The 144179-nt window shown below is 42.3% G+C and overlaps 2 protein-coding genes and 2 long non-coding RNA genes across 10 annotated transcripts in view; 3 read left to right on the top strand and 1 right to left on the bottom strand.

Annotated features, from left to right (window-relative positions):
* ARB2A (ARB2 cotranscriptional regulator A) overlaps window positions 1-18903 on the top strand; it is a 257519-nt gene extending 238616 nt beyond the window's left edge. For 5 of the 6 annotated variants that reach the window (XM_085043339.1, XM_085043335.1, XM_085043331.1 and 2 more), the window contains one exon: window positions 16685-18903. In XM_085043339.1, the coding sequence (XP_084899465.1) occupies window positions 16685-16827 (143 nt within the window). In that variant the 3' untranslated portion in view covers window positions 16828-18903. Of the gene's footprint in view, window positions 1-561; window positions 681-16684 lie in introns of those variants that run through there. The other variant, XM_085043334.1, reaches the window with a different exon arrangement.
* Window positions 18904-40043: 21140 nt separating this feature from the next.
* Window positions 40044-53022, bottom strand: NR2F1 (nuclear receptor subfamily 2 group F member 1). Its single transcript, XM_085043245.1, has 3 exons — window positions 52136-53022; window positions 48510-49037; window positions 40044-43390 (listed from the first exon to the last, which is right to left on the bottom strand). Exons 1-3 carry the CDS (start codon window positions 52584-52586, stop codon window positions 43110-43112), a joined length of 1260 nt encoding a protein of 419 aa, XP_084899371.1. The 5' UTR covers window positions 52587-53022; the 3' UTR covers window positions 40044-43109.
* A 1481-nt stretch (window positions 53023-54503) lies between these two features.
* LOC146424412 (uncharacterized) lies at window positions 54504-113014 on the top strand. Of its 2 annotated transcripts, XR_014847008.1 has the most exons (4): window positions 54504-54733; window positions 55181-56809; window positions 110181-110331; window positions 110449-113014. It is a non-coding gene; the product is annotated as an uncharacterized LOC146424412 (long non-coding RNA). The 2 variants fall into 2 exon arrangements; XR_014847007.1 differs by lacking the exon at window positions 54504-54733 and having other exon boundaries at window positions 54903-56809.
* LOC146424413 (uncharacterized) lies at window positions 61665-107823 on the top strand. The gene is made up of 3 exons (XR_014847009.1): window positions 61665-62142; window positions 84766-84902; window positions 107756-107823. It is a non-coding gene; the product is annotated as an uncharacterized LOC146424413 (long non-coding RNA).
* Window positions 113015-144179: the final 31165 nt, after the last annotated feature.

The raw sequence follows: 144179 nt of genomic DNA, 5'->3' as shown, positions 1-144179 counted from the left end.
ATTATTTCTATATGACCTCTTATTCTTTACAGTAATTACAACTATATAATGCAACTACACTTTCAGGTTAAAATAGCAGTTATCAGGTAGATTAAGATAAAAATATAGGACTGACCATTAGGGGAAGCTTTGCTCTTCTTTGGCTACTGGGAATTTAGGTGACCTGGAAACTTTGGATGTAAGAAACCACTTGAGCAATGTCTTTCCACCAGCAAAGATTAGAGACCCAGCTCAGCTGTGAACTGTGGTAAAAGATCACTGCTTGCAGTGAGACTCCTGCCTACAGATGCTCAAAAAAATCCTCCTTGGAGCTTGGGGCTTTGTAAAGTATTTTCGCATTAATGAGATTTTTTCCTCATTGATACTTTTTTAAAAAGTCATTCATTAATATCTGGATTTTTATCCAAACACTTAATTTCTTTTACTGCCCATATAATAGACAATATACATTTCATAGCATTGTACTATAGGAGTTTCCCATATCCTAATTGTGTTACATTCTCCTTCATTTACTCATTGTACTGCATTGAAATAAAATTACTTCACTTTTTACTGCAAAAGCCTCATCTGTTTGGACCAGCTCTCTCTACTCCCAGGCAATAGCTGCAGGTCAACAGAGGCATCTGGTGGAAAAATGCACAAGTGATCCTCAAGGGCAGCGGTAACACTCTCTGCAAGGTCAACACAAGCTGTACCAGAGCAGCACCAGTAAGCACCATCCCCCCTCAGTTTTGTCTGAACCATTTTGACATTGACTAAACTGAATGTCCTTAACTTGTCCCTTCAGCATGCATGCTTCAAATATTCTCTGAAAACAGTTTTCTGTGTGTAATTTATTTTCTTCAACCATAATAAGACCAAGAAAGGCAATTTTATTGTGTGATGTTCTATGGCTGCAGTTCAGTTGCAGAGGTGGAAATTTCAGATACGGAGTTTGGGCTCAGACACATGGGCTGGTACAGTGTGGTAAAGGTACTGAGAGCATTAGTGCAGTACATTATCACCTTCTCAGTGAACCACAGCCAAGGGAGTATGAAGCACTGACAGTTTTGTCTTTGCTTGGAGAGAATGAGTCTTCCACAATGCAGCTCTTACCCATTTTGGAAAGGCACATCCCTCTGTGCCTCTCTTCCCTTCCATGTCTGCTCTCTTATCCCTGCTGTGTCCAAACTGTCTGCTGTCCCTCATCTCTGCCTCCTAACCTCTCTTTGCAGCCAGTTCCCTGCTTTTCAAGGTCTTTCCTTCTCTTGCAGATGTGTTCCCTTCACCTTCTTTGGTGTTCCTATGCCACTTCTCTTTGATCTTTTTACACAATCTCCTGTCTTGATTCACTCCTCCCTCTGCCCCCCAGGGACTAGTTCTCTCTATTTACATTTGCCTGCTTTTTTCCCCTTGTTCCCTTTTTCTGCTAGCATTTTAGCCCAGGACAGAGTGCTGCCTGCACTGAGTTCCTGTGCCTGATGCTGCAATAGACAGCAACATCTGGGAGCAGCAGTGGCAAAAAAAAGTCTGGCTTAGCCCTGTCCGCTCTGCATTGGAGCTTGCCCATTGCAAACAGCATCTTCAGAGGAATCCTTGGCCACTTAGACTTCCAGATTCTGGGGACCCTGTGCTGAGCACATGCAAATGAGATTTTTCAAAGGCTTGTGACTAGGCAAAAAGCTGGCTGTTTATTCCTGGGAATTGTAAAAGGACAACAGGGACCTTACCTTCTATATTTCAAACTATTGCTGTGAAGAATAGAGACACAGGAGCTGCTCAACAAAATTCTTGTAAGACCTTTTTCCTCTCCTCTCCCTCTCCCTCTCCCTCTCCCTCTCCCTCTCCCTCTCCCTCTCCCTCTCCCTCTCCTCTCCCTCTCCCCCTCCCGCTCTTGTCATTTCTTTTCATTTCTTTCAGTTTTTTATTCCTCCCAATAGGGGCAAAATATGTTTTCCCTCAATCTTATTTCCTGAAGTGACTAAATCCTCTCACTTGAAACACAAAAAATAATAATAATCAGCCTAGGGCAGAGATAGAGCATGGGAATTTTCATCCCAAATACTTAGCTTGGCAAAATTTATAAACAACTGAAAACAAGCTCTTATATAGGGAACTATTTGAGATCCCAAACTACAGAGGACTTACTTGTGTTATACACAAAAGTCGGATTAGAATTCCTCTGCAATCCATTTGGGATACTAAATGCAATTAAAAAGAATCTGCTTTTCATATTTCAGAAATCCACCTTAAGTGATGGATGTTATAAGGGAACTTGGTTTCAGCACTTCTCAGACCATACCAAAGGTGTTGCAACTAGTTGATTTGTTAAGCATGCCTGTCACAGATTTATTTTATTAGTTTTGTTGTGGGATTTGGTGGGGTTTTTTACTGAATCTCTTTTGTTGTGAAACATAATTTAAGTACTTGCATGCACATTAGAAGCACAGCCCAGCCAACATTGTGCAAGTTATGCAATAGGACTCCTTCGAGGTGCATCTTTAGTATCTCCTGGGCAGAGAATATGAAAATTAATGGCAGATGAGGTTATTCTTAATTCAGACCAGTAGCAAAACTGTTTCCCACCAGTGCCCTTGTGCCTAGGCTTATAGGACAAATCCTGATGCTTCCACCTATTGTCATGGTAGTGAATGGGATGCGTTTCCACCACAAGGACTGTGGATTTACATGCCTTACTTCTCTTCCTGAGAAAGAGCAGGAGTGCCTTGTCAGCGTGCAGCATGGGGCAGAGTCTCCTTCACACCAAGGCTCTGTGAAGGTTCCCACAGCTGCAGAAGGCATGGCCTTGGTGAGCAGGCTTCACTGCTGCTCTTGCAGCTGCAGAGGAGCTGCTGCTGCAGTCCTATTTTGCTGAAGGCATTTAGGCATGGAAGCAGGTTTGCCTTGGGGTGTGAGTTCTTTGCAGGAAAAAGGGGTAAATCTTCCCTACCACACGCATTCCTTCCAGACCTTTTCTACCCATTCTCCCATTGCAGATGCCCAGAGGCACAGACATCAGCATGGCACAAAGCTTCCTCAGCTGCCTAGCTGCTGCTTTCCCCAGCTTCACACAGGAGAGAAAACCCTGTGTTTACAATGTCCTGTCCCCTCAGTTACCAGACCTTCCTCAGAGGGAGTCCTGTAGGCCTTCAGTGTGTCTGAATGCAAACCTGAAAAGCAATTCTGAAATCCATGAAAATGTGTAATATTTGCACTGTAAAACTTCATTTGCTTCTGTGGAAAGTAACAATTGTGGCTGCAGAGACACTGATCTGAAGTGTTTATATCATTCTGGAACTGTAAAACATGATAAAACAGATGGGAATGCTGTTGACTTCAAGGTCTTTGCTTTTTAGTCACTCATAGACTTTTCACTTTTCACTACTGAGTGAAAAAATAAATGTTTTCTTAATTTATTATGGCAGTGTTTTGTGGTTGTAATGTTTCATTTATCCTCAGACTAACAGGGAATGTTCCAGCCGCAGCGTGGGTTTTCCTCAAGTGTTCATGTGTGAGCTCCTCTCTAACTTCCCTCTACAGGAGACAGTTTTCATACTAACTCATTGCAGGATTTTATGAGCAGTGACTGTCAAACTGTACTTTTCTGTGCATTTGTGCATATTGATGTTGCTCTTATTTAGGCAAATTTCAGCTCTTGCCTTAATCCTGGTTTTCACCATGAAGTCTTTTCCCTAATATGTCAACAGTTTCCTTTAAACTTTTTTGAAAAAAATCAGCCTATGGTGGTTTAAACCACCAAAATTAAACCAAAATAGAGCAATCAGTATTAAGAAATATGCACGGGCGACCAACAAAAGAATTCCCCAAATGTATTAATGTGATTTTCTTCTTGCTTTTTTAATGTACTGTATGTATGCCAACTGTGGCAATAACTGATAAATTTCATGCAAGATTACATAACTCCAGTTCAGTGATTCTTCAGAGAGAAACTACCTTGACAATTTCTTTTTATTTTGTTGTAATTTAATGAAAAAACAAAGCTGAGGTTCTTGGTGTAAGGAAAAGGAAATAATTTGAACCACCATATTTGGAAACTCATTTAAATATTTCATCTCACTTGTGTTTCCAAATATACTTTCTTGGCACTTTCTTTTTCCTACCCCAGTGCCCAAGGTTTAACCACCTTTCTGGCTGGAAGAGACTAAAGTTTTCTTCAGAAACTACTGAATGCTTGGCAAAAAATCTCTACCATGACACAAGGAATCTTACTTGATTTTTCCCCAGACTGTCTCAGCAGCACTGGTTCTGCTGAAAGACGCCACATGGAAAGATCAATTATTAGTTCAGGATAGTATTTTGAAGTGAGAATTGCATTTGAAAATACAAGAAGGTCATTAAGCTTCATTGTTTTCTGTCTTTGGATGTTGGTGTTTTTATTTTTCCTCTGGTAAGTGTGGAAATCATAGATTATTTCTTCAACATTGAAGTGACTGTCTCAGCTTGAAGATACAGCTTTGGAGCTTGATATTATTTATTGTATTAGTTTTTAAAGGGAAGTAGTGAAGTCCCTGTTTTGAAATAAATCTGGTCTCCCAAGTGAAGCTTATTTAGTTAATTAGTAGCATTTAAATGGAATGATTAGAAACCGCCGCTCTGCAATTGGATGTTTAAGACAGGATTAGCAGAAAGAACCTGATTTTGGGGTTGTTTTCTGTCCTGGTATTTTTCCTGTGGCTGCAATGCAGAACATGATCTGCAGTTTCTCCAGGAGAAACTCCTATCTATTCCCATCCCACTGACTCCTGGGTCCCACTGAGCAGATCCAGGCAGATCTCAGCAATGGGGCCCCACCAGTCACACACACAAACCCACAGTGACCATCCCAAGCTCTTAAGGATTTGTTTGGTTGGGGTGAGCTTTTCTTCCTTAATATAAACTTAATATTTCCCTTCGCGTTCATCCCAGACTTTTGAGTTCTCCGTTGTGCTGTTGGCAGACCCACCTCCCACACTGCTGTTCATGTCTGACTCTGTGCATAGACAGGGATGTCAGGAGAGCTGTTGGCAGAGGTCAGCACATGCCAGCACACAACATGCCTCCTCGTCTTGTCTGCTGTGCGGCTGCCTTCGGCTTCACTCTGCCTGCGCCTCACTTCGCTGCCTCCCCCACCTGATGCCTGTCGTGAGCTCTTTGCCGCGTGACTGGCTTGCTGCCCTTGCGTCCTGAGCATCATCCATGACTGATTCTGGGTGGTGTTGTTCAGGAGAGGTAGGAAGCAAGGCACGTGCACTGAGCACTTCCAGGCAGCTATAACAGGAGGAGGGTTAAGCAAGGAATGAAATGCAGCTTTATGATCATTAATCTCAAACAGTCCCTCTAGTGACATCTCTGAGGTTAAGTCACAGGAAGTGTGATATTATTAAGTTTAGTTAAATTTAGTGTAATTCACATCTGCAAAGTCTTTGTGAATTAGTGTTTAGTCTTAACTTGCCAGTTTCCACGATACAGGGACTTCATAGTATCCCACATTAAATCTTGATGTGTTATGCATTAGTGTGCAGAAGCCTATAGTCCATGTGATGTGCCAAAATCCATCATGTTTCTGAGTAGTTCTGAGGCAAATATGCAATTAATTTAGTTTGCAACACTAAGGAGGAATGGTACCCCTACAAAAAATTATTTCCTCCTTTATTTGCTCTCACAGAGTAGGTGTGGGAAATGACAGCTGGAGATCTCTTTTGCAAAGCCATGTTTATGAGCTGTGTTGTTTGCCCAGTGCAGCTGATCCTTGCCACACACTTCACCTCATCAGGCTGTAATAGGTGCAGACCTGTATTGATTACCATGACTTGTGGGAGAGAAAAATCTTTGCACTTCAAATTGGGTATAAATTATAAATAGCATCTCCAAAGGCTGTAAGTTACACAAGTGGCATTCTTTTGAGACAGCTGTATGTAAAGCTGTTGTTATAGAGGTTATTAATTTTATGATTGCAGCACAGGTATACTTGACCCACAACAATGATCATTGTCTATAAAATCCCACCATCTGGGTTCAGTCACCTCCCTTCCTCAAGAATGTTCTTTAACAACAACCAGCAAAGGTCATGCTAATAAAAGAAAGTTAACCCTCACTATATTGGTGTATATTGTGAAAAAGCCTTGCTTCTTGCCATTTTTCTCACTCATACAGCTATGCAGATTCCTGGAATTGGATCATATAAGTCATAGATACACAGGATGGGGGAATGCAATATGTGTACATATATAGATGGAAGTTGGTGTAATGCAAATGAGAAAAATTTATCTGGTATTGGTTGGCCATAAATTACTTACTGCAAGTGCACAAGGGTTATTTACACCTCAAATCTGCAAATTTTTATTTATTTTTTCTGAATTTTTTTTATACTTACTTGACATAAGTAAAATTTTATCAAATTTAAAGGGAATCTGTTAGTTACTCCCAAAACCTGTTTTTTAAACTCCATTTATTACTTGGTGCTTGTGTTCTGGTGGCCAAGCCTCATCTTCCATGGCATTTTACAGACTCAGATGTGTTTCCTTTCCATTGAGTCACTAAGACAATGCCGTGAATTTCTTTGAAACCATCATTCACACCTAAGAGATAAGCACCTCCTTTCTCTGATCATGTGGAGGAGGCCAACTGCATTTTCACAGATGTGTCCTCTTTTTCTGCCCTCACCACTACACCTGGTCAGTAGGTGCATCCTGTGTTCAGCTTTTTTAAATACTTTCCATAGTCAGACCTAGCACTTTCTTTTGCTGTTAAGAAAGAGGAAAACATGGAGAAAGAAGATGTTTTATGCCAGCAACTGGAAGACAAAGGTGTTTGTGAGGAGAGATTGGGTGGGTGCAGTAGCAGTGAGATAGAGGAGGTCTTGCTGAAATGGCTGAAGCAACGTCAGAAAAAGGCAGAAACGGGTAGGCCATGACTAAAGGACAGCTGTGATCAGTGTGTAGATGAGATGCAAAAAGATCAAGGCCAGGCACTGAGCGTGAGTTGAAGAAGCTCTTCCTGGTGAGCAAGTTGTGGAAGAGGAATTCAGAAGTGGATGACTTGGAGAAATAGGTGTCCTGGGAAACAGGTGTCCCAGATGGATAAAAACAGGCAAGGAGTAGGCAGAGATTCAGGTGAAATGAAACCTCAGAAAGGAGTGAAGACAGCATTCCTACCTCTGGGGCTTGCACACCTATTCAGTATCACAGGGCAGGGGGAGAGGGGGACAGGAAAACACTCTATCTGCCTGAGACCCATGGAAGTAATTGCACTGTCAAGCCTGCTGTGTTTCTGAGCACGTACAGAAGTGATACCATTACAAGATGTAAGCTTTAGGGTCGTCTTCAGTAGATGGGGTGTCTCTACTGTCATGTGACATGTTATTTTAAAGCACTGCTGCCTCTCCTAGCTGCTCTGTGGCACGGGCATTGCCATTTCCACGGTGCTGTGTTTTTGGAAAGTGCTAAAAACATGTTGGTTTATGCTCATGCTGCTGGTATATCCAGGTGTTTGATGCCATAATTGCTTTTTAGGAACAAATAATCATAAAATACTGTTACAAAGAGTAGCTATTTTCTAAGCAGCTGGTTGTTTCCCTTGTCCTGGTATCACTGATGAAATTTCTTGCATTAGTCGTGCTCTCACAAGATAGCTGAGTGTGTACCCTTCAGGTCTCTGCCCCACAGGCAGTAAAAAGCTCTGAGATTTTGGAATAAACTTGGATTAAAAATCAGCCTCTGAGTATTTCAGATTACAGTAACTTGCAGGTATTGCTGCAGAATGTTTTAAATGTATTTAAATATATTTATAAACCCTATATGCTTGTTAACATCGCAGCATTGCTGCACAAACAGAATTCCTGCTGTGGGCTCAGCAGAGCTCAGGGCCATTCCTGGTCTTGGCTGAGCCCCTCAGTTTGCCAAAACTCAGTAATGATGACTTCTCCCTTACAAAACTCTGCCATGTGCTAGATAGCAGTGAGGAGAAGGAGGTGTAACTGACTGCTTGCATCATGCTGCAGCATGTTAAGATCTGTCTGATAAATTAGTATTTTTCTGGTTTATAACCTGTGGTAACTTTGAGGCTTGAATATGTGGTTTTCACCCAAGAAGCCTCATGGATGTATGCTCTCTTGTGAAGTGTTGAGTTTTGAGCTGGTCATAACTTCCATTATTTAAAAGGCAATTTTCCTTTCTCCTAGTTGGGAAAATTACTGTTTTCAAATGCTAAATACTTTTTTTATGCTCTTACTTGCAATTTGATACAGTTTTTTTGCCTAAATAATTACAGAAAAAATGTATGTGCATTTAAAAAATTTAGTTATCTCACTAATATATATTATTCAAATGCTTCAGAGCTACTATCAAGTACCCTGCTAATACAATCAGTTCTAGGTATTGTTAAAATAAATTCAGTAAAGTCGAGGAAAAGACAGGGCTGGAGAGAAAGAAACTCATGAAGTTACTTAATTTGTCCACCTTGGCCAGGGTGGGGTCAGCTATACCCATAATATTCCTAAGAGATGGTTGTCTAACCTATTCTTATCTTCCGTGAGTGAGATCCTACACCCTCTATGGGTATGTTCTTACCCCAAAAACATCTTTGTAAATTGAAACCTGAGTATTCCACCTCACATTTGTCTGGTAGGGAATTTTTATATTTGTCTTTACATGCAGATAAGGGTGGAGTGACAGATATGAATAGATAGATGGAGGGATAGATAGATAGATGGATAGACAGATAGACAGTGTTGTTGATATAGCTACAATGTAGATGGACATAGATACATAAGTATTGTATAGAGATAGGGATAAAGGTAGCAGTAGAGAGAGATACAGAAGTATCAATATAAATGTAATTTCAAACCCTGCCTTTCTGTCTGCATTCTACACTATTTTAACACGAGTTTTAAAATCTATAGTTGTGTAATACTGAGTACATCTTTGCTGGATCCCTTCTTCAAGGAAATGGCTTACTCTCCTAAAAAATTCCTTGCATTGGAAATGGCTGCCTCTGAGAGTTGTTCAGTCACACATGCACACTGCATGTCTGGTTCAGCCAGCGATGGGTGCAGTGCTGTAACACTGACAGGGCACATCAACCCCTCAGCATCTCAAGGCTCCTTTCGCACATCTTCATCCCATCCCCACAGTTCCCTTGAAACAGCCACTATCCCAGGGCAATTCTGGATTGCTATAACCTCAACTGGCTGGCATCAGCTGTCCTGCCTGATGCTGTCTTTGACCTGTGGTGGGTATCCAAGTCTCTCCCAATGCCCTTGCAAAAGTCGGGGTTGGAGGGACAGCACCTTGGAGATGTGTTCGTGGAAATGGTGCCACCTGGCAACCTCATTGCTCTTCAGCAATTCCCAGGGTCTGGATCTACCTGCCACATCTGGTCTATTCTGCCTGTGTCCATTGCCAGATGCTCTCCCTGTATTCACTACATAGATAGGAGCAGCTCTACATGGGTTTGCCTGTTTGCCTGCCTTCCTATTTGTGCAGAAGACTGCAATTTTGTGTCCAAGAACAAATTTCCTTTTCAGGACTGTTTACCCCTGAGTAGTCATTCAGGCCAGCCCACAGTCTGAGATTCTGTAAGCCTTCTGACTCTGGAAATGCTGTTTAATCAGCTTTGGTTTGTGAATTTTTCCCTTTTTTTATAGCAGCTATGCCCAATTTGTATTACTATGGCTGTTTGCATTGATATTAATAGCAGTTATGTCCTAGGTGCCTGGTTCTTTCTGGAAGGACCTTATAGGTGCTTGGTATCTAATTTTTTACCCTTTTTAATATATACTCAGAAGAAAATTGCTTGACTTTGGTGACTGAGAAAATGACCTGACTTTTGGTAACCTGTGCTTGGGAGAGAACAAGTTTCACTTATTTGGCCAGTTCACACCTAAAGGAACAAACAAATGACCTGTGCTTATGGGGCTGCCCTTAATATTTAATGAAGAGTAGTGGAAAATGACAGCCATGTTAGACTCCTATCTGTTTTCTATTTTGCAGACCTTTCTTGCAGTGAACTTTTGTGTGAATCTTTGCATGTGGTTGCTTAGAGGGCAAGAGGAATTTACTAAGCTTTTTTTTTTACTTTTTTTTAACCACTTGCTTCCTGTGGGAAGTTTGTGTGTTGTGGACAAGGAATGAAATTGCAATTGCAAGTGTGGGAGTTCAGAGGTAATCTTTTTTCTGATTTGGTAGGATGCTCATTGCTCTGTTTTCATCATCCCACTAAAGATTATTACAGATAATATATGTCCAACAAAAATAAGGACTGCTTTTTGTCACAATAGATAATAACAAAGTAGTGTAGTCTAGTCTCCAGCACTGCCATGATTTTTCTTATATTAATATTGAGTCTTAACCAGCTTATTGTGTGTCTAAGCCCACTTAATAAGCTGTATGTTGTTTCTTAAAACTGTTCTGTTTCTTCTCTCTTGGCTCCTCCAAAGAATTCATTTCCGTACGGTTACTTTTAGATTATTATCGTGCCCATGACTCCACAAACTATTACTTCTTGGCCAAACTAAACACATCAAAGTTTGGGGATTTTTTAGGATTGGGGTTTTTTAATGTCCCCTCAGAAATTACTGCTTTCATTTCATTAATTGGTGTTTAGTTTATCTCTTAATTTTGCTTAAGCTTTTAACCTTTCTTTACCACTGTGACATCTAGGAATGCTTATGCAAAAACTCCCAACGTCATTGGATCTCCACGTTTGTGAGCTAATGGACTCATTCACAATTTTTCCCAAAGCTCTCGTTTTCCTGATCAGACCTATTGGGTGATTTTAAGCAAGATATATATTTTTTAATCTCCTTTCTCATTAGCTTCAAGAGCTTCTTCTGTTTTGGAGTTTGAGACCTGGGTGTTTACATCAGTAGACCAAAATCATCACAAAAGACACAATAATTTCTTCCCATGCAGATTGATAGGATAAAGGAATTATAAGTGGAGTAACCTTATGAATTAAAAGTAGTTCTATCATATTTGATAATATCTGATGCACTCAAGGGTAAAAAAAAATTCTGTTTAGAAATAGCTTTGTGATACAGAAGTAATTTGTTAGCATACATTAAGATGGATGCAGGACAGGCAGGAAGCATTTCTTTCTCACATGTAACTACATATTTGGACAGTGTTACATTGCTAGAGAGTTACAGAATTACAGAACTGAATACCTAAGAATTAAAGAAGTTCCCCAATGTGTGTGTGTGGATAATGTGAGAAAGAAAGAATTTTCCATTGATTCATAACTTTCAGGAGAAAAAATCTTTTCTGAAAGGCCTATCACACTTGTCTACCCAGGTCAGATGGAGTTGGCTTCCCTGTTAGTTTTTTGTGTAAAGGAGGAACGACTTGGGCTGCTTCTCATGTTTTATAGTGTTTAAAGTGTTTGCATTCCTGCAAATGCCCCCAAAAGTCTGTATTTCAACCTTTAAACCATTCAAATCAAGTTTTGATAAGACTTGAGTGCCTTTTACATATATAGCTTGAATCATAAGTGTTAAAGCAACCTCTGCCAGTGTCTATGGACAGGATGGCTAAGCTACTCGCATTGGCATTTTGCAGTGTGACGGGGTCTCGGTGCAGATCATGATCACAGGGAGCAAACTCTCCACTGAGCAAGATCTTGTTGAAGAGCAGCAGAATTCTCCATCCCAGTGGGGACTAAACCCCAAGGCGTGGAACACCCTGAACTCATTTTGAAGCCCGCGCTATTTAGAGATGAGCCGCCGCTTAGAGAAGCAGACCCAAGGTCAGCCCTGTGGCTAGTATCTGTGGAGAAGCTTTTCAACCTGAAAACTTTCTTCTGCAGAAATATTTCAGTGCTAAGGCATGTATGAAGATCTCTCCCAGCTCCTGTGCAGCGTAGGAAACCTTTGTCCCACACATCTTGTAAACGCGGCGGGGGGCCACCATTGTGCTGTGCATCTTCTGAGCACCGCGGGAGGAGGCTTTTGTCTGACACAGTGGGCAGCACTGTAGGAGGGCACCTTTGTCCTGCACAGCCAGTAATCGCTCTTCAAGAGTGAATTATGGGGATTGCAGAGCTCTTCTCTCTGCAGACACTCCACTTTCAGACAGAGGAGTTTGTCGGCCTTGCTGGGTGAAGAGCTGCTTTTCCTGAGTGGAATTGGAAAGAGAAGACATGGAAATGCCTTTGCATGTGTTTGTGCAAATGGCCATCAGGATCATTCACCTGGTCATATTGCATGGCCACCGCTGCAGGCACCGTTCCCAGTTTCAATCTTTGCTTTTCCTCTTCTCTATTTTTCCTACCCATTTAGGCTACCCATTTAATTATTATTATTTCCTTGTTCTTATGTTTGTACTATCTCATATTCAATATTCTATTCCTATATTCAATATCTATGCTTTCAATTTTCTTTCAGATGACTAATAACCTTAAAAGTCTTGAGCCCAAACACTAGCCCCTCTGGGACTTCATAGGTATATTTTCAACCCCTTATTGTTAATTATTATTTGTCTTCTCAAATGCTTTAACTGCTTCCCTGGGAGTGTGACAGTGCCCATTTCCTAGAATCTGAGGTTATGTACAATGAGTTAGGCATACCTCTGCATCTGTGAGATGAGATGATGATGAGATGCTGAGTCTGGACCCTGTAGAGTTGCCATCTATACTGTACGTGCTGGTGGACATGCTAGAGCAAGTGTGTGCATGGCAGCATGCATTTGGGAGCTGCGTTACCAAAGACCTCAAGTGTTTGGGGGCCCCTTGACTGGCATGAAACAACTGATTTGCAAATGAGAGGTAGAAGTGAGCCCAGCCCATTAGAGCAGAGAAGGTCATAATCCATTTTAAGTGATTCCATAGGTTCCCACTGCCCCAAAGTCACCAGGTTGACCTCCGTAGAAAACACAGCAATGGATAAGTCTCTCATCCGCTGATTTTTGTTATTCAATAAAGTTTGGGTTTTATCTGTTCTGGTTAAATTTGAGCCTGTTGTTTCTACTGTCAGCCAAAAGGTGCTTGTGATTTTTTATAATGTTGATCTCTTACTTTACTGATATTCAGACATGAATTTTATGTGTGGTAGTTAGTTTCAATTAATTCTCCTTTTCTCAAATTAGAAATTTTTTTCTTCTCAGTCCCCACCCCAGTCCTCTGGTGCCTACCTGATTGTTCATGAATTCTCAGAAATAATTGCCAGTAGTCCAGCAAGTTCATTAACTGATTCTCTGAAGACCTGCATATGTGTGTCATCCAGACCTGATGATTTTGATATTAAATTTTTAAAAGTATTCCCTTACCTGATTTTTTGTATCAACAACTGTATTGGCAAGTCTTCATTATTTCTAATGATATATCTCTTTGTGGTGCTTGGTAAATTGATTCTGGATGTTATTCACTGTTTTACACTCGTTACTCATTTCACCTCACACATTATTGGTCCCACTATCTTTTTGGAGCTCCTTTCCAATGATGTTATGCACATGTTAAAATATATATTCATTTCTCTCTACATCCTTCCATTCTGGCAACTGGGAGGTTAGTTTGCTTTTTTGGCATTTCTGTCATTTCTCTCTGTGGGGCTGGGACGAGGAAGGATTTATACTTTTTTGTTCTGCAGTTGTAGCTTTTGCATATTTTAGAATATTCTAGCTGTTTCCCACACTTAACAGGTTTTTTATATCTTTTTCATGTAGCATGCTCCAAAGATTTCTCAAAGAATTAATATCTGAAATCACTACACACTGTGCAACAGCCCATCAATTAATACAATATATTGAATCATGTGGTTTATCATCTTGGCTGTTGAAATTAGTGAGCCCTAAGAATATATATCTCGGAGGACCTTGGCTTTAGAACAACTGCGTCTTATTGTCTATCTCTTAAAAATTATTCTTCCTGTCAAAAAATAGATGGCTGTTCATGCATTTAACTTAGATCTGTGTACTACTAAATACGCAATTGAGATTGCAGTTGTCAGTGATGTTTTTCCTCTGGCAAAAATCTTGTGGCCAAATCTGTTGTCACCCTTAGGACATAATTCCACTTGCTTCAGTTGAATTTTCCAAGCCTTTAGTATATAAATCATAAATGCACAGTCTGTGCAATGTTAATTTTTTAGGGTTCTCCCTTTAGTAGTAGTTGAATGTGAATACATAAGGGCAAAATTTGACCTTTAAAAGTGACTATAAAGGGCCAAGGCAGATACTTAGCAAGCTTTTCTTATTGCAGTATTAATCAAGCAAAGAATCATCATAATCCTGGAAACTAAATATCCATTGTAGTGATTTTATCACCAGGGAAATTGTTCATCTGCCAGTAAGATTGTTACCAGGAAAGGGAAAATAGGGAGTGTTGAAATTGCTTTAGACTGCTGAATCATTGAGTCCCTCTAGACTCAAAGCTTGAATTGTTTTTGAGAAGAGTGGGTTGAGAGGAGTTGCCACAGTAAAGCTGTAGGTTAATCAGTTTCAGTAACACTAGTGAATGTGAGCATGATCTCTCTTGAGGACATGAGGAAAGTGCATGGGAGAAGGCAGGATGAAGAAAGAGGCTGGGAGGCTTCAGAAACTTACTGTTTTGTCATTTTTTGTTTCTGGATGGCTCTTTCACAGAGGAGTAAGGTTCTTGATGAAAAAGGAAGAAAGGGGAGAAAAAACAACGTAATATTCACAGCCTATATTTTTATCTAATTTAATCCAATGGATACTAATGAGGATTGTTACAATCTAGACAGAGATGCAGGCAGGCAGAAGTGAGAAAGACGTGTTTGTGTGGGAGATGTCTGTGTAGGGACCAGAAAGCCACATGGAAAGATGTTTTGCCTTCAGGGCTCAAAGCAGTGTTTACCATATGGTGTGACACAGGCATGTGCAGGAGTGTCCTTGGGGTGTGCTATGACAGCCTATCCCTCCACAAAATCAGCTTTGGTAGCTGACTTTTGTGTGCATGGTGACAGTGGGCAGTCATAGTGTACCTAGCCAAGCCATAAACTCAGGGACATGTCTGTTAGGCTGCAGGTTGTGCTGGAAGGGTTGTGATTTATCCTTCTGCTGTGATGGGACACCTCTGTGTTTCCACGGTAGGGAACAAGTCTTGGTGAGTATGGCTGTGGGGTGGCTCATAGGGGATGGGATAGGTGATCTGCCTTGAAAGCCACCTGCAAGATAGAATCTTTTATGTTGGACATGATCTTTGAGATCACAGAGTCCGACTGGTAACCTAGCACTGCCATGTCCTACACTTGATAGGATGGACTGCTCCTCAGCAAAGAGAATTTCTACAATGATGGGTGAATTTGAAGGTGGAAAGCATTTTTTATACAAAAGGAGCATGTGGGAAATTTCTGGAAGATGTCATAAATTGTCTCCATACAATGAATGCAGAGAGGGGGAGGAAAATCTCTGTGTGCACGTGACGTGGATGTTCTTTGTACAAAAACATCTCTTTGTGTGGGAAGTAGCGTCTTTCCAGAGAGGGTTTTTTGGAGGTGCTTTTGTGATGGCTGCCTTTGAGGGAGCAGGGGCGTACAATGTGACAGGTAGTGCCTCTGTCAAAGACTTTCTGGAGGGGACGGTATGCATGGACTTACCAAGGATGCTCCATGGATGGATGCATAGAGGGGAGTGTCCTGACAGGGGTGTGAAGGTGGGTGTGCAGCCAGGGCTGTGCCAGAGCAGCCACCCTGTATCCCCAGGGATTGATGGCCACCCTACGTCCTGCAGGGACCATCATACACCCTGGACTGCATCCCTCTCCACCTGGCGGGCCATGGCCACTGTGTCCCTCATTGTTGTCACCCCCAGATTGTGATACTGTCACAGAACTGTTGCTAGGCAACAAATGTGGTTACCGGGTCTCAACGAATAGCTGAAGGGGAAAGTGAAGTGTTGCACCATTGTAGAGTAACCATAGCAATGACCTACTATTACAGACTAAAGAATTATCATTAACAATGTTAAAGTATCAGAGGCCCAGAATCCAAAGACTACCAGGCAGCATCTCTGCATAATTGGGTTACCCAGGAAGAGGTCCCAACTCTTTCACAGCCCTTGGCTCCGTATCTCCATTGTCCTGATTTTGTTTTGGGGGTTGGGAATTTGGGGGGTTGGGGAGGGGGCAAGGAAGAGGCGGTGTCATTGCTTAAATAAACTAAATGGACTATGTGTTGAGGAAGACACTAGCAAAACAATAGAAGCACCCCCCCAAAAAAAACCCAAACCAGAGGTAAATCGATGTGCACAGGGAAGATACAAACAGGAAAGGTCCACTTTACTGTCTCAATATTATCTATGGTACGGGTGCACAAAGGATGCTTTCGTGATGCATAAGATGTAGTTCAGACCAAGAGTTAATTTTCACTGAAAAATGCATATGCCAGGCTAAAAGCAGTGTAAAATGAAAAATAAACAACACAAAATATGCCTGAAAAGTAGACACTTTCCTTTTCCCAAGGCAGGCCAGATAGGTGAGGTGCTTCTATAAAGCTTTTATTGGCAGGGTACTTTGGGATGTTATTTTCCCAGATACAAGATATATTGAGGATCTCTGGCTTGTGGTGCGGGTGGCTGTGCATGTGCATGTGTCTGTCTGCATGTGTGTGCAGTTGTTCCAGACCAGCTGCAAGCAGCTGAGTGGCTTCCCTGGGTTTTGCATTTTACAGGACATTTACCCTGCATTTATCCTGTGAACAGCCAGCAACTCACAGAACAACCCCTAGTCAAACTGTCACCTTTGTGTTTTGCAGGTACAGAACGCCATGAACTAACTTCCTGGAAGAGTTTTCCATCTGTTTTCAAATTCTTCAACGAGGCTGTAAAGGCAAAGAACAGCTTGGTGAAACCAACCCCAACACGGCGCTCCAACAGGATAAAATATGAAGAATTCTGAAAGGAGGGGAGGAAAAAAACCCACCACCACCAATGTCTTTGCTGCTTGTTTTCTGCAAGAGTCTCCCAGCCCCTCATTAGATTGTTTTCTTCCTAGAGCACGGGGTCGTGATGTATACATCTAAATAGCGTTTTGCATTATTTCTAGATGAGTGCAACTGTCAAAGCAATATGGGTTCACTGGTTGTGCTTCCTGTGGGCTGTAACTTGGATTTTGTGCTGCCCATCAGTGTGCAGATTAAGGCTGACAGTGGTACTGCACAGTGCAGCATGGTGCAGCTCTAATTGCCCTGACATAGCCCTGCACCAAGCTGATGCCAGAATTTAACAGCTTCATCGCAGTCCTATCGCCTGCAGGATTTTTTGCAGCTTACTTCTATTTTGAGACAGAACAAAATAGGAATTACTCTTTTATAAAAGATGGCTCTAACTCAGACGTGTTAACCAGCCTATGATTTTACACCCAGTAGCCTTCTCTTTCTCTGGGACCAAGTGGGATTGACTTTTAACTCTTTCATTTTTCTGCTGGTAAGAGTATCCAAGAAGTTTGGCCCAGAATTCTAGAAAGGCTCCATTGTTGTAGAGATTTTCTCTTGCTAGATCAATGGCATTATCTATAGATCTTCTCTTCCTTTGGAAAGCTCTACTTTTTTTGTTTTTTAAATGCCTATTCATTAACAGGCTGGATTACACTGTGAAATATGACAGAAAAAAAAAATACATACTGCATATTTTCCTGTTTATTTTTAAACACAAAGATGCTTCCATTTTCATATGCTGGGTTTTTAATGACTTGCCATCCTGTGGTTTTTCCCTTTTCCATAAACTCCTAGGTTCATCCCCACTTTCCCAGTCTCTCAGGCAAAAGTTGGCCAGCAGGGCATTCTGTGTGGGGACTCCACACCATGCATAGGGGAAATGTGGCTGCAGCCCTAACTGTTGCTTTAGGCAGATTTTCTCCACTAAAACATAGGAAGGGAAGAGATGTGCTTGATAGCGTGCTCCATGAGCAAGTGCTCTAATTAGGCTCCTTTAGTGTTAGTAACACTAAATTGAAGTGGTCTTTTCTTTAATGGCCATGCACACCTCACCTATGATGCTGATAGTGACAAGGAGGCACCACTTGAACACATGGGTTTGGGACCCACTCCCACCTCTCCTCATGCCGTGTGCCCAGTCCTACAGCTGAGGGCCAGGAGTGGTGGTGGGGAGCATTACAAGGAAGCTATGCCAAAGCAGGGGCACCCCCTACACCACGGAGCAAAGGCAGAAGTGCTCCTAGTGAGGTGCAAAGGCAAGCCCAGCTGCTTTTGGGCCTAAATCCTCCAGGTGGGGGGCTCTCAGCACCCGCGGAGTGCTCACATCCCTACCTGCTCCTACCGGCAGCAGGGCTTCGCTTCCCCAGCTCCTCCTTCCTGTCATCCTGCTGTGTTTAAGCTGTGCCCGGGTGGGCTGGGGGAGGTGTCATGCACTTCCCTATGAGGAGGGAAGTGCAGCATCCGTGCCTGGCAGTTTTTCTCCCCAGAGGGGAACCTCTTGCTGTGGGGAGAGGACTGCAGCTGGCTTCCTCTGCCCTCCAGTCTCTGCATTCACTCTCAGTTGGAGGATGCTGCTGCCTGTGGCCAGCCTGACCCCCATCATGGGGGTCTGCCTCCCCAGGCTCGTGTCCACCACGGCCCCCCAGACCCTTTATGTTTAGGGGTAAGGCAAGAGTTTACATGGTGTGGTTTGGGTGTCTATGCTTTGTCCCACGGCTGGGGAAGATGCAGAGACCAGGGAAGTTTGCACACACACACACAACACACCTGCCACTCTCCATCTCTGTGGAGGTGAGATGGGGTCTCTATGGTGCCCAAATATCATAGGAGCAGATCTATCTTTTTAACTGTTGATGAGAAACAAACTGTACAAAAATTTTTACTATAACGCTTACCACTTTTTAAAGAAATTTTCTTTACTGTGCCCCAGGCCCAGCTCACATGATTGCTCCTGCAGGGGTCTGCAGAGCAGAGGGGATCCTCATCACTGGTACTGCTCTGCTTGCAGTGAATAAAAAATAAAGATGCTCTCTTCTCTCCTCCTTGCACACTTTTTGTCCCTGCGCCGAGCTCCACAAGAGCTGCAGTCTCTGGTGGGCAGGGTGGGGGCTGCATGGGCAGCAGCTCCCCCAGCCTCAGAATATGTGTGAGGGGGACAGGTGAGGTGTGTTTGCAAACAGGACCCTGCACCAGCTGCAGGGTTGGGGGTCGAAGGTGTGAGGAGTGCTGCCCCCTCCATCTCCAGCACAAGTTCACCTGCAAAAGATTCTCCCCAAGAAACTGATCAAACCCCTCTCCCACAGTGTTTTATCTGGTTTTGTGTTTGTGAACAGCTAAAGGGGAGAGGCTGGTAGGGCTCAGCTATGTGGCTTCCCATGGATGATCCCGGCGGGCAGGGAGAGAAGCCCATGCCTACATGGGCTGAGCCACAGGTCTGGACACATAACCCACTCTGTGGCATGAATGAGGCTCACCCCACTCATGCCATGATGTCTCTAGGAGACAGAGGTCTGACATTAGCCTCTGTTTGGTTTCATCACAGGAAAGCTCCCTGATATCTGACATCCTGCAACAGCCTCCTCCCTGGGTAACTTTGGAACTGGGTGTACAAAAGTGGCCAAAACCCCCCCCCGAAAACCACAACAAACCCCCAAACCCAAAACAACAACAGAAAACCAACAAAACTGATAATAAACTATGATACAATCTAGGAAAATCTCCCAGTTCCTCGCCACCCAAAAGGTTTGCATGCCATTATGTGAGTCAAAATGCCACCATTGAAGCTGTGACCAATAAGAGCAGTGCTTCCTTGTCAAGAACGGAGAGCAAGAAAGAAGTGTTCCTTGCAGGAAACAGCCAGCAGACTCCCAAGCACAGCAGGGCCATGGGGAAAAAGGAAAAATACTGGGGGCAAAAGTAAAGAAATCCCTCATCTGCATTGTGTGTGAATGGTGATACACTGGTTAGTTACAGTCCTCATGGTGTGATTCTCCTGGACTCAGAAGAAGCTGCTGCTTTTCATGGAAATGTGCATTTTTCCTCTGTCTCTGAGAAAAATCACTTATTGTGGGTAGTGGGGCTTTTTTCCCCTCTAGAAATCTCATTCAGAAGTACAAATGAAAAGTGTCACATCTAAAACTGCATGGAGCCATGTATTGCACCATTCTCAAGTCAACCAGACCAAAAATAACCTGCCAAGAATGTGTACATCCGTCGTACACCAGGGTAGAGCTACGTCTTACAGAGTGGAAGGATGTGTGTGTGTGTGTGTGTGTGACTGCATGCATTCATGGGTATCTCTGTCTCACAGGGACATGTGTGTGTGTGTGTGTGTGTGTGTGTGTGTGCGCGCATGTGTGTGTGCGCCTGCATTATGTTGATGTACTCGACAAAGTGTGAAAAATGTACTTCTAGAAAAACTTGAAAGGAGATGTCATTTATCATTGTACCATCATAATACCACAAATTTCACTTTTCTGTTCCATTTTGGATTGCATGTGTTTGAGAGTATTTCACTAGATCAGTGACAGCTCTTTATTTGCATAATTATATGCTCTGGTCTGAAGAGAAAACTAACCCCCAAATTTCATGGGTCACCAAACTGCAACAATCAATGTTTTATCACATATGCTAAGCAAAACCTAAGGAGCTATATGAAGTTGCTTGTGGATTTTTTGCTCCTCAGAAAATTTAAGATGTGCCTCCTGAATAGATGCAAAATCTTTCCAAGCTCTTTGTAGCTGAATTCCATTTGAAGGGAAAACTAGAGATTAGCTCGTAGATCTGGATTTCAGACCCACTAGCATTCTTACTTCAAAGTGGATTCAGACAGGCAGCTTCACTGCATCTCTAAATTTTGGCATCCTAAGTAATGTCATTTAAATGGTGACAATCAAAATATTTTTTTTTAAATTGGTCAAATGTGAAAAATACAACAGCCCCTCTCTTATCAAGCCCACAGTAACCAGTGAGTTTAATTTTACTTTCTGTGCAGTTTTATTCTTTCAGCTGGGTGCTATCCCCATATAAAGTTACAGATATTGGGTATAATATAAAGAAAACCCTTTCCTGAGCTGCAGAATTTATTCTGGTCCATCAGTTGCACAATAACCACATGCTCCAGTTAGGACACACATACTCCCAAGTTTCCTTCTCAGTCAGAATGCTTTTTTCTGTGGAGGAAGGAACCTGGAGATGGGAACTTACAGGCAGTGAAGATCCCCCACCTCCTCGTCCTCTCTCCATACTGGTACCACTAGAAAAGTTTAGCTCTTAAGTCAATTTAAATTATAGTATAGTATAATATAATATATAATAAATATAATTGAATTATTATAATATCATGTAATACAATATAATAGATTATAATAGATTACAATATAATGCAATATAATCACACAAAGTATGGGTGAGCTTGCACCTGTTCTGGGGGACATAACACCCACACTTAATTTCAATGAAAACAACCCACAAAAAACCCCAAAAGTTTCTCTGGTCTCCAAGCCATGACTTTGCTGGTAGAAGTGCCCATGGGTTGCTGCTTTGCAGTTGGGTCCCTCTAAGCTCTTGGGAAGAATGAACTTTTTTTGAAGGGGTCTGTTTTAAGTAACATGGCCCTCAATGACCTTCTGACCCCATGGCAAAGAGAGGAGTGCCTGGGAAGAAGTGCACAGCCCCATGGCACTGTGTGGGTTAAGAACCCGGAGAGAAAAAGCACTTCTGTTACCCTACCTGTGGCTTTTTTTTTTTTTCCCTCAACTTTAACATCAACTCCAGGAGCCTTCCAGGGGGAAATGGGTTCCTGTCACAAGAGTAGCACCTGAGAAGTTTGACTTCTCACGTTTGACTCCTGAGTGATCTCCACACACCTGCTCCAGGCAGACACCAGCTTTGCACCACCTCCTCACCTTGCAGGAACAAGGTGAAGCACGAGTGGGAAATAAAAGCAGTGCTAAAACACAAGTCTACTCACCACCCTTATCTGACTGCTGACACAGGGTTCTGTGGGATGCAGGGACAGGGCCTGCCCAATGCAGATCACGCTCTCTGGGGAGACCCGAAGAAAGAGGAAAACCCACTCTGAATCATCCCCTGCCTCTCCACACTGTCTGCATCCCTGCAATGGGTCAAGTAAATATGAATATTCCTGGGTAATGGTTCTGCAGACTAGTTTGTCCAGCAGAGACAATAGTACCAGTTAATTCCCACTAAATGCAGCACAGGAGAGAGCTGACCCCTCTGAGGAGAGGCCCAGGTCATCTCCTTTTGTTATTTCCATTTCTCTCTGCTCATGCCCTGCCTAATCCCCTAATGCCTGGTAAAGGGCTGTCTCTAGATTTCTGTCTTCTTTAAAGCTGCTATCTCTGCTACAATTAGATAAATTTTATCTGTATTAGAAAACTTGTATCCTGCTCATCTCCCCTCCTCCTGGGACTGCTTTATGCCTTCCAACTCAACTTGCCAAAAAATGTTATTTTCCATAGTAAAGCCCTCAATGTGGAGAGTCCTCCATGTCTCCCCACAACACGCAGGTAAAAAAATAACATACCCCATAATATTGCATCCAGGCCTGCTTGTCTATTGCCTGTGGAGAAAGCCCCTAACATCTCATGGAACTTGTAAACATTGGTCTGGTTGTTCTCAGTGAGCCAGGTGGTGCCAGTTTTGCCAGTTGTTTGGCCAGCTTTCCCTCTGATTTTCTCCACTAGTTTACTTAAGATACAGCTTTTGGCTCATTTGCAGATGGGGGGCTGGCTGGGGGCAATCTACCCTTCACACATGTCTTGATAGGTGCTTCAGATGTTGGTGGGGTCTTTTGTTGTTTGGGGGTTTTGGTTTGTTTGGGGTGTTTTTGTGTGGTGATGGCTACTTGGATCACAAATCGTTTCCTTTGTACTTTCCTGCAATTTAGCATGTATCCCGTCGGAGAGGAGGAGGGAAAAGGAGGTGCAGAACTGCTAGCAGGGAGCACAGCGGGTGGCTGTGCTGTGCTTATCGCAGTGTTTCCCGTGGGCTCCCCACGCCGCTAAGTTGGTGTGATCAAAGCCGAGACGGTCCCCGACAAGCGGCGGCGCGATGGGGGCTGACACCAAGGGGCAGGATGCCGTTCTTCCCGGGGAATCTCGGAGTCCCCTGCCCACGCTTTGCAGGTGGCGGCGGGGCCCGGCGGCTCTCGGGTCGGCCCAGCACCAAGGACAGCTCCGGCGAGGGGCTCGTGGGGTCCCCGCGCCCCCCGCGGCCCCTCACGGCCCCCAGGGGAACGCTTACTGCCAGACACTGCTCAGCCCCGACGCCCACCTTCCAGCAGTGCCTAGACCGCCCCGTTCTCCTGGGAGATCCCCCGGGCTGCCCCTCGGGGAGGGGTCGTAGAGGGGGAGATCCCGGCGCTGCTCGGGCACTTGGCTGTCGCGACATACCTGAAGTCGCGGGCTAGCTTCTCCAGCCTGCGGATTCCGGAGGAAGGGGGGAGAAAAAAGAGGAAAAAGTTAATTTCCCGGTGCGCTTCTCCCGGACGGCAGGGAGGAACCGGGAGTGGTGGGGTGGTGTCGGGTCTGTGCGAACATCCCGCGGCCCCGACGGGGCCCGAACCCCGCGCAGAAGTCTTCCCCGTCTGTTCCTTGCTCCAGGGAATACGGAGCATCTCGCCCCCGGCCCCGGCGCAGAGCCCCAGGGTGCGGGTATTGTGACTGGAAGGGGTTCGTCATGGGCCCCCCGAGACTCCGGTGACACCGCCCAGGGCCGGACGGAGGGGCCGGGGACCGGGATTCCGTTTGCTCCGTCCGCCCGCCCCACAGTCCCGCTGCCGGGGCTGGTCGCCGTCCCTTTGTCGTTTTGGGGCTCCTCGGGGGTGATCTCGAGGAAACCCCCAGCGCTTCCCCGGCCTTGTTCAAACCTCCATCAACCCAGACCTGGGTGGAAGGAGTGCGGGCGGCCCTCGGGAGCTGGGAACCGCGGCGGAGACACTGGCGGGAACCTGCGGTGCGAAACCCGCTGCGGGAGGCTCTGGCTTGTTTTGGCTACACAAACGCTCTGCCCCGCTTCCCACAGCGCGGGGGACTTCGCACAAGAATTTCGATAGGAGGGACACGCCTGCACCAAAGCCCTTCACCACTCACACGCAAAATATTATGCAGAACTGAATATTCTCCTAGAACTTTTTTCCTTTCCTTCTTTCCTTTCCTTCTTTCCTTTCCTTTCCTTTCCTTTCCTTTCCTTTCCTTTCCTTTCCTTTCCTTTCCTTTCCTTTCCTTTCCTTTCCTTTCCTTTCCTTTCCTTTCCTTTCTTTTTTCCTTTCCTTTCCTTTCCTTTCCTTTCCTTTCCTTTCCTTTCCTTTCCTTTCCTTTCCTTTCCTTTTCCCTTTTATTTTCTCTTTCTCTTTTTTTATTTCTTTTTCTCTTTCTCTTTTCTTTCTCTTTTCTTTCTCTTTCTTTTCTCTTTGTCTTTCTCTTTGTCTTTCTCTTTCTCTTTTTTTTTTTTTTTTTTTTTTTGGCTTTTTCTGTTTCTATTTTTGTATTTATGTCTTTCTCTTTTCTGTCTTTCTCTTTCTCTTTTCTCTTTCTCTTTTTCTCTTTCTCTTTTCTCTTTCTCTTTCTCTTTTTCTCTTTCTCTTTTTCTCTTTCTCTTTTTCTCTTTCTCTTTTTCTCTTTCTCTTTTTCTTTCTCTCTTTCTCTCTTTCTCTCTTTCTTTCTTTCTTCTTTCTCTCTTTCTTTTTTTTTCTTTCTTTCTCTCTTTCTTTCTTTCTTTCTTTCTTTTTTTCTTTTTTCTTTCTTTCTTTCTTTCTTTTTCTCTTTTTCTTTCTTTCTTTCTTTCTTTCTTTCTTTCTCTCTTTCTTTCTTTCTTTTTTTTTTTTTTTTTTTTTTTTTTTTTTTTTTTTTTTTTTTTTTTTTTTTTTTTTTTTTTTTTTTTTTTTTTCTTCCTTTTCCTTCCTTCCTTCCTTCCTTCCTTCCTTCCTTCCTCCCTCTCTCCCTCCTTCCTTCCTCCTCCTCCCTCCCTCCCTCCTTCCCTCCTTCCCTCCTTCCGTTCTTCTTCCCTTCCTTCCCACCCTCTTTCTCTTTTTTTGTTATTATTACTACTGTATTGTTATTATTGTTGTTACCGGTACTGTTGTTATTGTTATTATTGCAGTTATTATTGTTTTTGTTATTGATATCAGTGTTATTTCTTTTTTTATGGATAGATAGAAAGAGAGCTGTCTTCCTTTCTCGGCTTTGAAAAAGGAGCCTCCAGATCTCCAGCAAGCCTAGGGCTCTCCTGAGAGCTTTGCATGCAAATGCAAACCCCGAAGTTTCGTTAAGATCCGCCCTAACTTTTTTGATTTTGACCTCAACCGCTCGTATTTAGTTGTGTGGTTTTGGTGGTTTGTGAGATTTGAGTGTTGGGGGAGAGCAATGCTTTTTAAAATCTGTTTTTCTCTCTCCCTTCCTAACGCCGTGTTCGCCCCCGGCTCTCATCCCAAGCCGATGGGGCCAGCGCTGCCGCTGCCCTTCCCGCGTTCCCCTGCCCTGCCCACTAGCCCGTCGTGGCAGTGACCATAGACCCGTTCCCACGTGGAGCTCTGAGCATTTGGCAGAGATCTGAGCACAGGAAAGAGGAGTTCAAGTGCCTTTCTCCCCCTCCGGGCTTGCCTTCGCCTGGGGAGCACAGAAAGTTTCCGGTACAAATAGAGCAAATGTATTTTATCCTCCGTTTTGGAGACTTTCTCCTCCCGCCGTCTCTTTGGAAAAAATAAACAAATCTTCCCCAGCCCTAGGAGGAGTCTGGAGACCTCCTGGTTCTCTCTTCCTGTAACCCTTCAGAGTCGTTTGAAATTACTTTTTCTGTCTATCGGCCATCTGCCAATGTCACATCCACGCCGCCTTCTCGGGGTGGGGGGAAAGGGGGCTGATGGGAAGAGTCCCTGCGCGTTCGTGGTCCCTCGCGGAGGCGGGGGTCCTCCTCTCCACCCCGCGACAGTACCGACATTCCCTCCATCCCTTCCCACTCAGCCCCACCACCAGGACGGCTCCGGGAGGCTAGCCGTGGCCGCGGTCGGGGCTTGTCCTGTCGCCGGGTGGCGACACGAGGCGTCTCTTGGGTGAGCGGACATGCTCCGATCACGCATCTCTCGTCCGAGAGGAACAGAAGGGCCGTCTCTAAGGGTGCGGTGACAAGAGGGAGCAGAGTGCAGAGAGGGAGGCTTAGGACGTAGCCTTCCTTCCGAAAGCTCTCTCGTTCCCGTAGTCTTCCTCCTCAGCGTAGGTTGGTTCAAACTAACCTTGCAGAGAAGGTTTTTGCGCTGAGGAAGGACGAAAAGAAAAAGAAATCCAAACTCCTGTGGTGTTGACAGTGCTTCGGGAAACGGGGTGCCCTTCTTTCTGGCGTGACCCCCCGCGATGAGGAGAGAGGGTGTGCCTTGGCCTCCGAGCACCGCCCGGCCGCGGCGGAGAGGCTGGGACGCGGGGCGAGTCGGGAAGCTCCGAGCCCTTTCCTTGTTGTTCCATGAAACGAATACATGGCCGGGCTCCGCTGGCGAGAAATTCAAAGCTTAGGACAGGCAGAGCTTCGGTAGATGGGCAATTGTCACGGCTCTCTTCCTAGCTGGATGAAGTTTAGAAGTTTTTAAATTATTATTATTTTATTTTATTTCCCAGAAAAAATAGAAGGGATTTGTTAGCATGTAAGTAACTGGCGTTAGAACAAGAGCCAAACTCTTCAGCATATAAGTTTTCATTTTCAGCTTCCAACCTAGCAAAACTGGAGCCATTTGCTTAACTTAATCTGTAACATATGTTTGCAACAGTAGCAGATTTTTTTTTCTCATTTGTGTGTGCGCGCGTGAGTGTGTGTGTGTGTGTGTGGTTTGGAGCTGATCAAGTTGTAAATTTTCCGCCTGAGGTTTTCAGCGCCTCCTAGTTACAGCCTAACACCTATTGAGAGAGAGAGAGAGAAAGTCTCCACAAAGATACCACGGCACCAAATCCGAAAATTCTGGTCCAAAATCCCTAATAAAGTTTATCAGTTAGGCCACTCCAACTCCTTCGGATTCATTCCATAGAGAAAGGAGCTGCCACGTTTCTGAGAAAATTACTTTAAACGAGCAATTCAGTAGCATCCCCATCATGCATTGTCTGCGTGATTCAATGTTTACTATTACTTTTTTCCCTTCTCATATACCACTTTTGCTCAAGGTATCGCTGGAATGATGCAAACAATAGAAGTCTCCCTGTTCTGTTAACAGCAGTAAGAACAGCAGTGACAGCGCTCGTCGTGATCCCACAGCAGACCGAGGGTTTAAAGCCTGATTCACTCTGTTGGCTTTATGCCCTACATCAACTTTTAGAACATCTGTCCTGCAGGAAGATAACTTCTTCAGCACTGAAGTGACATTTAGTCTTTAAATATGGGTTTATAATAGAGCCCTGACAAGACTAGATGTGCTTTTTGGAAAATATTATACACACACACACACACAATTTAGCATTATCAATCTTTGCCTCGGCTATTGACTCTTGCCTTGAAAAAAAAATTACACAAAACAGCTTAAAAAGATCCAAGGCCCGTGATTTTTTTTCGTCTGCACTTTGGATGCATCGTGATTGTGTGGATTGGTTAATGGCAGAGCTATACAAGAGTATCTCCAAAGGACGTGTTGATATTCCTGCCAAGCGAGTCCCGGAGAGCTTTTTCCACGGCACATCCCTCCCAGCCCGCGGACCTGCGCCCTTAGCCGTGAGCCGCCACGGCCCGAGGCGGCTCAGTGCGCACTTTAGGACACCCGTGAACGCGAGAGATGTCGCCCCGCGCCTTCCCCGCCGCGGCGCGCAGCGGCGAGCACCGCAGCGAGGGCGCAGCGCCCCCGGCCCGTCCCGCCCGGTGCCGTGCCGCCCCGCCGGGCGCTCCGCGGGTGCAGCGCGGGTGCGGAGTGGCCGCGGCGGCACGGAGGGTGGCCGAGCGGCGGGTCCCGCGAGGCGGAGCGCCACCTAGTCCCCACCGCGGGAAACTGCGCGGCGGCGGCGCGGAGCGGCCGCGGAGGGCGAGCGGGCACGGAGCGGGAGCGGGCGATGCTGCCCAGCGGGGGCCGGGGGAGGAGCGGGGCAAAGCCTCTTCGGCTGTGCAAGGGACGGCTCTGCTCTTCTTTTCTAAATTACTTTTAATTAATTCCACGTGAACACTCTACGGCTTGAGGATCTGTGCACGAGGGTGTGTGGAGGGGCGAACGGCGCACACCTGGCTTTCCACCTCCAGGACTCGCCGTCCTCGAACGCACGAAAAAGAAAAGTAGGCATAAAAGCAACCAAAAAAACAAACAAAACGCCAAAACCTCTCCTTCGTGTTATCCTGAGGAGCAACCGGGATGCGGGTTGAGCGCGCCCAAAGAGCCGAGGAGATTTGTCAAGGGGAACTGAATAGACTGCTTTAAATGTTACTTGATAGCGGCAGCAGTGCCTTGCGTGAAACTTAGAAACTGTCAATGCCCTTATCTTCAGTCAGACAAACAGGCGAACAAACTTTACCGGGTATTTAGATCTTCCTTTCAAAGACAGCAAAACAAAGGCAGGGCGTATTAAATGACCGATGCGGCTCCCGTCTCATCGAGTGTCACTTTTATTTCTCACACTTACAGGGATCTCAGGGACGAAAAACCCCCAAACAAACGAACAAAAAAATTTGCTTCAATATCGTGTTCGAATTATTTCTGCAAAATAATCCAAGGTGTAGGCGGCATACAGACACGAAACGTTGTCCTGCAAGCAGGACTGATGGTTCCCTTGCCGAGGAGTCGCCACAAACCTTTCCCCCGAACCGCCTCCAGAGTGTTTGGAAGAAAATTACTAACACCAGTGCACGCATCAGTGTAAAAATGTCTTTATTGTTAAGTCCTTTTAGATGTTTACTAGATTGTTTCAAAATCTTCACGTACAGATATTTCCTAACAGATACAGTCACGTACAGATATTTCCTAACAGAAAACTATGCCGATTTATCTACTGCAATACTGCTTTTGTTGTTAGGGGGTTTTATTAACTTATTGATTCATGATGTGTCTATATCAGCATGCTAGAATGTTACTGCAGGTCTCTAACTAACTAACTTTCTTTCTTTCTCTCTTTCTTTCTTTCTTTCTTTCTTTCTTTCTTTCTTTCTTTCTTTCTTTCTTTCTTTCTTTCTTCCTTCCTTCCTTCCTTCCTTCCTTCCTTCCTTCCTTCCTTCCTTCCTTCCTTTCTTCCTTCCTTCCTTCCTTCCTTCCTTCCTTCCTTCCTTCCTTCCTTCCTTCCTTCCCTCCTTCCCTCCTTCCCTCCTTCCCTCCTTCCCTCCTTCCCTTCTTTCTCTCGCTTTCTCCCTTTCTCTCTCTTCCTTTATCTTTCTTCCTTTCTCTCTATTTTGTCCTTCTTTCTCTCTTTTTATCTCCTGCTTCACTCCTTCTGTCTATCATCCTTTCTCCCTTACTTCTCCCTCTCTCCCACTTCTCCTCCCTCTACCTCTCTCAGCACTTCTGAAAACAGAAGGCAGATGTGATCAGACAAGCGGCGCCCGGGGTCCCGTGGCGAGCAGGTGCACCCAACTTCTCCACACTCACAGTGAGCATTCTTAAAATGGGAAGTTATAACTGAAGAAGCAGAGATTCCTGCCCCTTTCGACCGCGGCCACCTGCATGCCGTGCATCTGCCTTGTGGTGCGGAAATGATGAAATTAGCACTTGGATAATAACAGTTTGGGGCTATTTCGACAGGTCGCGATACTCAGCCGCCGTGCAAGTCAGCCGAGGGCGCTTCGCAGGCAATCTCTCATTCGCCAGGCGGGGTGGGGTGTGTGTACCACCGGCTGCCCCCCCGGGGTGACCCCGTCCCTCGGGTGTCCCCCACGACCCCTCTCCCCGGCTGGCAGTGGTGGGGCTGCAGCCAGCGGGGAGGGAGGCGGAATGTTTCACCCGGGAGAGGGCTCGGCGCCCGGGGTGTCCGACTGAACCTCGCTGCTGAGGTTTGCCTAAACGTGAAACCTCCTCTGAGATAGAGAGCCCAGCTGTTATATTAACATTGATTTATTGCTTTTAAAAATAAATTTACACACATGCCAACAGCACTCTGTGTTGTTTCCCCAGACTCAAGGATTTATTTTCGACTTAGTGCTCGTCTGACAAAACAATGCCCTTTAACTTTATTACACATCGATGTGAAAATCTGTCTGGTTTTTGGTTGGATTTATCGTTCTGCTACTTGTGGAGACTTTTGTGATACAGCAAAAGCTAAGGTCAGAGAATACATACGAAATGACAGCCAGGCACAGAAGCAAATATCAATAAAGGAAGCAACATCTAGTAGATGCTGTTATCACCCCTGCTAGAGTCCATATGCAGCCAGGATCACCATTAGAAAAGGGAAAACCTTTTTTGCTCGGAGTGTGCAGGTAGTTTGTTTGGCGTAGGTTGGTTTTTGGTTTTTGGGATTTGTGCTGTTTGGAGGGTTTTTTGTTTGTTTTTGGGGTGGTGGTTATTGGGGTTTTTTTTGTTTTTGGTTGTGGTTTTTTGTTTGTTTTTTTTTGGGGGGTTGTTTTTTTTGTTTTTGTGAATGCTGGGTTTTAGCTCATTTGCAGGAGTAAGACATCTCTAGTATCTCATGTATTTTTGTAAAGACAGTCCGGGAAATGTGTCTACAGTTATTGAAAGGAAGAAATACAGGGCTCTCCATACCATACTGCCTTACTTCTGTGCAACTCCCAATTACCAAATCTATCTGATGGCTGAACTCAGGGGAATTAGATTGTATTTTGAAGCAGCTTTTACGGTACATTTCATCTACGGTTTGGTTTTCTACAGTTGTCATTAAAAGGCCACTTCTTTTCATTTCACTGGTACACTGTGTCCTTCATTTAACACTCAGGAAACACACCCCCCCGCCCCCCCCAAAAAAAAAGAAGGAAAAGTTTTCACATCTTGAAGTGGTGTCAAAAATAATAATATTTTTAAAAAACATCTTCACTGTATTTCTCATTCTTTCTCCACGTCCCCCGCCCCCTGTGCAAATCTATTATTTTAAAGCAGGGCTTGTTTGCACTAATGAAAGCCCCTTCAGTGAGAGTGAAGACAGAGAGATACTGCAGCAGTATTGAGAAGGTAAAATAAGATATGGACAGTGTGAGAACAAACCTCTTTCTCCTCTCTCTCACTCTTTTTTCTCTTTCCATCTCCTCTCCTCTCCTCTCCTCTCCTCTCCTCTCCTCTCCTCTCCTCTCCTCTCCTCTCCTCTCCTCTCCTCTCCCTCTCCTCTCCTCTCCTCTCCTCTCCTCTCCTCTCCTCTCCTCTCCTCTCCTCTCCTCTCCTCTCCTCTCCTTTCCTTTTTCCTTTTTCCTTTTTCCTTTTTCCTTTTTCCTTTTTCCTTTTTCCTTTTTCCTTTTTCCTTTTTCCTTTTTCCTTTTTTCCCTTTTCTCTGCATATTTTTTGGTTGGTTTTTGTGCCCGTTCTCACGAACTGATTTCTCAGAGAGGCGTCTAATAATCACTTTAGAGATGTTCAAATTAGGGCATTCACTCTTTTCTAGCACGAAGTAAAGATGTGACAGGTTTTGTTATCGGCGGTATAGCTGGAGCTTTGTAAGATACTCCCTTTCTTTCCCCGTAAATACACCATCTACAAATAAAGACCTCCCGTCTTAAAGGCGTGACTCTCCCCTATGGCTCTGTCCACTTTCTTTCCAGTGTCTACACATAAATGCAAATTCTGTGTCACTTAACGTATTTTTTTTTTCAGACCTGTTAGGGTCATGGGTGGTTTGGGATAGTATTTTTTCCTCTCCAGAAATTGTACTATGCTTTTCACTGTGGATCTCTTAAGTTCACATTTCCCTGTGTCAGCCTCGGTGGTAAAGAGACCCAATCACCCCGCTAAAGCAAGCAGCAGAGGGACTCTGCGGAGCGCTGGAAATTCCCCTGCCCATGTTAGCAGTGGTTTTCTGGTCGGGCTCTGGGGAAAAAAAAGGGGGATGAAAAAGAGGGGGAAGTTGGGGTGGGGGGGAAGAAAAAGGAAAAAAAGCACCCTGACACTCAGAAAGAGGCCGTTTCCTTAACACCCGTGGGACAGGCCCGCCTGCTCTGTCCCACCACGCACACAGGCGTGCGGAGAGGGACCCTTTGGGGCTGCAGCAACCGCCCCCCATCCCCTTCCAAAACCGGTTTCCGAGGCAGGCTGTGGTAGGACACAGGCTTTGGGAAGCACAGAGAAGGTCCCCACGAGCCCTGTGTCCGGGTACCGGGGGTGGAATGGATGGGGTTTGATGTTCCTCACACCGTGCCCTCACCCATGCGGGCTCAGCTCCGAGGTGCAGCTGCATGCCCAGGGGTGTGCCTCCCGTCCAGCCCGTCAGCCCCGGCTGGGGGTCGCCTTGTAGTGTGACCCCCCGTCCCCAGACTTGATAGGTTTTGTCATCTGAATTCTGGCGGTGGAAGGAGAGGGGAAGAACCTCGAAGCCCTTTCCAGCGGGGGAAGCAGCAGAGGGTCATTTTGGGTGCAGAGAACATTTGCAAAACACTCTGGCGGCTCCTTGGGCAATGGCTCTGGCCCTTTATTGCAGAAATGGTAAAGAGACGTGGGTGTTTGCAGATCCCTATCCCCCTCTCCATACAAAGGACAAAGCTTGATAAAATAGCCCGTGTGTGAGGATCACCGGGAAGCATCGGCTCCACCCTTAGACAAAGGTGGAAGCTGAGGAAGGAGAAAGAGGGAGCTGGATCGTGCCTTCTTGGCATCTTGTCTGAAGAGAAGAGGAAAATTTGTTGAAGACGCAGGATAAAAAAATCTAAGTTGGAGCCGTATTAAACACAGCATCTGAGGCCGTGCCTGTGCACAGTGTCGTCTTGAAATGCAATTAAATTACAGTAAATTCCTCTATAAATAATATCGTTGGGAATCCTTCTTTAAGATGCAAGTATGTCTGAGGTTAAGTAGCTTTTAACATGTCAGTTCTAAATGGCTTATGCAATGAATGGCTACCTTCAAATCCTAAATCCATTGTAAATATGTTATAGATGTGGATTCCAGTTCATCTCTACCTATGTCTTTTTAAAATGAGAGAAGCATTCTTAAAGAGCTACTTGCAACACGTTATTTTAGGAAAGCAGATATTAATTTCTTTCACATATAATTTTATGACCAAGCACATATTTATATTGGAAAACATCCAGAACTCCTCTATTATTTGCTAAATGATTTTTAGTTGAGGCATATTATTCCTGGCACAACCAAGGTATAGGTTATATCAATAAAATAAACATCTGTGATTTTGGCAGGAGAGGAAAAAAATGCGAGTTCCAATAAAAGATGGAAAAGCGTTCATGTAGAGGGAAACACACCTGCAAGAGAGTAAATTAGCTATTTACACAACCATGCTGAAACCAGACTCTCTGCCGTGCAGTAAAAAAAAAACCAACCAAAACCACCAAAAAACCAAAAGCCCCAGAACTACAAACAAAAACAACAACAACAACAAACCACCAAAAACAAAAAACGGGGGAGTGGGTCTCGAAATTCCAGGAGGAACCCGCGATCCTGGATGTAGCCTTCTGCTAACATATCCCGGGCAGTGAAATAAAGCCCTGGGATGTTTACGAGACAAGGACTGCGCTCGCTCTCTCCCTCTCTCTCCCTCTCTCTCCCCTCTTAAAAGCAGTGTTTAGCTCGCAGGAATGTATTAGCCACAGTTTCCTCCTGTCAATATTTAAGAATTCCCAGAGACTTCAAGGGGCTGTGTTTTTTTCCTTTTCACGGCAAAATATCTGTGAGAGATATTCGTGTTCGAGAGGAGTTTGACGAGGGGTCTGAGTACATAAGAAGAGCAAGGCACATGCATTATGGCAATAATTAACTGTATGCAATATTTATTGCCCTATGATATTTGTTATCATGCAGGCGAGTGCACTCAATTGAGGTTTAACAAATATGAGCGTTATTGATCAAATATAATGAATAAATATGCATATGTATTATTTATCCGTGCACACATGTATACACACAGGCAGGAGCATCTCATTATTGAGGATGAGGAGAGCTGTCTGCCACTGCTCCTGCCTTTCTCTCCACCCTGCCCCTGTGCCAAGAGGCTGCAGAGAAGTTAGGTTTTGGTATTTCTTGTAATGTAAACTATTGCAGATATGGGAAAAAATAAAGGTCGCCAATAAAATTTGTCTCAGCATGGAGTATAATTGTAACAAAACGCTGTTGAATAAAAACCAAAAAGCACGCTGGCTGGGGCAGCATCGTCGCGAACCATCTGGTGCGTATTAAAAGCAGTGCTGTAAATATTGCTGGAAACTAATGTGGTATCAGATCCTATAGGCTCAGGGGCCTGCGAGCTTTCCATATGCTGGATGTGGGGATGGCGTGGCACACGGAGGGAAAGGTGTCGCATCGTCCAGGAGCTCTTAGGGCATGGTTTTGCGTAATCCTGATGGAAGTTTGTCCCGGCAGAGAGCGGGGAAAGAGGCAAGGAAAGCAGAGGAAAGGCCTCTCTCCCCGTCCTGCTCGGTCTGACGACGATAGGGTGTGCAACTGCTGACGTCACTTCGCATCAGGGCCGGGGAGCAAACGTGACCCAGGCAGGAGCTCATCTGTTTCTCATCACTTGGGAAGTTTCTCTCGCTCCCCTCCCACCCTCCTTCCCTCTCCCTTTCTGTCTTTTCTTTTCCTGTTGGTTTTTTGGTTTGGTTTTTTTTTTTTTTTTTATCCCCTACATAAACCGGGGCAGGCCCCGTCCCTGTCCTCGGCCCCATCCCCAGTGCCATCCTCGCCCCAGTCCCCATTCCCGTCCCCGCCCGGGTTCCCCGCAGGGAAGGGACGGCAGCTCGAGGCGCACTCCCACGCGGGTGTCCCTGCCCCTGCCCGCCCCCCTGGGCCTGGGTCTTCCCTTCCCCCCCCATTCCGATGCCATTGTTCGCACTCCAACCCAACCTTGGCTGCCGATTCAAAGCTCGGCAGTCGCCTGGCTCCTGCATTGTACTGAGGGTCACTTACTCTTTTCTCGGAGTTAGGCTCTGCTCCTTAATCTCTCCTCTTCTCTGCTCCTCATGAGCTGACGCGTTCTCCCCGCGCACCCGAAGCTGCCACCGTCTCTTCTTGACAAACTTGCTGCTAATCTTGGCCCAGTGCAACCAATACAGAAATAAAGAAAACTCTCTCTCTCTCTCTCTCTGCTTCCCCACACACCCCTTTTTTCTCCTTCACCACCTCCCCGCTTCTTTTCCTCCAGGCTTCGTTCCCCTCTGAGCGCTGCCGCCTTTAATTATGGGAGATACATTTCTTCCCTTGGAGTCATTCATGGGGATTTTTTAGGTGGAAAGACGTTTCAGCGGAGTCATTTTTGAGCAGGGACCAGTGCCCTATATCCAGAGGCTTTGAGTGAAGTGCAGATTGAGACATATCGGGTTCCCTATAAAAGGATCATTTCTTGTGGGAGGTTGGACACGAAGTTTGGACTCGTGACTTGCATTCCTGAGAGACATGCATATTTTAAAACAACAAAGCAAGCTCGAAAGAAGGCTTGGGGGGGGGATAAAAAGAAAAAACTTAAAGAAGTTACTAAGTTACAAACATCTGTCAACATGGACCAATTTGTGTGGCTCTCAGGGGGAAAAAAAAAAGTACCTGCTATTTTTTTGTATCACTTCAGGGAGTCTCAGCTACTTTGCTGGAAGTTGATGTGGCTCTCCAGCCGCTCAGAAATGCAGTTTGGCTCAAAACTGGGAGCTTAAAGAGCTTTACTGGCCTGTGAATTTAAATCCCAACTCCTTCTTTATCGTGGCTCTTTGCGTGGAGCCAATACGTTTCAACAACGAAACGTGGAGCAGCATTTCAACCGATATCTCACCTCTCAAAAAGAACCCCGGGTGGGGGAAAGACAAAAGGAGAGTAAATGGGGGAAACTCGTGTGTTTATTGAAGGAATCCACTGGCGCACCCGAACCCGAAGTGCAGAAAGAGGAAAAGAGAGAAAACAAGGTGAAACAGAGGAGCCCTGACTTGCTGTGATCCCTGAGGGGCATAGGGATGCTGGGGTCGCGGGGAGCACCCCCACTTCCACCTCCAAAGGGGAAGGAAGGGAAATATATATGTGTGTATATGTATATTTATATATAAATTAAGTGGTGGGAGGTGAAGGGAGGGGCTGACCGCAGACAGCGGCAGGTGGGGGGGCCGCTTGTGGCCGGACAGCAGTACACGCAGCGCTGCACGCCACAGCGGAGTGTGGGCAGCGGAGGCGCGGGGGTCTGGGCTGCTGCCGGGAGTTTGTAGACAAAAGGAGAAGGCCTAATGGTGAGCTGGATATCTCTGTTAGTTGTCAGCGCTGGTACACGGCTGCCGGGAAATGCTAATCAGCCTTCGCTGGGTTGACTCCTGGCACACACACGCACATGCACTCGGGCTACCGCAGGGTCTCTGACACGCACGCACACATCTCAGTGGGGTCGACCATGACCCCCGCGCCTTGGTCTGTGCTTTGTTTGGCCGCGCCGTGGTCGGATCAACCTTAAACGTCATATACAGCAAATGCCCTCCTAAATAACACAATAGCATGGCTCATAGCCACAAGCCTGCTTCTATCAGGAGCCTCTACCCACCTGCCCTTCCCCCTCTCTTTTTTTTCTTTGTAACAGCTGGGGATATTTTATACCTGTAGTTTTGGATTTGATCCATTGCTTTAAGTTTGATGGAGGGTTCTGCAGATGAGGAGGTTATACAGCGATCACTGAGATTACTAACAGTGAATCTCTTGTCAGCCAGACAGTCCAGCTTTGAAACACTACTCACATTATCCTCATTTTACAAAACTGGGGCTAAGAAAAAGGAGGAGAGATAGAATTTCCCACTGTCCCCTTTACTAATTGTTGTCCTTCCTCACAATTACTTTTATAAACTGATTGGGCCCATTACATGCAGTGTCTTTGTATTTCTAGTGGAGGCCGCGTGGATGCCGGAGAAGAGATCCTGACATCCTTCCTCAAGCCTTCTTCCGAATACCTCCACACCCTCCTCTGCACAGCAACCCTAGCATCCCAGTGACCGTCAAAACCGTTCTAGCGAAAGCAGCCAGGGTTCACACCTTTTTATGGCTCCGGCAGTGTCAGGGCGGGGGTGTCTTTAATCTTTCATCACAGACAGGTCACGTAATTTTATTTTTCAGGTGGCTGCACCTTGCGCTAGGGTCCGCCACGGAAAAATGTCCGGTGGGGGTGCTCTAACTTAAAAAGGAAAGGGTCGGTGGGTGACTCCAAAGTACTGTCAGAGACGCCTTGGGAGAAAGAGGAGGGAGGAAAAAAAGGGCAGGAGCTGTGAATGAAGTGGGACCACCTTGGGAAGTGGTTGCCTTTCCCATCTTTGCAGCTTCAGACTTTTTCCCCGGTTATTTTGTGCTGAAGGTGCTCAGACGGGCGAAGGGGTTGGTGCTGAAATGCTTAAGGGAGCATTTAAACCCAGAGCCTTCAATGAATGAAGAAGGAATGGGCGTGGAGGTGGAAAAAAAGTTGGAAAATGGATTCGCTGACAAGTAAGGATAATAAATGAGAGGCGCTTTCAGATAGATATCTCAGTCGTGAAATTGCACCCAGCTGGTTGTGTAAGCAAACAAATAGTTTCATGTTAGGGACTCTCGACTTGTGGCTTGATGAATAGAACACGACAGAGGTAAATGGCTCTTTAACTCATTTAGGAATAAAACTCTTTGGCTTCCTAAGTAAGAGACCTTGTGACGCCAAGGATCCCGAGCAAGTACTTTAACAAGAGTTTTATTAGTTTCCACTTCTGTTCCTGGGTCTCCCCTCTCACTCACCTTCTCCCTCACACCTCTGTCCTTTTCCTTCTCCTAATTTAAAATATATATTTTACTCTTTTTTATTTCTCTTCCCCCTTCTCTCCTTCTCACCCTTTCCCCCTCTCTCTCCTTTTAAATTTTTTTTAAATTAAAAAAAAAAAAATCCTTCTCAAAAGCACCTCTTAGGAGAAATTCTCCCACGGCATCAGCACCTTGAAACCCGGCAGGTTTGCAAGGTAACCAGACACATCAGGTCTGTCCATGGCACCGGAGAGTTGTGGCTTTGGAAATGCATTATTTGTTACCCTTACTGTGGGAATCACCTCAGAACATTCAGTCTTTCTGACCCTCTGTGGATTAAAAAGGGAAGGGTGTCTAAAAAAAAAATCTCACGTCAAAGTCGGCGTCTGTGAAACCAGTTAGAAAGGGAATCTTTTAAAACAAATATATAGACATAAGTCGTGGGGGTCATGCCGTTTCTGAAATTAGTCCCAAAGATGTAAAAGAAATGGGAATGAACGTGGGAAAGGGTGAGGAGACTGATTCTTTCTTCTGTCAGTAAAGCAGAGACCAGAGAAGACAGCTATATTGGTCTCTCACAAAAAAAAAAAAAAAAAAGGGGAAAGTGAAAGGGAAAGAAAAAAAGAAAAGGAAAAAGGAAAAAAGAAAAAGAAAAAGGAAAAAGGAAAAAGGAAAAGGAAAAAGGAAAAAGGAAAAAGAAAAAGAAAAAGAAAAAGAAAAAGAAAAAGAAAAAAGACCCCACTCGCTATTTCAAGACTTATAAACCAACGCTTTGAATAGTCAAAATGTCCCATGAAACCGGAGGAAGCATGTCGACAGTGTCTGTAATAGCCGTGCACACGCGTTCACGGACACTCCCTGTGAATGGCTGCGAGTCGGGACACTGCTGGAGGGGGCGGCTGCAGCAAGCTCTGACATCCCTGTTCAGCCCTCCGTCCCTCTGTCCGTCTGTCGGAGAGTCCATCCAGGCCAGCAGTGCCACCGTGCCTGCCAACCCTGCCTGCTCATCCCTCGGCAGCTGGCCGCATCTGCTGTCAGTTGGGAAGGGGGTGTCTGGCTGCCACACCCCACAGGTAATGAGAAAAAACCAAAACAAACCAAAAAATCAAACAAATACACCCCCCTCAAAAAACAAAACAAAACAAAACACCAACAAAACCTGGAGTACTATTCAGTCCTTTCTGTCAGATAAAAGACATTTCTCTCTTTGTGTGGGTAACCAACCAGTTTCCTGCGAGTGAACCCACGCAGAATCCACCTTTCCTTGTATTACTTCTGCTGCCACTTGTAGTGACCCCGAGTCAGATTTTTTTCGTGTGAGACCCTCCATTTAGCTCAGCAGGAAAAGAGCCCTTTGCATCTTGATCCGTCGATTTTATTGGTAGCGATGAGACAGGTCACTCGCGATGATCCCATCCCCACGCTCCCTCCCCAGCTGTACCTTATTTCGAGGGATACGGGAAACGTGGGGGTTATCCTTTACCCCTACCCCTAGACTGGGCTCATTACCCTCCTCCCGTAGATGGAGGGGGTGGATGGAAGCCGAGCCACCCAAAAGGTGGCCCCCGGGGACGAGGGCGTGTCGAGAAACCCCGGGAAAGGGGAAGCCACAGTCCCTGACGTTCACGGGCAGCCGGAGGAGGTGTGCACACACAAGCGCACACACAAACGACCCCCGCCTCGGCGCTGCCCCTGCCACCGCCGGCAAGCCCCCCTCCTTCTCAGCTCGGGTTTAACCTACCACTTAGCAGCATTTCCAAATATTTATTCGATTAAATGTATAGAAAAGGCCTAATTGGGCGGTGGGAGGAGGCAAGCTAGTTAGTGAGGTGCTAAGAGGAGTGGGAAGGGGGGCTTTGTATCTGCCGTGCCCTGAGCAGGTCCCCTGCGCGGGGCTGGTGTGGGAGGGTCGCCCCTCTCCCAAATCCCACCGACCCCCTGCTTACTTCCCGCCAACCCCCACCCCGTTTTGAAGTGTTGCCGCAGCTGTTGGTGAGCGCGGAGGGGCCGCGGAGCCCTGTGCGGCAGGATGCAGGGATGCAGGGGAGCTCCCTGCCGACACCACCTCCTGAGGAGCTTAGGGGACCAAGGAGCCTCCGGGGACAGCGCCCGGGTCCCCCGGCAACAACAAGGAAGAAAAAATGTAGATGGGGCTGGTTTTAAAACAGTGTATTGTATGTTAAGGACAAGTCAGCAGAAACTTGCTGAGGGACCCCAGCCCCTCTCCACATTCACATATTAATTCTTCCCCCCCCAGCAAATAGCATTCGATGACGCCATGATACAGTATTTTTAGCTGGCATATGAATGCCCGAGAGGCTGCAGTGTAGCAAAGGAAAATATCCACTGACACAACTCAGACTGGGTAGTTAACACTTCAGAACACGATGCCGTCTTATAAGCAAAGTTTAATAAGGGATTGAAACACTTCTTTCTAGGCACATACATGGAAATAAGTGCATCTCGTACACCTCCTCTACACCTGCAAGTTTCTTGGCAATCCGTGGGTTATTATTACTCATAAATATGAAAATTAATTGAAAAATACCTATGAAAAGTTTATCTGGTTTCATCAGTGGGATAACACTGTAATGAATTTATTTACATCTCAATGGAAGAAACTGGGTCTTGCTCCTCTCTTCCGATATCCCCATTTGTTTTATTTATTTCTGTGGTGGTTTGTTTGTTTGTTTGTTTGTTGTTTTGTTGGCTTGTTTTTGTTGTTATTTTTGGTTTTGGGGGGTTGGTTTGCTTGTCTGTTTGGATGGGTCTGGGTTTTTTGTTATGGTTTTTGTTTTTTTTCGGTGGGGGGGACTTTGTGTGTATTTTTGTTTGTGTTTTTAACTACTAAGTCATCTGGGTCCCCAATCATCCATCCCACCAAAAAGCAGAGCAGAAAATGCTGCTTTCAGCACTTCCCATGCCTGAGCATTCCCTCTTGCTCCCTGTTGAGAGCCCGGAGGGGATGCTGGACCCCCTCTACCCGGGGAAGGCCCCGGGGAAGGGGCAGGAACAAAGCTCTCACTCATGCAGTGTCCAAATGAGTGACAAAAGGGAGGATGTATGTCTGTCCGTCTAATTCCCAAATTCCTGTTCTTGTGTGCCTCAGGTCTGGAATAATCCAAGTCCCTCCACTCCCAGCACCTATGAATACAGGCTGTTTCTCCATCCTGAATGGGGTGATATCCCCATAAAAGATCTGCCTGCAATGTTGATTATCCAGCTATAACTGTCTACTGTATAGAGCTGCTCTCACCTCAGATCTGCTGCGCCTAGAATATTAAAAACCCCAAGCGAGTTGGATTGAAGAATCTTGTTAAAGAAAGAAAAAGAAAAAGGGGGGGGGAAGAAAGAACAGAAAAAAAAAAGGATGGGAGAGATTGAGAGAAAGAGGGAGAGAGACGACAGCATGGAGGACAGCAAATTAAAAGGAAAACACTGCCCATGTCTTCACAAACTGAAAAGTCTACCACACCCGGGCTTGTTTGGAGGTGTCTGTGTGAGGAGGACAAGCTTACTTTTAAAGATCCAGCTTTATTAATACATTAAGAAAGAGCTCCCTTGGTAATATGTGTTCTTACGGCTCCGTCTCAGATCCTATAAAACATTAATGCACTGAAAGCTGTTACAGAGATCTGCACCACCAGCTAGAAGCCTTTACCTTCAAAGGAGCCACATTACAAAAACGATTTTTAATTTTCTTGGAAAAAAAGGACAAGCTGGAAGGGAGAGGGGCTTTTGGCACAGAGCTCAGGCCCCTGTGGTAGGTGGGCCATGGTGTGGGATGTCACAGCCTGTGTTTTTTGCACAGCCATGGCACATAAGCATACATGAAATGCACTGGCTCACCACCCAATGAGCAAGCATCCAGCTGGATTTCTATATTAATGGAGTGGGAATACCCTCCACACACTGCAACTGGAGTTGGGGAAAAAAAGCAAGAGGTCTGTTCTGGCTGACAGTAAGCACAAGGCATGCACACTGGAGCACATACTGAGGTCTGCGAGCCCTTGGCATAGAAAAGAAGATAAAACCAAAAAACTCTCAACCCCACCCCAAGCCCCCAGAAGCAGAAAGCCACCATGCCTGGAACAAACAGGACCCACAGCTAGAGAATGCCTCCTGCTGCATGGGTGGAGATGATGGCATAGGGTGACTTCATGCCCACGGTGTCTGAGAGCAAAAAGCAAGGTGTGAACTCAGGAGAAAATCCAGGTGATAGGAAAAGGTGTTTCAAAAAGGGGTAGGCCAGCCTGATAGGCCTGTCAGCCACGGTGGAGACTCTGTGGTGCAGTCCCAGCGAGGCGAGGTCACCTAAGGCATCTCACTGCGACTGCTGCTCCCTCTTTCTAGGCCTTCACAGCTCAGCCCGAAGCTTACACTGTCAAGTCCACTTCAGAGCATCACGTAGTTTACACAGCTTGGTTACCCCTCACAAGTATTTTTTAAGTTCTCCTTTTTAGCACCAGTAACGGAGTTAAAAATGCAGGGAGATTTTTGTTGTTATTGTTTATGGGTTTATTTCTTTTTTGTTTTCTTTTTTGGTTTTTTTTTGTGATTTGTTGGCATGTTTCAAGCAACAAGACTCATGGGTTGTGGGGTGATAAGTTGGGGTTTTTTGCTAAATTCTTTTATTTTTTTTTAAATTCTCACTTCAATTTTAATTCTTGAAGAACAGCTTTGACAACATATATCGCACTCATTATAAGAAGCAAAGGGTTATATCAAAAATTATTAGTATAGAATCACAGGAAACCTGGTTTGGAACCAGAAAAAAATACAAAACAGATATAGATACATAGACACAGGACAATTCTTTTATAATTATTTGGAAAATGTTATTTTCCCCTAATTCTCCTTTTTTTTTTTTCCTTTATGCGCATATGATGTTTTAACTTTTACCAAAAATGAAAATAAAGACTAATATATTACAAAATGAGTAACAATGTTCATGGTAAGTGTTTGCGCATGGAATTTTTTGTTGTTGTTGTTTGCTTGGTTTTGGGATTTTTTTTAGTTCTACACAAGGTTCAGTTCAGTTTCAATGCTTTTTTGTTTTGTTGGTTTACTGTACAGCATATATCAACAACAGTCCACAATAAATCCTGGATGATCCAGTATCCCCTTCAGGTTTGATTAATATCCCCTCAATACTCATTTTTTTTTTATTTTTTTTGTCTCTTTTATTAATATTATTTATTTCTTTTTTCCTCCTCTCCGAAAGAAAAAAAAAAAAAAATTAGGCCAAAAAAAAAAAAAAGCGAAACACCAAAACCTCCACGGACGACAGGTCCGTCCTTCTCCCCTCCATGACCACATCTCTGCTCCCACTCGGCCCTTTCTTTTGTTCAGTGTCCACCTCCCGGGCCCCCCCCGCACCCCGACTGCCCCTCGGTGCGAGCGTTCCCCTCTCCTCCGCTCCGACGCCTCTCTGCCGGGGGTGCGGGATGGGCTCTAGGAGCACTGGATGGACATGTAAGGCCAGTTGAAGCTGCTCCCCGACAGTAGCATATCCCTGATGAGGGTTTCGATGGGGGTTTTACCTACCAAGCGGACGAAGAAGAGCTGCTCGATGACGGAAGAGGAGACGGTGCGCAGGGAGGGCAGCCGCAGCAGCAGCTTCCCGAAGCGGCTGGGCTGGTTGGGGTACTGGCTCCGCACGTACTCCTCTAGCGCGCACTGCGACTTCTCCTGGAGGCTCTCGATGTGCGCAGCATCCGACAGGCCGCAGGCGTCTGCCCACCGCACCGCACCCGCGGAGGCAGCCGCAGAACGGCGGCAGGCGGGGGGAGAGTGGAGGGAGGAGGTGGAGGAGGAGGAGGAGGAGGAAGCGAGGAGGAGATGGTTAGTGGCTGGGAACCACACCGGGAAAAGCCGTGAGGATGGGGGGCAACCCAAAGGCGCACCCCCTATCCCATCCCTTCCCATCCCATCTCACGCCGTCCCACCCCATCCCATCCCGCGCATCACTGACAAATAAACAACGCGGCCTCTCTGTGTCTCGTCACCACCGTGGGTATTTTCACCCAGGATGCGGTGGGGTGCCAACACCCGGCTCATCCCAATCACACACACACAATCCCCCCACGCTTCCTTTCCACATTCCGCCCCCCCCCCCCCCGACACTCTACGCTGTCAAGCGTGGTTTCTGATCCAGGGAGCACCGGGATGCTTGAAACCTGGACCAGCCCCCTTCAATAACGCCGAGAGGAGGAAAAATAGGGGTATTGGGGGAAATAATAGTAATAATTAATAACAACAATAACAATAATATGATAAGAGTTGCGCACAAGCAGAGTGAGACACAAGGAGTTTGTTGACATGGCTGCACATCACAGAGAGGCAGCGTCTGGGACTTGCAGAGACTGGCAGGGAGCCGGCCGGGGGATGCCGTGGGGCAAGGGAGTCTCCACTGCTCCTGCCTCGCTGCCAGCGATCGCAAATTGGCCACGTCTTTGCGGGCTGTATGATAAATCCGGTGGAAAACGGCTGGGTTAGTCCTAGCTTGCGCTCAGCAGGCGTCGGTAGCTCTCAGACACAAAGCTGGGGGAGAGCTGCAGCGGCTAAGCCTTGCCTGAATGAAACCAGAGAGACTCCTTCCCTACAGGTCCTTCTGGCACCCAAATGGCCAGAAGCATACGCCTTGCACCTCACAGAACTACGTGACCTGGGCAAAGGTGTACTAATCCGAGAGCAGAAACCCTTCACATCCACGTATTTGTATCTATACACGTTATTCTATGTGAACAGATACAAGCAGAGAGGTATAGATGCATCTGTGCGTTTGCACACACACAACTGACACACATAAGCACATATCCTATCTCTGAAAACACATAACCCAAACCAGAGGTTAATTGTGCTCCAGCTGCTTGTTGAGGGACTTGCTCAGGAAACTACAGTCATGGAAAAGCGGTGGGTATGCCCAAATGGTTGAAACCATCCACATTGTTTCAAAGATTAATAACAGATATTAAAAAACCGAAACCAAAACAACAACCAAAAAAACACCCCCAAAAAAGAAAACAAACAAACAAAAAAATCCCACCTCAAAACAAAGAAAACCCCAACCAACAAAAAAAAAAAAAACCCAAACCAAACCACCCTACCAAAACCCCAACAAAACCAAACAAAGAAAACTCCCCCAAACCCCCAAAACTAAACCAACCAACCAAACAAAAAAACCCAAACACCAACAAAACAAAAAAACCCCAGCCATCAAGATCAGAGCAAGGCGGTCAGCTAGCCATGCAGTTTAACACAGATCAAAGCCAAATTTTGCTAATATATACATCCACATGCGAATTAGTGCATGTTAATGCCCCCCCCAAAGACATTACAAAAATGTGAATGTAGAGTTATGACCCTGGAAAAACATAAAAATTAACAAATTATTCCAAGCTAAAATGAAATGAAATGAAATGAAATGAAATGAAATGAAATGAAATAAAATAAAATAAAATTAAATTAAAATAAAATAAAATAAAATCTGTTGCACCAGCATTTCTGAAGCTGAAGTCTTCCCCTGTCATGAACTGACTTTATAAAGATTTCTGAACACCTTCATCTACAATACTATGGCCTCAAGAAAAATACAAATAAAACAAGCCATAATTTAGGAACTTCTGAGAAGGAGAATCTTTGACCTGAGCTGCGGACTTGGCATCCTTCAGACACTCAATTGTCTGAGTCAGTCTGCTCCGATAATCCATACTGTACCTTTAATGCAATGATATTTTGCAACATCTAAAGCACCAGGTTGCAACATATATATCTATCAAAAGCTGGGGCCTGTTCTTATTTGCAATACATATCAAAACCACAGACCTGCTCATATGTTGATTGCCACAAATCACATTCCATATTTACATATATCTTGCTATTTTACATGCATTATCTGCCCATTATGCATTAGGATCCTATTCAACTTCCAAACAATGCAATATGAAAGGGTCTTGCTGACACCCTGGCAGGGCTTTTTTCTTTGTACCCCATATGTCATACCCTTAAGGTTAGTAAAATATTTATCAGACATTTACGAAAAGTGCACCTATAACTGCAGGTCACTGGACAATGTGGACGGGAAACTTGCTCTCTAAGAGGGCGTCAGCCTGCTGTGTGCATTTTTGAAAAATTGACCACGGGTTTTGCCTTCGAACTCCAAAAACTCAGAATTTTCTCATGCTGATAATATCTATTGAGCTTCAATTATTTTAGATGCTCTGGCATATGCCTTTACTTGGGTTTTATTCCGCAGCCTTAAGTGGGGATGGTAAGGCTTTATTCTCCCTTCAGAATGAGATTAAAAATAATAATAATTAAGGGATACACAGCTTGATTAGCTTATGCAGCCCAGAGAGGTGCAATCCATGGGAGAAGTAATGCAATCCATGTTTACTGGAGGTGAATTATTATTCCATCTCAGAAAGTGGGCTAATGTGAAAATCCTGTGTGTGCCTTGCTTTTTTCATATGGCACTGTGTCAATAAGGGGAAGCTCTATATTTCTTCTTGCAGTCTATGGAAAAGAAATTATGTAAATAAATAACCATTGCTGTTCAACACACTCCAGCCTTCTCCTTTGTAGTGGCGGGAATGTATTTCATGTTACATGTTCAGAAGAGTTTAGTGCTCAGAAAATATGGACGTAATCAGCTGGCATCTAACTAGAAATCAAAAGTTCTTATTGCTCTGCAAATAGATTTATTTGATTTATGTTATCTGTCTCTGTCTCTTCCTGGAAACATTTATTTATGACGATTGAAAGGTAGATATAGGAATTAATAATGCTAAAGTTTGGCAGTGGGGCGGAGGAGATGAGGGCGAGAAGGAGGGTGTGGAAGTGAAGGGGAAAGGAGGCAAGAAAGGAGCTGGTTTTGAGTTACTACTCAGCTTTTGGATAGTGTCCAGAATTTTACAGATTAAATACATGCTCTCTGGAGCCTGAACATAAAAACCACAACAGGAGAAATCCATGCCAGTTTTAAATAGTTAGTCCTCAGTGAAGGACTTTGGACAATATGTCTAAAAATGTCTTTTCCATCAGTCAAAGTTTGTTTAAAAGTTGGATGACTTTGAGAAAGGCTTCCCATGAATTCCCTTCTGAATATGCAATGAAAACAAGTTTGGTGAAAAGTGGAAATGTGCGGATGGGGTAAGGGGTAGTAGATTATTCCTGACAGCTGTATTTCCATTTTCTGGGATGCCCTGTGTGATCCTGCTCTGAAATAATATTATTGTTCCCTTCCTTCACCCTCCATTCCACTGTGGGAAGGGGCTTCTCCCCTCACAAATGTTATATTTGTTTTTATTATATGTAAATGAAGGGCCCCTCTAAAGCCACTTACCCTTTTTATAGCCAAGGTCAATCATTTGGGAAGTAAATTGAAAAGACTGGGGGGAACAGGGAGAGAAGAAAAAGAAGAAAAAATAAAATAGCCCCATAGCCATGTCCCCATCAGGGGCAACCTCCTTCACAGGGCCTTTGGTGTGTGGAAGGGCTGAGGCACAGGCCGGATATTTTCCCGGCTCTGCTTGGGAAGAATCTCTCCAAGTTGGGTCTGGGGAAAAAAAAGGGTTCTCCTCGACTGTCCCTGTGTATTGATGAGCTCCCTGAAATGAATGGGAAAGGAAAGTCTGGGAGTCTGCAGGCAGGCTGTGGAGTTAAATCACCCTGATAAATGCAGGCAGGTCTCTTTGTCACTCTTGAAAAACATGTTTCCATCAAGAAGACTTATTATGATAAAATACATTAAAATGTCGAGTTGGCTATTCAGTAAATCTTCCATTTGTTTTAAGATTTGCACGTTATCCTTTGCAAAGAAATATTCCCTCCAACGCTGAGAGACTGCATTTGCACTGGAAGTAAAAGGGGGCAGTCATAGTACATGTCTCCGACTACCCTGCATACAAATTAGATAGTCCTGTCTAAATAAATTATCTGATGTTCAAATCGATATTAATACTACATTTGCTACATTACAATATAGTGCAAATTTAGGAGTCATTTTAATACAATGTAAATACTATCTTTCGTGCTTGAAAGGCAACAAATATTGATGGATTATAAACTGCTCAGTGTTAAACAAGGCCTTTGAACGATTTGCCATCTTTGTTCAGGAATGCTTTTAATTTTGCCTTGGCCTGGTTTTAAGTCACATTTATTGGAACAGTTTAGTTGTTGCTAATCGAGAAAAGAGGGGAGAAACTGGTACAAAAGTGGAGCTAGGGGATGGGGACAGGGGTTATGAAAATGAAAAATAAAAAAAAAAAAAAACAAGCAGGAAAGGTGGCAATTAGCCACATCGTGATGATAATTAGAATAATAATTAAAAAATTACACTGCCCAGACTCTTATCTTGCCTTGTTTCCATTTCCTATATTTCCTTCACATAGCTCCCCTTTGATGTTTATAAATTCTCCCTTGCAGGTTACAATAATAGTATACGTATTATATCCTCATAGGCTATGACCAGAGCACTTCAAAGGCGATGCTAATGCAACTTTCCTGCTAGTTAATTCAAACCATCTATCACAGGGAAAAATTGTTAACATGCATGTTTCCACCGCCTACACTTAATTTGATTTTAGTTTTTAGTATTATTTTTTTGGAGGGGCTGTATGTTAAAGAGCCAGTATCAGTGGCGATGAGGGGGAGGTTGATCCCTTGACCAGAGTGTACCCCCATCAGGTGCTATGCTTCCTCGGCCTCCAGTCCCTTTCTTTAAAAATAATTCTATTTTTTTTTTCCCCTAGTTTTCCCTCAGGTTGTTTGGGGGGTTTTTGCCTGGTTTTTGGTCTTTCTTTTTTTTTTTTTTTTTTTCAGATGTCTCACATTCCCAACCCGTCCCCTCACCTGAGGTGAAGAGGACGATGGCTTTCAGGCAGCTGTACTCAGCCGAATCGACGTGCAGCGCCTTCAGCTTCTCCACCTGTTCCTGGAAGATGCGGATGTGGTCCATGAAGGCGACAACGCGGTCGGCCGACATGGGGGAGGCGTGGAGGCCGGCGGCGGCCAGGAGCGGGGCCACATGGAGGGGCATGGAGCACTGGGCAGCATTGAGGACGAAGAGCTCGCTCCAGGTGAGCCGCAGCAAGGCCACCTGGTCGGTAATCTGCAGGTCGGGGAAGAAGGGGATATTGCGGGCCCACTCGACGGCGCTGAAGAGCAGACGGGCGGCCAGCTCGCAGATGTTCTCGATGCCCATGATGTTGTTGGGCTGCATGCACTGGCTGCCGTAGCGGGAGGTGGGGTAGGGCTCGGCCCGCAGCAGGAGGGAGATGTATCCCGAGAGATAGCAGTGCCCGTTCAGAGGGTCGCCGTTGGTCAGGGCGTACTGGCCGGGGTTGGGCTGGGTGGGCGGCATTCTTCCTCGCTGAACCGCTGACAAAAACAAGGAGAGAAGGAGAGGAAATGTGCATCCAGGAGGCTCGCAGGCATCGCCCCGGCGGCGCTGCCAGCCAGCCGGAGACAATGCCGGGCTTCTTCCCCTCCCCGCCACCGCCTCGCCCCCGGCACACGCACAGGCACGGACAGACAGAGGCATGCGGAGCCGGGCAGCTGCCGACGACCTGCACTGTGCCCCCCGCCCGGCCCCTGCATCGGCCCCGGCCCCGGCCCCGACCCCTGCTCAGGCAGCCTCAGCCCAGCGGCAACCAAGCGCGTTCCACCCCCCCACCCCCGACCACAATGCAGACAGGCTTCACAAAATAAACAGATTAAAAAGAAAGGGAAAAAAAAAAAAAAAGCCAAGGCAAACAAGACAAATCCGCACACAACCCCCTCTCCCCCCTCCACTCTCGTAACAAAAGAAAGCCCCGCACGTAAAAAAAAAAAAAAATAAAATCAAAGAAATCCTCTGGGTGGTGAGAAAGTGGAGTTAAAAATCACAGCCAACTGTAAAAAATATAGCCAAGCTCTGTTGTGAATCCCAGCCGATTGCCCTGATAGCATTGAGATTTACAAGTAAACTGATGTATCGCTTTTTAAAATAAAACATTAAATAAAATAGTTCATAAAACCAAATACGTCCATTTTCTTCAAAAATATCTCGTCGTTACTCTTCAAGCTGGAACAGGTCGCAGCCCTCCAGCTCCCCACTGCTAACTTTATTACACAGAACCAGCTTTCCATAGGGTCCCCCCCCTCCCCCACCCAGCAAAGTTTTCCCTGCTAAAAGGAAGAGAAAGGTTAAATATTATCAAGGGGAAGGGGAAATAAAACAAAAATGTCCGAACTTACAATAGCCAAACATTCGTGGAAAAAAAAGGGTACGGTGTAATTAATATCTTTGGTGAGCTGTTGCCACTGCAAAAGCCTGCAGTCAGCGTTGCACAGTGAATGCACAAGCTTGCAACTGCAAAAACACTGGATTCATTAACCATCTCCACACAGAGCGTAAGCATGCCTCGAGTCCCGAAAGCTGACCAAAGTGATTTTTTTTGGTGTTTTTTTTTTTTTTTTTTTTTTTTTAGTGTATGCATGTGTTTTACTCCATCAGTGCCAGCGTTTGCAGCCCCTTGCCATGTAAACAAATGTAACTTCAGGGGAAGATACGGCTACTCAGGCTTGCAACCTGCACACAGACACACACCCGCACAACCGCACACGCTCGCTGGCACACAGCCGCACACGCAATCACTCATGTTTCCGGCGTGCCACATTTTTCTCAACTTTCTCTTTTCTTCCCCAGCGAGCCCTCCTCTCCTCCCGGGCCGGACCTCTGTCCTGCTGCCCTCCATCCTACCTCTTCCTCTTCAATCTACTTGTAAACTTGACAGATATTTTTCATTTAACTGCTAGCACAATTCTCACTTTTTTCCTTCCTCCTTCCCCCCCCCTTTTTTTTTTTGCTTGTCCCTACTCTCCCAGGTGCCTATCAATAGCCCCTGCATCTACCAATGAAGCCGTCATATTCGTGAACTCTTTCAGATCTGTAGCAGCTTAATTCCTTTTCTTGCGGCATATAAAATACAGTTTAAAACCCTCTGCTCCACAAAAGCGACTATTTCTCTGATGTGACGTCTTTAGAACATCTTTAACGACAGTCACAGGGTAAACTTTAACTGTAAACCGAGAAAACACGCTTCGAGGAGAAAGGAGGGCAGGAAATCTCCCTAAACGAGAATGAGTCTGAAAGCAAGGAAAACCACAGCAACTTTTGGAAAGGAGGAGGAAAAAAAAATAGAACAGCAGTTGGAAATGGTGGGGACCCCGCTGCCAGATGCAGGCTGCGGATGCTGCTAAAAGGAGAACTGGTAAAGAGGTTATAAATCGAGATTTGTATGAGGACTTTAAGGAGAGGGTGGAGTTTGATGAAGAAATAAAATGAGCAGCGCACTAAAAAAAAAAAAAAAAAAAAAAAAAGAAAAAATAGAGAGGAAAAAAAAGAAAGAAATGACAGAAGAACAGAAACACGGTTCAGTCACAAACTTTCCTTTGAACGCATGGAATGAAAACAAGGCCGAATCTCACACAGAAGCACACTCCGGGGCACCGGGAAGCACAGGAAAGCGGAGATACAGTAGCACATTTCCTCCCTTTTTCTTTTTTTTCTTTTTTTTTTCCCTTTCCCCTCCCCCCCTTCCATCTTTTTCACACCTTTTCCTTTTTCTCTAATTACACGTCTTTCATTTTTCTTTCTGGAAAAATGAGCCTGAGAGATGAATCTACCGAGAACTATTGCAGGTTTAAAAAGAAATGATGGGGTGGAAATGGGGTAGGGAGGGGGTGAGGGGGAAGGAAGCTGAATGGAATCACATCTCGTACGGGAGAAAGATGTATCTCCCCCCACCCTCCGGTCTCATGCCAACAATAGACAAAATCACATCTAAAACACGCACACGCACACACGCATACACGCGCGCGCAGGGGGAAGTGGGGATAGCGGCTAAATGATAAATATTTAGCAAGCGATTGTAATAAAAAAACTAGTAGTAGCAGTAATAATAATAATAATAATAATAGTAATAATAATAATAATAATAAATTCTCTGCACAATGATCAGGGAAGAGGAGAGCGTGGCAGTGCCGGAGAAGGGGGTGGGGAGGAGCGGGAGGGAGGGCAGGAGGCACAAGCCGAAAAGCAAAAGAAAACACCACCAACCACCATCGACAATAACAACAGAACCTGGTGCAAAGCTGCCAGATGGAGTGCAGGCAGAGGAAGAGATTGACGTGTGTGATGGAAATATATAGAGAGAACCGGATTGCTACGAAGAGCCGTAAATATATATATATATACACACATACACATATATATATGTGTGTGTGTGCATTTATTTTTATATATTTATATGTGTGAGTGTTTGCACGCCGCGTGTGTGCGCGTGTGCATATATATATATATGTGTATGCATATAGGTGCGCGTGTGTGCGCGTACGGACAGGCAGACACAGACAGACGGAGAGCCCTCGCATACGCACGCCTGCACAGCCACGGGGAGAGGGGAGCGATAGCATAGTAGGGAAGAAATATTCACCTTCCCGCCTCATGCCCACTTTGAGGCACTTCTTGAGGCGGCAGTACTGGCACTGGTTGCGGTGGTGCTGGTCGATGGGACAGTTCCTGTTGGCGCGGCATGTGTAAGTTAAGTTCCTGCGGACGCTCCTCTTGAAGAAACTTTTGCAGCCCTCGCAGGTGAACTGGCCGTAGTGCTTGCCGCTGGACTTGTCCCCGCACACCACACACTCGATGTGCTGCTGGCTCTGCCCCGAGCCCTGCTGGCCCGCTCCCTTGTCCCCGGCCGTGCCCGGCGTGGAAGGGGGTCCCGGCTGGCTGGGGGTCTGCGGGGTGTGTGGGGCGGCCGAGCTCCCCTGCTGCTGGGGCTGCTGCTCCCGGGCCGGCTGCGTCGCGGCGGGGTTGGGGCCGCTCGGAGTGCCCCCGGCCACGTCTTCCTGCGGATCTCGCCAGCTGCTAACTACCATTGCCATATCTCGGGCCCAAAAAAGTGCTGGGGAGCGGCGCGTCTCGCTGCGGGCTGCCGGGGAGTGAGGCGGGGGGCGGGGGGGTGGCGGCCGCCCGGGCGCCGGGGGCGAGCGGAGAGCGAGGGGACCCTTGCTGCCGCCTGCCTCCGCCTCGGCTGCCGCCGCCGCTGCCCTGCTGCCGCCGCCGCTGCTGCCGGCTGGAGCCGCTCCTGCCGTTTTCTTTATTTTATTTATTTTTCGCCGCCGCGAGCCCCCCTCCTCTCGCTCGCTCTCTTGCTAATTTTTTTTTTAGGGAGGGGGAGGGGGCGACGGAGGATTTTCTCCCTCTCTCTTTCCCCCCCCCTTCCCTTTCCTTTTCCTCCCTTCCTTTTCCTTCCCTTTCCTTTCCTTCCCTGCCCTTTCCAGCGCTCCCCCCCTCTTTAAAATACCGCCGCCTGACCGCTTCCCCCCTCTACTCCCGCTCTCCCCGGCTCTCACTGCCTCTCCTCGCCCTCCCCCCCCCCCGCCGCCACTTCAAGTTGCAAAATCAGAAACGGCAAACAAGGCTGTCGGGAGAGGCATTCAGGAGAGTAACACGCCGGACACGCACACGCAGGCAGACACGCGCGCAAACGCCCGGCACACGGCTCCCCACTCGCGCACACGCACACACGCACGGGCACAGGCACACGCGGTCCGGGCGCTACGAGCACGGAGGATGTGCAGGCATAGAGGAAGCCGCGGCGCCGCTGAGGAGGAGGAGGAGGAAAAGGAGGAGGAGGTGGAGGAGGAGGAGGGGAAGGAAGAGGAGGAGGAGGTCGCCGCTCGCCGCTCGCCGCCGCCGGGGCTCGGCCGCCGCCGCTCCCGCGGAGGCTGCTGTCGCTGCCGCTGTCGCCGCCGCCGGTGCCGGTTCGGGCTCTCGGGGAGGCGGGAGGTCGAGAGAGGAGCCGTCCGCCGGCGATCAGAGCATGGAGGTGTCCGGGGGCCAGGTCCAGGGCAGGGCGCAGTCAGCCATTCAGGGCGGTGGAGCCGGGGAGCGCAGCGGAGGCGGGCGGGGAGCTGAGGCAGTTTGATCTCCTGTCGCGGCGGCAGGGAAGGAGGAGGAGGAGGTTGTCGGTCGCTGCTCTTTCTCTCCCGAGCTGCTCTCTCTCGCTCTCTGTCTCTCTCGCTCGCTCGCGCTCTCTCTCGCCTTTTAAAAAAAAAAAAAAAAATCGCAGAAAAAAATCGGATGTGACTAAATTCGCAGAGGAGACGAATTCACGGCGAAGTGTAAAAATAGAGAACGGGAATAATAATGACACTTGCAAGAAAAAGAGAGATCCAAAGTAGGTCGGTAAATAAATCCTCTTCTTTTCCTCTTTCTTGCCTTTTCCTTCTTCTTCTCCTGTGAGAGCGCACGACACTGGTTGCGAGGAAAAAAAAAAGAAGAAAATCGGTGGAAATCGCCCCGAAAAGATTCTTTTTTTTGTTTGTTTAGTTGCCTAAAAAAAGTATTTCGTGTAAAAACTCATCAGCCAGAAGAGAAGCCCTCCCCCAAAATAAAAAAATAGGCAAGAATGGCCAAAATAATAACGGTATTAAGATGTGAACGCGTTCTCTCTCTCTCTCTCTCTCTCTCCCTCTCTCTCTCTCTCTCTCTCTCTCCGGACTTTCCCCCTCCCCCCTGTTTCTCTCTCTCTGCTTTCCCCCTTTTTTCTTTCTTTCTTTCTTTCTTTCCGAGTTTGGGTTTTTTTTTTAGTTTCACCTCTCTCCTCTTCTCCTGTAGGAATGAAGAGAAAGACACAAGGAGGAAGGGTGGAAAAAAGAAGAAAAGGAAGGAGAAGAGGGAGATGAAGGGGGGGCACACAACTAATAGAATATGCAAGAAAGGGAAGGGGGGGAGAGAGGGAGAGAGGGGGAGAGAGGGAGAGAGAGGGAGAGAGAGAGACCCAAAAAATGAATGCGTTTAAACGGGAAGCCTAGCAGAGCAATGTTTCCGAAAGGGGGATCTGCGCGAATGTCTGTATATAGTGAACTTTGACACTACTATTGAAACTGACACGTTTCTATGGAGATCGCTGCCTTATATGGAGCTCGTGTCAAGGAGCCAAGAGAAGGGCTGCTGGCAACTGATAATCAAAGGCGACTGACTGGTCAGAGCCCTGAACTGGGGGGAGAGAAAATGGGAGGCTGAGGTTAGCCAAGCCTCCTTCACTCCATTGGTTACCCACCCCCCAGCGCTCCCCCCCTTCCCTTTTTTTTCCCCTCTTTTTCCCTTTTTTTTTTTTTTAATTTTTTTTCTTTTTTAATTCTCCGCTACCTACTGACTGGGATGGGGAAGGGAGGGGAGGAAGGAGGGGGGGAGGAAGGGAAGGAGGGAGAAAGGGAGGGAGGAAGGGCAGAGAGAGGGAGAGGAGATTCTTCTGACAAGCACAATTTACATTGAGATCCCCCTGTGCTGCTATTTACTTTGAGACCTGATTAGTATGGGTCGTCTACGGCCCCTCTACTCCCCCACCCCATCACACACATGGACAGAGGAGGATGTATTGCGATAGGCAGAATGGGGGAATTAAAAGGGGACGATGCGGGCTCTCTGTGAAAAGTTGGTGCAGGGTTTTTGGGGTTTTTTTCCCCTACAGGTCTGAAATCGGGATTTACCTCCCGCTTTCCCATTGCAAAAGCCACTCCGGGGGTTTTAATGATGAAGAAAACAGTCGCCCTGCACGAAGGAGCAGGCGCCCGTATATGCGCACCCTTGCACACACACGCACGAGAGTCCACACACACATTCAAATCCCCATATGTTCCCATCCCACTTCGGGCTATTTTTTGCAGCCTGTCCCTCGTCCCTCACCCCTCATTCCTCACCTAACATGTCCACCTGCCGCCTGCAGGGCTCCGCGCTTCTCGCGGGGGTTTCACCCCTACCCTCTAATTTTATTTTGGGGGTGTGTGAGCAGTCAGAACAACACCAAACGCCCCACACTCAATGCCTTCCCCCTCGCTCCCCTCCCCCCCGATCCCCTGATCTCCCGAAGTGAGTTGGTCCACGCGGGCAGGGGGGATGCGGGAGGGGGTGGTGGGGTGTCGCTCCCCCTCCTTCCCCTCCACTCCCCTCCGCGGCCCGGCGCGGCCTCTGCCCCGGCGGAGCAGGAATCGCTGGCTCCGGCTGCCATCTAGTGGGCACCGAGCCGCCGACCCGGGGGAGCCCGGGGAGGGGGGGTACCGCTCCTGTCTGCGGCCTTCAACCCCACTCCCTCTTTAAAAAAAGAAAAAAAATTATCTTTTTATTTTTAATAGAAAACTGCACGGAAGAGAAGACACTCTTCATTTTCTCTCTCTCACACAAGCCTGCCTTATCGGCAGCTTCCCTCCTGCCAGTGGTTTGGAATTTGCCTTGGGTCGAAAGACTGCGTATGACAAAGAAGAGACAGAGTGTAAAAACCGAACACCTGCCCCCGCAACAAAAAATCTCACCAAAACTAACACCCCAGGCCCCTCCAGTCTACATCATACCCTCCACTTAGCTCTCATAAAAGTTTATAATCAGATTAGAAGCTGGGCGGAAAAACTGCAGGAGGAAAGGGGATGAAATAGGTGATAGAAGTTTTATTGTTATTATATATTTTTGTTAAGTGATGTTGTTTTAATTAAAAGTGAAGAGGGGGAAAAAAGCCCCTCAACTTTGATGTATAGTGATCACGATATTTTTTTTCTTTCCCTGTCAAATTTCTTTCTGAAATTTGAGGCTGGGAGCCGCCCGGAGAAAAGATTCCTTCATCATTTCTAAGATCAGAATAAACGCTTGATTTTGTCCCTAAATAAAGAAGAGATTTTCAATGAATTCCTTGGCCAAGCCGTCTCTGTTGTATATTGCATTGATAAAAAGGATGTTATTGACTATGCAACAGTGGGCTTCTTTCCTCTCTCTCCCTCTTTCCAAATAAACTCCCCGTCCTGTCTCTTGGTCAGTGAAAAGGTGAAACGAATAAGATTAAATAGGACAAAAAAAAGCAAGCTCCGTATGTATATCATCTAGATTTTACTCCCCAGACTGTGAAGAGACAGGGAGTAAAAGAGGCAGTGCAAGGCACGGAGAGGGGGGAGAGAGAGAGAGAGAGAGAGAGAGACAGAGACAGAGACACAGACACAGACATAGACACAGAGGCAGAAAGCCTGAGAGAAGGTGGACGGACCCAGCAGCCGCAGCCCGGCTCCTCCCGGACCGGGCACCCTGCCGACGGCCCCGACTCCTCGGGCCACCCCAGGCAAGTCGCTTTTTCCTTCCTCGTGGTTTCGGGGCAGAGGGAGGGGAGCGGGGCCGCGACACTTGGCAGGGAGACCTTCCCCAATCCTCCCCCCCCGGGCCACCTCCTCCACTGGCGTCATTGTATTTGGGCATTCCGTTATTTGGGAGGAGTGAGAGGCGCCTAGACCTCATTCTGTCCGAGATTATTTCTCCCTTCTCCCTTCCGTTCCCCTTTCCCCCTACAGAAACATGTGTGGGAATTGCCACTGCTCCCCTCCCCAGATAACGCGCGTGTCTCACAGAGGTGACCCACGCGGGTACGGCAGTCACAGACCTCACGTCCCAGGGCCAGCTGCAGCGGCAGGGCGCCGGGCTGGGGAAGTGCAAGCATTCCAGCGTTCTTCTCTTTCACCTGCTCTGTTTGTTATTTGATCACCTAATGAAAAGATCGATGGCAGCTTGTTTATCTGGGTGATAGTGTCAACAGATTACAGGGGCAGTAATCAGATGTTTCCCAGCCGGGCCGGGCACAATTGTAATACGGAGGGAGCCTAAACATGCTCAGACTGCGCTGGTCTGGGCAGCGGGGGTTGTGCAGCGGGGAGGAATTTTTTTCCTTTCTCCTGGCTGGGAAGGCTTGATGGTTTTCATTCGCTCCGTGCTGAGGGAAAACAATTTTTAAACGTGGTTTTTAGAAACAGCCGATGGGTGAAGGGCCGGTGAAGTTTGTGGGAGTCCCGAGGAAAAACCCATCTCCGACGTCCTGTGGCTGTGTAGTAGGCTGTTGGGGAAGGGAACCGGGACGCTGGGCATCCATCAATAAAAGTCTCATGCCTCAGTTGACCAGGTTAAAACACAGTTCAGTCGATGAGAGGCATTTCCTCTCCCCGACAAATTACAGGGACACTTAGAAACGGTCACAACTCACATTTAATTGGGAAACGAGCCTTGATTCCTTTTTTAACCTCAATGGATCTGGAATGTGTAAAGGAAACGGCGCTGGGAACTTGAAGACTTAATTTTCCCTCGATTGGAGCAGACGCTGCTTTCCCCAGGCCAGGGTCCAGGCTGGGATCTGAAGGTGGAAGAGTTTTGCAAGGATTCAGGGGCTCGTTTTGTTTGTTTTTTTTCTTCCTTTCTGTGTCTCTCTTCTCCACCCTCCGCCTCCTCTCTTGTGTAACCCAACCCGGAACAGCACTGGTTCTTCTCCTGTCCCCTCCAGAAAGGAAAAGTTCCTCTGGAGATTAGTGGTGACAACTTTTACTCGCTGTTTCTGGTGGGGAGGGAGGTGGGTTGGGGTGTTGGAGTATAATGTAAAACCCAGCGTATGGTATTATCATTTTGTGAGGCTGCATGTAAATTGGGGAGTTCAGATACATAGCCTATGTTTTCCTAAACAAACGTTAAGTGCCTGCTTCATCTGCCAAGCTCCACAATGTTATATATATATGTATGTATATATATATATATATGTAATGTACTCACACACACATGGGTGTACATACACCTAAGGGGTGGGATAGATGGAGGACAGTGAGTGCACACTTACACAGCATGCAGTGAACAGCTGTGACCTGCAAAAAAATGTCCTTCATGCTCTCAATTTTTAGTGTTTTTAGTAATCCCCAGCTCTGACCTGTGGACACCTACAAGCTGTAAAACCAGAGTGTTGCACTGGGGTTTCCCCCAGTCCCTGCGTGTGCCCCTCAGTTGAAGCTTTTGGGGCGGTCTCTCTCCTGGGCCGGGCCTGCTGCAAAGCAGATGTGAATGGTCACACCGGGACCCCCCAGCTTTAACTGTGTGTCCCAGCCCTGGTGCTCCCCAGGCCCCCACAGCCACCTTGTACGGAGGTGCTGTTCCAGGCCTCCACAACTGGTGGTGCCCAGCCAGGCCTCATTTCCCGACAGCGATGCTGAGGCCTTTCCCCACAGGCGTTTTTTCCCATTTGCCTCTTTTCTCCCTTTCTTTTCCCCTCCCTTTTCCTCCCTCCCCCTCAGGGACACCTGAAGGATAACTGAGTTTCTTGAAGAACGCAACACATGGTGTGCGTGCGGGACGTGATGCTTCTTGAGGAGAAGCAGTCACCCCCTGCCCTGGGCAGGTGGTCTCCGGTGAGTGGCATCACGCTGGGGAGAGGGGAAGAAGTCGGACTAGCTCCTCCCGGGGGTCTGTGCTGCTCGTTCAGTGCCTCCTGCAGCACCTGCCCGCAGCCGTCCTGAGGGACACACTCTGGGACCCTTTGTGCAGAGCGTCGTCGCTTTCTAATGGAAGCCTGATGCTGGGGGATGCCCACCCCGCCCCGGAGGTTCCGGTGGGTGTCTCTCTCCCCGCTCCTGGTACCCCTGTCATAGCCACCCTAGCCCATCGCCCAGGCCGTTTCAGTACATCCCACGGAAGGCGACCGGCCTTGGGAAACAAGGCCCTCCACCTTTCCCTGCTCGGGTTCCCCTCGGCCGCACGGGCCTCGGGCATATCCTGCTTTATTTACTAAAAGAAAACCAAACAAAACCCCCCACTCTTTGGAGTGTACTCCTTTCCCCCATCTCCTCTGAGAAACATCATCTTGGGGTCACGGCGGACACCCCCGCGGATGCAGAGCTGCTCTCACAGGTAGCGGGTCTCGCAACCCGCGGGGTGTTGTGTGTCCCACCCCGCCGACCCGTGTCCGCTGTTCTGCCCTCCGCTGTGCCTAACCTAGAGGCGAGACCGCCGTTCCCCTCCGCGCACACCGCCTGCTTCCCTGGAATTATTTTAGACGGGATTGGCAAAAAAGCAGTGTGACAGCGGCCCTCGCAACTCCCCCCGCCACGCCCTCGAGAAAGCAATCTGCCGTTCCCGCAGCCTCCCCGGCAGCGAGTCCGCGCCGAGCCGGGGTTTGTCATTTGTTAGCACTCAAAAGTACCGGGCTCCAGTGCCAACCAGAAAGCAGCCGCTCGCCGTCCCTACAAACAGAAACGCCTGAACACCCGACAGTCAGACTTTTCCCCCTAATAATTATAATAATAATAATTAGGAAAAAGAATTAAATCTGTGCCTGGAAGTAAAAGCCAAACCAAAAGCAAAATTAGAAAAAATCCCAACCAACAAACCATACAACAAAATAACAGTGTCTGTGTAAGGAAAGGAGAGAAGGCATCCAAAGCGAAGGCCACTTTTCTAACAGCACAAAGGAGTATAGCAATTCCCAAGCAGAGCTCCAGGAACAAAAACTGATGACCTTTGGAAGCAAATCAAACCTTCCTGTGTAAGGAAAACCCTGGAATAATTTTCAACACACTCGTGAATCCAGGATCAAATATTTACTTTCGGCACAAATAAAACTGCTGTGATCTGAGCGCTGAAACCAAGAGAAACAAAACTGTACAAAAGCCACTAATACGAGGCTTTGCACTGAACAGCTCCATATTTTAAACGTTGGGCTTCTGTTAGGGCCGAATTTGGTGGTTTTATAATTCTGAATTAGGCTAGAGATTTTGATGAAGAGCTGACGTTTGAAAACGAGTTTGTAAGTCGTGAGATTATCCTGACAACGCCATCGACGGCAGTATATAATAATTTCCTTAATAGTTACCTGTCACGGATCCCATTTCTTTTACTGCGGGGATTAGTCCATCAAGAGTATATTTGAACTGGACTTTCTGCAGACCAAAGACCGGCTCCAAGATGTTTAAGTATTTCATGTCACTTTCTCCCCTGCATCTGAGATAAAACTGTGCAAAAGTATATTTCCTGGGAAAAACTCAGCAGAGCTACAGCAGTAGAGATGTAATCATATTTATTCATCAGAAGTTGATCTGAGTAATAAACCTTAGCATTTCCATTGAAACTGTCAGGAGCAAGATATGTTTATTACGGCGTATTCTGTCTGCGTGGGGAGGACGGGGGTGCGCTTTAGACAAAGTTTAAACGAAAGAGAATAAATACAGCAAATCTCTCCAGCCCAGCACAAAAGCTGTAAATGACTGCTATGTATTTTACCACGCGGAGGCTTTTAAAAAATATAAAAAAAAATATATATATAATTATTCTCACTTTTCTAGGGGTTAAGCCCAGACATATCCAACAGTGTCGTTAATAAGTTACACAAAATTGCCTGATCCTATCAAACGGGTCTAGAGTTATATGTTTTATTGTTAACCCCTTCCACCGCATCTTCTGAAGCTGAAAGGGAAAGGGAAAGGGCTTTTGTCCAAGTTGATCCTTGGCTATTCTGGGGCTCAGGTTAGTGTGAAAGGGACGAGGAGGTCGCTTGAAATCTCCTTTTATCTACTCCTATTTTCTCTCTGGATCAGCAACTTTGAATAGACACCATCTAATCGCTCGTAATGGAAAATGAAAAAAAAAAAAAACCCAAAAAAACCCTCAACAAAAAACAACTGTGTGTGCGCTCTGGGAGCTGCGAAAATGCTTTTGCGCCCGGCTGCCTGGCCGAAGGGGTGCATGCCCTTGAGTGCGCCAGACAAGGACCAGCATGATCAGCCCCCTGCAGCCGAAGCCTGCTATGCGCGCACCCTGCGCGTCCGCGGAGACACAGGCATGCCCCGTTCCTCCTCCCTCCCCCCCGCGCCACGGTATTTCCTGCCTGGGGCCGGGTGGTCTGGGGGTCGGGAGCAGCCAGCACCCCAGAGATGCCTTCTCGGTGCCCAGGCGGTGAGGACCTATCTCGGGGATTGATGTTCGGAGTAAGAGCACGGAGAGTCGACCAGACATAATTTTCCCTCTCACCCTCAGATGCCTGGATTTTCCTAATTTGCACTCATTGCGGATACCTGGACTGAGAGACAGTTCCGTCCGTAGGGAGTGGGTAGCCCCAAGGAAATGCCGCCCTGTGGTGGGCAACCAACTCCACGCACCCAGGCACCGACAGAGGTGTCTGCAGGTTTCTGGGGATCTTCTTGCCAATGCTGCTGTTTCTGATTTTAGTGGGTTTTTTGTGTTTCTGGGTTTTTTTTTTTTTTTTAATGGTTAAAAGAAAAGAAAAAAAGGAAATAAAAAGCAGGTGGGTAAACTTGGGGGCCTCTGGCAAATAGAAAAAGCTTTGTCCTAGAAGCTCAATCCAGGGCACTATCTTTCCCTCCTAGCAGCTCAGAAATTGGCGTTTCTTTCTCAGTCTGGGATGCTTTTGCTGTAAATTCCTAAATGTGACTACTTTGTTGCTAAGGCTACAAGTTCCCATCCCGACACACAAATCTTTTCCACTCCAGGAGCAGCTCAAGTCCTGGGCAGAAGTCATGACTTAAGAGACTTCAAACTCCTTGGAGTGCCTCCCTGCTAAATATCTGCTTAAGTCTGGAGGTTCAAATGAAGCCCTCCCCCCGCCATCGTGTGTCATCCCCCTCCTTCTCTCCCGAGGTACGTTTTGCTGGGACTTTTGGTAAATAGATGGCGAGAAGAAACACAGTCCAATAAGGATTAAATTAAGTAGAAGAAATCCAAGCGGTGTATATTTTGAAGATCCGATGGGGCGTCAAACTGATGTTTAACACATTTTTTCCACTCACTGTGCACAAGTCCTCAGCCCCCATTGCCTTGTTTAATTTTTTCACCCCCGAGGAGGCGGCAGTTGTGGGAGGTGGACAGAAAAAGGCTCCCTCGACCCACAGATCTTTTCCGATCCTCAAATGCCATGGGAAAGGGCAGGGAGACACAGTGTCCCCAGGCAGGGCTGGGGACACACACACACACACACACACACACACACATACACACACACACACACACACACGCTTCTCCAGCACTGAAGGGTGAGAGGTGGAGTACTGGGTAGTCATCCAGGCTGTCCCTAAATACAGAGCTCAGATAGAAGAGATTTTTTTTTTTTTAAAGTTTTTTGAGTTACGAATTTCCTTCCTCCCCACTGCCCTCGCAGCTCTCTTGGTTGCACTGGTAGGGAAAATACAGTTTTATCTACTCGGCTCAGCAGAGTGGACACCAGTTTGTTCACGACTGAGTCCTCCGGCACCGCTCGGATGAGAGAGTGGCTCTCCCGGATGCAAAAGGAGAAAAAACCTCAACCTCCCCCCGCCCCCCCGCCCAAACCCCCAATAAGCCCCAGAGACGCTCTTCGCCTGGAAAAGTTAAGCGTGACTTAGTAAACGTTTGTAAATGCAAATAGAAATGAATAAATAAACCTCAAACCAGGTAGTTTGGGTGTAATAGTTTAGCAGGACTAATTGCAGACAATGAAGCTGAAATGACTTCTCCAATTAGCTGCTGGTTGGAGTTTATTTGGAGGAACTGTCAGCTCTAGCGATGGATAATTGCTTTATTGCTCACAAAACTATCATCTATTTAGAACATATGTGCTAATTACTCTGGATGGGCGTCGGAAAAGAGACCATAAATCTATTAGCCCTTTAAAAAGTCTAGGATGCTCGTGAACGACCGAACTCCCTTCCTTGGAGCTTAAGGACAAAATTCGCGCCTGGATGATAGTCCTTTCAGAAAACTAAAAAAAAAAAAAAAAACAAACCAAAAAACCAAAACCAACCAACCAAAAAAAAACCCAAAAAACGCAACTCCCCAAAAAACCCTAAAATAAAAGAAACTTTAAAAAAAAATTGAGTAACATATATGACAGGATATATTTGCGACCTCACAGTGGGAGGGAAAAGGGTGGTCATCTTCAATAAAGGAAAGCTTCTTTCTGTAGACCAAACTGGTGCAATGTATCACTGTCATAAAACCGATTTTCCTCTTTAGTCTTGCACTATTTTTCCCCCCAAAAAAGATTAGTTTAAAAATCTTTTAATTGGATTACTCTGGAAAATTAATCTCCTTTGGGCTCGCTAACTTTGTGTACCAAATATCTGGAATTAATTCAGTGCCACAAAACGCATCTGAGATGCCTTTTGTTCGAACTAGGTAAAAAAGGGACAGGTAGGGAAGATGTCATTTTGCCGTACGCATTCATGTCCCCCCGCAGTTCTCTATGCATCTTCATTTTTCTATGCTTCGCATTGTACCGCACAAAATTGCTATTGTAAAGGAGATAAACAGAATTGTTTGCTGCACTATGCTGTGGATCAAGACACCAGTGTGGTGTGAGGAATTTAGGGGAAATTAATATAAAAAGGAAGAAGCTTTGGTAGCCGGAGTAGGAGTCCCCCAGTCATCGCGCACTGGAGGAGCATACCTGGGCCGAAGCGACTTCCCGTCGCCACCCGCCCCTGGCCGCTCCGCGGGTGCGCACTCCCTCCGCGCCGCTCCGAGCCACTCCGCCCTCCCGCCCCCGCTCCCTTCGGCTTCCGCGGCTGCCGCTGGACCTGCGGCACTTTCGGGGCGCCTGAGGGGGACTCCCCATCCCTGGCACCCCCTGAGACTCAATGAGATTCCTTAGTTTTCAGCCCAATTTGAGTGTGAGCAGAAACCTCGTGAGGTGTGGTTAATTACGGGGGCGGTGGGGGGTGAGAGGGGTAATGACTTGTCAGGGCGGTGATGGTGACTGTAACGCACCGTCTTCTTGTCCCCCGTCTTTTGCAAGTGGAGACATCCTGTCTCACTTGCTAAAAGAGCAATGAAGCTGGGTTAATTTATACAGTTTTACTTGTTTATTTTCCTGGAAGCAAACGAACCTGCCGCTTGTTGCCGGTGGTTTATATGCCGATATGACAATACTCAGAGTCTTGGGGACCGGACGGGGAGGGTGCGGTTCCCCGAGGCAGTGGGGGGAGAGACGGTGTGCGGAAAAGTTCCTCCTTGGTGGAGCAAGAGACAGGTATGGCTTGTGCGAGTGTCTGTGTGTGTGAGCTGAGATTCAGCCCGGGCAGGTGAGAAGGCAGCACGGGGTGGGCACGACGCAGGCTGGAGGATGAAGTTGAGGATTATGAGGGTGAGGATGAGGGTGAAAGGTGGGTTTTGACCGTTTGGGCACTGGTCTAGCTCAGCGCAGCATGGTATAACCTCTCTGCCGAGACCCAAATCCTAGCCACTCTTGCACGCTTGTCGCACTTCATAAGTTGCGTGGCATTTCCAAGTCAGCATTAAATTTTCAGTGTCAGCCGCTGGTGAACTGTGAACCGCCGAGTGGGATTGTCTACGTTTAATAATATGTGACAAAAACACGCGCGAAATCACACTGAAGGAAAACACGCAGAGCAAGGTGAATGTGTGTACCCACATGCCACGCTTACAACCTGACACTGTGGCGTATCACACGAGCCCAAACCCCAAAATTCTGCACACAGAAGGGACACCACTGCGCGCATGCAGCCAAACACCTTCCATGCACAGCAGTCATGAGATCCTTGAATGGACGTGCACAAGTAGATCGCTATTTCCAGAGGGAGTTTAAGTACTTGCTAAAGAGCCCTGTGGTCTGCAGTGAATTAATTATTCCAGTGGTAATCCTGCCGTACAGCACCTCGGATCCGCGCTGACCTTGCACTGCCCTCCTGTTTCTTCCTACGGCTCACAGGTAAAAGTTTTTCAGCCCCGTGCTGTAGCTAAACAGATTTTACACTTTGACAGAATCTTTATCCCTAATCACATAATGTTAAATGAATCTTAAACTCCCTTCTGAGGCAAACGAAGAATCTTTCTCTCTCTCTCCCTCTCGCTCTCCCTCTCTCTCTTCTCCCTGTCCATCTGCGTGCACTGTGGCTGTGCCCTGTGGAAAGTGTTTACAGTTTGGAGAACTCTAACCTTGATTTTCCAGCTTTGAGCTCCCTCTGGAAGCGGTAAGAGCAATTACTTCATATTACTGTACATATTTCACTGCCATGGTGACTCGCAGGTGTTGCAGCCGCTATTGTTTGCATCCCTTCCGCAGCCTCGCGGCCAGCGCCTAGCGGTTGCTCCGAGCCCGATTCCGACGGTGGCCCCCACAGGCTGCAAGGCACACCCTCAGAGCCCAGGGTTCCACCCTTGCTAAGTACGCACGGAGGTGGAGAGAGGGGCGGGTTTGCGCCCTCACCCACCCCTGCTTCCCGCGGTGGTCCCGCGGCCCGCTGGCCTCTCCTGCCCGTACTTAGCAAGATTCTTACTTTCGCCCACGAGTGGAATAGACAGTTTATGTGTGGACAGGCATCTTTTTCGGTTTCATGTCAGGAGTGCCGAACGCCTAAGGCGCGGCAGGAGGCAAAGGCTCCCGAGATGAACTGGGACTGCCCTTTAGCCCGAAGCTGGGAGTGGAGGGCGGGTGGGGGTTGTCACTGCGCCGAAGGATCCGAGGCAAAAGACAGGCAGAGCGGACAAGCAAAACAACTGCGAAACAGGGAAATACCTAGAAACCCGAGGCAGCGCACATTTGAGCATAAAGCATCTGGGACTGGTGGCTTTTAATTTAGACTGTGCAGAGATCCTTTGGAGACGATGTAAGCGATGCATTTGTAACGAGCTACAAAGGTGTGGGGTGGAGGTAGGATGCTGTGCTATGCCGGAGCACCCCGGAATAGCATTAAACTGTGTCACGGATCAGTGTCATGTTGACGTATGACACACCATAAGGGATCATGATGAGTGACTGGCATAATAGACATGGATAGTGGACCAAAGTCTCCTTGACAATTCTTAGTCATATGTCTTGGGGGGATAGTTTTACATTCATGATCCGTTTATTTGGAGCCAATGCCGGGAGAGAAACACATGAAGCACACATCTGAATCTGTCTAAGTAGGATGAAGACGAGCTTAAATGGCACAAAGCGCTGCCGGAGGGAATCTGAAGACGTCGCAGGTTTATAAGCAAAACACTTGGCAAAACCCCACCTGCTATTAGACTACATCTAATAAAGCAGGACGCCCCTGGTTTCTCCCGCCAGCTCAGGAAAGGGATGGCTCGCCCAACTTATCTCTGCGCTCCTCCGTCAGTTCGCTGCACAGGCTCTTAGGCACCACGCATCTCCCGTACCGCTCGCCGGGACAACCTCCTGCCCCGTCGCAAACTGTGGGATGCCGCTCGTGTTCTCATCACACTTGGGCTTTGTTGCGGGCTGCGAAGCGCACAACCCCAGCGCTTTGTCGCACCCGGTGCTAGCGGGGGAAGATGCAGAAGTCACCTCCCTTTAAGTCCGCCGAGCAGGCAGAAAGAACACCTCTAATAAACTCTTAATCTGAAAACGCACCCAATATGCCTCTTATTACGAGCTGGAGAGCCGGAGTTGCTGGAGCTGCGGGTTTTCTTCTGTTTGCCAACATCCCGAGCTGCCAGGGGGAAATTTCTTTCCCCTCTCCCCCAAACGTAAGCGCACCATCGGCGGTGTCTCAAGAAGGGCAAGAGGGCCCTGGTGACCCTTTGGAGGCGTTCAGCACCCCGAAACCTGCCTGGGCTGGTTGGGAATGCTTGCCATTCCAGTGGAGATCATTGGCAGCTTTTGACCGGGAGAGTAGGTTCGGAAGGCTCCATCTTCACCCAGACCCTCCAGGGACATGGATAACCTCTAGAAATCTCCATAGAAGACATTCCAATGAGCAGAATGAATGGTATTCTCCTCGACAACAAGAGTACAAGAGGGAAACCCTCTTCAGTCTGAGCCCCCCACAAAAAACCCCAAGAAACCAAAAGCCAAATCAAACCAAACCCAAAAAAGAAAAAAACCACCCAACAACAACAACAACAACAACACCCCAACAACAACCCCCACCCCCCAAAAAGAAAAACAAACCAAAACCAAAAACCTCCCCAAAAACCAAGCAAAGAAAAAACCCCTGATGGTCCAGATGCTAAGAAGTTCTCTAAATGTGTGAGCAGGTAATGCAAGAAAGAGAGACATTGTTAATAGAAAACATCTAATTAACAATTACTTCATTTGATTCGGAGGATGAAACCCCTTTTAAAATCAACCCAGATTTACTGGCCTAAATGCAGCCAGTTTTTGAATATGGTAGTTATACTGAGTCTGCCGTCTTTCAAGATGTCATCTGAGGGGTAATAGTATAGGTGAAGTAATGTCGTTACACTGTGGAAACTTTTATAGTCCCTTTCTTGGGAATTCAATTCAGGGCTTCTTCATTTTATTAGGAACAGACTGACTCCATCAATGGCGATCTCCGTGTTTAGAGGCATGAAGCAATTAGGTTCCCCAATTTGCATATTTCTCCCGACCCCAGCAGCATCACTGGATCCTTGCGTTATCAACCTCCTGAAAGTAGGGGAGAGTCAGAATAAAACATCACTCCCAAGTGTGCAGGATGACGAAACCGACATGGAAGTGGGCTAGCAAAATTACCCCTTTGCCCTTAGGATGGGAAGAGTGAAAATATAAAATAAAAAGCTCTCCTGCTGAGAGCAGCCCGGTGGCCGTGTTTCGGCAGTTTAGCTATTTCACGGGTTTCCCGCTGATTTCCAGCGTGTTGCCGAACTCCCGCCCCACCCCCACCGCCTTCGGAGGGTCCCCCTGGGGGATGGGTGATGCTCCCGGTTCTGTCCCATTTCCAAAACACGGCTCACCTCCCCACGGGGAGAGAAAACCCGCCAGCGAGGGTGCTGAAGCTGGACCGCGCAGGCACCGCAGCCACTCCACGTGTGGTTTTGTTTTTGTTATTTTGAGGCGGCGCCGGCGAACGGCAGCGGGTGTCGCTCCCGGCAAGCCCCCTGCCTCGGAGGGGTGGCGGGAAGGTTTACCTTTGAATACCACCACGTAATTTTTAAGCACCGGGCCATGGTGTCAAACCCGTGTCCTTCGCTCCGTGTGGGTTTCTCTAAAAGGGGATTCCTAGAGGGGTGCGAAGATGGACGGAGAGAGAGGGGCTGATTCTGCCCAGCCTCTCCACCCCCACAGCGGGTGACATTCGACGCCGCAGATAGTGGGCTCCGCCCTGCCCTCAACCACCTCTCCGACCCTGCCCCACATGCGAACCATGGAGCTGAAAAGGCGCCTCAGGATCAACGCGCCTGGTGCCTGAGGGGCCCGATCCTGTGAAGCCCGAAGGGGGTTCAGAGACCCTCCCCTTCAAAAGTCAGTTTCTGAGCCACTCGCCCATCATGGGTAAAAAGAACCATTTCCTCACTCCCCGATGGAACTCAGCGGAGAGGGTCTGGGGAGTTTAGTGCTCAGCAGATAGAGCCATCTGCACAGAGCTTTGCAGCAGCATGAAGAAAAATCTCTATAAAACTAAACAGGCAATCAACTGAAATCTATCCTCTTTAACTAAACTGATTCCTTAGTATTTTCCCAGTATTGTTGTAAGTTGTTGTCTGTGTTATCCCCCAGGGCTCTTTCTTCTGCTCTCTGATTTGGTGTATAAAAGCACCTCTGAGTGATGGATTACTGTGTCATTGCAGTCTGCGAAGGATTAATTTGTTTCATTGATTTCTCTTTAGGCAGATTGCCAGAATTCTCTGCTTCCCACCTTTCTCCAGGAGTTCCAGCAGTAACAGACAGTAACAGCCTAAGACAAATCAGCCCATTCTTGTAAAAATAGAAACACAAAATCCTGAAGTCCCAGGGAAGATATAAAGAAGTTTTTTCCTTATGTTGTAGACCCACTAATTCTTTAAGCGAGTCCATCTTCTCTCCTTTCACTACTTCCCTTTCACAAAAAAGGTTACTGTGTCCTGGTGGGAGTTGCTTAGTCTCAAGAGCAATTTCGACAAGTAGTTGGATGTGACCAGTGGGCATTTGATGGTCATGGAGAAATGTTTTGTTCGAGCTAAACAGCAGGAGTAGGAATTACAGGAGGATTGCATAAACTTCGCAGTTCATTCTTTCTTAAAATCACCAGACCACATAGAGCTAATCAATTATCTATCCATCTACCTATCTGGGGCACTGAGTATATGCAGTTTATGTCAGGTCCTGGAGTTGCTCGTCTGATGTGTATGTGGGTGGATGGGACTGGAATCTCCCAGATCAATTAATCTGCATGCTTTCAGGATAATCTGATAACAAAATCTGGCCTTGCAGTGTTGGGCTGTGGTGATAAAAGGGAGCTGGGCACCCCTTTTGGTGCAGACTGTGGAACTGAGGGGAGAGGAAATCTGCTGGTGCTACTCTGACCACAGCACTGCTCTTTTCAGACCTGCTGTATCAGCAGCAGAGACAGGTCAGCGGTGCTCTTCTGTTTGTTTCCACAATGCACCACTAAATACTGTATTGATTTAGTCCTCACAAGTTAAACGTTAGATGTACTTACTGCTATAGTAAAAAGTAATGTTGTTATAGCCTACTGCCTTTACAGCTCGGGTTTGTGGAAAGCTGTGCCATGCCATACAAAACCAGCACTTTTAGATATCATGGAGGGTTGAGAAATGTTTATTTTACCTCTGTATCTACCTTTTGATAATGGTAGCTCAATAGCTACTTTCAAAGGGACAGTAAATTTATTGTACTGGATAGCACAGATCCACTGCATAGCAAATTTAGGAAATTCTGAAGTTACAGCCCTATTATTTTTCTCCCCTACTCTCTGGGAGGATGTTAGCCTGCTACTTTCTGTTTTAATTTACTGTAATTTCAGGTGTAATCCAAATACCAGTACTTGGGTCACAGCATGATTTCCTTGTTATCCAGAAAGAAAATATGCCTTACCCTGCCTGAGTAATGTTCTTGTGTTTTCTTGCATGAGATCCCTCTGTTGTCTGTTGAGTCTAACTTTCCCTCCTCTACATAACTGGTTTTGAAGGAACTTTCAAAGTAGTCAGAAGCAGTTCACTCTTGTGTTAACTCCTGGGAATCCCTTGAAATCCCTATTTTGTCTGGGGAAACCCTGCAGTGTGGGTTAGCCTGCAGAAGGACAAGGGTGGCTGCCTTCAGGCATGGCAGCATGGAAAACACTGTTATCCTGGGGAATGCTGCAAACTTTCCTTCAAAGACCTCTGTGATATAACATGGACTCCCCCTTTTCTGGCATAACACAGACTCTCTCTGCCTGGCATTCCCACTCCTGGTAGTTTTTCACTGTCAAGTAACTATGAAAATAAGGGCACAAAATTCAACAGTTCACATTTTTCCTGCTTGGATAGCCAAGCCCCAGGGAGGCTTGGCTCTGAGGGCAGAGTTTGTCTTGCTTGGAAGCAAACCCTCTCATCCCCTCTGCCCCTTCCTCCTTGCCAATTCTTTTCAGCTTACACAGGGGAATCCTTCTGCTCCTTTGCTAGGCACTAAGGAAAGTTATGCTCTTGACTAATAATGATAACAGTATTCTTGGCTTGGACAGTCTGAGTTAGGAGCAGAGACAGATTTCCACCCCTATCCCTCCAGTTTGCAATAAAACAGGCAGAATCCATCACAGACTAAATTTAAAATGCTTAAGTGAAGCTCACATCCTTTCATTCCTCCAGGACTGGAAAGAAACAGAGTCTGTTAGATTAGCAAACATTAACCTCTCTCATAGTTCTGAATGTAGGATTAATGCCTGCTGAAGGGACAGCTGTATGACCCTCACACACACTAACTATACATTAGGGCTGTCACTCTATCGATCAGGAGAAGTTTGTGTGAAGAAGCGCTCCCCACTAGGGAGTAAAGCAGACTAGAGCTGGAAAAAGCTATTTGTACACTGCTAAGATGCACTTTTGAAAAACTCAGTTCCCATTTCTGGCATCCACAGTGCAGATGAGCTGAAAACTGCATGTTTCACCCTGCAGTTCTGCTGCATACAGACCACACACAGTTTTCTGCTACGACCCTGGGACTGGGTCATCTTTGGACAAAACAGACCTGTGCCAATGCTGCATTTGCACATAAGTAGAGTATTGCTTGGACAGCCCACTTGAGGCTTTGTGTCCTTGTGAGATTCTGTCTGGCTGTACTTTAGTGTATATATTTCCATTTAGCTCATTTGGAAGAGACTGGTCCCCAAGATTTTTCTCCCTTACCCTGTACACTAAGAAAAAGAAGAAACAGTGATGAATACTATGTTTGTCCAACTTTCTTTCCATAAAAGTATTAAAACTTCATGCTATAAAAACACAAGTTTGTTGTTTCCTAGTGATTTCTGGGTTAGATACAAACACTAGATTTTGCTCTGGCCACATCCTATTTTTGTGTTAGTCTAACTCTCCTTATAACATTGAATTTTACAGAAGTAACAGTGATATCACTGCATTTCTGAAAACAGACTTATTTTAAGGGTCCATAAAACACTCAGTTAGAGAAATCATGAAGTCTCATTTGTCATTTAAAGTTTATAACAATATGGGAAATGACAAAGGTGAGAGCTGCTGTTCTAGAATTGGATCTTTCAGTCAAACCAGTTTTTGACTGCAGTAAGAGGGCCGGCTGACAAATTGTAAGAGTATTGGACTTGCTCTTAGCAGAGCTGAAACCCTGCAGTTCTGGAAGGTGCAAATATTGGCTTTGGTCAGCCTGAATTGACAAGTATAAAGAAAAACAAACCTGCACGGAAGAAACAAAGCAGTCTCCTCTGATGGACACAATGGGGATTTGTGCTTTGCTAAGATATCTCCATATATTTTGTAGAAGACAGCTACTAGACTGTGGGCCCAACTTCTAGAAAATATAAAAGAAAAGATCCTGACTGAAAAGGCAAACATTTAGTCAGACCTCTGACACAGTTTTTTCCCCTGTTTTCAGCAGCAGGAGTAACTTTTTTCCCATTATTGGAGGCCATTTGTAACTGTATGTATTGGTAGGCAGGGAACCGCTGGATACAGGAAAGCCAGAAGTTAGGTATTAGAGGGCACCAATCCTGCTGTTCTCAGCTTACCTCCAAGTCATTTAGCTCAAACAGACAGATGAAGGGCTAGAAAAAAGTATCTTGGTATACTAAGGTACCTGAAAACTGGACACTATTATTTCTCTGGAAACATGTTCTTCCAGCAAGTAATTTGATTTTTTCCCCCATCAAATTTATTTGTTCTTAATTAATCTAGAAATCTGAAGTTGCTTAATGTTTGAAATGGCATTCCAGTAGTTAACACTTATGCATTTCTGAACAGTATTTGGAAAGGACATAGGTCTCCTGCCCACCCATTAACCTTTGCTATGATGGGGCTTTTACACCAGCAGCAGTAAAATTCACCTCCCTGCACCAGGTGTTGCCATATTGCAGATCAAAGTTCTGTAGTTTGCAGAACAATGCAAAGAATACCCTAATTTAATCTGTGTGGTTTGAACTCAGCATTCAATGAATAAAAGTTTCTGCTTTTCCACAAAAAGTGTGAAATAAAACTCCAAATGAATGAGCTGGAATGTCTTGCTTCATGTTTTACAGCCATCCTATATTGATAGTTCATTTTTTCCAAGTGAGTAAAACGTATGTGGCTTACCACACTAGTGTCTCATGACTAAGAGCACAGGCAACATATTGAAAATTGTGGAGATCCAGTGCTTCACGTAGCTACTAAAATTAGCTGCACCAGTACTTCTTTCAATTTACACTACGTTAAAGGAAGTTAAGGAAATGCAGTTCTGGGTCTAATCAGCTTTTCAGCTTTACTGAATTCCAAAATACCAAGAAGAACCATCACAAGTAAACCACATTTGTGCATTGCTAGAGATCATGGCTCTGTAAGGGAAGTATGGTTGTCTCATTCTAAAATCCACTGATTTTTAACATGACAACCATTACACATGTTCATGACCTTGTGACTAGAAAATGATCCCTGTCAGATACTCTTTTTAAAGAGCTCAACATGAACTTTCTTGACTATCTGCTATGGGACTCTTTCAGCTAGAGACACTGACAGTGACTTTAGCTGGAAAAAATGCATAGGTTTAGTCCATGCTGCATACTGCACTAACAATATATTTTGACCTTGTGCACTTCATCTTTTATGCACTTGAAATAATTTTTTGAAATTATATTTGCAGTCAGAAAGAGCATTATAATTAACTATGATACTTCCCTATCTGTGTTTTATCTTTTGAGTAATGTTTTTTGGTTATCCCCTAACCTTTGAATAGTAAAGACAAAAATACTGCAGATTTTATGATGCTTTTGGTCATTTTTCTCAGCTTTTCTAACTGAGGCAAAATTATCTTGTCAATTTTGCCATTTTGGTTTTCTAATTTCTTTTTTACAATGGCACCCTGTCTGGTCTGTGAGCATTTCTACAGACTTAAGTTTAGAATGCTATATTTTTACTGGAAATAAAAATTATCCCAACACATGAGTTTTGCTCAGTGTTACACTTCAGCTGAGGTTTACTTTGAAATGACAACACCTTTAGAGAAGGTTTAAAATGCATGCAGTGATCCCTTGCGATCATTATAAAATAGCATGAGAATGCCTACAACAGTATGAACAACACCCTGGCTGTATATTTGAGTTTGTCTAATTAAACACTGCTTTTCTAAATTCAAGTTTATTTGTGAGCTTGATTCAAAGCTTCCAGAAGTAACTGTTTCCCCCCTACCACTTTTTTTACTTGGACTGGTTGTATTTCACTGCTAGGTGAAGCCATCTCCATTTTCTGTGTGACTTTCTTTTTAAATAAGAAATAACCTTTGGGCTTACTAGAAAAGTAAGCTTGCCATCTCGATGTCCAGTAAATGGCCAGTAAAATCCTTAAAAGCCTTCTGGCTAAAGTAACACCAAAATATATAATAAATTCAATTTTATCACTTAACAGTTCTTTCTTTGTCATACAGACCCTCACCATGAAAAAAAAATTACACCAGTACAAATATGACAACAAGAGGCAATTGTCTGTCAATGGACTTGCTTTGTAGGTAAGGAGAGATGCCAAGAATAAAGCATCTCACAGCATGGGTGCATCAATCACTTAAAAATTGCCTGATTCAGTTGTCAGGATATTGAAAACATATATTTAGAAATGCATGAGATAGCAATGAATAGTATCGCAAACAATGAGTTAAAATTTCAATATAAGAGAAACTGCAATTAAGGGACTTCCTGTGTGATGCTAGCTGTATGGCTTAGAAGTTTTGTTTTGCAGCAAAAGCCTGGAAAATGAACTAAAGATTAAAAATCTGCACTTCTGAATATGATTAACACATATTAAGCTACAACTTCCAACACCATTTCATATTTAAGGTGGCGGTTTCTTTTTTCCATCTCTGTCTACAACTATCTATCTGGTTCTGCCAAAACAGTGGTAAAAATACAGATTTGGATGTCATACATTATTAGATAGTCATATAATGTAAAGATGCTTCTCAGCTACAGAAAGAAGGTAAAATAGTTGCTCTTCAACAAACACCATGCTATATGAATTATGTAATTTCCATGGTTATAAAACAACCCGAGAAATTGTACTGTAACAATATGATATATGATAGGATTGATTACTCCAAAAATCCTTTCAAGAGGAAAAATTGTGGGGGGTATGGGGAAGGGAAAGGCTTTTTTTCAATTCAAGCTTCACTTCCTAAAGATTTAGCTTCTCTGGAGAAAAACCTCACATTCAATTGTTACAGAGTGGTCACTCAATTTGTGTATTCATTATATGCATTAAATAGTCAAATATATTCTTTTCAGTATATTTGAATAGTTAAATTTATTCTACTGAAAGAGAGATAACTATCAGAAATAGCAATAGAAGTCTCATAATGAGATAAGAATACTAGAAAATCTGAGGATTTTAGTACAGTCCATTATTCATTCAGTTCCTGGCAGCCTTTATGATTACAAATCACTTGATTGACTAACTAGACATTCTCAAAGTGAATTATGAATCAGGTTCATTTTTCCTGGTTGAGAGTTGGTACATGTTGTAACTCTTCCACTTTGTGATATATCAAGTTCTTATAACAGTAATAACAGATATAATCAACTCTTTATTTCAGGACAAATAAATCGCCTTTTCAAAAATGAAATGTGGTTGCTAACATTTTAACAGTGTGCAATGTAATTCCTTCCTGCTATTCTCAGAGTGCAATCTGCTGTGATGACACAGCTTTTGAATAATTGACTTTGCTGAAATTATTTTAAGAGCCTCACACCCTCAGTCCAGGCATACTGATCTCAGTGGAAATTTGGTGTTGGGTCTAAGAGAATGGTGAATGGTCCCTTTACTTGTTGAAAACAAGCCTCAGACACTGACAACCTGGGCCACAATTTGCCTTTTTGAGCCTGGCTCTGATCTCAGCTTGGGAATGCTGAACAGTTTTAAAGCTGTTTAAGTTTACTTTGAAACAAAAACAAAAAAAAAAAAAAAAAAGAGAAAAGAAGAAGAATCTCTTCTAAAGTGTGCTTGACCCTCGAGTCCTCTTGCATGAAAAAGTCCCTCAGGCTTTTGTGGAAATTATGCAAGGGGAATGACTGGCAGGCTAGGGTAGGACTCATTTGTAGAACAAATGCACAATCAGATCACAAATCCCCCTGGAATAGGTTTAGTGAGAGGTGCATTTCACCTTCAAATGAATACAGGGAAAACAAAATAAAATAATAAAAAAGACTGCTCAAAATCTGTGTGAGTGAATGTCCAAGCAGAAAACCACTAGGAAGAGCATTTGTGCCTTGTATCTGCATGGCAGACGTGGCGATAGTGCTGATTTGGCTTTCTGGGGTGTGGTGGTCTCTAGATGCTCATGCCCCAGTCAGCAGAGCCAGCTCCCATGTGTGGTGATATGGGCTGGAGTACATGACATATTGTTGGGTCCAAGGGACAGGGCACACTACATCCTCTGGAGCATGTGCTGAAACACGGCATCTTCCCACATGGGGTTCTGTGTAACAACAGCGCAGGTCGCAGTTTCGTGGGGAGGAGAGGATTTTTCTGCTTGTTAGGGAGGTTAACCTAGTGTTTTTGTGCTTATTTTAGTTCCAGTAAAGGGACAGGCTAATATTCAGCAGGTTGACATTATTTATAGAACGATTTCAAAGACTTCAGTCCTCTCCCTTTCTGTTCTGAAACACCAAACCACACCTCTAAAGGAGAATCTTTTGGGACAAGAGATGTATTACCACTTTAGTTTTGGAAGGCCTTCCAAAATGTGGTCATTCATTTAAGAAACAATGGTTATGGACTTCAGATTTCTTCTTTATTCATCTTTCTATTTATTTTCTAGTCTTCTAATAACCTTAATTAAATGCTGAGTAGTCTGGAATATTATTAAATAGTTTTCACAGGATTTTTAAAGTTTCTGATTACATCATGAGTACAGATAATTAAATATTCCATTCATTTTAAAATTATGATTAAGTGGATTATACCAAAAAAGATGTTTGTAATAATTTTAACTAAGCTGTGCTAATTAAGTTAGGGGATAAGAAATGAGATTTAAAGGGTGAGAAATGACTGAAATCAAAGCCTGCATAGTTTTAAAATCAAGTGGATTAAGAGAATGGTCAGAATGGAGGAGGTGGCAGGTCAAAAACTGAACAAATGGTTTGAATAGAAAATTAACTTACTTTTAGGCTATGTGTCTATCTTTCACAAAAATAATTTGCAAGGGCACCTGATGTCATGTGGTTTAACATGAAAGGTAAAAAGTGCCTGCTAGCTATCAGCAGGCTATACATTGCTCATTGTCAGGCAAAGGTATGCAACAAGAATGGACACAGAAAAGTCTGCTCAAAAGTTGTCACATCTGAGAGCACTGTATCCACTGATGTGCATAAGCACAGCAGATCAACCTCCAGCATGCCTGGGTCACACTGGTAGGGATCACAGTCCTAAGTGGTGCATGGAGTGCAGCGGTTTTGTTGCCTTTTGCCTTTAATATGTCCAGTGTGGGCCATTGTTCTCCTGATCTGACATTTGTTTGTAACTACTGTTTGTCAGCATAATTTTTCCCCCCTTGCTCTGAAATACTGGTTGGGAGTTAAATGCCACTTTTCTGGTTACCATTCTCGGTGGTCATCTCCCAGATCCTCACCATTCACAGGGCTTTACATGGGCTATTCCTAACTCAGCACTTGTAGCAGAAGCATAGCTCTAACCTATCTAGAAAAGAGGCAAGATTTTTCTCTTCTGCTCCTTAAACATTAACCAGAGAGTAAATGAGTAACCAGAGACACTCACATGCTGGAGGGACTTCTGGAATCATCTGTACTTATGAAAATTACAGCACCCTTTGCAGTTTCCTTCTGGGGATGTGAGATGAAATCAACACTTGTGAAACAGACTGGGGAGAAGAACGACAGTAAAGGAAATGAAAAGCAGGGTGCAGAACTTAATCTACCAGGAAGGGATGATGGAGGCAGTGTGCCTTTGTTTAAAAGATTGACACAGGCAGCCTGTTAAGGACAGGCTAAACTCACATGACAAACATCAGGTTGGCTGCCACATGTGTATCGCTTGCACATGGATTCCTTACACTCAGTATGTGCTGCCCCTTTCTTTGGAATGTTTGCCAGTTTCAGAAGTTTTGTTCTGATTCAGGGCATAAAGAGAAATCTAAAACATCATACATCCCAATGAAGCTGGGGAAAGTCTTCCTGACAAAAAGCAGCTCTTGAACCCCAAAGACAAAAGCATAAAGTTTTGTTTTTTTTTTAATCTGAACTTAACCAAGAATAATAAAATCCTGTAATGACTCATGGAGGCATTAGTTTTGCAGGCTTAGTTATATAGGTTGGCATTTCATACGTACCTCTTTCTTCCAATCCTAAAAGCTTTAATCATTTTTACAAATAAACAAATAAATAAACAAACAATCAAAATCAATATATCCTTAAACACTATTAATAAAAAAATCAAGTTTTCATTGATATTTGAAAACAGAAATAAAAAAGAACATATTGCATTCACACCAACTACATACCAAGCAGAATGTTAATAACATTAACCTTTACTCTATCAGATATTTTCGAGAAATACCACTATATTTTTTGCAACGGCTCATATCTGTCATTTAACTGACATGTGAACTTTTCTAAGTTTGCCAAATCACTGAGGCCTGAATACCATTCAGCAATGTTAATTTTGTTTTCCTATTCCAGCTTTTACACAATTATTCTCATGGCAATCATTCTAGCCTTGAGTATAAATAATACTTCAAGTGGTTTGTTGATATCCAAAAAATGATGTGTATCTACATTAAGAGATTCTGGAATCTAATGGGAGAACCATGCATATTATTAAGCTGAAATGCCTATTTCTTTCCTCCCAGATGGGAAGTAGTACAGGGTAGTGCCATGGCATATGCATTAATTTTATTCCTTCCGCAAATTTTAGCACATATTATTTTTGCAGATTTTGAGTCTTTGCCTCCTACCCAGTATCCAGGAGAATTAAAAAGGAATTTGCTGCAGAAAAGATCTCAGTCTTAAAAGGGACCCTGGATAACTCTTAAGTGAACTGCAGGAGAAGAGCATGGTAATAGTTCTGCTCTGGGGAAGAGTAAGAGAAGAAATGAGACTATGGTAGGAGGAAATCCTGAGGAAGATTAACAGGGGCAAAAAGAGAGATAGAGAGTAATTTTTCTGGATCCCATATTTCAGTTCTACGGACTGGTTATGCTGGCTCTGAAGGTTCTAGCAATGAATAAAGAACACATTTAAAATGAGGAGGATTACAACCAAAGAATAATGAAAAACATGAATCCCAATATCTGTTCATCAGTGTTGCTACCCCATTAAAAATTAGTCTGTAAGGGGTTTCTTCCTAAATCTGTGGATTTCTAGCACATTATTTCCTGCAACTTTATTTCATAATATTTGCTTTTTAAAAATTTCAGGCCTTTTCTTAATTTTTCTTTCTTTTCAGTCCAGTGGGACTTTTCATTTCTTCAGGATCTGAGAAAGTGGAAGGGGCACACTGTATTGCAAGCTGAATGTTTGTGTGAGAATGAGCTGTGTGGGAGCATTTTACACCGTACTTTATAGATACTCAAAAGACTATGTTTAAAATTGTGATTGTTGATGTTTGCAGATGTACAAGCATAGTGGGGCCTTTTCTAGAAAGACTGATGGTCTGAGGAGACACAAGACAGTACAAAACGAGGGTTTGACTTATTTGATCAGTGTTTTTCTCTTTACTGCTTTACTCTCTGGGTTCCTGTAAGTTGGTCTTTGTATGTGTTTGGACTTCACAACCCGTACCTGAACTCCTGTCACTAACACAGAGTTCTAAGTTAACATCAGTTAATGGCTGCAGAATCTAGAGTGGTTGTTGAATCTCGAGGGAAGTCTTGGGGGAAACTGGCTCAGAGATATGTTGTGGGTTCAAAATGGGATTGTTCTTTTACCCTGGCTCAGCCAAAGGCTGCAATAAATCATCTACTGTATTTAGATGAAGGTGAAGTTACTTCTTCAGCTCCAAAGAGGAAAACACATATCCACAGGTGAGCATGTGGATGGAGAAATGAATGTGTTGTGCTCCACAGCCCACCACCCAAAGCAGCTCCAGGGAGAAGCCCCGGAGATCACACACACACACACACACACACACACACACACACACACACAATGCAACCTGTCTGTCTGTGTCTCTGCAGAACTGCAGTGAGGGCCATGGTCCTCCCCATTCTATAAAGGCTTTCTGAATTGATCAACACATCTGCGTCCTGAGCAAAAAGAGGTATGGCAGACATGCTGTTTGATTTGAGCATCACATTGCCCAGCCATGTCACTGCCAGCTACATAACACATTCTAAAAACACAGATCTGGTGGCTGAGTACAACAGTATATAGCTGCAAAGCTACATAAAATTTGATGGTTTTAGTATCTGCTTAATCCACTTTAGTTTTAGTTTGACCCACCTACTGTTATTACGTATCTCAGGGTCCTCTCTCTCCACTGAGCAACTATGGTCAAAATATCCCTAGTTCAAACATCTCTTTTAAGTGTTACCATTAGCTGGGAAGAAGTCAGCCTTTATTTCAGTAGTCCTTTTTTTTCCTCTTCTGATCAGCATGGATGCAGTTTTCATCAGGATTACTTCTCTTGTGTTTGAATTCCTCTTTGTGCTCTTCCCAGCATTTCAGGCAGTGCAGCACTGCAGCATCACACCCCTCTCTGGAATGCCATTCCCTCAACACTCCCATGGCAGAGAGAGATGGGTAGTGTTTTCTGAGCTTCTTCCTCTATTTTTATTCTTCCTCTATTCCTCACTTTCTACAGAGGATCAAAATGGATTATTTTCATCTTGACATGCAAATGTCTAGGCTGGGCCCTTGTCTGAGATTTCAGCATTGACTACATAAGTGAAAGATATGGGAGTAATAGTGTTTTAATATTACACATGGAAGTTGCAGTCTTATTTCTTAAGAAAAAAAGAAAAAGTTAGTGTTGTCCTTTGTGCCTTGAACAATAGAAAAAAGCCTGATAAAAACATTTCCTTGTGCATTCACTGAATACTATATTCACATGCAGTCACTGGTGTGCACAGAGGCAAATGAACATTGTGTGCTGCTTGATATCTTATTGTTGTACTCTGAGCTGCCCATTTGCCATGACAAAAGTATCAATGGGAGTAAAAAACACATGAATAATTTTACCAAGTCAGATTGCACCTCCAAATATGAACATAAAACAAGTGATGGAATTAGAACAGAAATAGGAAGGATTTTTAAGGTTGCTTGAGAATGCTTACAGAGATAAAAAGGTCAAATTCTTCACCAATTTTCACTCTGCACAACAGCAGTTAAGTAAATGAAATAACATGACCTGCAAATCAGTGCAGGATACAACTTGCACAATACATTGATACACCACAAAAATCATCGTGTGGTTTCATGTTAACATGAAAGTCATGGTATCTGACCATGAAGGCATACACACTGGCTCACTGTTTGTAATTAACATGTTGTAATATTGTAACTGTTTGTAATATTCTTTTTCGGAAACAACAGCAGCAGCAAAACACTATCAAGAAATTGCCTCCTGGCTAACATTCTCAACAAATCCTCATAGCTATTTACTCAAATGAGCAGACCAACAAGTAAGTTGTTAGCCTAAATGAAAATTATAGCAGATAAAAACTGTCAGCCTGGGAACTGAACTAATAAGGAAAAGAATTGCACGAAGCTGACAGCACAGTTTTGAACCTCGGGAAGAATAAAGGAAAGCACAGATACTGAAATTAATTCTTGAGACTGAGATAAACAGGAAAAATCCACATCCATTGTTATGTTTCACATAGCTGATGAGTGCAAGACTCTCAGCAGAGATGTCTTAACAGTGCTTTTACACATTAAAACTCAAGACAGTGTTTATGCTAGGCAGTGAATTAAGTGTGGACTGACAGTGTAGTAGCGTGGTGCTACTGCTAACTCTCCTTGCTTTTTGCTTGCGTGCAGGAAAAGTGACAAGATGGGGTTAGGCAACCTGGAGGAATTCTTCAAAGCATTCCAAAGGAGTACACGAGGTATTGTAAGAGGTTGGGGAAGCACTCTGGCACGAGGTCGTGAGCTGGCTGAGAGGGGTGAAGAGTTGGAGGGGAAAGGTGATGAGCCACAGTGGGCTTGTTCTACAGAGTCCTTGTCTGCTGTTTAGGCTATGGTCTTGGACACAGTCCACTGACAGGCCTTCTGCCAGGAGCTTTGTTACTACAAGAATTTTGCTTAGGCAGGATTTTATTACAAAACTTGTCTCAATCCTCCTTTTATAAAAAGCTATCCCACCTTTATCTTACACCCCAGGAGGAGCAATACTTTGTGTATATGTCTGGGTGAAACACAAACAAATTCACCTCCCATGGATAATATATTCAGAGTGATTTGCTTTTCAGAGTCAGGAGCTCAAAATTATGAATTTATTATGCAAAGCAATAATTGCAAATTATATTGGCAAACTCCATTCCAGGAAAAAAAAAAAAACCAACCAAAGGAGTATTAATATAACTAAAAGGATTAAAAAATACTGGCTGTTAACTTGGGGCTACTAGAGATATTTTAGGAGGTTATATATCTCTGTTCCACCTAAACCACCAGAGGCAGTAGCTTTCATTTTAAAAGTCTAGTGAGATACTGCAATTAATGGGCCCACCTAACAGCATATGTCGTGATTGTATTGAGCAGTAAGACATGGAAAAAAAATGAAAGAAATGCTTAGTCCCATAAAAATTTGCATCTCTTTCTAGTTCATTTTCTAGTGCAAAGAAATGAAATATATCAGGGTCAGAACATGAGAGGATTTGACTCCAGTTTTGGGTCAAGCTAGGCTATACCTTTAGTGGGATAACTGGATAGCATATTTTGACTTTGCGGGTCTTACAGAATCCGAAAGGCCACATTAACAACCCCTGGGAGATATATAACACTTCCCACGGATGACTGGAGCAGCCCAGTTTCTCCATGTTAAACTAGGTGCAGGTAGCAATCCCTCCTTCAAGATGTCCACAGGTTCCCTGCCTGACTTGGTTCTTTGTGGTCGTCATCAGAAAGGGGCACTAACAGTTGCCAGAGTCAGGATCTTTAATGCAGTGCTTGTCAGCTACACGACATTTATTTGTTCTGCTGGATCTGTATGTTTTATCAGGGGTAATCACATGATTAATTTGCAATCATGATCTTCTTCACAAAGAACCCACAGCTCTCTGATGCTATAGAAGCATCTTCCTCTCTGACACACATGTTCAATTAGAAAACATTCTGTAGCAGATTATGTTATCCAGGCTAGTTGAGATTTGTGGGTAATTATGAGAAAAATAAAGATAATGTACTTGTAAACTTCGCAAGTAATAATTGCAGTACTTATGGTGTAATCCACAGACACGGCAACATTAGAAAGTAATGAAGCTTGCCAAGTTAGAACTTTAGTGACATTTTTAACATTTCATGAAAGCATTATGACCTGAGTGCAAGGATGGAATTCAAGTGCTGTATATGTTACACTTCTGTCTTTGTCGCACACGATGGCTGTGCTCTTGAGAGTGTACAGTGCTTCTCTTCCCATAAGAAAGATGCTTGAGTATCACTTGCTACCATCAGCCCAGGATGAACTTATCCAGATTGTGATGTGAGATCCTCAGTGTAAGTAGACTTAGAGGCCTTACATGAGGCATTTAAAACTCTGCCTGATTGCAATTATAGCCTTAAATGATATGTGTTTGTGAGTGGGGAGAAGAGGGATAGTTATTTAACATTTGCAAGCGACTTTGAAGACTTAGGAGCTGTGGGAGTTTACAACCCACTGCAAGAAGAGAATGAACCAACACTTATTACCTCACATCTTTTCTCATAATGTGCCTTATTGACAGTGGTTACTGTGAAAGGAGTTCCACCTTGTTGAAAATGGTCATTAAAATAAAAATAGAGGCAATTGAGATGTTTAGTGTGTAAACACTGAATTTGTTAAAATTCTCCTTCACTGAACAAAAAACTCTATTCTGCTTTTCAAGGAAAGCAACAGAGATCATGATTCACAGGTTGTTTACACAGATCCCAAGACCAGCATGACTTAGGACTGAAAAAGGAGATGTGCCACCTCCAGCCTTGTCCACCTGTTTTATCAATAGAAGACACATAGGTAAACCTACTCTTTGGGTGTCACAACACAGTTCCTCTAAATGAAATCAAACTGTAGTGTGGTCTTGGTCTTCCCAATCAGGTGAAGACACAGACCAATTAACTCTTTTAAACAATCAGTATGTCCAACCAAAAGCACAGTCAGAATCAGTTCAGCAAAACTCAACAGAACTGAATGACAACTCATCTAAATCCAATTCTCTTGGTAGATGTAGAGTTATTTTTGTGAGGAAGCTGTTTTGGTAACTACTTTGGGTCATCCAAATCATGCATGATATGACAATGTTTTGATATGGTTTGGGAAGTTCCCGCCCCTTTTACATGTTCTCAATGAAATAGCTATCATGGATGATGACCTTAGCAGAAAACAATGAGGTATTTTGTATCTCTACATCCATTGATCCAAAGAAACTGGTGTCATAAGGTTTAGCAATAAGTCTTGAATTACTACAAATATTTACAACTGAACTCTACATGCCAAACGAATGAGTATGCCTTATATTGTGCTAAAGTGCAATACTGTTAGGCAAAGCTAAGAACAGAGGTTCTGGTATGAGCTGAAGATGCTCAGGTTAAAATTCACGTTGATGGTTCCCAAGCTGCATCATAACAATAACGTAAAAATGGAAAGTCAGGTCTGTATTTCCCCGTAAGTGTCTCAAATCTGATTTTGAAACTTTGGTTGGCCCTACTGCCTTGAAAACGGCAGAATGGTTGGATTTTGCACTATTTTAACCTTTGAAATATTTGGCAGTCTAGACCCCATTTTCTTCTGGTGAAGAGGAGAGATCAGCCCATCACTGTGTGAGAGAGACAGGCTCTGGGTTGCTGACTTCTGAAGACACCAACGTGACCCTGGACTGAAGTGGCTTCAAAGCTGATATCATGCAGGTGACGCCAGCATGCAATCCACAATGCTAAAGGAGCAGCTTTCCTACCCTGCACCTCAAAACATGTTCAAAACAGCAGACAGAAGCACCTATTCACTCTCTAGACAAACAACCTCATGAGTGTAGGTCTTGTATGCTTTTTTAAATTTTTTTTTCTTTACTGGTCAAACTGGGAAGGGAAACACTGTTTTCTGTTAAAATACTTTGGGAAGAGGACATAGAAAGTGATAGTGCCTGCCCTCTTCTTGTAGTGCAATAGCCCTATTGTCAGAGCTGTCACAGAGGAAGAGAGACACGTGGATCCCATTTCCCCTTCTGCCTGGGGCTGCTCAGACCCATGTTTCCTGCCCTTTAGGGAAAAAGCTCTAGTCAACGGGAGGATTCAGTGTTCACCAAAGAGCCAGTGAGTGAAGATGAAAGGGAGCACATGGCTTCGGGGGTCAGAGAATCCTTTCAATTGCATTCTCTACTCCCAGGATAATTTCTGTTTATTTAAAGACTGCTTCATGTAAGCATACACAGTCCTAGGATGACACAGTGACATGGTTTCACTGCTTTCTGCTGACCCAGATGATGACATGGACTGTGCCTTGCAAAAAATGTATGGAACACATGTGTTTTTATTGAATAGATATTGAAGAGATTGGGACTATTCAACTGACAAAAATGAGTAAGAAGGAATATAAAATACCACTATTTGACATAATGAATTGTGCTGAGATGGTAAAACATGTTCTTTGTTTATACAATCAAAAAAAGTTTAACAAAGCAGAAAGGAGGTAAAAAAATGCAATGAAAGGAAGCTTATTTCCCCTTTTCTCTCTTAAAAAAAAAAAACAAAGCTGCAATTAACCTGTTGAACTCATTACTACTAGGTATAATTTAGGCCAAGAGATTAGTAGGATCCAAACCGGATTAGACATGTATACGCATAATGAAAATATCCATAAACTACAATATGTAGAATATTATCTCAAAACCTTTTACAGAATAGCTTACCTTTTAATACCAAGTGAATCCTGTGTACCTCTGTCTAGTTAAGGACGTTGTAAGGCACTTCTCTTTTTATCCAGGGTCTTTACTTATCTTCCTTACTGAAAAGAAAATAAAAGAAGACAGCTAAAATATAGTACATTCCTCTGCATTATTTCTGTTCCAGGGAAGCAGCTGTTTTATTGCTTAGATGGAACGGTGATTTTACAAAGTTATGTGATACTTATACTTCTTAAATTAATATTTTTACCCTATAATTAAAATATAGCCCTGGTAAATAAAGAGAGGAAGACACATAATCTGACCACCCAGCTAGGACTGAAATCGATCCATTTCCATAAGAGGCAATCCACAACAGTGAGGATGTGATTTTTCATTATAAGGGTACTCTCACTTGCAACAGGAGTGAGCTGGCAACAAAGGTCTTTACAGAATAGCTGTAAAGACCAATAATGCAGTGGGAGAAATGGACAGCTATCAAATTCTCCATCTCATTTAACGCAGGCTGAGGATAAACCTTTCCCCTCCACCCTGTTATTAGGTGCACAATGACACTTGGACAATCAGAGAGCATTTCAGGGTTGGGATCTTCTTGCACCTCTTCCTGGACTCAGTTGTTTAGAAATTAATAAGGACAGGCAGATCTTAGAATAACTGTCAAGGTTTCATAATTGGTTTTAGTGTCTGGGAGGCCATAGAAGTTAAGGGAAGACTAACTCTCACATTATCTTAAGTCAATAGTTATTTACTGTCTGTAGTAAATGTCAAATCAGAATTTCATTTGAATTTATATAGTCTTTTCCTCTCTGATGTCTTCTTTGCTGGTCTCTTGGGCCATCTAAATTTTTCCATTCCTGACGAAGGCTGCCCTTCTAGCCCCTTAATGTGACCCTAGGGGTGAGAAGACCAACTGGTTTGCTGTTTGCTGCTGAATATATTGGTTTACTCTTATGAAAACATAGAGAGGTCTTGCCTTGCTACCAGACCCACTATCTCACATTGTCAAATTCAGAGAAACAGTCCCATCATAGTTATATAGAACACAAAGCGTTGAGCATCAAGCATTGGCTTCCTGACTGACCTTGTGTCTTCAGGTACTACTAAAGTTTTTGCAGTCCAAAAGTGTTTGCTGTCTTAAGTGTCTGGGACTAAAGAAAGCTCTTTCTACCAATACAAACGTATCAGCTAAATTTAGTTGTGAATGATATTTTTTATTTCCAGAATGCCTTTACTCTCGGTTTATAATTTGTCACATTACTTTATTACTGTTGGCAAAAGTAACAAAAGATATAGCAACAAGGATTCATTTGGGCAAATTAAACTTGTAGTGGGATTTCAAATGCAGGCATTGTTCTCTGGGATTAGACATCAGTAGTCTGCGGAATTATTTCTGACATTTCATCCATCATATACTCCGAATAACTAAACAAGCTGGTGCTGCTCTCTTCCTGCTCAAAGAACAACTTTCACAGAACCTTCCCAACCTATTAGTGTCAGGAAATTGTGCTTGGAAAGTTCGGAGAAGAAAGAAAAATCTTCCACAATTGAAAGACAGTGATGTTATCACATGTCAATAACATGCATTGGGTGGTCTGCTCAAAAACAGATCTTTAGCTGCTGTTAATCGGAATGACCTAACTGGTCTATGTATATTGATTTAGTTCAGTCCTGGAATTTTCACCACAGGAGTGACTAGATATATAACTGTGAGAATCCGGACTTAGTCTTCTAAAGGTAAACCATGACATTGGTATTAGGCAGAATGTGAGGAGGACTGCTTCTTTTCCTCTTCTTTGTTTAAAAGAATAAATTCTAAAGCACATAAAGTTTCAACATAACCTCTTCCACACTGCAATTTTTAGCCTTTTCTTGAATCGTTGAGCACATACTTCTGTGGGCAAAGTTTTTATTTCAGCCAGACCCTTCCAAGCCAAACAAGGTCAAACTAGATTAACTGTATTACCTAAATACCATAGTATCAGGGAAAAAACTATGGGCTACCTCATTTTTAAAGGATAATAACCTTCTAAATGGTATTAAATTTTTTTTCTAATACACCTCAAACAGGTTTCCCATTCTGGAGAGACCTTCAAGGATTTTTTCAATTACAGGAGGTTTCCTCCCCACCTTATGTTCTCCCCTCTCACACTTTAAAAATGAATATAATGTGATTTGATGTAATATGGTCTCACATGGAAAACACAGTTTAGGTGTATGCAATCACACACCTAAACTAACAGAAAAGGTAAAATCACCAAAAGAGAGATTTGAGAAACAGAAGTGCATAATCAGATAAATGAGAAGGAAGTTTTGGAATGGATTTCAGAGGAGTAATATAAGATATTGCTGGTGTGCTTCTCTCTTCATTGTTGTTTTCCTTCAGTAAAAGTTCTATCAGCTGGGGAGAGTTACTCACATGTTTGAAGCTGGGTCTAGTTTCTCTGAAACCAGATTCCTTATTCCCAGGACTCCACTCCACAGTGCCAGCGCAAACATACATCAGCAGCTGCACAGCACTTTAAAGAGTTAGCAAGGACCTATGAAGCAATTACTCCATTTCAGATCTCTGTCCATTATTTTCACTAAGCAAATCCAAAGTTGGGGGAATAAAAATCAGAGAAAACAAATAAGCATTTTGGAAGTCTGAGCACCTCATCAAAGGAGTGAAACTCAACTACTGTTTAACTTTGTCGGTAAGAAGTGCTGATGTGATGATCCCTTTCCCACAAATGATCCCTTTCCCACAAATAAAGCCTTAAAAAGTACTTGGGTCTTCACTCTGATGAATACAGTGAGTGCTGGTGCACTGAGCTTGTGTCAGCCCTACTTCTGTCAGGGGCAAGTGCAGTTCTGATTGCTTCTGCACTTGGAAAACAGTGTGCAAGCTCATTTCACCTCTGGTGGAATCCCCTTAGAGTTAATAGGGTTGTGCTGCAGATGCACTGGCTAGAATGAAGTGAATGAATAAACTAAATTTGAAATTCTGGATTACTCCAAAATTTAACTTCTTTTTGTTGCAGTAGTTGTTACTGAGCCTAGATTTGTGCTGTTTTCTAGAGTGCACGTATGTGTCTGTGTGGGTGTGAAATACAAGCTATTGTAGACAGACATTGATTTTTTGTACAAACAGGTGCACACTTATCCTGTGGCCAGAACTTGGCAAATAAAAGAATTAACACACTTCTCATAGAATAAGCAGTAGTGTAACTGTGAGTCACCTTTGCTTCAAAGGTGTCAGTGCGGCTGAAGTTTTTTAATAATACTTGTGGTGTCCCTTGCCTGACAACAGCAAATACAAAAGCCATCACAACAAAAAGGCAGCAAAATGTCAAGCAGATCTGTGCTAGCATATGAGAAAAGACAGGCTTTGCTGTTTGCCCACAAGTTATTTTTTGGCTTGTACGGTATTAGTTAATGCCAATGGAAGCGCTACACTGAATAATCTGAGCAAAAAGGAAAAAAAAATCCATGCAGATACAATTTACCGTGGTGGGGAATTCAGAAAGTTTCAGGACAACATCTTGATGTTTTAGTTTTCTAATATTTTGGCTACTTAAACTTCATCCTTCCTTGCATATTCCTAGGTGATCATTAAAAAAATTGACTGAAATGAAAGAGGGAGAGCTTCTCATATGTACGGTTAGATATGTCTCTTGCTGTGGATATAGGATTTGTAAATTTTGATGGGACACTTTCCACAGTTTCCCATAGTTTTCACCTAAAGCAAAACCATGAGACTGCGGAGAAAGAAACTTTACACTTTGTTTCCTTTCCTTCACCCCCAAGCACCCAGGGTGAATCTCCCTACTTGTATCCCACTGGCAGAGGCAGCCAATATTCCTGTGAGAAAGATCACTCAAACTCTGACTGGCTTTTCATCTATCCTCCTTCATTAGTGTATGTGTAAGTGTATATAACTGAATAGATACCTCCCATACTAAAATTCTAGAAAATTGTGTTGTGGTAGGAACAAATATTTGCCCACCAGAGCAATTTTTAAATTTTGCTGTGGGTGTAAGACTTGTGAGGTCCATGAGCAGTTCTGGGACCCAAGCTTATAATAATATTTTATGTATCTTTTCCATCTTTGTCCTGGACCTGTTTAATTTCTCTGAGAGCATATTTTTTTGACCTGGGACAGAAAGTGAGAGAAAAACAAAGCTGGCTAGGCTGGCTGGAAGTACAGTCAGGCTTTGCATAAAAGAGTAGTTCAGACATTCATCCAAAACATCAGAGGATCAGTCCTAATCCCCGAGTCAGTTAGAAAACTGCATCAGTGCAGAAGATAGCACTGAACATTTTTGCAGACATGGGGTTGGATGTCAGCTTCAGGGAGACATGTATAGATCTGAATTGCCGCAGAGCAGAGATGGGTGTCAACTCAGGGCTAAGGATTTCCCAAGATGTTTTAAAATTAGGTTACTTTATTTATTTTATATCTTCTAGAGTTTTTTTTGAAAATCTGATTCTGCTTCTAAAACATTCACAAGCAAAGAGCTTTGGAAGATGTCTCTAACTTTTAGCAGACAGCTTTTTAAATGAATGACTTACTTAATATTTCTTTTCTGTCTAGAAAAAGTGAAATTGTTTTTCAGTCTTGATATTGAAGGCAGAGAGTCTAATATTTGGCCCCTATGTGGCAGCAACAACTTTTTAAAATTATGGGAGCAGACATAAGTAGTCTGGAGTAAACAAATCTTGAACAAGAGATTAAACCTTGTCACTTTGATTTCCATAGTGGTTCTGAGTATAATGAGAGAATAAGGTATCAAAACTACAGGAGAGTAGTCCACTCTCCTGTAATGATCACATACTTAGGATGTGAACATAAACACCAGACTTAATATAATTTTCTGGCATGAGGATGGAAGCTCAAAAAGGATCTGTGCTTCATGATGCCTCCCATCTCCTACAAGAAGCAAAATACAGCATAGAAGTTAGGTCATCCCTTGCTTTATATTCCACAGACTGCTCTCTAGTTCAAAGCTGCCTACAACCTCAACCTTTGGAAAACATTAACAGTTAAAAAAAACAAAGAGAGAATGCAAGACACCCACAACACATGAGAAATCTCTTTCAAAGAATGAGGATGTGGTAGGGTACCCAATGAAGATATCAAGCCTGCTGTACTGTTGTTTCCTGACCTTTAATATCCAGGGAGGCAAAAAAATACTTCTAGATGAGACAAATTTTAGACAGTTAATTTTGGGTGAGTTCAGTCCCAAACATCTTTTACAGCAAGATATTTCAATGAGCAGTATAAAATCAAAGTCCCTGTCAAGTAAAGATAAGTTTTCTAACATTTTATGGTAGTACCTATGCATTTCCCAAAAGACGTGAAAAAGTTTCAAAAGGCTGTGATATCATTTCATGTATGACAGTAGCTGTGAGACACAGTACAAGGCCTAGGCTGCAGATAGCAGCTTCATCCTGTACTCCTGAATAGCCTTATATTTTACTGCCAAAGGAAGAGACTAGGTGTGCTAAGAACTCTAAGGAGAGATACTAGGCTGGGCTTGGTATATTAAGGGTTGCCTCAGGAGGGATACTATACTCACTAGGATCCTTTCTAGCTTCTTTAGTGTTTCTGGCTTGTGGTCAAAGGTTAATAAATGTATGTTCAAATTATCTTTTGTTGCATGAACATGTATTACGGAGTGAAAACCTGACTAACTATTTCTACTCATCAAGTTATACAACTCTGCAAGGATCAATTATGGCAAAATCAGGCAAAATTGTGGCTCTGTTAGTAACAAGAGCAAATTTGACCTGATGCAAGTTGGGAAAGATTTCCAAGGAAAATTTGTAAATTTCTACATTGGACATCATGTCCTTTGTCTCAAGCATCTAAAGTCATAAATGCTTCAAATCAATGTGGCACCAAAAAGCACATGGAAAGGTAAATGCTCAAGCACTGTTGCTCTAACTATGGTCTTCTTACAAGAAAGGTTAGCCCTGATCTGAATTGTGTGATGCAATCACAAAGACCAATTGATAACTCCAACAACCAGCACCATACAGGGAATTTAGAGGAAACTGCTCATATTTAACCTGCCCTGAGGCTCACCTCACTCTTTGGGGGTTTGCAGTCACTCTACACATCTGTTGACATCAACAAGGCTGACAAAATGTATGCTGGTGATCACAACTTCTGCTTTGATTAATTGACTCTGTAATTTGTCTCTTTGAAAGGGAAAAAAAAGGGATTATATTGTTAACATATTTTGAAAGAGATCTACCCTAAGTATAATTATTTTTCTAGATTAAACCATTGCAACCTCTTCTTATTGTAGCAAATGTTGTCTTAGCTCAAATTTGGTATCAATAAAAAGATATTAATGCATTGACCTAAAAGAAGTTGTGCTAGGGCTTGTTTGTGTGCAGTGCATTCTGGAAAGTACTGAGCATCCCCCATAGAATAACCTACAACAAAGGCCACACATCACAAAGTACTAAGTTCCTAAGTACCCTGGCATTCTAAGACAATAAATTACCACTAGTAAGTTTAGAATATTTAGAAAGAAGAATATTTAGATAGAGAAAACAACTCACAAATATCCAACTATTTGAAAAAAATTTAATATTTGAAAAAAACTGAACAGACAAAAAGACAACAAAAAATTATAGGATGATAACTTCAGCTATATGAAGTGTCAAATTACATTTAAATACATCCTAAGAACTGAGTGGTCTTGCTTTATTCTTATCTGTGTATCATTTCACCCAGTCAGAATGTAAATGTTCCTTTCTTATTATGGGTATAAGACCATGCAATTCACACTGGTTTTCAAGTATGACAGATTCCAGCTCTATCTGATACCACAGTGCTTATTCATTTCCTACTGGTGATCACCCCCTCATCTCATGGCTGCAAAAAGAAACACACAGAAGGATCACAAGACTCTGTAATAATAATGTACACTTTACATACACTCATATTCTAGCATTGAAGCTAAAAAATTGTATTCTGCTTCCTTACTTTGCCATTTGCTTGGTGAAAATCTTAAAAATTAATTGGAGATTGGTGTAATTTCTTGAGCTTGTTTCCACTTTTTAAAAAAATATTTCTTGCAGACCTTCCAATGCCAAATATCAGGTGCATAAAATAAATAGACATATTTGTAGACAACATGTTGGCACCATATTTAAAATTACATTTTCCAAAAACTATGAGTATTTTCCTCATCATACACTCCATGGATTGTAATAATGTGATTGCTGGTGCATGTACTTTGTATTCAGGTTCCTAAGACATTTTCATTTTTTAGGATATAGTTCTGCCATACATTTCCATCTACTGCTTCGTCACTTCTCTTTAAAAGATCTTGTCTCTATCCCTGGTTGCAATGCAAGAGTTTAATTAGAAATTTGCAGATATTTTCCATAGGCTATGTAGAGTGGGATTTATGCTTCATCAATGAATATACATTGGCTCTTACTTGACTATATATGCATGTACATCTCAAATATATGGGCAATGGATAGATCCTCAAAAACCAAACCCAGAACACTGAAGGACATACTTTCTATAGCACTGAGAAACAAGACATTCACATTAGGGCTATCACTTTTGTGGTATATACAGAAATAAGGAGGAATCCATAATATCAACACAGAGAACATTATTGGTTTTCATTCCAGTTTAGTGATCTTTCACTCCACATTGAAAATGGGGATGCATCTTCTCTCCACCTGAAACTAGCTAGCTAAAAGACTGGCAGCTGCCTGCAGAACAGGCACACCTTGCTCTTAGCTCCAGGTGGGCAATGTTTTAATCATGGCTGTGGTGATGAAAAGGCTGGGAGGCCTTGCATTTCATCATTTCATGCACTTATCTAAACAAATACAACACAACACAATGTCTTTGCTGCAATCCAAGCTAGTTCCCTGATTCGGCTTTCCCTACACACAGAATCACAGAATCACAATAGGTTGGAATGGACCACAGTGGGTAATCTGGTCCAACCTCACTGCTCAAGAAGGGTCATCCTGGAACAAATGGCACAGGATTGTGTCCAGATGGTTCTTGAATAACTCCTGTGAGGGAGACTACACACCCTCTGTGGGCAATCTGTTCCAGTGTGTGGTCACCTTCACAGTAAAGAAGTTCTTCCTCATATTTAGGTGGAACTTCCTATGCATCGGCTTCTGTCCATTGCCTCTTGTTTTATTGGTTTGCACCACTGAGAAGAGCATGGATCCATCTTCTTGATCATCTTCCTTTAGATATTTATACACATCTATGGCGTCCCCTCTCAGTCACCTCTTGTCAGGACTGAACAGGCCCAACTCTCTCAGTCTTTTGTTGTAAGAGAGATTCTCCAGATCCTTGACCATCTTAGTAGCTCTCTGCTGGACCTGCTCCAGGATCTCCACATCTCTCTTGTGCTGAGGAGTCCAGAACTGTTCACAGTACTCCAAATGTGGCCTCACCAGGGCTAAATAGAGGGGCAGGATCACCTCCCTGGACCTGCTGGCAATGCTTCTCCTAATACATGCTGGGATTCTGCAGGCCTTCTTGGCCACAAGGGCACAATGTTGGCTCATGGACAGTTTGTTGTTCACCAGGATCCCCAAGTCCTTTTCTGCAGAGCTACTTCCCAGCAGGCTGGCCTCCAGCCTCTGCTGGTGCCTGGGCTTATTCCTCCCCAGGTGCAGGACCTTGCATTTACTGATTTTGAATTTCAGAATGCTCTCCTCTGCCTCTCTGCCCAACCTATGAAGGTTCCTCAAAAGGGCTGCACAGTTGTCTGAGGCATCAGCCACTCCTCCCCGTTTTGTATCATCAGCAAACTTGCCCCTTCATCCAAGGCATTCATGAACAAGTTAAACCTCTCTGAGCCCAGTACAGAACCCAGGGGCACACCACTGGTGACAGGCCTCCAAACAGACTCTGTACCACTGATCACAGCATTCTGGAATCTGCTACTCAGCCAGCTCTCAATCCATCCTGCTATCCATTCATCCAACTCACACTCTTGAGTTTGTTAATAAGGATGTTAGGAGAGACATTTTCAAAAGCCTTGCTAAAGTCAAGTGTTGACAATATCAACTGCTCTCCCCTCTTCCATCTGGGTAGTTTTTTCATTGTAGAAGGCAATCAGGTTGATCAAGCATGATTTACCTTTAGTGAACCCATGCTGACTGCTCCTGATCACCTTTAGGTCTTTCATGTTGGTAGAGATGGCCTCCAGAATAAGGCACTCCCATCATCTTCCCAGGGATTGAGGTGAAGCTGACTGGATGGGAGTTTCCTTTGTACTCTTTCTTGCCCTTTTTGAAGACTGGAGCAACCTTTGTTTACTTCCAGTCCTCAGTCCCCTCTCCTGATCTCCATGACCTCTCAAAGATGATCGTGAGCGGCCCATCTGTGATACCTGCCAGCTCTCTCAGCACTCATGGATGGATCTCGTCATGGCCTGTGGACTTGTGTATGTGAAATTTATTAAGGTGCTCTCTGACACAAACCTCCCTCATTAAAGGAAGGTCTTCCTCCTGATGTTCATACACTCTGGTCTCCTGGCTCAGAGATCCTTGAGGGCTGATGTTATTAGTGAAGACTGATGCAAACAAGACATTCAGTAACTCTGCCTTCTCTGTGTCCTCCATTACAAGAGTCTCCCCTCCATTTACTAATGGGTCCACATTATCCTTTGTTTTCCTTTTGTTATTTGTGTATTTTAAAAAGCCCTTTTTGCTATCCTTGACATCCTTAGCCAGATTTAATTCTAGATGGACCTTGGTCTTTCTAGACTCATTTAATTTCTACTTATCCTGACCACCTCTCTGTATTCACTCCAAGTGGTGTGAATATACTCAACCTTGCCTCCATCTCCTGTGAACCTTGTAGTTATCAATGACAGGGCTTCTTTATTCATCCATGGAGTTTTCTTGTGCCTTTGGCCTGCCCTGTTTCTCACTGGATGCATTGTTGAGCCTGCAGGAGGAGAGCCTTAAGGATTGACCAACTCTCCTGGACCCCTCTTCCCTGCAGGGAAAGAGGGTTCTCTGAGGATATTCCTCTCACTGTACAGTAAAAACACAACTGTACATGCTCCTGTGTCTTGATACACTGCTGAGTTTGGCCTTTTAGAAACCTTGGGTTAATGCTTCCCCATCATCCCAGAAAATTGCCACTTTGAATTTACGCAGAAACAGGAATATAAATGAAATGAAACTCAAACCCCCTCTTAATTATAGAGACAACAGGACAAAAAGTTGTCCTCTCATGTCCTGAAAACTGGTGTAAAATGTCAAATCTAGTTTTTCTCCACTAAGTTATTCTCAGTATATTTGGTCTGTTCACTGCTCACATATACATATAGATCTGTCTTTATATATGCTTTCTCCTCATGAAAAGCATTCTGGCTACTTAGCAGGCATGTGGGATCCTGCATAAATTATGCTGATTCTATATGATTCAAACTATAAAATATAAAATTACATCACATTTTCAACACATGTATACACGAACTATGCAGAACATGAAAGATCAAACTGGAAATTCTTCATTCTCCTTTGTGAATTATTTTTTTTTGTCCCACTGTCCCATTGGTTTCAACTGGGCTGAGTAAGAGGTCTGATATGAGACCACATTCTAACCTTGTTTGAAAGGCTAGAATCAAGTCTCCTATTTTGCAATCTGGTCTGTGCAAAGGCAGTCACATGATGTCAGTGGGCTGTTTTTCTGGCGTGGGAAGACATTTCATGGATCAAGGCCATAACAGTTAACTCAACTACCCAAACAAGAACATGACAAAGCTTCACTGAAACATTTAATCTGATGTTTTTGAGGTTATATTAACTTTTAACTTTAGAGATGTGTGGTGTTTCTCCACCGAAAAAGTGTAATATTCTTAAAGTATTCTCACAGCTTTAAGATGACAAACATCACACAAATGTTAGAGAGTGGCAGTATAGTCACTTCTGTAAAGTTGAAGTGGACTACCACAACAAAATGGCAATGCCTGCAGAAAAGGTGATCCTTTCAGGATACCCATTCCTCCTGTTGGATTCTTGCATGACTGTTTTTTGTCTTTGTAGCCTTGCATTGAAGTTTCAAGATTTGCTTGTGAGCAACATGGGTATGAAAGCTCAACCAGCCACTCAAAATGTTTAACAGACCACTAGACAGAGGTGCTATTTCTGTGACAGTGAAACAGAGGTACCTACCTATTTTAGAGAGTTTTACAGTGCCAGTCTGCTTTCACTGCTATTTATTTTAATATTACCAATGATCAGAACTGTGAGCACTCTCTATGGGGTACTTTTCATAAACTTTTACTGGATTCTGTCTAGCACATTCAGTGTGTTCTCTTTTTATATATATATATATCAGACATTTCACTCCTTTAGTGTATGGCATACTGATAGATGGATGCACCCACATTAACCCTGTTGCATCAGTGTGCAGCCAGCTGTGCATTAGAAGTTGAATGACTGGGGCTTTCAAGACATGAATAAAAGTGTCCTATCATATTGTAAATGAGTTGATCTTTAATGACTTCATCTGACCATTATTTTTTCATGGCATGATCACCACTGTAAGATTTTTTTGGTTGCCAACTGTTAAACACACTATCGTGAAGTTCCTATACACCTGTAGTTTCAGTTTTTAAATGTATCTTCCCTGAGTGTAAGCAAAAATGGTGAAGGACCCAGAAGAAAAGCTTTGCCTTTGGACTTCAGTGTCTCCTAGTTAATAAATTAACACTGGTTTGCTACACATCTACAGCTGCTTGCCTATGTTAGAGAAGGACTGGAAGGTCTCAGATCCATACAGAATTGAATTCTTTCTTCATCTCTTTAGCTCATTAAAAGTCACATTGCTGTCCACAAAGGTGCAAAGGTTGAATAAAGTTTCATTTCAGATGGTGTGAATCCAATCCATCACCTGATTTTGAATTGCCATTTTGACAATTACCAGGAGCTGCATAATGCTTTGAAGGACATCCCAGCAGGATTTCTCCTTGCTGGAGAGGAGAGCTGCAGAGGTTAATCAGAACAGGTACAGCCCTCCATACTTGTTACCGCTTCTGCTCATCTCTCATTCAGCATCTGCCTAATCTATGCAGGTTCAGTACAGTACTCTCTCTCTGTGCACTCAGAATGATCTGAATAGTTGTCAACGTCTCGATCAAGGCACAGTTCTAATTAGATTTCTCTGTCATAGTGGAAGGAAACATACTTGGAAAGTTGCTCCATGTCATATTTCAACTACCATCAGTAGCTGTTTTTAATGACACTTCTGTTATGGTTAAAAAAAGGACATATTTCTAGTGAACTTCATACTTTTACTTAAGACAGACTTTTGGAGCAAAGGTGAAGACCAAAAAGCTTAGCCCAAAATGTAAAGGCATGAAAGTAAAGGTTAGAAAAATTTAAATACTTAAATATAGGAGCTTAAAATGGAAACTGGTGCACCTCTTTAGCCATGGTTATTTTCCATACTAATCTACCTGTCTATATGAAACAGATGAAGGCAGACACATTCTCAACTTTGAGCTGTTTTTGCAGTCAGAGAAGAGGATGACTTTAACAAAGTAATTACTTGCATGATAATATTAACAATATTGGCAGAAAAATTAATGCCACCGAGTACAAAAAGTATGCAAGACAAATAGGGGTAGGGATCAGGAACACTGAAATGTGAATATACAGTTAACAATATTTAATTATTATATTAATAATTAAATAATAATGTGGGGCTTGTTATGTAAATGATGGCTGCCTGAGGCCAAAAGTTCTCAATAGCAAAGCTAATAAGATATTAAAAACACCCCACATAACTGTTTTATCTGCTCATGAGAAAATCCACACTGAAAATGTTTCCTGTTCTAACAGCAAAACAAAACATATTCCATAATGCAAGCATGAAGAGGATGTATTACCTGCACAGCATTTACAGCTAGGAAAATGATAAGAAGAAGAGATGCTTGAGGAGAAAAACTTGCTAAACAGAGGTTTTTACATGGACCACAGCACTCCATGTCCCGCATGCTGATTTCTCAAGCAAACCTGTTGCCAAGAGAAATTTTTTCTTGGACTGTAGAATTCATAGGATGTGCTTGGCTTGCATCAAGAACACAGCAGTTTATTCCCCACACAAAGAGCTCTATCTAGCTAGGCTGGATATAAAGAGAAAGACTGCTTCACTAATTATTTATACAAAGATAGCTGCTTTCTGGAAGAGTTGTAGGAACAGGAAGTTGGTTTACTTTTGGTTCTTACTGTGTTTTTGACTTTCAGGGCTGTCAGACTCTACTGAAAACCATCTAGACTTTCACTCACAGGAAGGTAATTCACAAGTAATTTTTTCCCCCTCAGAACATTGATACTGCTTATTTAGTAATAATAACCATAAAGCATTTCTATAAAGAACAATCTTTACTTGGACAAAGAATTTGTCTCCCAACATGTCCCACTGGCTTTTGAGACTACTTGTATGAGCAAGGAGTACACCGCAATTACCAGCATCAACCTTGCTGCAGATGTTTGCACTTGTGAGAAGAATATTCTTACATGTCCTGGAAATGCATTACACTTATATGTTCCAGCAAACAGTGTTTTTTTCAAATCAAAATGACTACTTTTATGAGTCAAGTGGAACTTATTCATAAGTGTTTTCAGATTCAAGTCAACTGGTTTTTACATTATGCGCCTCCTTCTTTCCCTTCTTCTATCCATATGTAGACCAAGGCATTGAAATACTGAAACAAGATTAGCAATGGGAGTAAGACAAAAAGAAATGTTCCTGGTGTTTTATATACTGTCATCCACATCCTCTCACTTGTTCATGAAATGCAGCCACAATAGGGAATACATGAAATAAGTTCCCAGCAGTTTAAAGCAAAGCTTTAAGGGGGTGAGAGAAGAAAGAAAAATGCAGCCAGTGAAAAAAGAACTAACATCTTGGACAGGCAGAATACTGTGGATCTGCAGTCACCTACGACCGTAAACTGAACCTTACTTTATTTTAAGAACATTTTAAGGGCCTGTGGGATTGGGTCTCAGTATAGGCTCTGGGATTAGCATTCCACTTGTTCAAAGTAGCATGGAATTTTAATGAATACGAGTAGTCAGAGTTTCTGCTCTCTCCCAGAGATTTGTTTATTTGCTAATTTAGAGACATGTTTCACATCTGACTTCAGTGGTGCATTTGTACAAGCACCACACTGAGGCAATGGTTAAAAAATCTGATGCTGAGAAAAGTGGCATCTGTGAGCCTTATATAGCCCTAGATACACACATAAATGTTTTCACAGCTTAAATAATAAGATAATAAAATACCACAATAAACACAAAGGTCTGGCACAAAGTGTCCAGTCCACTTTGCTGTTGTGAGGTGTTACTGCATTTAAAATAATGGAAAAAAAATCAAGATATTATTCAAGTTTCTGTTCTAAATGCATGACTGTTTTTCCTTCGGAAATGAGTCTCTAGGACATGATTATCTTAGCACCTGTTTTTGTCAAACAAAATTATTATATTGAAATACCTCAAGGGGAGGTGGTTATTTAACTGAATTTGGTAAAGCCAAACAACTATTTTTCAAGGTCTACATCTTAGTGACTCCTTGTCTTTATTGCAGGTTTTTATTTCTTAAATATTTTCCCTTTAAAATCTCCCTTTAGAGCTGTAGGGACCCACCAGCAGAAAAATGATAGGAGCTGGGTAAGAAACTTCTTGGTCTTGTGGCTATCTGAAAGACTTAATGTAGCCTGAGAATCAAGACACTTGACCCAAATCTAAAATTTTTTTAAGTGGTTTATATGCCTTTAAAAAGACTAATCAAGAAATTTGGTTTTAGCCTTAAGAGAAGACACTCTGAGATGTGTAGTAGATGCTTTGGGACAAAGTTTTAAGCCTTTCATTGACATTTGCTTCGGCAAAAAAATAAGTAGCTGTCTATATAAAATCTGGTCACACAGTCCTGAAAATCTGGCTGTATTCTTTCTGTTAATCAAAACCAGACAATAATATGCAATGTGGTCTTTTTTATTTCAATAGCATGACATATTTTGGATATTAGCTGCTTCTTAAAATGACTATAAATTTCAACAAATTCCAGGAAGGACAATAGCTTCAAACAAAAGTGGAAATACCTCACCACAATACCTAATCTTCCCAGAGCATTTCATACAGCACTTCTGGAGCTTAACTGCACTGTCTAGTGCAATTTCTAGAGCTACAAAAATCTGTTCTCTGTCATTTAATCTATCACATAATGTCACAGGTCATAGTATAGTAAATGCTTATTTGCTGAATTTTAATATTTATGCTTTTGTTGTAGTTTAAAATAGTCATTTAAAAATATAAAAATTCTATAAACAGCTGGAGCACAGCAAAGTTTTGGTAAAACCTGGCTAGATAACATATTCTCTTCATGATACAGTCAGCAGAGTGAATATTCATAGCTGAAGTTGTGTTCCCAGAAATACGAAATTTGTAACAGTCATGAGATTGTATCCTTAAAACATTATAGGAAACAATTTTTTAAAAACAGCTATTTGTGAGGTTAATGACTCAAACGTGACTCAAACAAATTGACCACTTAACTGCCAAAGGTGTGCACACCCATCACTGAAGGCAACTGCTGGTTGATGAACAAGGTAAGAGAAGAGGCTGATAAGAGATAAATCCTGTGAGGAAGTATAGTGATTTTTATTATGCCAATGTCCTCTCTTACATAATGACTCTGAAGAGAAAGCTCCCCTCTGGAAGGGTACAGGAATTTCACAAGTTGTCTGAAGATATTCACCTCTTTCAATGTGCCACAGTTGATTCAACTGTGTTGACAGGAGAGGCAGCTGTAATATCTTAAACAATTGAAGTGTTCCATGATTCCCAGCATTACATCATTCATTGTGAAGATCCCTGCCCCTGGGGAGGTACCTGTGCGTTCCCACCTGACCCTCAGTGAATACAAAACCAATGGACTCAGATATTTTGTGGGCTTTCCCCACTCCTGACAGATCAAGACAGTGACCATCACTTCGACCAACAGACATCAAAACTGCAACAATAAAGTCTTCTTGTAGCATCCAACAGGTGGTGACTCTATACCATCCTACTTTCTTTTTCCTATTTCTTTCATTCTATCTCTGCCTCACTTTTCTGTTAAATAAAAATCCATTCTATTGACTTTGGCATATGGACTTGTTTGCAATCACCAGATCTCAACACTATATAATTGCCTTTTAAGTCAATTACTGTGTTGGTTCTCCTCGTGACTCTACTCTCCCCAAACTGTATCAGCTAAGCTTTTAATTATTATTTCCCAAACAAGAAAATAAAACCAATGAAAAATCAAGAGCAAAGTTCACATGCAAAGATTATAATCCTCTGCGTACTTCTCCATATGTGAGCATATTCAGGAGAGCGTTCTTATTGACGTAGGTGCTGCTACTTTGAATGGTGCTTTTTTAGTTAGTAAAGTCAGTAGCAGTAAAGCCTTCAACTTGGTAACAAGAAGTCAACTGTGCATTTGAATCCTTAATTTTGAGGCTATAAATGGCCACTTTAGATTTCCAGCAAAAACAATGAGATTGTTTTCAGCTCTGCTCTACCAAGGAGGCATGTTTTTAATTTTCTTCTTGTATATACAATTAAAACCATTCCAGCTGCAGAACTCTGCCCTGCATTCACTTCTGAAACAGAGTGTGAGAGATGTCACTCAAGAAAAAAGATTCTGTCCCTCCTAGGGACAAATAATGAAAGAAAAACCTTGTAGTGCAGCATTTCTCACTGGACTTCTATTAAAAGTTTAAATTAATTGGCTAATTGCTAATACTTGACTCAGTGTGCATTAAATGTCTTGAAGAGATGTCTTGTCATGAGAGGTATTTTTCCCTTCTCTATGGAAAAGATGGAATTATTACCTTTGTCCTAGTTTTGGCCAGGGTATGGAGGTTATTCTATAGGCAGTATAGAATAATGCCTCAGATAGTTGCTAGGGCCATAGGGAAGAGACTCTATGGCTTCCAAGAAGGGCATAGCTTCTGACTGAAAAGAAGTGGTGGCGTTGTCCACCATTGTTCATTTTCTTAGGGTCCTTGGTGAGAATCCTTGCATGTGAATCACCCTCTCTTTTGCATACTTTTGTTGTTAATATTGTTGGTGTTACTGTCCGTTTTCTTATCCCATTGCTGTTTCCAGTAAACTGTTCTTATCTCAACCAGTAATCTTCACCACCTCTGCCTCCAACTCTCAACTCCATCCTGCTGGAGTGGGAAGCGGGGAGTGAGCTAGTGGTGTGTGGTTTGGGAGAGTCTTGGAGGGGAATGCTGAATTGAGAAGTATCATTCCTAAACCCTGACACGCTTTCAGCAGGCAAGTGATAAGGAATTGCATGTGTGGAGTATAGGCAGGTTCTCTTCTTGCTGTAGAGGATTTCCACCAGTGCCTGTGTTCTTGTTGAGTAATAATGAGATACCATAATGAAACAGTAGAAGATGTATGTCAGATGGTTCTCCAATAACATTAGGAAAAAAGCAGCTGATGTATGGGATATTGAAGGCAGATTAAGTTGTTAATGTATATTAGTATATTCTTAATTTCCTTTTAATTGAAAAAGACATATTGACTTTAATTAAAACCATTTCACAGGAACTGTCAATTAGCACATGTCAAACTAGTTAATTCAGAACAGAATTCTTTTAATTAGGGTCTGCTTTCCTTTAACTGTGGGGCCAATGAAATCAGCCTTTCCTTATCAAGACTTTAAATGTCTCTAAGAAATACAATACAAATCTCTAAAAACTGTTATCTATTATTAGAAGCCCATATGGGTAACATTAAAATGATGGTGCTGGCATTGTTCATGCCACAGAAATCAGAGTTTCCTTTATGACTGTTTGGAAAAAAAAAGAAAAGGAAAAAGATGGCTTTGAAGAAAGACTATTTTAAATACACAGATTTATCCTACATTAAAGAGACTACAAAATTTATGACATGGATGCTCACATTTAAATTATTTAATATGTCTGCTTAAATAAATGGGCCTATTCAAATGTGCTGGGTGTTCTATCAGCCAAAGACACATAAAACATTTTCAAAGCATGAAGTAATGTTCTTCCCTTAAACGAACTATAATCAATAGGAGAAAAGAGACTAGATTTATTTATTTCTTTTGGACAATATAAAACCAGCTTCGTTAACTTTCATTGCATGTGAAGATTTAATGCTGATTGTTAATCCAGTGGTTGCGAACATCAGTGTGCTAGTGTAATCTCAGTTATCAAACAGCATATAGTCCCTGTCTTGACTTTCACATAGTTTCTGAATATGTATCTAGGTTGCTGATGGGTCTCCGCCTCTTGGCTGATGTACTGGTGTAAACACCTTCTCCATGGTTTCTCGGAACTGCCACGTGCAATGATAAGGCTGATAATGCTGGTCACATCCCTTCAGGAGTAAGAAGGGCTGAGAAAAATATAACAAATTATAAAAGGAATAATTGCAAAACCTAGACTTAGTCTAATCATACAGGGTTTAGCCACTGTTTTACTGACCTCTGTCAACATAGGATTACAGAGATTAGTGAAAGGAATACTTAATAACTGAACTGTGGATTCCAAAGAGGATTATCTGGTAAGATATTTCATGTATCCTGATGGTTTGTTGAATATATTAGGAACCTGATTATGGGCCTGATTAACTCAACAATAAAAGAAGAATCATTCCCCAAAATTGAGTATAACTGGTGTGCATTAAAATTTAATGTGCCCTAGAAGTACACTTTACCTAGGATCCTACCCATACCAATTTTTCCCCCAGGGCAACTCTCTAGTATGTGGTGAGTAGTGTAGTTGTAAGAGGGCCATGTATTAAAATCTATGTTAAGGTTTCCACAAAGCTTTGAGAAGTGGATGATATTATCTAGATGATCTGCAAAACTGAAATATTGTGTCCCAGGAGTTCTTCAGGTCAAGTGGGAGGCTGTGTAGACATGTCACTTCACTGTCCAGCCTCCTGTGTGAAGTGTACCCTGAGTATAACTAATAGCTGAAGTTCTACTTTTACATGTGACTGTAGATTGGTAACATAAGACCCTAATATTTATTCATTAATCTCACTGTGGTCCATATTAAATCTGTGCTTATCAATTTAAATGCTTACCATAATTTAGAATCCATTCAGCAGATCTAAGTAATTTTGGCACTGAATTGCATAATTCAACTTATTTTATAACACAGCAGAAACAGTGTTTTGCATTTTTATCATCTTGCTCAATATATTGTTTGTTTAAAAATGGCAATTAGCAATAACTTTTCTTTTAAAATCACTCCTACAGGGGCTATGCATGGGAAGTATCATCATGTTCACCACAAGGGCTGTAAAACCTTAGGTGAACACCTTTATTGCTCACATATTATCTGTTACATTGAAATTCAAACTGTAGAAATATTTAAACTGTTTAAATTACAAGAAGTTCTCAGATTATCATGAAATCTTTAATCTTTACAGTATCCCAGTCAGATGGTTAATTATCGATGTAGTTCATACACAACAGCAGGAACAATGGAGAAATAGTTTTATAGAGGAAAAGTAACATACCCAACCCTCACACAAAGCCAGTTAGAAAGGGAATTGAAAGCAGAAGATCCTGATTTGCTGAAGTTGCATGATCATCCCTCCAAATACACCAAAGCACCTCTCAGCATAGCATACTACGTGCCATGCTGTCAAAGCAGGGCAAAATATTCCTTTTTTTTTTTTTTTGCAATTAATACTAATGTGACTCATTGCTTACCAACAGCCCTAATATTTACAACACCTATGGATCTCATGACTTAGTGGCAAGCTTTGACTTCAATTAAACCTGGCAGTTTCTGATAGCAAGAAATCATTACAGAACTTCAAAAGCACTTGAACTGCAGCAAAATCTTTACAATTATCTATATAATATCTTTCAGCCTTTGTTGGCTCCTTGATCTTCTGTGGAAGCCTCAACCTCTCTGTCAACTTTGTTCTGTAAGAAGTCGAACCTTAAAGCCTGCTATTAAAATATATTTATATATGAAAATGCTGCCATATACAATGGATTTCACCCAGTCTGACATTCTTTTTGGGAAAAATGCTTGATAAAAGTTGCCCATGTGAATCATGTACTGTTAATGTATTGTTCATGAATCAAACGGAGAGCCATTTAAAAATTACTAGCATTACAGAAATGTAATAGCTTTCTAGCAGATTATTTAAATGACTGTAGCTCTGATTTCCAATCACTTTATCCAAACAGCTATGGCAGAACTATCCCTGAAAAGCGAGTAACTTTCTGATTAAACGCTTTTGTTGTTGGATTTAAGAAATATTTTAGAAGAGAGAATTTCTCAATTATGTATTCATCTTTCAGAGCATGGGCATAGAGGGTGTAACAATACAATCCCACAACCCCAGATGAAAGCACTGAGAGTTTGGAGTATTCATTCCATTCCTACAATCACAGTGAAAAAAGCCTTTAAACACATCCAGAGCAGAAAAAACAATTTGTTCGGACTGACCAGTATTGAGCTCTGTTCCTTGGGAGCCTTTGGTCCCTGCAGCTTGCCTTGCCTGCTACTTCTTCCTGTTTCAAGGAGGACTTTTAGTCATGACAGCTGTGCTTGTTTTAAATCATTACAGCAACTGGTGTGCAGCTCCCAAAGATGGAGCCCTCTCCCATTAAACTGGGAGAGTTCCTTGCTGAAAGTTTTCTAGACTTCTGTTTGCTACCATTGTTTTGAAGCATAGCCCAGATTTTTTTAAAACCTACTGTCTTTGGGACAACTGTGTCTTCTGCTGGCTATTTTTGAGGAAACCAATCTTTGTGTTAAACAACAAAAACTGCATAGTGGAAAAATAATGCTAAGACACCTAACACAAGCGTAATTATTTGCAATGTTGTTCACTAGCTGTAAACAAAGACAGTCAGATGGCTGTCCCATCATCTTGAAGAAAGGACCTATGGACCATACGCCATTCACTGATCATAGATGAGGTTTTGTTGCTCGTTTTGCTCCCATTGTGTCTATGAGCATATTCCTTCAGGTCATATTGTCTCACACTACAGCAATGTTAACTACTTCTTTATGAAACAATTCTCCAAGCATAACTGAACCATTTGAGTTGTTAACCTATATTTAAGAAGATTTCAAATCTGCGCATTGTATTTTGCAGTGAAGTCATAAAAATATGCCAACATGAGCACATCTAATGAGGAAAATGTTGCATGCAGATATCTGCTTCCCTATTATCCCATAAAATATATTTTTATTTATATGAGTAATGTTAGACACAAACATTTTACCAAAACCCCATTCATTCAGGAAATATATAAACACAATGAACTTAATAGAAGAAAGTATTTTAAAACATATTTTAATGTTTACAAAATGAAAAAGAAATTAAGAAAATGTTCTAAAGCACTTTTCTCCCTCATGATGAGAAAGAAATATAGGTTATCAGCCGGCATATTATTTGTGATGTGGCAGTGAAGTGAAATTTGTGCCTCACACCATGCATTTTTTACAGGATAAAATGGAGTATAATTTATTTTTTTTTTTATTTGAAGGTTCTGTCTAGGCACATTGGCTACCAATTTTATTTTCATTGCAGTGCATGGATAGCAAAGTCACATATCCTTATGTTAATGCAGAATACACAGGAAAGGAAAAGGAAAGTATAATTTTTGTTGTTGCTTTTGTCATTTGAAATTTCCATAGTGTCTATGCACATTGGATAGCATTTCATTTTTACTGCAATGCACTGATAGCAATGTCACATATAATTAAATTAACACCAACCCAGAAAAAATAAAAGGAAAACCAGATTCCACACCCCCACCTCCCATCGCTATTACCATTGTTTGAAATTTTTCAGATTGTATGAAGAGGATTCCTGGAAGGTGGTGAAAATACCAAAAGATCTTATCTACATTGTAAAAAAAGGTATAACAGTATATGTGCTTTGCTCCATCTGAGAGTGGATAGAAAATAAAGTGCTACTCACATTTCTTATCAGTGGGATACAAGTCTGTTCCATATCTAAACAGTTAATGTAGAAACAGCCATTTCTCAGGAAAATTGGAATAGTAACAGAATTTAATGTCCCCAAATCAGTATTTTATTAAAGTGCTTATCTCACGCATCCCAAAATGATTTGTGTGTCCACGTCACTCCCGAGTAGAGAATGTGACACCCTCTTTAGGCCATGTAGGGTTAATTTGTGGTTGTGGTGGACTCATTCCTCATCAATGTCTTGTGTAAATAACAGCAAGTAGGATGGACGTGGTGCCCACCTACATGGGGACGACCAGACAGCTGTATGGCTTCTCTCTTTTGCATGGTATGTCATTTTACAAGTTAGCACAAACAGCAGACAGGAGTGCAGCCCTTGGGCTAACTTTGGGGAATTTGTGCCTTAATATGGTGATCTATTGTGAGCAACAGATGTTTCAATTTTGGAGAGAAAAGATGTCAGCTTGCTTTATTTTATAATTTGTTATTACAATTTGCGTATCATGCCCATCACTGCCTCTTTATCACTGACCTTTGCAACAACTAAGTTGTGGTCCTGTAAATCAACTTCCATATTTAAAGAGCCACCCTTAGACAGACAGATATAGGGATGCCAACAAGAGATGTCAAACTCCAATATGGTCCTTCATCTACAGCTTGGGTAGTTCTATTAGTCTTGAGATACATCTTAAACACTGCAGCTTGCACCCTGCTCTTTAGGCAGAATACCATAAGCTGGTCAACAAAGCTAGTGAAAGGACTGGAAGACATGTCCTTTGAAGAGCAGCTAAGCACTCTGGAAGAGTGTTTGGAGAAAAGGAGGCTGAGGGATGAGCTCATTGCTGCCTACAGCTTTATGAGAAAGGGAACTGGAAAGGCAGGTGCTGATCTCTTGTTCCTGGGATCCAGCAGGACAGGTGGGAATGGTTCAAACCTGTGTAATGGAAAGTTTAAGCTTGCCATTAGGAAGTATTTTTTAATTGAAAGGGTGGCCAAATACTGGGACTAGAGGGATGCTCTGTCAGTGGCATCCTGTCAATGTTTAAGAGGCATTTAGGTAATGTGCTGAATAATATGTTTTAGCCCATTATTTAATTAAATAACTTTAATTAGACCTGAAGAGGTGAGGCAGGCAGACTAGGTAAGTGTCGCAAGTCCCTTTCAACTGAAATATTAGTCCCCTCCCCTCCCCTCCCCTCCCCTCCCCTCAACTCCCCTCCCCTCCCCTCAACTCCCCTCCCTTTCACAGGCCTTTGGAGAGGCTTTTAGTAAGGTGAGATAAAACAGTTTCCAGGCTCTTCCACTCTTGACATAGAGTAGAACAAGAAAGGAACTAGACAGAGATTTGTGGTATACATGAATCAACCGGAATCTTGAAGGACAAGATAACCTTGCCCAACAAAGCTTTAATGAAAGCTGCATGACATTAAATGACTACAGATGTATGTAATAGATTTTGTGGTGTCGCAACAGGCTACATGGCAATAAGCCACCTGAACACAGAAATATGTGACAGCTAGCATAGTATACATTTTTAATGCATTTCCTTGTGTGGGGCTTGGAAAAGCCTCCTCCTCACCCACTGTCACAGGTTACTCGTGTATAAAAGCAGCAGCACTCTTTCTTCAAAATATCACAGATCATGAAAAACATAAAAGAAAGACTGGCCAGAGGAATCCCACGAGTCCTTTCATTCACACTGAATTTGAGGTGTCAGCTCCTGTACTGCTGCTGCTGCTGTTCCTTGGATGGTGTCTATGAAAAGTGACACCCTCAATCATCTAACTCAAGGGCAGTGGGGATGGCTTGCTTTCGCAGAGTCATTTGCAGTGTTGGGCATAACCCCTGATGATGCCTGTGTCCTTTTCCCTCCTGCACCTCAAGTGAGACAGAACAAGTGTGAAATATTTCATAGTAGGTGTTAGAGAAAGAGGGATAATGCAGCAGTTTTGGAAGAAGTGCTAAATGGAAATATACAGCTAAGGTCTTCATCTGGAGAGGAAACCCAAACCCATCCTTTCCTTGTGAGCTGCAGGAAGAACAGAGAGTGTGTAGTGAGGCATTGTAGAAGGCAAATTTTAGCTTGTTTCTAAAGGTCTCCGTATGTTTTTATTTGTGTTTTCAGTATTCCTCTTGGCTGTACTGGAACTTCTTTGTTCTGTATTAGCACCTCCCAGAACATTTTTAAGTTATAAAGAACATACAAATTAACTATGATTTTTTTCCCCTCTCAAAGTTTTTGTTAAGCTCAGTGGGACTAATTCCCTATTGTTCTGCACCTTGTGTAGGTCTTTATACTGGTGCCAAATGGCTGTGAAGTGCTGGCTAAAACTACAGACATATCTTTGACTAATCAAGCTTGAAGTCTGGGATCACACACCAGAAATTTGTGTCCAAATCTTACATCTGTAGCGTGGGCTGAGCCTTTCCAGATGGCAGGTGATACTGCAGGTATTAATAAACCACTTTCTCTTCCACTATTATTTCTGTAACAAAATTCTTGTTTGGTTTCTAAAGCATATTTAATCACTGTATTTCCTGCCTTTTTTTTGACAGTCACCACAAACACTGGCAGGAGACTGACTTACAATGGAAAGTAATAGCAGAAAAAATGGATTTTTCTCAATATGTTGAATACACTGCCAAAATCCCTTTGCAATCCACCTGCAGTCTGAAGACTTACTGTTACAGAGAAAACAAAGTTAAATAACCAACTATGGACTTTATCTACTACTCATATGCTAAAAAAAACAACCCAGAAGATAAGAAAACAATTTTTAATTAATACTCAAACTTATATTCATAGAAGAAATTATTATTTGTCTGTGATAAATTTCTCCATGAATTATTATTCTTCCTCTGGAATAACTGTAATGGATGGTGATACATACTGGTACTCAAACAAATTTAAATTTTTTCTGTCAGAAAATTATCTTTAGGGCCTTCTAGTTAGCAGCTCTTTTGATGTGTTATCAACCCACACCTCTCACCTCAGAGACTCTTGAATGGAGTGTGTACTTGAACAATAACTTCTTGCACAATCTTCAGCACACAAAAATTTTTACTTTTCCTAATTTGATCATTTATGCACCTGGTAGCTGAGATACAAAGTGTCTGGTGTCATAAGGTAGGGAAAATAAAAAAACCCCCCAACTTCCCCAAAAACAACTCTTCCCTCTCCAAAAAACTGGCTTATAGTAAGCAAGAATTGTTTTTGCCCCCTTCTTTACAAATAGGAAGTATCAAATACTATAAACATTATAATGGTCTGGCAAAGTCAATTTTATCTGAAGCATATTATCAAATAGTAACAGTTGTTTTAGTAACAGCAGGAAAATTTTGCTGAATGCTGTCTTTACCACAGTCAAACACCTACTCATCTCTCACTCACAAAATACAGCATTGAAAGGAAATATCTTTGAATTGGAGAAATAAGGATTTGACCACATGTAGAAAGACAATTTTCCTACTTTGTGAACTCATGCACTGATTAAAAAAGAAGCAATTATAATTTTTCAGCAGATTAGCTGTAAGTTTATTAAAACAATTGTCTGACACTCTATATTGTCACATTTTATTTCATACTTATTATGAAATTAAAACACAAAGATGAATCTAGTTTAAGAAAATATCTTCAAACTTCAGTTGTAAGAGAGCTGTATTAAAGCAAATATTCAGATTAATTGGTGATGGGATCATTTAATGCCTAACAGTGAAGAAGAAATTGCTGACTAAGTCAGTGGAGGGAGAAATTTCGGGCTCCTCACTCTCTCTTTGCAATCACTTCCCCAAATGTTTATACCCATAAATACTGACTAAAAATCACTTAAAATATTTAATCTGATGTTATTAAAGTTCTTGCTGATTGTTTGCTATGTTTGACTGGCTTATGTAAGTACTTTAAACTAGTGCATTTTCTGAAACTAACTTTCAAAAGACGAGGTTAAAGGCTAGTTAAAAACATGTGTGTTGATTATAAAATGAACAGAATCGCTCTAAATTATTTCAAAATTTATGTAAAAATGAGTGTATCAATGTACACTAAAGCATCTGATTATTTATACCCAAATTTTAAAATTGTAAATATATAATAATTAACCAGTAATTTTGAAATAGATAATTTTCCTCTATGTTTTATTACATTTAATAACCAAAATCTTCATGCTAGCATGTTCTACACATGACATGCAAATGTCTAGTGAAACAAATAAAGACAATGCATGCTGGTACTCCTTTGAAAGCAACTTGCAATGAGAAAACACTCTTAAAAGATTTGATCTGTCACAATGGGTAGCAGAATATGAAAATTAAAAGAAACAGTTATTGGAATGCACCAGAAATTCAACAAAAAAGTCTTTGATAAGGGTTATATTTCTGGACATCTAGTACAAGCAATTATTGATAATAATCACATTTCCTTTCATTGATGACTATCAGAGTTATCAAAATGGTAGTCTGCTGAGGGTTTGCAATTTTCCTGGTATACTAAAGAAGTTGAAAGAAAATTATTTGAGAAGAACACTATTACTGTTCTGCCCTAGATTTGCGATTATACTCGTAGTAGGATCTGATTTCATGTTGTGCCATCAAGTGACTGTGTGTATTACCCCACAACTTTCTACCTGCCAATTCAAAGATGGGCCCAGAAGGAAAGTGCTCACTGAACTGAATATTTCTCTCCTGCTCTCAAAACATTACCTCAGAGCATTTATTGTAGGACACCACAGTCACACATGGGGAATTCCTTGCAGCATAACAAGATGATAAGGAATGATCTGCAGACTTCCAGAGGGTGTCTCCTGCTCACACATGGTGCTGCAACTTGTGCTCTGCAGGTGGAAGTTACCTCCTGTTAATAGTTGATGCTGCAATACATGCTAGTCTGTTTTTGTGGCAGATAATGTTGGTTTACTTTAGCCATTGTTTTGGTGAGCAGAAAACAGGCTAACACTGGTCTCTGATTTTTCAGACACACTTCAAAAACAGCTACTGCCATGATCACAAAGAAATAGCAATCCCTTTCCATAAACTCAATTTGTTCATAACCTTTTGACATAGACCATAAATAGCCTTCTTATAATTCACACACATGAACACATGTAAAAATTATAAGAACAATATATATAATATTTACTTTACAAAAATACAAACTAATGTGCCATATAAACAACCCATCTATTAAGAAAGAGTTAATTTCCTGTTCCAAATGAAATCCGGATTGCATGCCTAGCTGATCCGCTTGCTGTGACACTGTACTGGTTGCAGGTACAAAATAGTAGCAAGGAAAATATTAATCAGTTGGCACTGGGGCTGCTTCTGCAAAAGTTATACAAGAGAAAAAATGAAGAGGAGGCCGAGATCTGGATCATGGAAAAGCTTGTATGATTTTCTGGACCAGATTGTGAAGTTTAGAAATGAAGAAATATTTAAATGGAAGAAATTTTTATTTTTGAGAATTTTTCTCAGTGAGTTCATTTTATATGTTTTATTTGCACACAATTAGTATGATAATAATAGAAAAAGTTGCTAGAAGAACATGTCAAAGTTCCACAGTGCTAAATCAGAAAACACTTATTGGAGAGAATAATTTTTCCTCTGCTTCATACCTAAAACCCAGGTATCCTACAGGAATATAAAACAAAATAAGAGTTTGGTTACCTAACTTCTTTTTTGTAACCAATTCTCCATTGAGATGTGAAGACTGGAAAAGATATCTGATGAACTGGATGTTTTAGTTTTTAAGTAATATAATTAGAAGTGTTGGTGACAGGGCAGAAAAGCAACTGAAAGTGGTATATGTAAGAAAATACTGAAATTTGTTACTTTTCAATGTTACCACAATTTCTTGCTGAACATTCATAGAAAGAAAAATTATTACATTCATAAAATATTTGTCTTCTGTTCAACATAATGAGAAAATATTTTTGTCTTCCAGATGCAATGATGTTGATTGGTATTTTCAAAGGGAAAAAAAGAGTTGTTAAACAATAGGAACAGGCAAACCATTTCCACTGCTGGAGATGGCCATTTCACTCTTTTAATCTTTATTAAGCATGCAACTTCTTCTATGAGAAACTGTCAGTTTGTTCTATTACCTGAGATAACACAGTGCCAAACAGTGGGAAGATGGAACAGTCAAGAAAAAGATGAGGACCATGGAAGTTCTGTTTCTTGTAGACCTTTAGGTGATCAGGGAAGTGACCCTAGAAAGAGCAAAATATTCTGGAAGCCCTCTCCTTCCCAGACATGAAGTAAGAAAACCTGATGGATAAAAGGATATTGCAAAATCAAACACATCCATCTGAAAGAATGACCAAACTCATTTATCCATTTTCATTAAAAGAGACCAAACTTCCTGGTAACACATTCAGATTTGGTGAGACTTGCAGTAAGCCAACTGCCACCACTGGGTAGTGGAAACCTGAGGATGGATCTGATCTGCAAGTTAGGTAGTGAGTTGCTGTGGAACAGCCAAAGTTGAGAAGGAAAATTCTTTCGGACTGTTAATCAGAAGAGTGGCATTTTGCATTTGCCGGTTTAGTTGAAAAGCATGCTGTTTGGTAGTGATCCACTCTTTAGTGGCATTAACTAGCTAGCAATATGTCATGACATGTAGAGGAAATGATAATTGCACAAGATATTATATTAGAAAAATAATAAAATATAGAATCATAGGTGCATCTGAGTAGGAAGAGACCCTTAAAGTTCATCTAGTCCAATCCCTGCCACAGGCAGGGACATCTTCAGCTAGATCATGTTGCTCAGAGCCCCATCCAACTGGCCTTGAATGTTTCTAGGAATGAGGTAGGCATCTACAACCTCTGTGGGCAACCTTATGCACTGTCTCACCAACCTAATCTTAAAATATTTCTTCCTCATATCTAGAATATACCTGCTTTCAGTTTAATGTCATTACCCCTTGTCCTATCATTCCACACCCTTGTCAATAGTTCCCTATCAGCTCCCTTACAGCCTCTTTAGGTACTGTAAGGTTCCTCTGGAGCCTTCTCTTACCCAGGTTGAACAAACCCCAATTTTCTCAGCCTGTCTTCTTAAGTTTGAGCCCTTTTGGATTCCTCTGGACTTGCTTCAATAGGTCCACATTCCTGTTATGCTGGGGGGCCCCAGAGCTGGACGCAGCACTCCAGGTGGGGTTTTGCCAGAGCAGAGTAGAGGGACAGAATCCCCCCCTCTACCTGCTGGCCACACTGCTTTGGATGCAGCGGGACACAGTGCAATTTCTGGGCTGAGAGTACCCATTGTTGGGGCATGTCTAGCCTTTCATCCATCAGTATCCAGGAGGAGATCTCCTAAGGACAGCTCCCAGTCCTCATGACCCCCAGTTTCTATTGATACTAGGGGTCGCCCCAACCTGGGTGCAGGACCTTGCACGTGGTCTTGTTGAACCAGATAATTACCCAGGTACCCACTTCTTGAGCTTGTCCAAGTCTCTCTGGATGGCATTCTGTCCTTTGGGCAGATTGGATTTATGGCATCAAAACACGAGCAAAGACTGAATTAGGAAATAAATACACAGTCTAAATAGACTTGAAACTATTACATGGCTCTCCACAGATATAATTAGGATTACTTACTCTCATTTGGCTCTACCTTTCAACAGAATTTTGAGTTTCTAGCCAAATGAAGGCCATTCATGTGGAGTGAGTTAGCCATAACTCCTTTGCCTTCATGTTTCCCCTAAAGCAGTTGTAAACAATTTTTTTTGGGGGCTTTTTTTAGTTTTTTGTTTTTTGTTTTCATAAGAGCTTAGGAAAGTATAAAGCTAAAGTAGGCCTCAAAAACTCAAAGAAGCTTTGGAGTTGATACTCTTCCAGTATCAGACATAGATTAGAGCATACATTGACAGGCCAGGAGCAGTTAAAAATGAAAAATCACATAAGCTGTGAGAAATCAAAATAGTCAGAGATCTTTAGAACAGATATAATATTATTATTACCGGTGCAAATGGTATATGTGCAGACAATATCATGTGCTAAAGAGGGGGACAGACAGGTTGAATGTTGATTTTCCCTGTTCCTTCATTTCTTCCTTTCACTACTTCATTAATCCTGATGTCAAAGGAGTGTGGTTGCTGTCATTTCACTGGAGTTTTAGCAAGCTAATGGGGATTCTGAAAATTAATCTGTGATGTTGCACCATACTTCAGTGGACTATGCTTCCAAATAAAATTTCCAAACCATCGCTATATTTTCATTTTCATATTTTCTGATGGTTGTGATTAAAGATTTTAAATCAACACCAGTTGCTACACCACAGTGTCTGAAATACTGCTGTCGTTTTCTCTTATAAGATAGAAACTCCAGGATAAATATTTCAATGACAAAGCCAGTAATTTTTTTCACCATGATTACTGTTACAAGCCTTCAAATATTTATATATTTTTATTACATCTCAGTGTTGATGCTTCCCAATATGAAGAACTTAAACTTCTTCCAGTAAATCAGTTCCCCCAGTCTTTTAATGTATTTTATTTAATGTTTCTAAATTCTATTCCATGGTCACTTTTCAGAGGAAATAAAATGTGGACTTAACAAAATGATGCATGTCATGAAAACAATGAAGCAATTGGAGAGATTCAGCAATATCAAGTTACCAAGACTGAATGATTTCCCCCCAGAATTCTGAAGACAGAAATTTATTAAATACAGTATGTATAGATAGGAACATACTTTGTCTCTTTAAGATAGTAATAACAATTTATAACAACCCCCCATGACAGACTTAGAGGCACTAATACTGCTAGCTTCAGAATTTTGAGTTTAAGAAATGGTGTGACAATCCAAACACATTCTGGTGCTGGGAAAGCTGTTGAATTGTCCTAGAGAAGATGACAATGGAGGACTGAAGAAGTATAACTTGAAAGGACTAAAACAATGCCTCTCCTGCGAAAAGGAGTAGAATTACAGCAAAACAGGTAAAAGTGAGCAAGGAATAAAAAAACTTGGACTTTGCAGTATCTTATGGTAGAGATAATTTAAATAAACTGTTTAAGGAAATAAACTTCTGTGTAGGAAGGAATAAACTACTTTGGATTAAACCAGGTATTTACTATTTTAAGTGTGTAATTCCTCTCCCCCCACATCATGATGGTAAATTAAAATTGTACTAGCACATAGTTAGGATGCATAATTACTCCTGCTGTGTTTCTCTGGTTGTGTTCACATGCTGACTGGGATGGAGAAGGTAAGAGCTAGCTCATGTCAAATAAGCTGGTTTGAGTGGCTCTAAAACTGATATGGCCAGTCGTAGGATGCTGGGACAACTGAGGTGTCTGCTGAGCTCTAACTCTCTCTGCCAGGTCTTGCAGGGTCTGACAGTACACAGCAACCTGTCTGTCTGCTCATGACCAAGCTGTGGCTGTGTTGCTCCTGAAACCAAGCTTGACTCCAGATTTGTTCTGTGGGAGCATGCTACAGAGACTGCAAAGATGTCATAGTGCCAGTGGAGACTCACGCAAGATCTGCTTGTGAGGAGCAGTGAGCCAGCTTGTGTTCAGACAATCCCATATTTAAAAGAATAGCAATAACCCAACCAGCCAATAGAGAAGTATTTTTTCCTGCTCTAAACCTGTAAATTATACAGAAATCAATGTCATACTGTCACCCTAAGCACAACTTGTTGCTTGTAGGAGCACATTCAGGTTTGTTCATCTGACTTTGGGAAGGACACTTAGGGCCACTTGGGTAACACACTTTGGACATAGGTTTTGTTTAGTGTGTCAGATTGTAAAGCATGTAGTTAGACTTCAGCCTGAAACTCACTCACCTTGGATTCACTCAAAGTCTGTAGAAGAGAATATTAGTTGAGCAGATGCAAGCATACAACAAGTGGCATGTCTTCTGCCCTACGCAGACCCCACAGACCAAACCCAGAAGGGGACACTGACAAACAGAAATAAGATTAATTCCTCTATCTGACTTGAAATCAAAATGGAATCTGGCCCTATTCAGTCAAATATTTTGGCTGGATTTTGCTATTACTCATTATAACAACTAATTTAAATAGATAAGTAAGTGACTTTTTAAGCCAAATACTCTTCTCTAGCTTTGAAATGATACTATTGTGAAAAGTTTGGCTATCTAAAAGTAATCAAATGTAATGCTTCATGCTGCGCAGTTGCCTTTCTGCCTGAGGAAGTTAGGAACGATACATTTTCCCATGTCAATGGGTAACCTCAGTTTTACTTTTTCATCAGCTGATGTTTTTGAGGTACTTGGTCATTAATGCTGGAGACACAATGTGCTACTGCCTAATTCTTTGTGCCAGAGTTGCTGGTACTCCAGTTAGGAGAAAACATTTAACATCCCAGAAAAGATGGGATAGTTGTTCCCTTTGCTTCTCATGGATTCAGCTAAATCATTCCTTTCTGGTCCTTCAAATTTTGGTTCACTTCCTTACTCTTTCAGCCAACCAAATGTAATTTTTAATGTGTCCAGTAGTCTGTATGCCCAGGCTCTACTTATTAAAACACAAGTAAGCACAAAAGTGATGCAGCACACTGGTTAATGGTGACTTTCCCTCATACATAGGTAAAAAGCTTGTCAAGTACATCTCTGCCTAATGAGAAAGCACAGGTGTTCTGACAAGCAACAGCAACAAATTAAAAAAATAGTCACTATCCTGTCAAATAATGTGTGTATATCAAGGATCTGGAATACAAAGCAGACTTATCAGCAATCACATTTTGAGTAGAATTCACTTGAATGTAACACCTTCCCCCTCTAACGTTTTGAGTGTGGTATCTTAAAGAAGATCATACAACTTACTTATCCCAGGAACAAAGGTTCTTTCTTGAAAGCTGTCAGCTTGCTGACAGATATGATGAACATTTACTTCAGTCTTGTAAAACATATTAATCAAACTTGCTCCTATAGCTTCAGTCCAAGGAGGGTTACTGTTTTCTTTAGAAAAATGTTGTACATAATTGAAGAACTATGAACACATGTTCACCTTGAATGTAAGCCATTATCTATGACATTCATTTATTTGTAACGAATAAATACTAGTCTGTAACAGGTTTAAGGGACATCGAAGCAGTATATGGAAACCTGTTTAATACAAGGCTATTTGCCAAAGAGCCATGTACCATTCACTGAACCTTGAAAAACTTTTGAAAATATGGGTTTCATTTGCAAGCTTCCATGTATGGCGAGCTGGCAAGCTGCCGGCTTTCTACTTAAAGGACTGTCATTCTTGGAAAAATAAATTTCTCTAACTAGACAAAAGTAAGTGTTTTCATGTTTTACTGCAATCAAACTGATATGGCTGACAATTTAATGTCTCAACACTTAAAATATCTGTGGATAATCAGTTACTTCAGTCATCATAACTACAAGATTTCTCTATTTTCAAAGACTGTATACATATGGCAAAGATATGTAACAGTTTTACCAGAAACCTCCCGTCCTTAATAGTTTGTGATTTCTCTTAAGCTGTGAAATTCCTTTTTTCCCAAATTAATGATTTTATAATTAATGGAAAAACTAAAAAAAAAAAAAAATCAAAAAAATCCTGCAGTGTAATCAGATTTTTAAACCTTTGTGTTAATGTCCTGTTTTACTTAATTTGATGTATATTTCATAGCCTGCTTGCCTGTCAAATGGATGTGGAAATGTGCTGGCATTCCAGCTGAAGAGATCTTTATGAGTGAGAAAATGCTCAAGGCTTTTTCAAAGTGGGTGCTGAAACATACGTTTCTCTTCTTTTACTCCAGGGGATGCTAACAGCTGTCCCAGCAGACAGGTATCACAAGGTTAAAGGCTAGCAGAGCTGTGTACCTTCAGGATCTGACTGCCAGCAAAGGAGACAGGTAGTTTCTCAAAACTAATAATGAAAATGGCAGCAATGATGAGAAGCAGAAGGAGCTGACAACAAAAAAATGAAAAGGAACCTGCAAAAAAAAGAATCCTGGATAGTGCAACACTTGGCAGAGCTGATTTTAATATCTGGCAGGTTGAGTTCACTAATCTTTGCTATTCATATTGATGTGAAACTTCATAGAGTTTTAGAGATTTGTATCTATTAAGACATGCAGGAGTGTTGTTACAACATGGGAACAAGTTTACTAGCACCTGCCTTTCTTTCTCCATGATAAAAATTGATATGAACTGTTTTAAATGCCTAACAGATAATTACTCTCAACACTCAATAAGGAAAGCTACATCTTCAGAGCCTCTTTATCTTTAAAAAGTAATTAAAAAAAATAGACTAAAACACACCAACAAGGCAAAACAACATTCTTCCCCCTACTTTCCTCCCTCTCTTTTGTTTCTTTGATTACTTGGAGCCTTGTAATCAAACTAAGCTTAGTTTCAGGACCCTTGGGGCAGTATCTCTTAGTTCCCTGTCAGGCTGCGTTGGAAAACAATCAATCTTGTTCTTGCGCTGGCTTGGTAGAAGTGCCACAACACAAGGAGTGCAATGCTTTGCTCTTTCTGTGAAGCTTCGATGACAAAAGTTTTTATCAGAAGCTGACTGTATTTAGGATTATGAATATGCAATGACTCTCATTAGTATTGAAGCACAGGAACATGGTCTGACATCCCTTGCCACTTTTAGCTGCTGCAGAGTTGTCTAATGAATTGTCTTGCTCTTTCACTCTCACAATCTTTGCTGTTATGGTCCAATTTGAGAATACTATTGATGGCAGAAATTAATTGCCAAAAACTGCTCTTGATTTTGTTAAACAGTGTTGAGTCAGTGTTTAAATTGTCAAAACAGAAAGCCATTAAACTCTACAGGGGACAAAACCATCACAAGTGGAGAGGATAGGCATGTCTGTATGCATAGCCAAGCACAAGCATACAGGTGTATGGCATAGGTACACATACAGTCTTGTTACTGTACCTATACATGCAAACATATGCATGTGTATCTGTGATGGGTGTCAGAAACCTAATGTCCTGATGAATTATTTCTTTTATTTTTCCAAGAAGAACAAATTAAGAAAATGGAAAGTTTTTCAAATGAGGATGACTCCAATATATTAATACTTGATCAACTCTTTTATACTCTTCCCTTGGGGACCATGCCAAATACTTTTCTGCTCATCTGCAATCTGTTTGAAGAGGTTACTGATAAGGATGGTTCCAACAAGTGATTAAGATATCTGGCTTGATTTGGCGTATTTGAGGAGATGTGTAGGCTTTCCTACAAGTGGAAATGACCCTTTCCCCCCAAACTGGTTAAATTAAGCACTTTTTCCTCCGATTAATCTGAAATTTCTTCTGACATAGAAGAAGCTTTAATGGCTTTCTGCAGATTGTGAAGGGTAAAGGAAATTGAAACAGATAATGTATTCAAAGAAGCTTAAGCAACATTCTGAAAGTTATGTGTGTACAGCAAATAATAAAGGATATGAAGTTCTCCCAGTAAGATGTCAGTCCTCTGCAGCTCTATATCCATTTAATCGGTGATGGAAACGGTCCCAGTGCAAGGGAAGAGGATCTCTTTAAATTTTACTGTGATTTTACTGTGATTTTTGGCACTGTTTCTCTAACACATTCTTGGCTTACCTCTTGATCAGCTGGATTAAAAAACAACGAACATCTACATCTTGTATCAAATACAATAGCAGTTTTAAATAAATGCAGTTCTGACAAAAGTGGCTCAACTATCATACATCAAACACTTGTTACCTCTCTTTGCCTTAGTGACTGCACATGACTAAGAAAGAGTAAGTGATAAAATCTGAAGAAAGATGAAACCAATCTGGATCTTTTTAAAGATCATCAATCATTCTGCACAGCCATGATATTATTAGTTCCAGTAAGCCTTGCTCTCCCATTTTATGGACATCTTAAGCCCCCCACCTCAGGACCAATGCTACCATGGGAAATCATTTTTATGGGCAGCATCTTAGCGTGGGCCAATCAGATCTAATCACATAACAAGCTACTGAATTATTCAATGTTCTCCCTAATTTTGCATTCTTCCTGCACTTTGCTGTCACTACAGGGTTTTAAAAGTATGGATTTTTACAATATTTATTAAGGAGACAACCATTTGCAGAAATTTTTCTTTCTCTATGTCTTTCAGTAATCATAATTCCCTTAGATTGTTGCATTGTATATATTACTATATACAGAATATTTTTTCTAAAAGGAATAACAATCCTCAATGTGACACTCGCCTTAAACTCTTCCAGTTTTTAATATACCAAATGTAAGGACAACAATAGTGAAACAATTGTGTTCAAACATAAAATATTCATATTTACGGAGCAAACTATAACCAGCATGTCTCTTAGCTGTTGCTATGAATACAGGGCTTACACTGTATGTGAAAATATTTCAGTTTTAATTGCGAATCTGTGCAGAGATGATTTGGGGTCTGTAATTAGCACATAAATTTCAGACTTTGCAACTGCTGTGAAAACACACATTATTTATGGAACTATTATCTAAATATAATTCAGTGTTTTTTGCTTTCAATAACTACTGTAAAAGTCTGATTTAATAAAATGTGAAAAATTTCCCGTCTCTTGTACTTCTGTTTATATTATGGAGCATTCATTCCTGTGCACTGCCATTTCCCACTCAATGTGCAGTGGACTTTGCTTTCATCCATACCTTACTTATACCTTGGGGAGATTTCTTCACAACCATAAAGTGCCTGGCACTTCATTTGTTTAAAATGAAAGCTTGGATTATTCAAATAGCTCTGAACTGCACAAACAGAGTAGTTTATGTGGCCTCAATCCCCCTGCTTTTAAACTGGGCTAGAAGCAGGGATAGGAACATAGTCTCAGCTGGGTTTAAGTTTCTGTATGCAGATTTCCAGTTATGCAGACAGGGTTAATGGAAGGAAAAAGTGTTGCCTTGCTACCACCCACTTATTATAAACTGCAGGCTCAATTACTTCTAGTTCCCATTAATGTAGGGCACAAACAGTACAAAATTTGCCTCTTCCTTACCAGAGTTCCCATTCATTTTCAAGACTGGTTACTCACGAAACCTGTTTTACAGCAAGCATTTTTGAGACCTTCCTCTGTTCTTGAGTTTAAAAGCGTATTTTTAAGTCACATGGAACTGAGCATTTTTCTGCCAGCTTTGTGCTTGTCTCTAGGTTCAGGATTGGAACTGCAGATAAAGGGACTGGGAGCCAGGCATGCACAAATACCATAATGTCAGGTTAAATAGTAAAACAGAGCTTGCAGTAGCAACAACAACAAAGTCCATTATATGGATTTAAGTTACATCAGAATATACACATCTGAAACTTTCTCTCTTCTACTTCCCCCCCTCCCCCATTCTTTTGCGTCACTCTGTCTATGGTTTTTCTCTCTTTGAAGGTAAACACTTGCCCACTTTCTGTCTGCTTCCAAACTGCAAGACACCTTGCTGTCTCTGGCTGCTCCAGCACCTCTGTGCAATGGCAGCCTCAACAGCCACTGCACTAATAATCAGAAATATGATCACTGACAGCGTTGCCTTGCCTCTCCAAGGGCTGCCTGCCCTTGCACCAAAAGCTGTATCTGCAGGAGCATCACCTGGCCCACCCTGAGGATGGTCTGAATGCTGTATGAGTGCCAGGAATGTACAAATTTTTTGGCATGGGGCTACTAGGATTTTCTTATACCTGGAGCAGTACCTTCTCATATGTCTGCCCAGTTGCTGGCATTGGAGGAACCCTGCATGGTGTACACACAGGCATAATTTTCAATTTGAACAGTGGTATCAGTGTCATGGTGCATATGCTCTGGAAAGGGACTTACATAGAGTAATTGAAAGATTCAGTGTGAAGCCACGGAAAGCTGTAATTTAAAGTCCCAGTATTAGCATTACCATTAAAATTTAAGGTGAGAAAGGCCAAATTATGAACAGTTATTTTCTTACATAAAATTGCTTTCTTTTTGGCCTCTGGGAAGCCCTCATTTCTGTCTTACCATCACTGCCACAGGACTTGTCTTCATGGCTTCTGGTGTCAGCAGGATCCTGAGCATCCTGAGGAGGAATAGATCAAGAGAGCAGAAAGGCTTGAAGCCTCACGGGGGATGGCAGAGCAGATTCTGCCACGTGGTTTAGCCTGGCCTCCTGGTAAAATTAGATAAAACTTCAGTACCTGAAGGAGATTCCACACTCCCTTTGTAAACTGAAAATGGCATGCAGGGACAGAGGAGACACTGAGTACATTTTTAAGAAGATAAAAAAGGATGGGTGAGACAGGAGAACTTTTCTGACAGACAAATGAGTTAGTAATTGTTGTCATTGCTTTCTTTGCAATTTTAATGCAAAACTTTGCTTTTTTTTACATAATAAACCTTAGCACGCAGTACACCTCATAAGACTGTCTATTCAAATAATAAAAAAAATTCTCCTGGATCATTATTTGGCTGCCACTTCACTGATTATATCAAATCAATAGGTTACACTAACTTTAAAACCCCAGGCCCCAAGTGCTTGCAGTGGTCTTATAATGCTGGAATATTTTTCTTAATGTCTGATGTGGTGAGATGTCATGAAGACCTGAGCTTTCTCATGAGAAGAAATGTACTGCTTCCTGTGAACATGGAAAATTTTAATACAAGATGTCTTTGAAAAATGTCAGAGTTGTGCAGCCTTTCACACAAGGACATTCCAAAGTGAGAGTGACATTTGGCTCACAGGTAGCAGAAATGTAATCTAAAAATTTGGGAAAGTAGACCTGTCCTAATAATATCAGCCAAACCATTCAATGTGCAGATCACAATGTACATGCAGTTCAGATCAGTTTGATTTTTTTCACTTTATCAATATAATTGCTGATACAGAACAACGAATCCAGTTTTCAGATAAGATTAGTGACACTTGAAAACCTTGGGAAATCCCTAACAAATACCCAGGTAGAAAGGATACACAAGCATTTTTTTCAAAACTGACAGAATCAATTATTTCTCCTTACAAGTGATATTGGAATATTAGGTATTTTGTCTAGCCACCTGTGAAGCAGCTGCACTAAAGACCTTGACATATCATTCTCACCTTCAGCAACGTTGTTGAAGGAATATAAGATACTTTCCATACATTGATCATCATCAGCCCAGTCTTCATTTTTAATCCCACATTTAATCAAAGTGGGAATGATCAAAAGAAAATATCAGAGAAATTGCTCAGACCACACTTAAGAGCATTCACCAAGAGAGGTGTAAAGTAGAGGCAAAATGATGTTCTCTTTGAAAGCACTTCTGCAGCAGAGCAGAAAATGATTTCAAGAGCAGAAGATACAAATACACCTACCAGCTCACTCTTTTTGATGGCCAAAAGTATCCGTGTTACAAAAGAAAGCTACCAAACAGAGCAGGGAGATAAAATAGTGATGCACTGGAGCTTTTACCTGCCTACTCCCCACGGCAGAAATTAAAGCTATCAGTGGAACAGGTTTTTAATTATGGAGTGGTAGACCATTGTCAGTGGTTGCTTTCTGCAATACTGGCAAGCTCAGTATTCAGTATTCATGCACTACTTTAAATATTTGAAGTGGGACACTGTGCAGCAGCTAGAGGACAGCATCCCTCTGTGCTCAGTGCTGCTCAAACACAGGAGCAACACATTGAGACATCTCTGCGTCTAGGAGATTGCAATGTAGGTAACTGACTGGAGACACTTCACCATTCTGTTAAGGCCAAATTGGCAGTGATGCTGAACCCTAGAGGAAAAATTAATCACTTATGTCACTACAATTGCACCCGTGTGCTCATGTCATCATGTATTTTGTTCTGAGCTTGACCTGGCTGGGGCTGGCCCTGCACTTGAAGGAAAGAACCACCATATGTCCTCACCAAAGCAGTTGCTCCTAGCACTGTCCTTGCAACTGGCTGGATACTGGGGCTAAGTGACCTTTGGGATTCAGCCCAAAGCTTCCCTGCAAAAACAGGTGAAGACCAGTCCCAAAGAAGGTGATTTAGTGTTGACTTAGCAATACCAGTGAAATCATTCAAGGAGGGACACTGTCATCTGTGCAGATGGACAAAGTGATGGACAAAGCTGTGATCTGCTGCCAGATTGAAAGAAAAAAAAAATTCTTATGCATGGTAGACACTCTTCACCTGCTTTAATTTTTAATAGAAATGTTCCTTTTTAAGTACTATGAGCAATGCAAGTTTAATGCGAGCTTAGAGGAGGATGCAACACAAGCATAATTGACTCACTATTATCACTCTCTAGATATTTTTCCCCTTTTTTTTCCTCAGTCTTAATGTTTCATTCTTAATGGAATCAGAAAATGATGGAGAGCTGGAATGTGACACAGTAGTCAACTCCAGTGAATTCAACCTAGTAGTCAATATTGAAATTGGATTTGAATTACTGTGTAAGTAATTGCAGGTTAGAAAGCTTGAATAAACAAGCCATGGGAAGACATAAACCACCTGCAGGTCACAGGCAAAGGAAACCAGAAATAGTGTTTACAGAGGTCAAAGGTTTACATTTTTAAGTATCATTGTATCAGGGAACAGAGGTCACTTTTCATGTTTGTGGCTTTGCTCTTTAAAATCTGAGTTTTCTTACATGCAGGTTTGGGACCTTTCCACAAACTAGTATTACAACTGAAAAAGCAAATGAACGGGATTTACACTGAACCTTTGAACCGTTGGTCTGATACTATCACTCTTTTTAAGCACAAAGTAGCTCAGTGTTTAACTAACCTTACTTTCATCTTCTTTATCTCTGCTTGTGCTACTTTACCCCATCAGCAATAAACAACGAGGAAAGCTGCAACATCCTGTAGTGACTAGAACATGTGCTCCCCTTAATTACAGGTTTATGTGGTTCGTCAAAGCTCATTTGAACAGACTGAATTCAGTGTCTGCTGAATTGGACATACTCTGAGCTGAAACAAAAGTGGTGAGGTGTCTGTGCTTATTAAGAGCTTCCTAGTAGAAGTCTTGGTGTCTTATGGAAAGGTAGTGTTGCTGTCATCAGTGGTGTTTTCTGGAAGTTGAAACTGTGAAAACAGGTGAGAAACAATATTTGCTCTATTAATCAGACAAAAGATCATAAACCTAATGTAGCTGGGAAAATAACATAATGATTTAAAAAAATGTGGGCCCACTCCCAGCTTTAGGGAGTAGATGAGGGGAGATGAAGTCATCACGTCTCACACAGGTAAATGAACAATATTGTATATTGCATACAAAGTTCCAAACCAGACTATTTTTCTATTAGAAAGATCTCAGACCTAGAAGCTCTCCTACGTCTTTGAGCTTTTAATTTCTCTTTCTGACCAAAGGTTGTAGCCAGAAAAGCCAGAACAAAATTTGCATCCTTTACATCTTTTTGTAGAGAAGGATGGCTCCACAGCTGTTTGTTGACCCTGCAAACAGGTCTGACTAAATGCATAGGAAGAATATGACTCAATTGCTTTTGGGTATTACTCCTTACTTGTAACAGCATGAAACAGAAAAGGAGGGGATCTGCTTAGGTGCAGTCTGGATCTGTTGTTCTATTTTCAGCTCTAGTAACAACAGTTTGTTGTTCTTGATAATGACATTAATTTTTTCTGTATTTCAATGTATTCACCTTAAAACAAGTGTAGTAATAATTATTTATTGCAGAATAATGCCACAACTCCTGATTGATGCAAGCAAAGTGTTTTGAGACCTTCTTAGGAAAGGAGATATAGAAAAGGAAAGCTGCACAAGAATATAGCTGGCAAGTAACACCATATTATGATACCACCACCAGTGATGCCATCACCTCACAGTATCCCCTTTTCTCCTTCCAATTAGCACACCTTAGCTCAAACTTTATAAAAATATTTGCATAGATTCAGAAGTGAACACAGCCCTCAAAACCTTCTTCAAGACAAAGGAAAATGTTTTCTTGTGAAGAAAGCTTATTAACAGTCAAAGCAATGATGGAATTGGCACTTGGGGCAACTCCAAACCCATCTACTCAAACTCTCAAGGAAGAGAGTTAGACACAGATCATGGTGGCATGATAAGTATTTCTTCTGCTTTGGCTCTTGTTATTTCTGTTGACATCTATCAAAAGAAAAAAAAACTGTATTCCCCAGCAAAGCTGTTTGTGATTTCCATTTTGCAGGAGATTTTAATTTCTCTTATATCCACTATTAGGTTGACAAAACCGAATTTCTTCTAATTCTCATTTCCTCCTGTTGATATCACCACCAGATACAAATTTGGGAAAGCTGCTTACATCATTTGGTTCAATTGATATGCTGGCATTGTCCCTGGGCTGAAGAATATCTGTAACTACGTATGTTTGCTGCTCAGTGTCCCTTCAGCAGAGGAACTGGAGAGCAGAATGGAAAGAAAGGGAATTTTTAACCTGTTCGTATACTGCTTTCTTTCTATACAGTCTTTTCTGCCTGATAAATAGAAAACCAGAGTGTGTGCCAGTTAACACCTTACTGAACAATAAAAGTTCTGTACATATGAGATATGCAGGTGGACACAACTCATGTTTTGTGAATGCTTTTTGTTGGCCCTACTCCTCCCTTGCTCTTCAATTTGTATAAGCACGTAACACAGAAATGGCACTCACACAGACAGCTTCTCAGTGCACAGGGTATGTAATAGAATGAAGGATTAATCATTGAAACACCTTTCATTGAATAGTGTCTGCATTAGGAGTACCTTGTTATACCCACTGAAGACAACATTGTCAAGCACAACAGAAATTCATACAAATTCACTCTGGTTTGGCCCTAATTTCTGAGAAATAAGTGCATATTAAAGACTCAGAAAAGTCCTCGCTTAACTTAACTGAGAAAGGATACGACCCACCCTTTTAATTATAAGCATATGTTGCTGCTGATAAACCAATTTTGAATTTTGTAAATTTGATTTGCATCAAAAATGAACAAGACAACACGCTGCTGTGTGACCTTCATTGTAGCATCAGTATCATACCCTTCACTTCTCCAGGTATAAAAGGTGGTTTAGGCTGGTTTTGTCAGTGTATGGGTGGGCAGTATCTGTGCTGATATTTTGCTTAATGATGAGGCTGCTCTAATTAAGCCTGAATTACATGAGGAACAGTTCCTAGCAACTAATGGGATGCTGCTGCATATGCCAGTGGTACCCATGCATGGCTCTCACTGGAAGAAGCAAGAAGCATCAGTAGGTCTCTGAACAGAGAATTAGGAATGGGAGCACCCTTACTCAATGTGTTTAAGGGGATCTGACCTGAACTTTCAACACAAATGTAACCATATTGGCTTTGTAGGAGTAGGCCCTTGTTTTATAGCAAGAGTGGAAACCTTGAGGTAAGTTAAATTGTCAGATACAGTGAAACTGTGACAGATCTGTTCATAGACATCCAGCGGAATGTAACACTGAGGACCATAACATGCACAGCAAGATGGACACACAGCGGGGAAAAGGAAAGAAAAGCTCTCCTTCATCCCTCACTCTCTCAACCCACCACCCTGCATAACCTCCCATAGCTTGAAGCAAGACAAGAAAGTCAGCATTTCTCACCCTCCAACAGCTTTGACATGACAGGTATGGTATTTTCTTACCCACAGAATTGCCAAGGAAATCCGCCCTAGCAAAAGTGCAAAAGTTTTCAGTATAAGGAGGTGGGGTGCAAAAACTGGCTCCTAGGCAAAGGTTGAAATGACTCAATCTGAAACAAAATGTAAAGCAATTACTGCCTGGGAAAAAAAAGATCATGCTGACATTTAGAGGCTGCAGTGATAGTATCTGTCCCTTCCCAGGCTGACATAAGCAGCCTTGATTTCATCCCAAAATGATTTTATTTTTGTTTGTTTGATATTTAGGATATCTTTTATTTGGAGGTGGGGGGCAGCAGGATGGATTGCCTTAACTTCAGCTTTTATGCAGGGAAATAATTGCCACCCCAGAAAGGTAATTACATACACCATTGTTTATACGCATAATAGGCCTGGAAAAGCATGTTCTACAGATAGAAAAAAAAAGAAAATCCTGCTTTCACATCAGGGCGGAACACTATGCAAAGTGACAGATTGCCACAAATAGCATTCAAACCCTTGCACAGTAGTGGTTGATTTTTCTTCTGGGGAAGAGGGGGAAGGGATGAAGGCTATGGAATAGGGTAGAAAGAGAAAAAAAGACGATTTTGTTCAACAGCCATAGTAACATATATAGTGGTTTTTACTGTCTTGACTGCTGCTAAATGAACCTGATCTTCAAGTTGTTTTTAAAGTCACTGCCTCAAAGGGACATTTTCTGTTGCCTTCTTGTGCAAATACCACTTCTCCTAAAGTGGCCCTAATTTGAATTGCTCTGAAAGCAGACCAGATAATCTGCTGGAATATGTTGTGGCATGATGCATCTCCCTTTTGTGCCCTTAGTACCACATAGAAAGTGAATTTAGCTAAGAAAAGGACAAGAAGTCTCTTTTTCCCCCACCCATCCTAATACTACAAAAGAATAAAACAAACAGTGTGCTGTGATGTCAAAGCCATTTCAGATTTTTTTAAATACAAAATATGTATTTCTTCAAATATTGAAAGTTTCAGGGCTGAACAAAGAAAAAAATGCATATGTACTTCAATATTGAACCAAGCATTGTTAAATACTGAAGCAATTCATTGCAGGGCTATTCTCTGTGGCAGTGTCCAGCAAATTGCATGAGCTGCTTGTTAGGCTTGACAACAGCGTTTTACCTAACAAAGGCCTCAACAGCTCAGAGCAGCAGAGGAATGTCAAAATGAGCACATTTCACACACAGATGTGTGACCATTATAGTCTATAAGAAGATGCATGGGGTGGAGGGAAGAGGCAAGGTGCTGGGAAGGCTAACAGTTAGCAGTAGGGACATGGCCCTACTGACCACATTTAATCAACCCTTCTGTAAACAATTCAACATTTTCATTGTTCTCTAAAAACTAATAAAGAGAAACAAGCACTTTTCATTCATCTTGAAGTAATTTTCTGTCAGGTTTGAGCCCCTTGTGGCTTACAGCTTGTGCATTGCTAGCTGTGTGATACAACAACTATTTCAATTTATTTTACAAACTCTGGCCATTCACATGTCAGTTAGTGTTCACCAAGCCGGCATCTGAAATTGTGCAGTTAACGAGTTTTACAACATTTCTATCAAGAGAAACTGTTTAGCATAACTGACTCTTAAGGAGTTATTATACCTCTAAAAATCCATTTTAAGGGGCATTATTTAAATAAAATAGAAAAACGGTTCACTGCCTTTTAAAGGGGCTACAAAAAAAGTCCATCAGATCCAGTGCAGTAATCCTCAGCTTAAAGCACTCTTGAGAGCACTTCTGGGAATTATCAGTATAATGAAATGTTTTGTGAAATGTCCAGATAGATTCCTCTACTCAACAATTTTACTGCACTATATTTATTTTCCTCCTAGTTTTTAAAGAAGTGAATTACTTTTTTGAGGTGATGATTCTACATTGTGTGGATTAACTGAATGCATTTTTGTCAAGGCTGTAGCAGAAGTGAGTGGTTCAGTCTGTGTAAATCTATATACATTTGCACAGAAAAAAACCAAGTCAAGCCCTTCATGTTATTCGCAACTCTAAAAGGGTTAAATCACAATGAGGCTTATGCAGATTTGCATTTCTCTTGTACCACATTTTCCTTATGCTTAATAACTTCCTTATACAATGACACCAATAAAATGCTGTAGTGAAAATAATTCTTAAATTTCTCATAAAACCAAAATTTATTCTGAACTGCTCTGAAAAGGAAAAATGTATAATTTTAACTTAATAAATAGATATCTATCTTTTAACTGTGGCAACTAATGATCCAAACCCGCTAATACCAGGAGTCCACAATTGTAGAAACCCTGCAGCATTTATGAGAGTCAATCTCAACATCTTAAACCACGTAATGGAGTAAACCCCATGTTTATGACGTAAATTATTCAGTGCTCCTGCCTAAAGTGATTGCTAGTAAGACAAAAATTATATTACAGCCCAATTACAGATACAGTAGGCACAGTTATGCAGGTGAATGTATACAAGATGCACACAAATAGCGACAACACATATGCAATGTTGTACTTGGTTTTATTTGTTCAATAGGACAACAAAAACGGTGAATGGTCTTGAGGAGATTCTGTATGAGGAGAAGCTGAGGTCACTCGTTCTGTTCAGCCTGGAGGAGACTGACGGGAGGCCTCATTGCAGTTACAACTTCCTCATGAGGAGAAGAGGAGGGACAGACATTGATCTCTTCTTTATGATGACTGGGGGCAGGACTAGGGGGAATGGCCTGAAGTTTTTCAGGCAGGCTTAGGTTGGATATTAGGATAAAGTTCTTCACCCAGAGGGTGGTTGGGCACTGGAACAGGCTCCCCTAGGAAGTTGTCACAGCACCAGCCTGACAGAGCTCAAGCAGCCTCACAAAGTCCCAGAAGGACAACCCTCTCAGACACATGGTGAGACACTTGGGGATGGTGCTGTGCAGGGCCAGAAGATGGACTTGATCCTGATGGTCCCTTGCAACTCAAAGTATTTTGTGACCCTGTGACCTGTTTTACCTAATTCCACTAAAAGCCTCAGCATGACGTGTCAACAACAAAAAAAAGTTAACTCAGCTCTTAAGACCTCTTTACACCCATTCTAAGACAGAGAGACTAGCACCATCACCCCTTGAGATATTTTTGATAGATGCTCAGTAACTTTCATGAACAAGACATCTAGACAATAATTTGTAGTCTTGGTGACATCTCAGAGCAAAGGTATAACCTTTCCTGAAGATAAAGGCTTTCCACAATCACTGTAGGCAGTACTACAGCAGTAGTGCCAAAGAAATTGTCTCCCAGAATCTGCCAAGATACAAATGCACGTAGGATGGCTTCCAGACTGGCAAATCTATGACTGATCAACTTTACTAAGTGAGATAGTGGACACCTTCCTAGCAGCTGAGCTACAGCTCAGTTTTGCAAGATGTTAACCATTTGGGCACTGTTAAGTTTTAAGCAGTCACTGGCAGAGCTGGCTAAAGCAGAGGGCTTTTTTATGACTGAAATATTTATTGAAATGGTGTCATGCTCCTTAGCACTCTACTTAAAGCTTTGGCATTAGCAAAGCACATAAAGCAGGAGAAATAGGAGAGTGTTTTAAAAATATGACCAAATTTATGTTAGAGTCAGTGGAAAACCTAATGACACTTAAATAATGTATGAGTGGTTGTGCTTCTGAAAGGTAGGGAAAGATGAAAGCCATCAGATTTCCAGATACTAACAAGTTTGCATGGTGAAACATGAAAACACCCACTGTATGAAGAAAAAGTGTATCCAGCGCTAGAGAGCAAACCAAGGAGGAAGAGACCAGAAGCGAGTTTTGTACAAGACTGATCACACAGGCAAAGCAACTGAAAGAACAAAGGAGTGAGCTGAACTTAATTCTGATGATGCTTTACACTTGTATACCTTCATGCTTGTCCTTCTGAGCTTTCTTCATGGTCAGCTAGTAGATGCTGCAGCAGGACCAGGAAAGGTCTGCTGGAAGGAAGTAGAAACAGACCATTAGGATACTTTACACAGTCCTCCCATATTTATAGAATGCAACTTCTTTTTACAAACCCCACTTCTTACTGCTTCTTGGCCTGAAGAGTGTTTTGATAGGAAATACAGAGCTGCATTTACAATCAAAGGCAGAAGCAGGAGATCTGAAATGAAGAAGAATGGGTAAGACCTCTTCTGCTGTGTGTTGAGGAGATGCAAAAGAGGCAAACAAGTGGAAGGAAGGATAGGAGGCGGCTTGACTGCAGTTGTGCATTTTAGCACAGTTAATTACTGTCATGTATTTTCCATGAGTTTAAGTAGTACGGCAGCAGGATTTCTCTGTCCAGTTATTATTTATATATAATGTTGACCAAAATGGAACTAAATATTGTTTGAGCATGCACAGAAATTTTTTGTTCTGGAGTCTCTCCCTTTCAGGGAAACATCTATGCAAAACAGAAAAAGAAAAAACAGGGTGAATTTTAGGTATGATAGATTTGCAACAAATGAAATGCCCTTAACTGCTTTTTGTGTAACCAAAAACTTGATGCTTGCTCCACTGATTTTTTATTTGTTTATACAGGTTCAACTTTTTGCCCATGAATTGTTTCATTCTTCTCTTTTCTAAAAGGACTTCTTTTTCCCCTGCAAATAACACGCACACCTAATTTACGGGAGACTGCAATAGGTCTTGGAGATACACAAGCTTGAAAGGGTGTAAGACAAGCTCTGACTATTCCTTCCTGCAGCCCTGTGTGGGATAAAAACCCTACGAATGAGCTGTGTGTGGGAAGCATCTGGTTCACTAATTATTTAAGTGAAAACTTGCTTGGCTATCCTTCAGCATACACTAAAGTCCACTGAAGTTTGGACATCTCAAAGCTCTAAAATATGAGAGAATATTATTATTTTAATCATGTACTTATGTGTGGAGCCAGCCTTTTCATCCATATTCCTCTCCATAGCCAAGCTAGCTGTTTTCTGTCCTATTCCCGGAAAAACACTTCCTGTACAAGGAGGCATTGTTGGTCAGGGACCAAGGTCACTGGAAAGCTGCATATGTATTCTCCACCTCTCTAGGGAAATTGTTGTGCTTTTCCCCTTTGCAGAAGGCTTGTGAATGTGTTGCAACACCATGACTGAACTAAAAGAATAATGTTAATGGCAATTGAAATAATTGAGACACCATAATTTAGGTTTAAGTAAACAAGTCTTCAAATGATAATTTAGAAACATTAAATATCATAGAGAAATAACTCGAAATCTGAACACATGGAACACCAAAGCTGATACTGTATTTTGAAGAAGACATTTGTATTCCCAATATCTGTCCCAAAGTTGGTGACAATCTAAACACCAAATTCCCTCACATTAAGCAGAACTACGTATCAGGATAACAAGATGCAAGTCCACATCAGTGTGGTACCACTACTAATAATATCAACAAGCTTTGTTTTAAATACTTGTGACCTTTGACAGGAGGTCACTAAAACCTAATGAAGAAAAAGTGGAAAAATCACATTAAAAAAAAATGAATGTTTTCTTTTAGCTAGTATTTTATATAATGTCAGGTGACTTAAGCTGGATTTCCTTGGCCTTTTGGAACATGATGGTACAGTTATTTGCCATGAGTCCAAAATTCCATTCACAGGCTTTTAAAACAGGCTCTTCTGTCTGTGAAGTTGAGTCTGGTTGATATAATCATCTCTGCAAGAGCTGGACATACAGCCTGCCTCTATTGCTCCCACAGATGCTTATAAAAATTAAGGCATTACAGCAGAATTAATCTTTGTTGTTTTTTTCTGTCCTGGCTTCCAATAAACAGAGCTTTTTTTTTGATCATGGAAAGGCTATATGCATGTCCAAATAAGTTTGAACGCATTAGCTAATTGGAGCTGAATTTCTAAGGGAATAGAAGAGATTGTGAACCTAACAGCTGAGCAAGAAACTCTTTGCAATGTACCTCACAATGGTCAGGTATATTCAAATGATGCCTGTGGCAGGTTCTTTCCCATCCCTCTGACTTTTTAGTATCAATGCCAATTGCCAGGTATTTTCCCATTTGTTTCTGAATAATTTCTGGATCACTGGTGTTGCCTGCCTTAATTTTCTCTTCCTCTTTCAGCCAAGTCAAGAACAACTCAACAAAGAGGCTAGTTTCAACCTCGTGCTGTCAAGTTGCTGTAAACGGCAAGATTAAGTTTGAATTCACTAAAAAACTTGCCACTTCATAGGTACAGAGATCTGCTTGTTTTTAGAGGATGATGATAGAAAAGAATATGTAACCCCTCATACTTCTGTAACTAATTGCACCAACCACACACAGCAGAAATAATGTGTGATTACCACTTAATAAAAAAAAGTCCATGAACACAACCTACCACAACAGGCTGTTGAAACCTACTGAAACCATTCTATAAAAATACCAATTGAAAAGTAAAGGGGATTCTACATTACAGAAGGAAGAGGTGAGTGAGTAGAAGAAAGAAGCAGCAGCATCGGAGTCTTCCTTGAGAACATGGAAGTTGATTGGATGTGCTGGAACTTGGGAAAAGACCAACACTTCACTTGACACAAATGTGCAGATGCACCCTTTGAAAGAAATGTTAGGGAAACTTCTCTGAGGCACAATGATGTCTAGGACAAACCCTCATCTGCCATCGACTGCTTGTGGGTGATTTGCCAGTGGATTGGACATCCATGGGGCAATCCTGGAGCAGGGTCAGCCCTGCAAGAACTGTCAGAAACCAAGCTGGGTGGGGGAGCAAAACTGAGGCTTATAACTTGTGCTTTAATAGACTTCTGTCATCAAAGTGGTCATGGTGTGTGAGAAGCTTTTAACAGCAAACTGACAAGAAGACTGAGCCACACATCTCTGGGCTAGACCAAAGCCTTTGTCATCTTGGCCGGCACTGGGACTGCTGAGATACATTTCCTCAAGGAGGAGAACACCCTGTTTGTTTGGACACGGCCATTTTCTTCAACTAAACCAGTATTTCTGCTTTCACTGAGTGCAGGATTCACATGCTTTCATCTCTCGGTGGGGAATTTTCTTCGTATGAATTACAATGGCATCATTGATACGGTGATTTTCTTGGGAAGGTTTGCAGTAGGTTTGCAAGTCAGAAGCCCTTGCTAACAATCACTTGAGCAACAAATAATAACTTAAATGTCCTGGAATGCTAGTGCTTGATGTTTCAGAAGTAGCTTTTATTTATCATTCTGTATGTCACCTACCTACCTACCTACCTCAGATGATAGTGTTAGCTGTTTTCTACAGACAAATTGCAAAAATAAAAGTCTTGCACTTCAAACAGATATTTTTGCATTGTGATATCCACAACATCTTAAAAGCAGAAGTCTTCTTAAACAGAAGAGACTGTGGACACTTAACATTTTTTCATATTACAGTCAATCAAAGCCTATAATCACAGTCACATTGTGCCATTGCTCATTGACAAGTTCTGTTCTCTGAGACCTAACCTAAAGCTGGGAAGGTGTCTACTCCTGTGCTCCTGACCACAGTATGACGTGAGCAGTGTCCCCAGGAAGTGCAAGGGGATCTACCACTCACTGCCTATTCTCAGTTACAAAAGATCACATTAAATAATAAGATGAACTGAGGCAGAGGTCTCAAGTGCTCTAATCACACCGAGGCCAGCACATGTTGACTTTAGTGGTTTTGGACAAAATTCCTTCTTCTCTGTTAGTGGAAAAGTGAAACTGGATAATTTAGTAGCCTTCTAATGATCTGTGGTCTTTAGTGCTCCAAGCAAGGGGAGAGAAAAGGAGAGCAGAAAGATTCTTCCCAAATTGCTTTAAGTGTGTTTCCTTCACTCTAAGAAGTCCTTGCAGTACTACAGGCACTTTGGCACTAGTTCAGCTGAGGGTGAAACATGTATTTTTAAGACTCACCTGTGGTCTACTAACATGGGAACTGAGGATATATGTTAGAGCTTGAGCAACAAGACAAATTCAGATTTCAAAATTTCATAGACAGGTACTTCACAGAGGTAGCCACAACACAAAAACCCCAAGAACCAGAAAAAATCAAATAACGATTTGGTCAGTCAAAACAAGTGTAAGTAAGAAAAGTCCAACTTGCAGTGTTTTTGGTTGTTGTGTTTGTATTTGTTTTGATTGTATTTGGTTGTTTTTTCCAATGGCCATTTGAAAGGCCATAGGGAAAAAACTGCCCCTTCAAATGTTAGCACATAGATCTGTGACACAGGACTCTCTTAAAAGTGATTTGTCCAGTTGACTTGGGTGTATTTTCCAGTTGTACATTGAACTATTCACAGCTGCAAGGTATGCTAAAAATTTATCACATCACATGGTTCTGTGATGCTTTAAGTACTTACTAATGCAAGTTGCTCTAAATGACATCTCAAAGAAACAGGACTAACTTTCTTAAACATCTTGATGTCTTCCTCAAATACTGTATTGCTGTCCATGTATAAACATGCATATATACATATTTATATGTATATATGTATACATGTATACATATACATTTGCCTAATTTATTTTCCATTTATTTTATTAAAATGATGCCAATACTTCATGTGGTCTTTTAAAGAAATATATTCTGGGTTTATACTAATTTATGAACTTGGTTAATTACTAAGTTTTGCTAGACTTTTTAAAAATGTGCTCTTATTAAGCTTATTCAAACAATAAATTAATCTTAAAATGGCAGTTGAACCACTGTACCTATTATTTAACTTAAGACAGTGTAGAAGATAGCATACATATAGAAAGGCAGGGGGTAGCAACCAAAAGCATATCCATTACCAAAGTATTGCTTTTTTAAAATCACAACGGTCGTTCTAATTGTCTCTGTGTTAGATACTAGATATTGTTAGGTATTGTTTACCACAGAATAGGTTCATTCAGGGTGTAAAAGGTGAATGTGTGGCTTTCTCAAAGTCCTGTGCAATAATTCCTATACAAACTCTGAAAATGGAACTGATAATATGTCAATGATTACTATACAAAGAAGTTAAATATTACAGCTAATTTTCTCACTGAAATCTAATCCAGGGATTAGCAACAATGGGAGATCTGTTTTATTTGCATTTAATTTGTACCTTCACACTATTATCTCCCATGTTTTAGTTTCATGAAATGTGGTTCAGGCTATTATAACCACATTTCATGCTGCAGTTGCACTGTTATTTGAGCTCTATGCTAGGGAATTACTTACTGAAAAAATAAAGCCAGCATACTTTATTTAATTATACTAGAGCTGTGTCTAAGTACAAAAAAGTAGTACAGCATATATTTAATATGGAGCATGGATTAACAGTTTTATGAGACATAAAATCTATTTATATCATTTTCTATTTGCAAATCAGTTATATATCTTTCAACAAAACAAATGCCTATAGTGTAAAAATGAATAAGGAGAACATCAAACTAGCAATCATATAAGCAGTAAATAACATCTTAATTGGCCTGGAATGCTGGAGCTTGATTTTTTTGGAACTAGGTTTTATTTATTGACCTATATGGCATATTTATCTTTCCAGTGATTTGTACAAGTCTATACCATTTCCTCAATATTAGATCCGTGTATGGCTTTATATTGCAAATCCCATCTGGGGAAACAGCCAAGTAAGAGAAGAATCGTTGGTTCTGGAAAAGTCATCCATTTAAAAACTTTCACTGAGGCAAGGATAACCTCACAGTTTTCACACTTTGTCTTCTGATAAAAAAGAAGGGGGCAGAGGGAGAGGGAAGAAATGCAGCTATTATGCAGTTGCCACCCAATGAATGCTTCAACAGTCCTTTCCTCTTTGCTGGTTTGGCAGTGACAAGAAAACAAGGAAGGATCCCATGTGCACTGGGAAATGTCTTTTAAATGCTCCTGCCTATGTTCCTTTTACCAGTGAGACTAGCAGGCAAAAATGGGTATGGTGTGCTTTATACATGGTCCACAAGCTTTGGATTTGGTTCTTCTCAGAAGCGTTTGTGCAGATTTGCTCTGAACACCCACATCCTATTTCAAGCCACATGGCACTTCACCCCACGCTTTGCACAATACCATGCAGCTGAGAACTGGCAAATTCAGTCTTCTTCCACCAAGGCGTCTGATGGGAAATTCTCCTCCTTGCTGAAACATAGGAGTCTGCTCCTAAGTCAGTATACTAGAGAAAGAGGGAAATCTATCAATGACTCTCTTCTTTCTTATAAAAATGTACCTGAAAATGTCACCCTGGAGACACTGCTCAGTTGCTTCACTTAGGATTTTAAAAGACTGGTCCTAAAAAACTGCTTCTGCTGTTGACAATGGAAAAAAAAAAGTTTATAAACAGCAGTGTTGCACTTGCCCATCTTCTGCTTTTATGAAAGTGATGTTATAAACACAGAAAAGATCGTGCTCTGATAGCTGTCATTGCTCTAGTATAACCTTAGCTGTCTGGAAATGAGCTAATTAAATTTTTTGGTGTGTCTTTTAGAGAATACATTTGCATTTGACATAATTAGTGGTAGGCAGATCCAGCTATATCCAGGGGGAATCTCAAGACAACTGCTTTGCTGACTATTAGTGCCTAATTTCTGAATGTCAAATCCTGCACATCTTAATTTCTAGAGAATAAGCTCAATTGAACTTGCTCCCCAGTTATGCAAAAACTGTTCAGATAAAACCAAGTGGACACGAATGTAATGAATGTGGTTATTAAATTGTTTCAATTGAAAGAACCCTATTCTTATACCATCATAATGGGAACAATTTATCCCCACTGATCAGCCTGTCTCTTTTTTCTGAGCTCTCTTTGATCTTGAAGCATATTGCAGTGGTGTGTCCTATTGAAAAGCAAAACTGGGGCAATTTTAATGCTTTTGTACCTTACCAGTGCTCTATTTTTTCGTTGTTTAAAAATAGCTGTTAATTATAAGTGCAGTTTAAATGTCTCAAGTGACCCAGAAATGCAGGTTGGAACGAGACAGATTGTGTGTCTCATATAAAACAGACGTACTTTCACAGAGCAGTCTGAATTCAGCCCTCAATAAGTAACCTTCTCTAAGGTTATTTCAGTCAGGTATTGAGCTTGTCTAGCTTTTAGATATAAAATCCCACACATTTTGAACAATGACGACAAAACTTCATCTATATTTACCTCAAGAATAAAAAACCTCTTTTTCTGTGTGGGTGTATTTTGCTGGTAGTGGTTGATGGGATGAGGGCATTTCCCTTCGACTCCAGAGACTCAAGAGACCATATACCTCATTTAATCTCCACCTCTTCTGCTTCTTAATGTAATAAACCCATGCTCTTACAGAACATTTAGTGGTAATAAACTTTCACGAGCTCCTCTTATTTTGACTGGATTAGCACTGCATAAGTACCAGCCATACCTTGCAGATACAAGATTTCAAGCTTCTGTGTTTTGAGTGGCTCAAAGTAGTTTTTTTATTTTCTTTTCTGCCAACAATTGCTTTTAATTCCTGTCTGTGGTGAGGTTCATCAAGAGAAGCCTGAAAAGTAGCATGCAAATTAAATTAAGGCAAGCTAATGATTTACTGGAGGGCCTGAATGAATCAGTTACTTATATGTCTATTTATTTATATGTGGTTAGACAGCAATTTACAGACATTTCAATTCAGCAATAAGAACCTGTTTCAACTTTCTGATTAGAATAGGCTGTCAAGCGCATTGAGCTTGCTGAGATCTGCCATGTCCCTGAATATCAGTGGCACACATTTTAAAGCCACCATCACTTCATGAAACTGAATGGGTTAATGGTGAAGGAAGCCAAGGATCAACTGAGCTGGGATTGTTTACTGAGATCTCAGTCATTAAGAAAGACTGACATCCAGCTAAGGGCAAGACACTGCAGGAACAATTAATCTGTGAGTGTGGAAGAACCTACCTTCTCTGGAGATGAGTAGCAAATCTGATCTGAAAGAACATTTTAAACCCTTTTTCTCTATTTGGCTATTACACATAGTATATACATTTTCTTCTTCATGCTAGCTAAGAATAAGGTGGGGAAAATAAAAAAGGAGATAATAATCCCCCAAGATATCCAATTTTTTTGGCTCACAAAAACTTTTCTTAAAAAACCCAGAATTTTATGGCTCATGTTCAGACACATCCTTATATAGTCAGATATACATATGATGAATACAGAAAAATCCTCCTTTGATAGTGGGAATAAGTGTTCTATTTTGTTTCCTACTCTCTGAGAAATAATTTTCAATTCAATACTTAGAAAACTTCTCCTGAATCTCACAGAATATTAAAAGAATATATTTTTTTACTCAATACTGTGAGTTCAACTTCAAGAGAAGCCACAGACCTCACTATTTTCTAACATCAGTCCCTGAAAGGCCTCTTTGACTATAACTGCCTTTGGGAACTATCTGTAACTTTTGTTATAGAAACAGAAGTGCTTCCTTTATCTATTCCCACTTTTAACATTTAATGCTATCACAATGGAAATCAACAGATTTGATAGTAGCTGAAAAACAGCACATCTATATTGGAAATAAGAAAACTAACATTTGGAAACAGTGTTTATCAGTTATCACTATATTTCCACCTTTTGAGGACTATATATTGGTTCATAAAGGATTCTCAAGGCAAAGATGTCAAGAGACAATTTTCTGTTAAAACTCTATGGGCTTTATTTTAGCCTCTAAATTTTCACATTATTATTTTCTGAAGCACAGGGCAAGGACTGAGCCTCAGTTTAAACACACGAATAAGTTAGCCAACCCTTTGACAAAGCAGTGCAAACTCGAACTCAAACATATACTTAGAACTGAGCGCTACCCTCATGTGGGATGGATACATAATTCAAAGTTCTCCAGCAGTGAGAACTTTAATTTGAATTTAGGTGAAAGTATTTTGACTAGACTCGATGCCTTCTAAAGTGAATTAAGCAGGACAACTGTACTGCTAGAATTGTCCTCAGTGCAACAAAGCTTTATTTCAAGGTGGTTTGGGCCAACATTACTTTCTGTGCTTTAATTTTGAATTTCTGCTCTCTGATGGGTGACAGTGACAATGTTACTATACTAAAACCAAAGCAGTTTAATATATGAAGTAACAACTGTTACGTGGCACTTCCCAGCCCTCCCCAGCTCCCACACCCTCCCTCCCACCTCCACACACACACACACAGAATGGGAAATCAGCTTAGCAAAGGTTTTCATGTTTTGCTTTTCACAGAAATTGGCAAACCAGAAAATTTGTGTCTCTGAAATGAAAGAACAACCTTATAGAAGTAGAGTGGGTCATAACATGTGAGGAGAAACTATAGAGCAACAACACTCTAAGGAGGCAGAAGTCACAAAAACTTTCCTGAAATCCACGAGAGGCTGTACAGGTCATCCAAATAATAAATACGTAACAAAAAAAAGCAGACTGCAAAGTTAACAGGCAGCAGTGATAGAGCATTCTGCTGCTTTACATTTACTTTCAGTCCTGAACTGGTCTCGATTGAACTGTTGAACTGGTTTTATGGACAAGTAGTTCTATTCAGATTTGGAAAAGTTAATGAAAACATACTGACTTTTTGTGTTGGTAACATTAGTTAGACTTTTTATAAAAAATCTGATGAAGAATCTTTCAGTAAATTTCTATTTGTCAGGGAAAAAAACCCCACTATGCCATTACACTTGCTGGGAATAGAACTGTTATGTTTACTCCCCTTGTTTCAGATAAAAAACAGAACAGCGGTATGTTGCACATCAGACAGAACATATACATGCATATAAATGCTTTCTATATTCAGCCTTTGAATTTGCTGTCATGAACTGCAGTGAGTGAAACTCAAATATCCCTCAGTTTCAGAGAGGGATCCAATGATTTAAATACCTATGATCCCTCCAATGAAGCCATCTTTCTACTCAGGATTAATAAAGATTTTGCTGTCATCCTTTGTCTCATTTCAGACACTACATGACTTTGGAGGAGGTCCAGACGAGTGGAGAAAGAACAAGGTCAGGGAAACATGATCCATGAAGAAACCCCAAACACAGGTTGATCAGCCTCTAGAAATGAAGACTCTCAACAGACATGGTCACAGTGTTCCCCTGCTGAAAATCTTTGTGCCAAAAAGCAGAGAAATTTGTCCTCCCTAAACATAGATAGTAGAAAAATTAATTATAGGCTCGAGCTGCAGAAAGGTGCAATCAGGCTAGATGCTGAAGTTTTTTTGGGGAATGGTTATGGGAAGATATAACTAAAACATGGTGAGGTGTTAAAGGCAGCTTAGAGAGAAATAGCTGGGGAATGCATTTGAAGTGTTTACAAATACTTTGACTTTTTTCTTGTAAGTAGTCCTTCCATTTCCTTTCCCAGTAACTCACTGCATTTCTTCCTACTCTAGGACTTCCAAATAAAGGTTTATTGTTGTCCACAAAAATGCATTTATCAGTGTGCGGGTCCTTTCCTCTCCTTCCCTTTTGCCGTTTTTATCTCTATGTTGCAGCTATCCATGCAGATCTAATCAGCAAAGCAAACTAAGTTGAAAAAGTATAATGTAGGGAGATGAATGGGATTTTTGGTGGACCAACAGCACGTCTCTGTGTCTGTGTTTACAAGTATCTGATAATCAGTAATATTTTTACATTTTATGCTTAAACCCAAACTTGATGATCCTAAAATTGATGCCAGTGTTTCAGCTGAAGTTATATGCATCTGAGTTTTGTAGTTGTAACTGCTTTATGCTATATTTTCCTAACAAGACTACTATTTTGCTTTCCTTTTTTGCCCACAAGTTCCTTGGCATGCAGTGAGGAGAAGCCTGGAGCCAATTTCATGCTTACATCACAGTAATTCCAAAACTGTTTCATGTAAACTGAACAAAGTTTCCTTACAGGAGGTACAGAAACAGGATCCTT

The sequence above is a fragment of the Lichenostomus cassidix genome, chromosome Z (assembly GCF_008360975.1).
Source record: "Lichenostomus cassidix isolate B80296 chromosome Z, HeHo_3.0, whole genome shotgun sequence".
Lineage (NCBI taxonomy): Eukaryota > Metazoa > Chordata > Aves > Passeriformes > Meliphagidae > Lichenostomus > Lichenostomus cassidix.
This window is presented reverse-complemented; position numbering and strand designations above follow the sequence as displayed.

Coding starts and splice junctions, on each gene's coding strand:
- NR2F1 (XM_085043245.1), bottom strand. CDS start 52,586: ATGGCAATGGTAGTTAGCAGCTGGCGAGATCCGCAGGAAGACGTGGCC. Junction 49,038..52,135: donor AGTGGGCATGAGGCGGGAAG/GTGAATATTTCT, acceptor TGTTTTTGTCAG/CGGTTCAGCGAGGAAGAATG. Junction 43,391..48,509: donor CATCGTCCTCTTCACCTCAG/GTGAGGGGACGG, acceptor TGCGGTGGGCAG/ACGCCTGCGGCCTGTCGGAT.